General features: G+C 46.8%; 2 protein-coding genes and 1 long non-coding RNA gene across 4 annotated transcripts; 1 reads left to right on the top strand and 2 right to left on the bottom strand.

Moving 5' to 3' along the window:
• Positions 1 to 45,234: 45,234 nt before the first annotated feature.
• Nsun2 (NOP2/Sun RNA methyltransferase 2) lies at positions 45,235 to 69,784 on the bottom strand. Its single transcript, XM_028873680.2, has 20 exons — positions 69,643 to 69,784; positions 69,371 to 69,527; positions 68,714 to 68,818; positions 65,606 to 65,711; positions 63,611 to 63,682; positions 62,878 to 62,962; positions 61,424 to 61,616; positions 59,278 to 59,352; positions 57,887 to 58,012; positions 55,250 to 55,254; positions 54,295 to 54,368; positions 53,553 to 53,683; positions 53,051 to 53,147; positions 50,521 to 50,702; positions 50,194 to 50,286; positions 48,900 to 49,035; positions 48,408 to 48,488; positions 47,997 to 48,135; positions 46,328 to 46,367; positions 45,235 to 46,027 (listed from the first exon to the last, which is right to left on the bottom strand). Exons 1-20 carry the CDS (start codon positions 69,734 to 69,736, stop codon positions 45,757 to 45,759), a joined length of 2,262 nt encoding a protein of 753 aa, XP_028729513.1. The 5' UTR covers positions 69,737 to 69,784; the 3' UTR covers positions 45,235 to 45,756.
• A 527-nt stretch (positions 69,785 to 70,311) lies between these two features.
• On the top strand, positions 70,312 to 116,960 carry Srd5a1 (steroid 5 alpha-reductase 1). 2 transcript variants are annotated; one of them, XM_028873682.2, is made up of 5 exons: positions 70,312 to 70,842; positions 87,673 to 87,773; positions 97,887 to 97,988; positions 109,474 to 109,624; positions 116,889 to 116,960. In XM_028873682.2, the coding sequence occupies exons 1-5, from the start codon at positions 70,562 to 70,564 to the stop codon at positions 116,953 to 116,955; spliced, it is 702 nt and encodes a 233-aa protein (XP_028729515.1). In that variant the 5' UTR covers positions 70,312 to 70,561; the 3' UTR covers positions 116,956 to 116,960. The 2 variants fall into 2 exon arrangements, with proteins under 2 accessions (XP_028729515.1, XP_028729514.1); XM_028873681.2 differs by having other exon boundaries at positions 70,315 to 70,842; positions 87,673 to 87,839.
• On the bottom strand, positions 97,597 to 98,957 carry LOC119086300. Its single transcript, XR_005089560.1, has 2 exons — positions 98,843 to 98,957; positions 97,597 to 97,650 (listed from the first exon to the last, which is right to left on the bottom strand). It is a non-coding gene; the product is annotated as an uncharacterized LOC119086300 (long non-coding RNA).
• Positions 116,961 to 144,179: the final 27,219 nt, after the last annotated feature.

The raw sequence follows: 144,179 nt of genomic DNA on the forward strand, positions 1-144,179 counted from the left end.
CAATGGAGTGGATATATAGGAAGATACATATTATAAATAGCTATATTAATATACAGATACACAGATATGGATTCATAGTTACATACATAGATACTAGACACACAGACACACACATAGATATCCAGATAGCTGGTTGAGAGAGGATTGACTAATTGAATTGGTTTGTGTTATACGGAGGCTAAAGAGTTAGGAGAGGCCATCTGCAAGGTGGATTCCTTGGGGTGCTGGGAGTGTGGTTTGGTTCAAGACCCAAAGCAGTAGAACCAGGAAGAAGAAGAAGAACCAACAAGCCTGGGAAGAAGTCTCAGAAGCCATCGATCCTGGCATCCTGGTGTCTCGGGGCATGAGAGGGGTGTCCAGGCTCTAAGAGAGAGACAGGACCTCCACATTTTTTCTCTTTTTGTTCTGTCCAGAACACTGGGAGATTAGAGCGTGCTGCCCACATCGAGGGTGGGCCGTCTGCTGATGGAAAGGCTCTGTCTGCTGGACCACTTGGCAGCCCCCAGAGTGAGGTAAGGAGCAAAAGAACCTAGGGGACTCGGGGGCCAGAGCCCTCAGCCTCATTCCTGGCACTGAGTGCCGCCACCAGCAAGCCTTGGGCCTGTTCTTTCCCCTCCTTCCACTCCCTGCAGGAGATGGCAGCTGCACCAGGCCCTGGCTCCTCCCTCCCCCCTGCCAGGCCAAGGGGCACACCACCCTTCCAGCCTCTCATGGATTTGGGCCCCAAGGACACCAGTTTTCTCTGGCCCATTTTATTAGGACATCACTAGGTGTCTGATAGCTTCCCTCATTCTCCCGGGGAAGTCAAAGCTCAATTTCTTCTCTCTGACCTCCATGGCTGAGACCCAAGAAGAGATCCAGGGCTTCCTCCTGCTTCAGAAAACTTAGACCCATTTCTCAAGCATGCAAGCTGCTTTGGGCCGCAGGAATATATCATAAGAACTCAGCTGGTTATGGCAAAGTCACTATCTGGAGGGATCAGGGAATTCCTCCAGAGGAAGCCAAATCCCAAGGAGTTTTTGGTGTTGCTTGGCTTGTTATATATCAGCAGTATTCTGTTATGAAAATCATGTGTGCCTTCATAGTTTTCCCAATTGATTTTTCCCTAAGAAGGGCTAACAATGTGGACTGATCACTCTCTAGACAAACACATTCCAGGCATTGGGAGAACAGCCTCAGGAAAGGCTTTCTCTGGAATCAGATAACTCCCCTAGCCACTTTCAAGGACTAAAGGAGACACCACCCGGGTGGTCGCCCAATTTCCAAGGACTAACAATAACAGCCCACATGCAAGTCTCCTGACTTAAGGTAAATTCCACAAGGGGACACCGCCTAGGTCAGGTAGACATTAAGTAATAGCTTTACACAATTTAGCTCAGACCCTCCCTTTATATACCGGGACTTCCAGGGCACAGGGGGAGAGAAGAGAAAAGAGAATGGAAGAACTTGAGAGAAACGAACTGAGATGGGGAAGAACTGGGTTGTAGGGCTAGAAGAGAGTACCAGAGGAACAAGATGGAAGATGAGGAAGAGCCAGATGGGGAAGAACTAGCTGGGTAAGAACAAGATGAAAAGGAACTAGATGAGGCAGAGTTAAGACAAGAGAATTAAGATAGAACTTAGACAAGTATAGAGAGAAATCAGGCAAGAAAGGAGCTAGACAAGAGTATTGGTGAAATTATTATGGCCACTCCACGTAGTTAAAAGGAAGATTTATTTAGTGGGTAACTTACAAAAAAGGGAAAGGTAGGTTGTGGGGTCTGGGGAAGGTGTATCGAAGTCCAGCGGTGTTCTCTGGAGCTCTGCTCAGTCAACCTCCACTGTCTAGGGTCCCGGAACAGAGAGAGCGCTCGCCCATCCAGGTCTAGGGTCTCCAGGCGCCTCCCCTGGCCCCGCCTCGTAGGCGTGACAGTTGCCAGAGTCTCAATGGGGGTTGGAACTTCCAGATCAAAGCTGGAATGGCTACCCACTACACATGAGACAGAACTGAAGCTGTGTATGAAGGATGTTATGCCAGAGGAATTAAAGCAAGTGGACTATAGAGCTCGGTGTGCTAAGATTCTATTTCCCAAAAATAGTCCTCGCCATTCATAATTCTCTCTCCTGAGCCCCTGGGATGTATAATATTGAGGCTGGTTCCTCTAATATTATACAAGAGCAAGCCTGCCTGCACCCAACCTGGATGCTCCAGTCTTCGGAGAGTGATCCTTTCCATGCTGGCCGCTGCGCCAACCTGGCTGTGTCCTGACACCTTCTTCACTCTGCATCCTCGTTCCCAGGCTCCCTACCCCAGCCTGCCAACGCCAGCTCCATGAGGAGAAGCCTTGTTTTTCCCTTTGCCCAGATCCACCCTTTGTGTATCTGATGTTCTTGTTCCTGTCTTGGGTCTCCATCCCGGGTTATGCTGACCATTTACAGACATCCTAAGAAGACAGGAGAGACGTCCTGGGGAGGCCGAAGAGCCCAGCAGAGGCAGCAAGAGGGTGTGATACAGACGTAGAGTGGTCAGCAGCGTGTTCTCTTACACCGCTTCATATCTGTGGTGTGCTTCGCCAATAGGCTAATCCAGACTGTTGGTTAGCAATCCTAAATGGTCATAAACCTCCCTGCCTTGCCCAGTTTACAGAAGAGAATTCTTACATCTCACTGCTGTCTTTATTGACACTTATCACATTGGGAGATGGCCCACAGCAAGGCTGGGGCACACATCACCGGCCCAACCTCAAAGGAGTTGGCTTTGCCGTTTTCCCGGCTCTCTGGGCACCGTGCGATTGATCACTACCTCAACATAAAAGGGTGGGAGATAAGGCAGCTCAGATCTGAAACAGGCTCAGCTGTGCCAGAAGGAACATCTTCATAGGACTGACAGCCCCTCACTATCACAGGAGCACTTGTGAACTAGGAAACCCCGGGCGGGGGGGAGTCCCTGCCTGCTCCCTCAAGTGTCCTCTTTATGGGTTTGTTTTTCTGTTAACACTTTCTTCTGCTGTAAGTGTCTCAACAGGGAGGAGCCTCTGTGACCTTGGCCTGGCCATTTCATCAGCAATCAGCATTTTTGAAAGGCTTGACAGGTGTGCCAGATTTACAGTAAAATGTGTTGTTCCTGCTTCCTTAGCACAAACGTGTCTACGGGAAATCTACACTGCCGGTGACCTCTGATGTGCTGTGAGAACACCGAGCAAAGGATGGAGTGGCTGTCCCAAGGTGGGCACACTGGGCTGAGCTGTACCCTTTTGGCTCTTCAGTGTGCTGCTGCTTTCAAAGTATGAACCTGCCCAGATGCCCAGAGCTGGACCACTTCCCCCAGAACTCAGGAGAAGGCACTGGGTGAGAAGGAAATCTGCTCCAATCAATCCCCTTTCAAATGAAGCACAGATGCCCCTCCCATCTGCTTTCCTGGGCTGTGTCCTCAGGCCGGTCCTCCTGCTGAGCCCCTTCTGGAGCTGAACCATGAGCTCCTGCACCCATAACCCGCAGTAGCCACAATCCAGCAGCTTGCTCCTCCCTTTTCCGTCTCCCACACCCAGGCTTGTGCTTTTGAAATAGCCTTTGTCAAACAGCTCTGAGCGGTTAACGCTCAAGCACACACTCTGCCCTTCGGAAGTGTACGATTCTGTAGTTATTTTTTTTAAATATGTTCAGATAATATGCTGCCACAGACAGTTTTAGAAGATTTCACTGCTTCCAAAAGGAAACTCCATGCCTTCAGCCAACCCCCTCAAGTCCCTCAGTCCATAAACAACACCCCCCACCCCAAGTATTCTAGAATCGACTTTCATTTCTCTCTTTGGAGATTCATTCTCTGTAAATGAATCACAGCACCCACCCCTATTGTGAAATTATTAAGGCCACTCCACGTAGTTAAAAGGGAGGTTTATTTTGTGGGGTAACTCACAGTGAAGGGATAGTTTACAGGGTCTGGGAAAGGTATGGCGCAGTCCAGTGGTGTTCTCTAGAGAATTCTGCTCTGTCTAGCTCCAGCATCCAGGGTCCAGGAACCAAGAGAGCCCGCACATCCGAATCTCGGGTCTTCAGTGTCCTCTCTCAGCCCTGCCTTGTAGGCGTGACAGTTACCGAAACCTCAATGGGGGTTGGAACTTCCAGGTCAAAGCTGGAATGGCTACCCACTACACACCCTTTGTGAGTGGATTTTCTAGGGAGCGTCACTGTTCTGGTTCACCTTTGCTGGGGCATGTATGAATGCATCATTCCTTTCCATGTGTGTGCTCGGCCTGGGTGCACTTGAGTGTGCTCTGCCTGGCCTTGCAGAGGGACCATCCTCCTTACCATCAGGGCCATCTCTTCAGAGGGTCCCCTGAATCCCAGCTGGTTGCCACCCATGGGCCTGGCAGGCCCTCCTCCCCCAAGCTCTTATTTGGCCCTTTGTTTATTCTTTTAATCCCTCCACAATGTGACCCCTTCTCTCCACTTGCCAGACATCTGCCTCTCCCTTGTGAAAACAGTGAAGACATAAAAAAGTTTTTTTTTTTTTCAAATACTCATGACCCCATCCTGGCTTTGGGGTTGGTTCCTGGCAACATCATGCAGTCACACACTGAGAATTCTGGACTCTTCTCCAGCTCTGGAGCTGCAGTTTGGTCTGATGACAGCCAGCCTGACAGCCTCCTCCTTTACCTGACATGGTGACCTTGCTCTGGCACTCTGTCCCTGTTGTCCCAGGCCATCACAGCCTTGGACCTTACCCAGTGCCCTCTGTGCTGGCAGCTCCTGTTCAGAAACTCGATCAGCCCTGCCACACAGCCTGTCGCCAGCACCTGGGCTCTGGTGCCCTTCCAACTCCACACTTACATGCTTCTCTGCGTTCTCCACCCAGAAAAATAAACACAATCTGACCAGGCAAGGGGAATGACCAAGACACTAATTTATTGCACAAATATTCCTGAACCAGGTGCTTTTTGCAGAGCCCTGTGCTGGGCACTGGGTGAGAAGATGCAGCTTGAGCCAATCCAGAGCCCTCGTGCCGGGCACAATGCCTGGCCTTCCTTGTGAGCCCCTCTAACTTCCCTGCCAGCCCTGATGAGGGAAGCCAGGACTCGTCATCACTTACCCAGAAACCACATCTCTACCAGCAAGACTCTGAGCTGGGGACAGTCCTGATTCATGAACAGCATAGAGGGCGGGGGGACTTCAGGAAAGGAGGCAGAATGGGCATGGCAGCAGGAATGTCCCACAGTGACAAGACAGGCCCAGAGAGGGACAGATTCACGGCTCAGCAGTGGGGTGGTGGCTTGGAAGTGAATAAACAGCACAATGGAGAACACAGGGTACTGACCAGTTCTGTTATAAGATGAACCTCACTCTGCCTCCCAATGCTGGTACACACAGGCACCAAGGATTCCTTACTCAGTAAGAATGCTACAGTTGTTGTTTCCCATGATGATGATGGTGGTGGTAGTGATGATGATGATGATGATGATGATGATGCAATATGATAATAATGAAGATGATATGTTGATGAAGATATTAGGATGATGAAGGTACTGATGTTGCTCCTGATGATGATGATGATGATGATTACATAATGAAGATGATAGTGATGAAAATCCTGCAACTAATGATGCTGATGTCATATGATAATGATGATACAGCTGCTGCTGTTAACGATGATGATGAATGCTGCAAGCCACAAAAATATATGAAGTAGGATTTCAGCTCATTATGACTAGCTAATACCTGGAAGAAGCCAAGGGCCTTCCAGACATCAAGTTGAAGCTCAAGGTGTCTTGGTGATATTGGCTTTTGATTATTAGCCATTTCCTACTATAAATTTCTCATGTGCTATTATAGCTTTTCCCTCATTTATTAGGCACAATTTCCCCTCTACTAATGGAATATTTAAATAACATTCTGTGCTGAGGACTATGCACAGCCAGAACCCCAGTTCAAGCCTCCCTGTAATTATCATCATTGGCAGCATCTGGCAAGGTCCATCCCCAAATAGAGGAAAAGTACCTTTTCAGAGAGACCTCTGTACGCTCTAAGAACAGACTTAAGTGTCCAGACTACCTGTTTGAGAAGGCCTGGCAGATGTGCTAATTAAGCTTAACTTTCTCCTTTCCAAAGTCTTATCTCTAGTTTTAAATCCACCCTTAACAATTTACTCAGAACTAAAGGGTTCCAGCTTACAGATACATCCAGCTGTGATGGAAATTGCCTAGTCAAGTTGCCTAGCGACTGAGCACATTTGCCAGAAATGACAGGAGCAGGGATAGTTTGGAGAGATAAGGGTCGAAGAGATAAAAATGCAGTTTTATTTTCAGAAAACGATGAGATGGAGAAGAGAAAAGAGAATGGAAGAACTAGATGGGTAAGAACTGGAGAGGAAGGAACTGAGATGGGGAAGAACTAGATTGAAGGTCTAGAAGAGAGTTCTAGGGGAACAAGGTGGAAGATGAGGAAGAGCCAGATGGGGAAGAACAATATGAGACAGAAGGAGATGGGAGAGGAGCTAAGATGGGAAAGGACTAGATGGATGAAAACCTAGATGGGGCTGAACTAAGATGAGAGAATTAAGATAGAACTTAGAAGGAACAGTAGATAAATGTAGAGAGAAATCAGCCAAGAAAGGAGCTAGGCATGAGAACAGAATAGAAGCTGTGCAGATAGGATCTTATCCTAGAGGAATAAAGTAGACGGACAAAGAGCTTGGTGTACTTAGATTCATTTCCCAAAAATAATTGCCACCATTCGTAGTTTCTCTTCTAGGCCCCTAGGAAGCACATTATTAAGGGTGGTCCTTTTAATATTATACAAGAGATGAAGATGAATATAAGGTGCTATTGATGTGCTGATGATCATATAGTGAAGATGCTGATGATGGAGATGTGATAATGTGGGTTAGGATGATGATGATGATGATGATGATGATGATGATGATGATGATAGCTGACATCCATGGAGGATGTTAGTATTTAGTGGATTCTATTATAACTTGATTTTGCAGATGAGTTTGCTGGACATGAGGCTTAAGCCTCGGAACTCAAAGATTCTGGACTGTTGGTCTTTGGAGAGGGGCTGTATCTGGAAGTGTCTCAGAACTGGGTCTCCATGGCTTCTCTTCCTATCTTATGACAGGAAGTAAACCATGGTGAGATGGCCAGCAAGAGCCAGGGAATCAAAGATGTGGGTCCTGTTCACAGTGTCCAGCTTCTCTGAGGGACTTCAGGCAGTCAATCTTTCACTTATGTTTTTCTATCATTGCTTTAACCATTAACCTCACACTATGGACACTGCTTTGCTGGCTGCCAGGTATAGAAATATCATGGCTTTCTGCAAAGGCCCTCCCATATTGCATATGACTATGGGCCAATACTGCGACGGTGGTGTGACCTGGGAACTATAGGCCACCAGAAAGTAGACCTTATCCTTCCAGAGAAGCTGGGGCATTTGTAGAGGTGACATTTGGGGAGAAATGTAGAGAATGGAAACAACGGAGTTCTACCTGTGTGTACAACCATATGTGCACTCCGTGAAGGTGCAGACGTGCATGGTGTGTGTGTGACCGGAAGGGTAATGTGAGTGTGCACATTTGCACACACATGTAAGTGTGTTCCTCACACAGTTATATGTACATGCCCACATGCCACACTGAGAGAAAGGCAAGGTTTTCCATTTCTCTCAATGACCAGCCGTTGTAGAGGCACTGGGTCCTGAAGGAACAGTGCCTGCCCATCTGTCAACTGTAAGCAGTCCAGGACTGTGAGAGACAGGACAGAAAGGAGGTCAGGGTCACAGAGCCCTCTCAGCTCTGCTGCGGACTCCGCCCCTGACTGAACACGATCACCAAACAGCACCTTTCTCCACCCACAGTGAAAAAGACTCTGTTTCCCCCAGTTCAGTCATTGTAAAGACTCGGAACATTAAAGAGCATTAGCCCTGATTCTGGAGCCCCACTTTCCATGGACAGCCACCATTAGCACATTGAGTAGCCTTTGCTGGAGTGACACAACCCCAGACAGGCACCAGTGGGGATTCTCACGAATGGACTGCAGAGCCATAGGTACCATAGGTACCACATAGGAACATCCACAGAGAGGCATGGATGGAGAATCTTTTTATTTTCTTAAGATTTGTTTTATTTTATTTACATGAGTGATTTGTCTACAAAACACCATGCACATGCCTGAGTATTTGTGAGCCATTGTGTGAGTCCTGGAAACTAAACCTGGGTCTTTTGCAAGAACTGTTCTTAACCACTGAGCCTTCTCTCCAGCCCCATGGGTGGAAATTCTCATGAATGGGCTCACAGGTACCATTCACACATCCACAGACAAACAGAGGTAAATATTCCATGGGTGTGCTGGTATTCACAGTTATCAGCATTTAACCTTCATTTCTCCTTCTACCAATTACTGCCCACAACAATCTGATCTCACTCCCACGTGACCCTTTCTTTCTTCCATCATATAAACCTCATAGCTTACATACATGCATGCACACATGGGTACTACTATATGTATTTGTGTGTATTAGAATACATGAATCTATTGTATATATTCAGGTGTGTGTATATATATATATGTATGTATGTATGTATGTATATGTATAATAGTTGTCATTTACCTCTAAACCTGTCTGTATCCATCTTTTCTCTTTTATTGTTGTTTGTTTACATGATCTCACTATATACTCCAGGTTAGTCTTGAACTCTGTTTTTCTCCCTTTGCCTCCCAAGCGCTGGGATTACAAGCATGTACCACCACGTGTGGATTCCAGCTTTTTCACTTAGACCAAGGCCCCCAGCACGTAATCTTCTGCCTGTGTCTATCCCATGGTCTAGTCCCACACTGTTGACTCATAGGCATTCCCTTGTTAGCTACTTATCTCAATACTGAGACCAAAGTCTTGACAAAAGGAACTAAGGAAGGATCTACATGGCCCTTGCAGTGTGAAGGTCCGTCATGGGGCAGAAGGCGCAGAGGCAGGAGCTTGAGGCAGCCAACCTCATCAGTGTCTGCACTCAGGAATGGAAGAGATGAATGCTGGTACTCAGCTCACTTTCTCCTCATTTTTTTTAGCCCAGGATCACAGCCCATAGTAGGATAGAACTGTCCATATTTAAGATGAGTCTTCTCACTTCAGCAACCCAATCTATATAAATTCTGAAATGTTTTGAACGAGAAATGTCCGCCATAGTCTCTGGTGTGTGAATACTTTGTCCCCAGTTAATGGTGCTGTTTGGGTGAGGGGTGTTGGGAAGTGGCCTTGCTGGAGGAAATATGTCACTGGGGAACAGGCTTTGAGACTTCAAACACTACACACCATTTGTACTGGCTGTATTTTTGGGTGTCAACTTAACAGAAGCCAGAGTCATCAGAGGAAGGAGCCTCAGCTGAGGAAATGCCTCCTTGGGATCCATCTGTAAGGCATTTCCTCATTTAGTGATCAATGGGGAAGGGCCTAGCCCATGGTGGGTGGTGCCATTCCTGGGCTGCTGGTCCTGGGTTCTATTAAAAAAAAAAAAAAATGGGCTGAGCAAGCCATGGGAAACAAGCCAGTAAGCAGCTCCCCTCTGTGGTCTCTGCATCAGCTCCTGCTTCTGGGATCCTGTCCTGTTTGAGTTCTTGTCCTGACTTCCTTCAGTGATGAACAGCAATGCTGAAGTGTAACCCTAATAAACTTTTTCCTCCCCAACTTGCTCTTTGGTCATGGTGTTTAGTTTGTAGCAATAGAAACCCTAAAACAGGTAAGGTTTTTTTTTTTAATTTGTAGATTGTAGAAATTAACATTCTGTCATCTGCCTTACATATATTTTGCAAGAGAGCTGTCATCTGAATACTCTTGCTGGCTCCTTCTGTTGTATGTAGACATTCTAATTGCTATGACTAATGTATTAAATTTAAGCGACTGTGTTAGATTTCTTTATAGGAGTGTACTTGTTAGTATGTCTTTATTCCACCTAGAACTTGCTATTGTCTTATGAGTAAGGCACTCAGCCTTGTTTTCTGTCCATCCTAACCCCACCATCTCATGCATCCTGGCATCCATAGTCCAATCTTTGCCTCTGTCTCCCTCTTCACAGGCTTCTCTGCTGCAATGGGTAATTTTATTTGGTAACTTGACACTGTCTAGAATCAGCTTGGAGGAGAGTGTGGATGCAGGATTGTCTGTATCTGTTTGGCCTGTGGGAGATTGTCTTGATTGCATTAATTGAAGTGGGAGTGCCCACCCATCTGGGCGGCATCATTCCCTGAGTTTGCATTCTGGACTGTCTAAAAACAGAGAAGGTGAGCAGGGCGTGTGTGCATTCACTCTCTCTGCTCATGACTGACCTCCCCGCTGTGATGGACCACAACCTGGAATCATGAGCCACGATGAACCCTTCTTCTCTAAGGAGCTTTTTACCAGGGTAATTTATCACAGTAATAGAGATTAAAATAAGACACTCTGTGTGTCTCAATTCTTTTCCCCCTTTCTCCTAAATACTCTTGACATTAGATCTAGGCCCATACTATGTCCACAATCATCTTGAGATTCTAAATGCCCTGCCATCTACAAAGATCCACTTTCCAACAAAGTCACATTACAGGGCCTGGAAGATCTAGAAGAAAATGTCTTCTGTGGAACCAACATTCTTTCTACTACAAATGGAGAGGGAGAGGGAGAGGAGAGGAGAGGGAGAGGAGAGGGAGAGGAGAGAGAGAGAGAGAGAGAGAGAGAGAGAGAGAGAGAGAGAGAGAGAGAGAGAACAAATTTATAGGCAAAAAGAACAAGATTTCTGTGATCGAGAGAGAAGTCCTCGTGCTGACCTTAGTCCTAAATGGCAACACTGCAGTGGTCTGTCTTTTTTGAAGAGCTGGAAGTTGGAGTTACAACTTCGAGCAAGGACCAGAAGTCCACAGTCCTATTTGGACCAATGTCCCACTGAGGTCGAAAGAGGCAGTAGCAGACAGGAGCTCTGAGGGACTGTCTGCTGGATGCCCTTCATGAAAATCACTGCAAAAGGAGACTCACATCACAGTGCCTGGGCTGAGCTCAGGGTGTTTATCTATGCAAAGACTGTGTGATAAAGTGTCATATGATTGCTTATGGAGAACTCATGAAAAATAACTACAGGGGAACTTCTTTAAATCCCACAACATCATGGCAAGAATTATGAATAGGAGAGGAGAAGGGAGGAAACACACATGTTCCAAATCTCATTGAGGGATAAGGAAAAATTAATTTAAAAATTATACTCAAGAGGACGGGGGCAGAATTGGGGAAATCCCACTGTGGAAAGAGCTGCTGCACCGTGGACCCAAAGTAGACTGTGCTGTGCCAAGACCACAGAAACTATGGCGACAGTTAGGGAGGGCAGAGAATGCTGCCAGTCACAGAACAACAGACAGCCAGGTCAAGACAGCAAGATCAGAACAACAGACAGCCAGGTCAAGACAGCAAGATCAGAACAACAGACAGCCAGGTCAAGACAGCAAGATGAGTGAAAAGGGAGAAGAAGATAATTAAACCTTAAGGAACCGAGGAAAGAAATCAATACAGCGATGAAACTAACGAGATTGAGGACAAGAATAATTCCCAAAGCTGAGTCAGACATGTGTGCCTGGAGAAGGGGCGGGCGGGTGTGAGGCAGGCGGGTGTGGGTGGAGGAGAAGCTGCTATGAGAACTGGGATGACTAGATAAACAAGAGGAAACTTGAATCTCCAAAGATGTGTGGACAAGATTGGACTGCTAGTGCAAAGGCCCAGGACCGCCTGGATTTAAATCTGAATTTGTAAAGTCTTTGAAGGCTACAAGGTTTCCTTATTTTGTCTGGGCTATATAGAAAAGATGCATATTTTCTCTTTTTATAATTTTGTTTTGTTTTTCAAGTCAGGCTTTCTCTGTATAGTCTTGGCCGTCCTGGACCAGGCTGTCCTCAAACTCAGAGTTGCACCTGCCTCTGCCTCCTGAGTGCTGAGATTAAAGACGTGTGTCACCACTGCCTGTCCTTATTTTATAACCTGAATACTCATATTCTAATGTAATGGTATCAGGACATCTATAATATTATTTATGTATCTATGTAGCTAACATCTATATATCATCTATTTATGTATCTATGTAGCTAACATCTATATATCATCTATTTAGTGTCTATCATTATATCTATCTCCTACTTATGTGTCACCTGGCCATCTTATCTATCATCTATCTACTTATGATCTTTATATCATCTATCTAATTTTAAGTAGGAGTGTTGAGAACCTAGGTGTCTGTCAAAATATGTAATTTTGTATTAATACATTATGGGGGAAGTTTTTGCTGTTGTTTTTTCAAGACAGGGTTTCTCTGTGTATCCCTGGCTGCCCTAGAACTCACTCTGTAGACCAGGCTGGCCTCGAACTCAGATATTCGGGCTCTGCCTCCTGAATGTTGGGATCAAAGGCATGCACCACCACTGCCTAGCATGGAGGAATTTTTTTTTAACAATAATCAAAAGACACTCAGCACATCTGGCATGCTGACTTGCCATTCCTAATGAGATCTTCCAGCCAAGTATAGATAGAAGGGAAAAAAAACATGCTTAATCACAAGATTCTTAGTGAAAATCACTATCATTTTTAAATAGCAAAATATCAGCATTATTTTAACTAAAGCTAGGAATTATATAAAACTGACTGCTTTTTGTAATTTTGTTTAACATAATCTGGGTGATTCTAAAAGCACAGTAAAAAGTAATCAGTGCAAACCCCGAGAAAAAGTGATATAATTTTCTTTGCTGAAGACATTAAGTATTAGAAAGCCAAAGAGGCTTTGAATTCATGTGAGCCCATGCACACAAAGTAAAATGCAATTATCCACAGCCTCTCTCTGCATCCACAGTGTGCTTCTAGAAATAAAAACAACAAGAACTATAAATAGTGACGGGAATTATAAAATCTTACTAAAAGACATAAAGGAAGAATAGAAAGGCTTTGGGTCTTGGGGGGAAGGCTTCAGACCACCGCCACAAAACTGGTATTTCAATCCAGCTGCAGCCAGTATCCCAACAGGAGTTTTTGTGGATTGGTCCTGAGAGGTAGGAACGAGGACGATCTGAAAGAGCTGAGGGGTCAAAGACCACTGCCGAAGCACTGTGGAGCCATATCGGATCCTGCAGTGGAGTATGTGAGCACTGTGTGCCGAGCCGGGGATCAGGTGGTACCTGGGACGGTCCAGACTTCTGCCTCCTTGTCTCCTTGAGAAGCCAATATTTAGCAACGGTGGTGAAGAATAGTCTCCCAGGACTTCTAGGTTGCCCCTGCTCTGGCTGAACACACGGGGAGCCACTCAGGACTCTGACTCCTCAACTCCGAGTTGGTCTCTAGGGCGGAGGGCTAGAAGACGGCAGTACACTGGGATGGAGCACCCTCAGAGGGAGTCAGGAAAGAGTCAGCACCTAGGCCAGCTCCATGAGCCAGCCGCCCAAAGCATGCAGCCTCCTTTCACTTAATGTGGGCTCTGGATCTTTGTGAGGTAGCTGTCTGGATACTGGAGCTCTGGCCAAGACAAGTGTTTTGGAAACTTTTTGTTTCATGTGAGACTGTGGCTTTCTCAGTGGACTGGGAAAGAACAGCCTTTTCTGAACCCTGGCAGAAAACCGAAATTTGGATTTCACATTCTAAGCACCCAGAACCTAGCCTGCTTTGGAACTGTACCTTAGCTCACACAGTCCTTGGTGGTCACAAATGGAGGAGACAAGACTGTTGTGGGATAATCTTTTTGTACACTGAGAAGATGTGTCTCTGCGGAAGTCCTGCCCATCCTCTCCGGTCTAACTGTTGGCTATTCAGCTTTTTATTAAACCAATCAGAAGGCATCTTAGGTAGAGACACATCTTTATAGTGTACAAAAAGATTACCCCACAACACAAGCCTTAATAGGTTTCTATCACCCTCTGTGATGGCGCCACATGGATGGGGGAATGCCATCCCAGGGACCGTGGGTTGCAGCATCGGGCCCTTTGGGCTGAAGCTCTTGGTCAGCTAGGACTCAACTGGCATGTAGTGGTACTTATCAGGAACCCAGCGCCGCCTCCTTCTCCCCAGGACATGGCTGGAACAGTCAGCATCTCTAGAACCTTGGCCTTTAGGGGAGCTGGAGACATCTGTCTCTCATAGGACATGGTGTTGTCTATTGGTTAGGACCAGAAAGTTAACACTGGACAGACAAGTAGCAAGGTCTTTCCAAATGCTGTGCAGGCCCACATGAGGTGAGGACTGGTAAGAACCACACAGTGGAGGGGCACAGCGGTCAGGATGCCGTGAGCTAAGGAGCAAATGAACAAATAAACCAGTAGGGCATTGTGGCTTCAGTTGGCCCAGGGAAGTCGAGGGAGAGTCAAGAGTCAACGTCGAAACTGAGGGGCAGCAGGTGTGCAGAAGGTGGGGGGAGAAGATGGTGAGCACGCCCCCAGGACCTGCTGTATAGGCTACACCCAAGGGAGAGGAAAGAGGATGGACCTCCTGAGGAGGAGCAACTGGGAATGCCAAGAAGTGTTTCCCATCAACTTCCGATTCTTGCCTGGGCTTGGGGTATGTGTGCGGTGCCTGCCCTGAATCTGGATCCCACTACAGTTCTGTCTCCAGCCATAGTTTGGGGGCATGCTTTAGTCCTGAGAGGTCTAGTTTTGACCCAAAGCCTTACATGTGATCTCTCAGGCCCAAGCATAAGCAGTATGCCGGGTGAGAGGTCCTCCCACTTGCACAGTGGACTCGGGGTCTGTCTGGCACACTGCAACCTCTGGAGGGAACTGCAGCAAAAGGGGCTAGCCAGATGTGCTCATCTATGTCTGATTCCCAGGCCTCATCCCAGCACGAGGTCATCTACACACTTGATTTTCCAGCTCTGGCACCTGCCGTCTTCACGGTGGACGTTGCTGAGGTCCTTCCTCCACACTGACTGGACTCACCCTCTCCTCCTCTCTGGGAGACAGCAGCCTGTGGTTCTCCTGAGCTGTGAGATGGTAATGGCCCATGTGCATCTTACCTGGTGCTGCTCAGTGAGAAGAAAGGGGCCAGTGCCTGCAAGAGCAAGTGAGTGGATGAAGGACAGACAGTATTTCCAGTCTGACACATGCCCGGAAATCACCTCCACCTTGATTGCTATGGTATCCTCATCTGCAACTACAGCCTGGAGGCCTGCTGACCTTCTTTGGGGGAGAGGGAGAGACCGATGGAAAGAATTCACTAGCTACCAGCTTCCAAGGAGGCCGGCATATTGCAGCAAATCTCCTCCAGGCAGAACCACAACCGAGCCTTCCAACCAAGCCCTCCAGGCCAGCCTGCCGAAGGCTCTGAAGACAGGTGCTGCTGCCTCAGCTGTGTGGCGGTTTTCCATGCCTGCTGGCGGCCAGCATGTCCTTCTTCTCACACAACATGCGAGCAGCTGAGAGTCACACGAATCGGCTTCATATTAAATCACGCACCCATGAGGACAGCACCTGGGTTTTCGTTGTGGTTTCTGTCGCTGGGATAAAATACCATGACCAAAGGCCACTTGGGGAAGAAAGAGTTCTTCCAGCTTATCTTCTACATCACAGTCCACCACTGAAGGAAGTCGGGGCAAGAACTCAAGCAGGGCAGGGACATGGGGCCAGGAGCTGAAGCAGAAGCCATGGGGAGTCTGCTCACTGATTTGCTTGCTCAGCCTGCTTTCTTATAGCTCCTCAGATCACCATCAGGGTGGCACTGTCACTGTGAGCTAGGTGCTCCAACATCCATCATCAATCAAGAAAATGCCCCCAACCAACTTTTCTACAAACCAGTTCCATGGAGGCATTTTCTCAATTAAGGTTCCTTCTTCCCAGATAACCCAAGCTTATGTTAAGTTGACATAAAAATTATCCAGTCCAACATGTATCCATGGCAAACTCACTAAATGGATAAAGGAATGAATGAGTGGATGGATGAAGCCTTCAGGTCTGCGAAGAGAGAAGGCATCACCAACTGCTGTACTGTTGGTCTTCCTCAGTCCAGGCAATATACCAGACCAGAAATTGCTCAGCTAGTAGAAGCAGAATTATCTCCATCTTCCTTCCCATGTCCAGACCCGGGAAATGTCTCCTTTCCTCGAGTGTGCCTGCTCCTTCCCCTCTGAGCTTACGTTGTATCCCTGGAGCAGGCCTTGAGGAGAAGGACGCTTTGGCTTCCATTCTCTTGAGGCTTGCTCTCACTCAGCTGTCATGTTTCAGAGACCCATAAACCACAGGGTAGGGTCCTGCTCAAATCCCAGACAAGCTTCTGGCCAACACTAGCATCACCAAGAAGGTGTGTGAGTGGGGACACCACCATCACCACTGGGCTGCAAAGGCTACAAGAGACCCAAGCCCAGCCATCCAGCTGAGCCCAACAAACACCTACAGGAGTAGAAGATGGAGAATGAGAAATAATGGGAGTGCTTTTTTAAAAAAAATCATTTTTGCCTTAAGTTGCTAAGTTTTGGGGAGAATAGATACTCAACAAAAGTAAAGGAACGGGCAAAGGAGTAATAAGTGTTGTTGAAACAGAGATAGCAGCTGGGTGACTGTCAGTCTTCCAAAAACCCTCCCTCTCCATTCTACTGACTAAAGTACAAGTGAGCCTCTGCTAAGGAGAGCCACATCACGGCCTTACATCAGTCTGAGTCCTTTGAGAGACAGATGTCACTAGGCATCATCAGCATCATATGCCAGAGGAAGAAGAGGTGGTATCATTTAGAGGCCCTTTAAAATGTCCACTTGCAAAACATGACCCTGTGGTGATTCATTTCAACTGTCATCTTGATGAGATCTAGAAGCCCCTGGAAGACAGACCTGCCTGTGGGGGATTATCTTCATTAGGCTAAGTTCAGAAGACCTGCCCACTGTGGGTAGCACCGCTCCCAGACTGGGATCCTGGATACAAAATATAGGAAAAAAATGAGTCAAGCACTAACATTCATCTCTCTTTGCCTCTTGACTGTGAATACAATGTGACCAATTTCCTTGAGCTCCTGCGGCTGTCATTTCCACTGTATGATGGAAAGCTGGGAGGAAATAAACCTTCCTTCCTGAGCTGATCATCAGAGAGTGTCATCACAGCAACAGAAAAAGAACTAAGACAGTCCCCAAGGCCACTCACACAGCAGCCTGAGCCCTGCAGCTTGTTCATTAATGTAGCATTTTCTCCCAGGCTCACTCTGTGTGGATGTAAAACTGTTTGCCCAAAGACCCAATATTTGAGCATGACCAAGGTTGTTTAATAATTGATCATTAAATAGCTTCAATGTAGACTATAAGCCAAAGTGAAACCCAAGATGATCATAGGAATAAATATGACTGGGTCAATAGCATCACCATGGTAAACCCTGATGTCAAACAGGCTAATGTTTGTGTGACAAGAATTTTAGACACCTCAAAATTTGCGGAAGAGAGTCAGAATGGGAGCAGAGCTTGGTGGCATGCATCAGAAACACCAGTTCTCAGACTATGGAAGCAGGTGTGTGAGTGAGGAGACAAGAAGATCTAGAGTCCAAGACCAGCCTCGGCTGCACCAGCTTCTGCATCCATAAACTGGTCAGAATGTTATAGCCAAGACCTGAGGGTAAGCAAGAAGTAGTTTGACTGTGTGGGAGGAAAGCTCTGTGCTGGACAACAATGTCTTCCTCCAACAGAGTTCTGGTAGAGTGTAGACTCTGGACCTTGGGAAGGCTAGCATCCTTCCTGCTCTCGGGAGGACAGTGAACAGCCACAGCCCTTTACATGGGAGTTTTCACAGCTACATTAAGGCTCAGCACAGACTGAATTTGGTAGTGACAGAGAGCAGAGGTACCCCACTGTGGAGAGGAGTAATCAAGACTGTCTGAAAGAGCGCACAATCCCAGAAACCCCACTTGTTCCTTCTCATATGCGGATCTAGCCAGTAATACATGTATATATGGATATATGCACACATGGGCATGGTAAGCCACTAAGACAGAGAACAAGAAGGGCTAGTTATAAGGGATGCTGAGAGACACGGTCATGGACACGGAAGATGATTCCCCAGCACCTGAGCGACTTCACAGCCATGCAGGACAGCATGCAATGCTGACACAGGACCTGGAAGCCTTAACCACTGGCCCATCTCACAGAATGCTTCATGCATCTGTGGACCAAAACACCGAATTAACATTTATTTTCTTTAAGTAGTTCTGACCATACAGCTATCAGTATAGGTGTTAATGAAGATGCATGTGTCTGTTAACTTGGACTAGTAATCATCCTGAAAGTCTTTTCTTTTTTTTTTTTTTTTTTTTTTTTTTTTTTTTTTTTTTTTTTTGTTTTTCAAGACAGGGTTTCTCTGTGTAGCTTTGTGCCTTTCCTGGGACTCATTGGTAGCCCAGGCTGGCCTCGAACTCACAGAGATCCACCTGGCTCTGCCTCCCGAGTGCTGGGATTAAAGGCGTGCGCCACCACCGCCTGGCCTGAAAGTCTTTTCAACAACAGTTTCTACATGAAAACTCAAATGTCAAAGAATACTATATAATGGTGGTACTTTGAAGGAAAATGACCCCCATAGGCTCATAGGGAGTGGCATTATCCAAAAAGATTAGGATTTGTAGACTTGTTGAAGTAGGTGTGGCCTTATTGGAGGAAGTGTGTCACTTTGAGGTTTCGGAAGCTCAAGCCAGGCCCAGTGGCTCACTCTCTCTTCCTGCTGCCTACAGATCCAGACGTAGAACTCTTGGCTCCTTCTCCAGCACCACATCTGCCTGCATGCCGCCTTGCTTCCCACCAAGCTTCCTTCAGTGATGGACTAAAGCTTTGAAACTGTAAGCTAGCCTCAGTTATATGTTCTTCTTTATAAGAGTTGGCATGGTCACGTTGTCTCTTCACAGCAATAAAACCCTAAGACAGGAATGCATACTGACACATTCTGTCCGAGGGCTCCAGATTTCATAGAGCCTCCTCCCATACTCAGGCAATAGTCTCCAATCAAAGTGGTTCCCGATACATTTTCTGATGAACTTAATTTTGAAGAAATTTGTATAAACACCACCAAAAGATGGGGGGAAAGGTGGTGAATGAGGCAAAGACGTTCTGGATGGAGCTACAAGATAATAGTAAAGAAGACGTCATGTCTGAAAAATAGCAGAGTGTGCTACAGTCACTGAAGCAGAAGAACAAAGATGGGTCTGCCACAGACAGAGAGCACATCCAAGCCATGGTTCTAGTGACCAAGGCAAGTGTAACAGTTCATCAGCAGCTAAGGGTCTGCAGGGAAGAGATGCACTCCCTCTGAAAAACAAAGGTGCAGACTTAAGGGGCTTGTCCCTTTCGATGATCCCACCTCAGCCATGTCTGCTCCAGTGCCTGTCTAACACAAATGCCACTTACCTTAAAGAGAGAACCCTCTGTAGCTACCAATCAGATGTCCCTTCCAAAGACGGCATCCCAAGACAAGCTGGCATTCCTCCGCTCTCCACGTAGAGGGAGCTGCAAACATGGAGAAAGTAGTTATACCACCTCGAGACAATGTAGCTGTTTCTTCACTGGCAACTTTTCTTTGATACTTACTTTCAGGTGACTCGGAATTACCCAAAGCAAAACTAAGTTGTTTCTGGTGTGGATGTTGGTGATGGAGTGGAATCAGGGCCAATGTCTTTCTGTAAAGAAATTGATAGTAGGAGACGTTCACAGTGTAAGTACAGAAAGATCATAGGGCCCCAAGCATATTATCTAAACTTGCCCAGCATGCTTTCTGATTCATATAACCGTTCTTAGGGCTCCATAGACAATAAAGAAAAAAGTGCATGTCTTCAACGGAAAGCAAGGAACTCCAGAGCATTGCCCTTGTCAATAAATGGAGTATACGCTTGATATGAAAGACTGCAGAGACTGGTTCTTACTGGCACCTGTGAATGCAACCTGCTGTGCAAGTATAACCAACAGAAGCTTCAACCAGTTGTCCAACATGCTCCTTGGGTGAGGCTGCAGGTGCTTGACAGTGAGAAGGTCCGGGGAGAAGCTGCTGGAATAACATTGATGGGGGACAAGGTGTGCACTTACTCAGGAAGATTACTAAGCAGAACTATGACCACCCCCCCACCCAGAAACATAATAATATTGGTGAGAATGGAAAAGAACAAAACATGATGAAAAACCATTTTCAAAACTGAGGAAAATAGAACTTGGATGTTCTGGTTGTGAGAAACATCCTCGAAGTCCCAAAACAGAGAAATGTCCGCCTAAGTTTAACAATAATCTAAAGGAGCCAATCATGGAAGTGAACTATTGAAATAGTTCAAGAACTCAGCATCACTCGGTTATTAGAAGTTCTACTTCCAAGACAACTGTTTTCCCATTACAAGGAGAAGAACATGGGATTTATTTCCTCAGAGTCTGTCATGCAAGGAGACAAAGAGGGATTTGAACCATCTCAAGGACACCTAAACTCTAAATCCAGGAGAGATCACGCAGACCCAAGTTCAAACCAAGGCGGAGATTCTGAAAACAAACAGCTGGTTGAATAAGATATGATAGATACAACTAAAAGTAGTGAAGATACTTCAGCAGAGATGTCACCAAGTGGTCACACCGGACCAGGAGAATACCAAAAAGGTGCTTGACATTCCCACTGAAATGTCCCAAGAGGCAACACTTCCAGCAGGAGCTTGTTGATGAAGAGTTGCCAGGCGACACCAGATTCTCCAACAATGCTCAGCAAAGGAAACATGTTTCTGTTGGATGCTTCAAAAGAAAGAAATGTGGGACATTTCCTTAATCATAGTTGTTGCCTCAATCTCCTGGTACAGAACATTTTTTTTTTTTTGTAGAAATACAGGAATTTTCCATCCATGGCCATCTTCACCAACAAGTGTGTGCAAGCAAGAACAGAACTAAGGTGAGATTGTGGTTATGACTCTGGGACACACCTGACAGGGAAATCCTCAGCAAATGTGGTTAAAAAGTGAAGGAAAAAAATAATGTAAGTGGGTGTCCAGTGCCTGCCTGTTTATGAAATAAGCTGATCTAGCTGACGTCACAGCCTTCAGTAGCCAGCGAGACTATGGCTAGTCCCTTGGCTTTCCTTACCCATGGAATTCATATTTTATTTCTGGTGTTATGTAACTTAGGCCAGTAACAAACTAAGGATATTTCCATGTGCATCACATATTGCTTGCTTTTACTATTATTGATTGAACTTTACACAAATAGAAAGGAAATATGTATTTTACATAAATACTTCTGCGCAATTTATATCGTATTTGTATCTTATATAGTAAAGACAAAATTACAATACATTCGTATGTTCTTTTAAAAATCTTATGACATGTAAGTCTAAGTGAAGTGGCTGTGTGTTTTAAACAATTTATATCCTAGCCAGAACACTTAGCAAGACAGAGAAACAAGGGCATCCAAGTCATAAAGAAAAAACATAATTTTTTTTTTTACAGATGGTATGGTTTTTTATGTTTAAATTTTTTTTAATGCACACATACACAAACTGTTAGGACCATCAAAACAATTCCATTAACTTTCATGGTGCAAATCACTTAGAAGTTCTTCTGTCTGGAGCTGCATTAACTCTAGAAATATATTTGGAGAGAATATCTGTCTTTGTGATGCTGTACCCACCAATCCATCTGTTTGTGCTTTCTTTAAAATCTCTTTATGGGCCAGGTGGTGGTGGCACACAACTTTAATCCCAGCACACAGGAGGCAGAGCCAGGTGGATCTCTGTGAGTTCAAGGCCAGCTTTGTTATGCAAATCATGGATAGGCATCAAACTACCCACAGGAACTCCTGTCTCAAAAATAAAAAAATTAAATTCAAATAAAATAAAAATCCCTTTATGTGTATAGGTTTTGTATGTATGGGTTTCAAAAGTATCTTTTATATTTATTCTAATGTAATTTACATGGGATTTTATTATGTTATCATTTTGTCATTGAATTTTATATTTAAATTTATATATAGCCATCTTACTAAACATGTTTCTTTCCAATAATTTATACAATTTAATGTTATTGTCTTAGTCACACACACATACACACACACCCCACATCCTACTGAATTCATTTAGGGTTGTTCCTTTGTGTGTGTCTCTAGGGCTGACCATTTGAAATCAAATAACTTCTCAGGGAGCTCATTGCTGAAGCAGACTGGTTCTCCTGCTCAGCAGTCATTACCTACCTGTAGGTCTCCATCTAGGGCTAGGGTCTTATGAGATTGCCCCCATCCACACGGACATGCCAACTTACATTGTCTTGTTTAGGCAGCTGTATCGGTGAGATTTTATGGGTGCAGCTGCCCTGTCGTGTACAGGAGAAAGGATCTCACAGGTGGCCCACACCCTGGACCTCCGGCTCTTACCGCCTTTCTGCCCCCTCTTCTCCGATGGGTTGCCCTGCAGATTTATCAATTGGAGATGCGCACCCACAGCCAGTTGTTCGCTGCATTCCGACCAGTTGTGGTTTCCTGTGATGGTCTCTGTTTCTTTAATGAAAAGTGAGAGCTGTGCTTGTCTGTGGATACACGGATAAACATTTGGAACACAGTCAGAGATTATAGTGGTTCGGGAAAGTGGCAATAATAAAATGGGTCATCTTATCTTGTTGCTAATTTTAGGCAGATGCTTCAAACATTTCGTGACTAGAAATGTCTTCTTAGTATGCTGGCAGACACTTAGCCAGCTTTTATATCACTCTAACAAAACACCCAAGATAACTACATTTTTTGCCCCAGTCTATGGAGGCTTTGTGTGTATGTGTTTTTTATCTTTAGAGAGAGCCCCAGGATTTCCCCTCCTGTGTGCTGTGTGTTGCTTCTTCCTGGTCCATGATGCCATCTGAGGTTGTCAGTATAAAGAAGCCAAACTGGCGGATGGTAGCAGGCTCTTCCACCATCTTAGATCTTCGAGCTACACATCAATCTAGGGCTGATCCCTCCACACTTGTTCAGCCTTCCTGTGAGGTTCACAACAATCTTCCCAGCCCTGTGGTCATCAATGATTCCAAATCTGCCGATGTGATCATGCTTCATCTTCACAGTTAGGAGCCGAATGATGACTGTGGGGCATGGCCTGATGAGGACCTGGCATTTGCCTCTCTTCTCAGAATCGTTGATGTTCTCAAGAGCATCTTTCAAGACATTCATGTGCACATGGTGGTGTGTAAAGATGTGTGCCATGGTGGCGGTGTGCAATGATGTGCACAATGGTAGTGTGTAAAGATGTGTGCCATGGTGGCGGTGTGCAAAGATGTGCACCATGGCAGCAGTGTGCAATGATGTGCATCATGGTGGTGGTGTGTAAAGATGTGTACCATGGTGGTGTGTAAAGATGTGTACATGGGCGGTGTGCAAAGATGTGCACTATGGCAGCAGTGTGCAATGATGTGCACCATGGTGGTGTGTAAATATGTGTACCATGGTGGTGTGTAAAGATGTGTACCATGTTGGCGGTGTGCAAAGATGTGCATTATGGCAGCAGTGTACAAAGATGTGCACCGTGGTGGTGGTGTGGGAAGATGTGCACCGTGGTGGTGGTGTGTAAAGATGTGCACCGTGGTGGTGGTGTGCGAAGATGGCAAAAGGAAGGTAGCCAGCTTTTCAAACTTTTCCACACACTTCCACCTGTGCTCTCGTCACACCTCTGCTTTTGAGTTCATGAGGAAGCAGTGCTTCACGGCAGGCAACAGGGAAAAGAGAAAAGTGATCTCAATTCCTTCCACTGGGCTCCATCTCCTCAACGTGCTGAACACAGGGACTGGATCCTCTCCATAAGGCTATTTGGCTCGAGGTTAAGTCTTCTTAGAAAAAGTTCACTGCATCTTAAATCTTTATTGTAAACATCTCTTAACGCTGTTCCTCTAAAAACTGTCTGTCGGGGTCATTCGGGCTGCTTGAGTGACAGCTTCCTGCTTGGTTGGCCACAGCAGCAGTTTTCCAGGGATGAAACTTAGTGACCACAGCAGGACAGGCGGAGGCAAAGGCTGAGGGGAGTGGCTGTTATTGTCTTCGTGGTTCCCGAGTCCACCAAGACTGTGAACAACATGCTGCCGCTCCCCAGAGACAGCGCAGGAGGCAATCTCAGCTTCCAGAGCACCCTCTCTTAGAGGCCTCGGGAGCTGTCAATCACGCAGCCACTCCTTCAGCTGTTCCCGAGAGCTGTCATCAAGACAGTCATGGCTGAGAACTGTTTCAAAAACCCTCTAGGTTGCCCAAGGAAAACTTAAAACCAGCTTCTCCCTGAAGAGACTTTTTTCACCTCCGTAACTATGCTCTGCCTCGGGCGGCTCTGCTTTGGCCATAACCAGTTCAGAGGACCCTGAGATGATTCTGCCTAGTTCCACTGCTGGTAACCTCACTTGCACACACTGCAGCCTGCAGTGCAGTGGTCTCGAACCTGGCTGAGGAGGAGGATTTCTCCCGCACACAACAGCTGATGTACCTGTGTGACTATCAGTAAGAGCAGGCAGGAGTGTGCTCTCACCTCCCAAGCTGTAGTTCCTCACGACGCCGCTCAGGCTCCATCAACACTTGCTCCGAGTGGGTTTCCGTACTGACTTGGGAGCTTTTGCCATGGGTGCTGTGCTGATTACCAAGTGAACAATCAACTTCCCGGTGTGGCCAGCCCAGGAAGAGGTAGAAGATGAGTTCCGAAGAGCATCCTGGTGCAGAAACGGTAGAGAGATGAGCCATGAAGGACAGTCTAAATACTGAGAAGATGAGAGACCGTGGAGAACAGAATGTAGAACATGACACCGTGGAGAACAGAATGTAGAACGTGAGGGGTCACGGAGAGTCAAGAATGCAAGTAAACATCAGAGACTATGAAGAGCTGAGGCCATGGAAGAGCGCCTAGCCCTGGCTGCTAGAAGAGTGCTGGAAAGCCATGAAGAGTTGCTGGCTTCAGCTTGTGGGGGAGCTGTATCACCCATAGCTAAGTTTTCATTGTCTCCAGCCCTGGCTGGAGTACTAGCAGCTAGACGCTGGGCCACTGGCACTTGAAACTCAGAGCTAAGAAAACCCTGAGTGATGGGTTCCCAACACCCCCAATTCAGAGCAGCTAGTGCTAAGGGGATGCACTTCTCCTAATTTTATTTCAATCCGAGGAAAACAAAAGAAACTCAGCTTGTTGGTGGCAGTTCCACCATCCCCCGGTAGTTCTTTAGGCATGGGGTCAAGCTTTCAACACCAGGGCCCTTGGGAGACAGTCAACATCCATCATAAGACATTAGAAACATATCCTCTGGCACTTCTCGGTTAGAAGGTCCCTGCTGTCCTTGTGAGCAGTCAATTTTATTAAACCCTTCTGAGATATCTTTTTTCTAAAAATTGTCAATTTTTAGGCTTTCTTATACAAAAACCTTGGGTTCCTACATATCAGTTATTATCATTTTCCCATACACTCTACTCGTATCTTGTTAAGATCATCACAGCCATTTTCGTAAGGAAGATATGTGTAAAATTGGCTTTACTGTGCTGACTTTAAGGTTCCTGATCATACCAGCTCATAATATGAGCAGGGTAACATCATGCATAGAATATTACCTCAGCCTGTTGGTTTCTTCAAATTAGCTTGCTTTTCCCACTGAGCCAGATGGGAATAAATCCAAAGTAGGGCCAAGATGTGTTTTTATACATTATAAATATATAAATAAGCATCTGTTTACATGACCTTAGTTCTAATTTCTTGGGGTGCACTCTTTAAAAATGCTTATAGGGCTGGGGATATAGCTCAGAAAAATCTTACCTAGAGTTAAGGAGACCCCTGGATTTGATCCTCAGAATCATGGGGAAAAAAAACAAAGAACAAAAAAATAACATGCCGACAAAAGAATAACCCAGGCCAGTTGAGTTTGAATGTCAGGGAGGCCTAACCGCTATTATTAAAAGTGTCCTGAGTGAGTATATTCTGCAGCCTGGATTAACATCACTGCCTCATAAGAAGCCAATTTTTCTTTCCAATAATCCAATTATATCCACACAGAAATCTTATATACTGTCATCTTACAATAAACCAGTCCAGTTTATTAGACAGTATTTGCTCACTGCTTGCCTTGTTATGGGAACACAACAGGCCTGATGGAATTGGTGGGGTCTGGTTCTCGGCTCGCCACCCCTCAGTTCCAGTTAGAGAACAATCGGTTGAGACCTATGTGGTAACCATGATGCTGAGTCCTGCACATGCAGGCGGCAACATACTAGGATGAATTAGGGCTTGTTCTGCTAATGAAATCTACCTCACACCCTCATAGGAAAGGAAAGTAACACCAAGATGTTAATGACCTAATGTCCTTGCAGATTCCAGAACCTTGGGTGCTGATAATGGCATTTTGTAACATTTTTACACAGGAGGAAAAGCTGAAGGGACAGGCAACAGATTACTATGCTAATTGCTTTGTGCTGAAAAGACTTGTTAGAGGGTAGCAAAGGTCAGACGGGAGGAGTAGATGGCGGTGATTTGTTGTGAGACGTGACAGCAATGGTTAATGGCAAGCCGCTGTGTGTTTCAAAACCACCGCAGGTTTTAAAGGAAGGAACAGTAAACACTGGGGTTACAGATGGGTTAATTATCATCATTACAGCATTCCACGGTGTATAGAGGTGTCCTAATACACATGGCACTCTACGAATCTATGCAATTTAATGTGTCAATTAAAAGTAAAATAAGATCTATTTTGACTTGCTTGTAAGGTTTTATCTTAGCCTCTTTGCAATGTGCTGGCCTTTCTCATACGATAAGGAAAAAATAAACACATAATAATATAATGACAGTCTTATTTTATTTAAAAGACTTTTTTTTTTGCCAGAAAAAATTTTGTGCATTTTAACTACAGAATAGGAAGCAAGGATTTTGTATAGAACTTAAGAACCAAACCTAAGCCTAGTGGTGTGGACTGCAATCCTAGCTGCTCTGGAGATGAGAAATGAGGATTCAAGTTCAAGGCTTACCTGGGCTGCAAGTAGGACATTTCCTTATAATGAATTTCCTTGGCTTGTTGCCAAGTGATGGAAAAATCTTCTTAGAGGCTGAGGAGTTGTTGAGGTAAGGAAGGGGTGACTGTGGTTGGCTCTGTTGGCTCCCTGATCTTTCATCATTTACCCCAGTATCTGGATCCGGGTTTTTATTATTAAGGCCAATTAGAACCCAAGGTACACCTGGGCTCCTGATGGGAAAGGCTAAGTGGGATGCAGGATGCAGAGAGACCGAATCCCCCAAGGGCCTGGGAGATAACAAGAGGCTTGCTTAGCCCTGCCTTGTGTCGTTGGCACGCCGCCTGGAACAGGCCTGAGATGCAGGCAGAGACTAGCCAGGCTTTATCCAGGGGCCGGAGGCCTCCCGTGGCACTGGTTAACCGGTCCTTGGTTAACGGGTTCCCACGGAGGCCATTTCCTATAATATGCTCATTACTTTTTTTCCAGTAGAGCATCATGCAAAGCCTCCGTTCCGTGGCTCTAAGCCACCCTCCCTGTGTGGCTAGCTCCTCCTGGGCTAGAGGAAGCCGGCTGAGCACCAGCCTCCACCCTTCCCTGCTTCTGAGGACAAGCGACCAGTCCCCTCACATTCCTGCCGCCCTGACTTCCCCACCAGAAAACTACAAACCAAAGTCAACCCTCCCTCCCGTCAGCGGCTTTTGTCAGGGTACTTCACCACAGCCACGGAAAAGTGACCTTGTCCCCACATGTCTCCTTTGTCTCCTTTCACATCCCTGCTTCCCATCCAGGCCACTCTGACGCACTCACTAAATACATGGGCTTTCTGAAGGCCATTATTCCCGGGTGTCTAGTGTGAGCCAGGCCAGGTCCCCATCGCCCCATCAATGGAACTTCAGAATGACTTCCTATGGGTAAAAAACAACACTCATTGGCCTCTGCTGGAGCCGGGCAGCAACTCCATAAACAAAACTCTCACAGTAGAAATGTTTCCATATCCCGGATCTCACTGCAGACTGGTAACGCACACAGGTTCCCACCCCACCCCCCATTCATCCCACCGCTCTCGGATCCCCTTCTTGAGCATGACCAGCGTTGCAGAGAGGATCTCCAGAGTGAGCTCTTCTTTAATTTAAAACATGCTGTTTACTTCTGGGATGCTTCCAAGTGCTCAAAAGAAATGATTCCAGAACAATTAAGCTCATCACTCTAGGAAATCATGGTGTCTGGTTTTTTGTTCGTGTTTCTGAGAGGGACTCTCCACTCAGAGAGACCACCAGCCACCCCACAGGCCGCCAGTACTCCCTCCGAGGGAACACCTGAAGAGCCCCTTCTTTTATAGCAGGTTCTGATCAGGACATGAGAAAACCCTGAGCCAGGCTATCCCCAGCCCAGGACCCCAGGCAAGAGGGCATGGCGGAAGAAGACATCTGGAGGAAGAGGAGTTGTGCGGAGGAGCCATTCAGTACCGGGTCTCGTTTTGAAGTCCATTTCATCCCTTGCTCACCCACAGCTACCGTCGATGTGAAGCCAGACGTGAATGAGCCAGCAGTATTAGCTGGGATCTGCAAACACAGTTAATGACCGGTTCCTTTGAGAGCCCAGTTTCCTCCTGGATTGTTTGTCTGCGGCTACATGACAAATTAGAAAAACAGTACCAGCAAATAGGTGCATAGTCATCAGTGTGCACAGCGTTATTCACATCAGTGAAGGGATGGATGAATGGCAGCCGGTAAGGATTCCAACACAAGTCAACCTGAGTGAAGCCTGAGAACATAACACTCAGAAAAGAAACGCAGCCTCGTGATTCCACATACGTGAGACAAAGTCACAGGGACACAGAGCTGGCTACCAGCTAGAGGGTAGGAGGGAGTGTCCAGGAAAAAGGCGTTGATGAAGGCAGGTGAAGAACAGGAACGAGGAGAGCTTGGGAAGCAGCAGTGAGGAGGACCTTGGCCAGAGCAATGGGGAGGGCCTGGGAAGGGGCAATGTGGTTGAAAACAAGGAGAATGTGGAGAGCCAGGGGAGGGAAGAATAGGACATTGCTGCTTCATCGGCATATAGTTTCAGGCCAGGGTGCTGGAAATTGAGGCCAGTTTCATATTAATGTGATCAATAACATTCATAGCATGCACACTTTACTGCAAAAAAAAACCCAAACCCCGCAATCCGTCATCTCACAGGTTCACGGGTTCTGGGACACGTTCTCAGCAGGCTGATGTTACGATGTCAGAAATCTGTCTCCTTCAGGACGTTTCACACGAGCAAGATCCAATTCTTATCCTCCAGATTGTTCCGGTGGAATTCTCTAGGACGGAAACCCTAGCTGTCTTGTTAGCTTTCGTCGAGGACTACTCTAAGCTTCCAGAAGCCTGGCAGGTCTATAGCCCCCCCCCCCCAGGAGGACTTGGGTGACCTTGAAGGCACTCACCTATGAGGTTTGACCTGGATTAGCTCAAGGTCAGCAGTTTGTAAAGTATCCCTGATTCTGCCCGATATCCCAGGAAGGGTAGGTGTAGGGTGTGCCTGGTAGGGAATCAAGGGAACCACGTCAGAGTTTTACCTATCTGTCCAGCCTTTGTCTCTGCAGGAGTGGCCTCAGTGAATCTGGTTAACCCTGAAATCAGCAGACGATGATGGGCAAGCTGACGCCCTTTGGTTGGCTGATAGGAGCCTGTGAGAAAGAAGATTCTACAGTGAGATGTAGAAGGAATAAAACCGTGTCTGTTCTGGAGGCCCAGCCTGCTTTAAAGACCTAGGGAGCCTCCTTGATAAGACACAGGCGATGGAAAGGCCAGCGTGAATCCTTCCATGTCTCTGGTAAAGGAACCCCTTGTGGCTCTCAATTAGGCAACGCTTCCCCGCTTAATAGTCAGGCTCCAGCTGTTGCCTAGACTTGAAAGCCATGAAGCTGGGTCAAGCGAATGATTTCAGGCCTCCAGAGCAGTAACTCCTGCTAATCAGTTTATCTTCTAGAATCCGCCAGTGCTTTGAGGACAGGCCAAGTAACGGTTCCCCACCACGGCTCCCTGGGAGGAACCTGAGACCCATGTGCCCAGCTCTGTCACAGCAGACTCTCCAGAGTGGGCCAGGTCTTCCCAAAGCCACTCAGGTGATCCTAAGGAACAGTCAAGGTGGAGAACCAGAAAATCATTTGGGGAACAACTTCTCTCAGATGAAAATCTTAGAAGTTGATTTCACTGAAGGAGCATCAGCTTATTAGAGCAAGAAGTACAGCTGTCCAGGGAGGACCAGTGAGTCGTGGAAAGAAGCTAGCTGGGCACAGCTGGGCACAGCTGGGGGGGGCAGCTCATTTCAGGACATCCGGGCTCATCTGACGAGCACTCACAGGGTGTACTCTCAAGTACCAGATGCTAGAGGCACAGCCAGTTACACACAAGATGGACAGGGACCCTGCTTCCAGAAGGCTGCAGTCTCCTGGAAATGTACTACATGGGCTGATGGATCCTTAAAGTGCTCAGGGCCTGGAATTTTTACATGGAGCGTAACTCCACCATTTTGTACTCTTTTAGGTAAGAAAATCACATCATGGTTGTGTTAAGACAGAGTGTATGTTGGCTTCTTTTGCTCCTAGAAAATTATGGAATGATAGAATGCTGTGTGTGTATGTGTGTGTGTGATGTGTGGTGTGGTGTGTGTGTATACACCTATAGTGTGTGTGTCTCTGTGTGTGTGTGTCTGTGTCTGATGTGTGGTATGGTATGTGTGTATAGTGTGTCTATATGTGTGTGGCATGGTGTGTGTGTATGTGTGTGTGTGGTGTGTGTGTATACACCTATAGTGTGTGTGTGTGTATGTGTGTGTGTGGTGTGTGTGTATACACCTATAGTGTGTGTGTGTGTGTGTGTGTGTGTGTAGTGTGTGTATGGGTGCCTATAGTGTGTATGTGAGATGTGTGGTATGGTATGTGTGTGTGTGTGTGTGTGTGTATGTGTGTGTGTGTGTGTGTGTGTGGTGTGTATATACACCTATAGTGTGTGTGTGTGTGTGTTTGTGTGTGTGTGTGTGAGTGTGTATGGGTGCCTATAGTGTGTATGTGAGATGTGTGGTATGGTATGTGTGTGTAGTATGTGTGTGTGTAGTGTGTGTGTGTGTGTGTGTGTGTGTGGTGTGTGTGTGTGGTGTGTGTGTGTGTGTGTGGTGTGTGTGTGTGTGTGTGTAAGCTCCCTGGAGCTGGGCAGCAGCTGCAGGAGAAGCATCATGGGACCATTCCCCCTTCTGTATGCTTGGAATTTTCCATAATGAAAAAGAACTAACAAACTTCAATTTAAGATGATAAATCAGGAGACAAAGGGATCGCTTGGTGATTGTAATGTTAAACTTTTATCGTGCTCTTATTTATTGCATGGTGCACGTGTGTCATGGTACAAATTTGGAGGTCAGGGGAAAGCTCGTGGGAATCAGTCTTTCCTTCTACTATGTGGGTCCCAGAGATAGAACTCAGGCCTTTGGACTTAGTAACAGCTACCCACTGAGACATCTGTCCAGGCCTCATTTAAGTCCTTAAAGCCAAATTAAAAAGAAAAGGCCAAGGGTTCTGAGTGGAATGGAAGGCAGCTGCCAGACGCTGAGGCCTTCATGTCGCATCATTAGCATCAGCCAGTCGATGCATCTGTGAATGTGTTCAGACAAGAGCACAGACTGTTGTGAGGCCCAGGTCCCGCTGAAGCCCTGCCTCCCTGCAGATGGAGTGCTCGTGGAAAGCAGAGCCACCAGGGCTAAGCCAAGACCAAGTGCCGTCCTCGGGAGAACCTGTCACAGAGTGGGTGGGAATCAGTGCACGTTGACAGGACACAAAGGGACCAGCAGGAGTGCTCTTCTCTCCCACTAAGTCCAGACTCTTGCGGAAGCATTTCTAGATGTAGAGAGGATAAGAGCATATTGAAGATGTGAAGAGATCACCCTTAGCCACCTTCGGAAGGGGCAGGCGGCAGGGAGCTCAGGCAGTGGTGGTTGCAGATGCAGTGGTCGGTTTCTTCTCTGCAGATACTCAAAGAACGAGACATGGGTTTCTACCGTGGCAGCAAGGGTGTGCCGTACCAGACTCCGGGAGGTCCAGAGCGGCGGGTCTCCACGTGTGGGGAGGAGCTTGCTTTCCAGTCTTCCTGAGCAGACACCGTGATGCTGGGCACACCGGAGTATGTGTCAGAGGGAGAGGGGGAGGAAAGAAGGGAGGGGGAAAGTCAGTAGAGGAGGCGTGAAAAGGTCCCTGGAACCTCACTCTACACTTCCCAGTACCTACGTCAGGAGGCTCACAACTGCCCATCTGCACAACCAGGGGATCTGACATTCCTGCCCTTGCAGGCACCGCCACCCCGTGCACACACCCACACTCAGACACACGTGAACACTCATAAAGTTAAAAAAAAAATAGTAAAACTTCACGAGACATACCATGTTGGAACATGAAGTTAATCTGAATCTATGTTCCTGGGCCATGGTCACTCACGTATGGCTCCAGAACAAGCTATCTCTTTCTCTCCTTCCAAGTGCTGCTGAGATGGCAGAAAGGTGCAGTGTATTCTCTCCGGACCTTCAGAAGAGGACTGGAAACGCTTGGGATTTGGAGTGAGGAACTGCAGTGCTGAAGACAGGAGGCTCAGAGCAGTCTTGGAGAACTCAGCCCCAGGTAGAAGCGACAGGGGAGGCAGGCATATTGACGCTAAAGTCCCAAGTGGCATTTCCAGGCTTTATGGATGGGTTGTGCAGTCAAGCTTCCTGACTTACCAAGGCGAGTCTCAGGCCTCTCCACAAGGGGGCACCAGAGCCCACATCTATCACTGGGACAGTCTGAGCATGGCCGTGGGATGGGACTGGGATGGTGGTACAGTGCTGCTTAGCCTGGAGAAACTGAACTACATTTCCCAGGGGCCCCTTTCCCATGTGGTCTGGCAATGCGGGTGGTGAGGAGCATCCTTTTTTAAGCAATAGAGGAGACACAGAGCGGAGCATAAGCCTCACCTGTTGGCATGGAGCAGTAGCTGGATCTGCCCACGGCTGTCATTCACCCCAGCCTCTTTGGACTTAGCCAAGTGTGTGTGTTTAACTCTGGTATGAAAAGCCCCAGCTTCAGCACATAGTCATCAGCTGAAAAGCTGGTATAATGCTTTGGAGTCCTGAGTAAGAGCCCTAAGTACTCTTACCCCTCCCCATCACCTGCTCCCTAGGTCCACAAGGGCTCCATCTTGCTCTGCAGTTACAGGTTGCTTTAGTGAGATCACCACAGTCCTGTCTTACTGCATATAACTTCTGCTCCCAAAGGTTTCCTCCAACCTGACTCTTCGCCCTGCACACGGCTTGCCCCAGGGAGGCCTTCCTCCTCCTTTTGCAAGTAGCTCACGGGCAGATGCAGCCTGCTGCACTCAGTCTCCGCTCAGCCTTACCCACCTGTACCCCTCACCTCTGCATCCACAAGGGTTTCCCGATGGGCCAGCCCTTGTAATGCCTGTGTTCTGGTCTAACAGATCGCTCCTTTTAGTCTCCCACTGCTCATACCGGGTCCCTCCTGGAAGATGACCTCAGCACCCCAGGACTTACCCTCCATGCTCGTCACAAATGTGGGTGTGCCCCTGCTGGCCTCAAGATCCGGAATAGTGAGGGCTGCCTGCTTCTGTTCACTCACTTTAGTGACCCGCACCCTGGCACATAGAGATTCTCTCATGAACACATTGAATTAGTGGCTGACTAGGTGTTGACTATGTTCTTCACTCCTCTATGGACTTGCGTGGTCGTCTGAATGTAATTGGCCCCCACAATCTCATAGGGGGTGGCACTATTAGGAGGTGCGGCTTTGTTGGCGTGGCCATGGCCTTATCGGAAGAGGTGTGTCACCATCGAGGCGGGCTTTGAGCTTTCCTGTGTTCAGGATACTGCCCAGTGTGTGAGGCGACCTCCTGTTGCCTGCAAGATGTAGCACTCTCAGCTCAGCACCGCATCTCCCTGCATGCCCTCATGCTCCGTCATGATGATAATGGACCGAAACTCTGAAACTGTAAGCGACCCCCCACACCAATTAAATGTTTTTGTTTTGTTTTGTTGGTAAGAGTTGCCGTGGTCATGGTGTCTCTCCACAGCAAAGGAAAATCTAAGACAATCTGTTAGGACTCCTCCCTCGTAACAGCAGGTATCAGCCAACAGGACGCTCGTCCATCACCTCGTGAATTAGAGAACATGAGTGACTGAGTTTATTGTAGACCAGGAAAGGAGATGGAGCCAGACCACACTGATCTTCTCTCCTCAGTGTGGGCCTCAGGAGGGGTCAAGCAGGGGGACCATCTCCTTCTCACTCCCCATGGACTCCCCTGAGAGCTCCGAGGCTCTGGGATGCTGGTGGAGCATGGTGCACTTGAGATGGAGCAGAGGAGAGATGGGAGCTGGTCTTGGTACCTGACCAAGAAAGGCGGAGCAGGGCCTTTTTCACGAGATTCCTGGGAGAAAGCCAGCAACTTAAACAGTCCGATAGTCAGGTTAGGGACGCGGGATTCTCTTCAGTAAAAACAACTTCCTCTGCCAGGCCTGTTACAATGCCTGTGTGGAGGTCAGAGGGCAGTCCTCTTTCCACTGGGGGCCCCGGCGTTGAACTCAGGTCCTAATACTTTACCTGTTGAGTCATCTCATCACCTTATACTTCCCACGAGTTTGCATAGTTTTAACTGGACACCGACACAGGACAGAAGGAGAACGTGTATGGTGTTCTCTTCTCCGACCCCTGCACCCACACATGCAGTCTTCTCCCTGGAGCCAGTGTGCGTCTTCATGGACATCAGGCAAGTGGTGATGCTGGTGGACTCTGTGCGCATGCGGATTCGTACTAGACTTCGCGAACGCAGGCCACCCGACTCTTGCACCTCCGCGGCTTTGTTCCACTGTGGACATCCCATAATCGACCCGACTGTCCCAACTGACCATTGCTTTTGGAGCCTTCACTTTCAATGCTGCAGTGACTCATCAGACAAGTCTGTCCTCTCCCACTCACCAAAGCACACAGTCGAACTTCCTGCAAGTACATTTCCTAAATCAAAGGGTCTGAGCACTTTTTACTTGGCGGCATTGATAAAACTGCCATACATGCAGGTTTAATTAACAAGCACTTGGCCCACAATATGACAGGAACAAAAACTGATTGCTTGGATTTGCATTTCCTAATGAGGTCGGGCATATTTTCATGTTTATTGGCCGTTAGTATTTATCTATTTTGCCAATTTCTCTCTTTGGTGGCCTTTTCCTGTTTGATTTGAAGGCATTCTGTTTATTAAAACATCAGCCCTTTGATTCAGCATGCTTTTCAATTTGCTGTTATCTTACGCTGTTTTGCATGTGGGATTTTTTTTCTTTAATGTAATTGAACTTGTGTATATCTTTCCTTTCATGTTTCTGGGGCTGGGGTCATATTTTAAAAGATCGTCCTCACTCCAATACCGTAAAAACCAGTGGACCAATTCACACCCCTGCTGAGACACGTTGTATGACACACAACTGCTGCAGCTGGCCTGCTGTGCACCCGACAGCTAATCTCAGTGCTCAGTTTCATGAGATCCAGGACCACCTGGGACATGCTCCTCTGCCGTGTCTGTGGGGGATTAGCTTAGTTAGGTTAACTGAGATGGGAGGATGCACCCACTGTGGGTGGCACCATTCCCTGGGTGATATCCTGGATTGTATATTAATGGACAAGTGAACTGAGCACAGTATTCATTTCCCTCTGCTTCCTGTTGGTGCCTGTGAAGAGACACCATGACCATGGCAGCTCATTTAGCAGGGGTGGGGGTGGGGGTGGGTTGCTCACAGTTCAGAGGTTCAGGCCACCATGGCGGGGAGCATGGTGGCATGCAGGCAGGCATGGTGCTGGAGAAATAGCTGAGTGTCCTACATCTTGCAGGCAACAGGAAGTGGTGTCAGACACTGGGCGTGGCTTGAGCATATATGAGACCTCAAAGCCTGCCCCCACAGTGACACACTTCTGCCAACAAGGCCATACCCACTCCAACAAAGCCACACCTCCTAATAGTGCCACTCTTGATGAGATTATGGGATTATGGGGACCAATTACATTCAAACTGCCATATGGCTGATGCCTTACGCTGCTACCATGACCTCTCTGCCATGTTGGACTGTGTACCCTGGAACTGTGAGCCAAAACAACCCTTTGTCCCTTAAGTTGCCTTTGTCAGGGTGTTTCACCAGGGCAACAGAAGTAACTAAGACAGCACCTAGCTACAGAATCTGCGACCTCCTAAGCCTGAAGAATGTGAAGAGCAGTAGGTCTCATTCCTGACTGAGCCCCTGGACATCCTGAGAACAAACTCCTGGACCAGTTGTTTGGCTCACAGGTTCTCCTTTGTGTCTCATGCCTGTGCACAACCTCATTGTAAACCTCAGACTCTGTTTACAGATGAATTCGCAGAGTGGTTTTAAACTGACGCAGAAACTGGACAACTAAAATTCCAGAGGAAGGGGTAAAAATCCGGCCACCGTGGGTGTGTGTGTGTGTGTGTGTGTGTGTGTGTGTGTGTGTGTGTGTGTGTGTGTAGTGTGGTCTTAGAACATCACTTTTAAACCATGAAAGTTTCCACTCTTGTCCCAAAGTCTCATGTGTCTCTTACAATGTAAATACAAACTTACTAAGTCTCCATAGACTTAAATTCCAACTCTTGAAAAGTCTATCACTTTTAACTAGGAGTGCCTTTAAAATAAAAATCAAGTTACAAACTCCCAACATGTGAAGGCACAGAGCAAACTTAATTTTCCACAAGGGAAGAGCAAGGACATAGGATCAGTGAGATCAAAACAAAACAAAAATCCAGAAGGGAAAAGAACGAACTGTGCAGCCCCTGTCTGCAACCTGTGACCGGCCGGGCTCCAGAGGGTGTAGACTGCTGCTGCGGGATATTTGATCACTCTGTGAACCTGGAGATTGTGTTATTTACTGTTTCTAGTTGTGGTGTGGCTTAGCACACTCCTTTAATCCAAGAGTTTTCTGCTTGAATATTGTAAACAAGATTAAATAAAGTCAACCATAGGTCAAGAGGCGGAGCGAGCAACCAGTTGATAGGAATCCTATGTTCAACAGGATTATGAAGCCAAAACCATAGAGAGTAAGAGGGAGTCAGGAGGATGGATAGAGAGACACACAGGAAGGAAAACGGAGGGACATTCAGTTTGAGGAGGTTTGTTTGAGAGTCAGAGGGGAAGAGAGGTTTCTGGAATGTCAGCTGAGGAGCAAGGACAGCTGGGTGCTTTCTCTGCCTCTCTAAGCTAGCAGGCTTTGATCCCAGCATCTGGCTCCCAAGTCTTTATTGGTAAAATCCCAAGGTTGAGATTTTTGTTCAAACAGATGGCCCCACGCCCACCCCAGCTCTGTCAAATGCAGCACACACAGCTTCTCTTTAGCCATAGGTGAGCTCTATTCCACTCCTGCAATTTTCCTTGGACACCTCATGGCCTGGCATCTCCGATGTCCTGGGCTCTAGTTCTCCATTGCACTGTAGCTTCATCTTTACAGTTTCCTGCAGCAGCATCTCAGGAACTCTTCGCAGGGACTCCAACCCCACCACACAATGTCTAGCCTCAGCTGCTCTCCATGACCCCTTCAGTCTTGCATCTTTGCCTTCAAAACAGCACCACGTGGATGGTGATTCTAACACTGCAAAGTTCTGCTTCCAGCTCCAGATGTAGCCCCCCTTGGCCCACAGCTGGCATGAGCTTCTGTGTGTTGACCCTAGGGAAACATTTTCCCCAGGCAGTGGCTTTAAAGACCTGGGAACCTTTCAACTTAGGCTTTCTTCCTCTAAATGAATTCGGAACCCGAGGAGACAGGGCTTCTGATAGGTGGGTCTTGCCGTCGGGACAGCCTTCCTGTTGCCCAGCACAGGTCTCACCACACTAGTACCGATTTAGCTAGCCGCTTCTTAGGCACCAGCCCAGACACCGCCCTGCCTCGAAGTCTACACAAATCACTTCATTATGTTCGTACTTAAACTACTCAGGCTCTCAAGACACAGGCAAAATGCAGCTAGATGGCCAAAATGGCCCCTGGTCCAGTTACTGATAGAGTCCTTGTTGCCCTCTGAATCCTCCTGAGCCGGGGCTCCGTTGCTCACACTTTTCTCAGCATGGCTGACTTCCAAGGTCCTACTATAATAACCTGTTAGGTTCCGCTTCCAGCATTCAATAGCTTTTCTAGCCAATGAGCCAAATGCTTCCACATTTCTTCCACAAAGCGGTTTCAAAGGCTTAACAGCCACAGGATCTGGTTAAAACAGCAACAACCCCACTCTCAGGTCCAACTTCTGTCCTGGTTTAGTCTGTTGCTATGATAAAATGCCCTGATGGAGGCAAACTTGGGATTTTATTTCAGCTCACAATTCCAGGTTACAGTCCATCGTTATGGAGAGGTTGAGGCAGGAGCTCGAGACAGCTGATCGCATCCACAGAAAAAAGAGAGAACAAGCACATGCATGCACTCACTGGTTTTCTCTTTTCATACAGCCCAGGTCCAGAACACACGGGAAGACTGGGTCTTCCTACACCGACTGGCAGTCAGCACAATCCCCCAGACACCTCTCCCAGTTGAGCCAGACACCTCTCTCAGTTGAGTCCAGACTGTGCCAAACTGACAATTAAAACTAACCATCCCAGACCCGAGACTGGGGAGCTCTTCATCTTCCCCTGTGCTGCCCCAATGTGCCCATCTTCCGTCTGTTTCCGGGCTGGGAAGTGTTGGGGACTTCTCACTGGGCTTCTTCCGGAATTCCTCTGTGCAGTCACACTGCACCCGAGAAGTGATTCACCCAGTGTGGCCTCCCCGCAAGTGTGATCCCTCTGAGGAGGGCAGCCTCAACCCTTGCCAAGCTCCTGTGCTGATGTGCCAGGTCATGGTGGTGCTGTGCATGTACTAAAACCTAGCCTTGGATTAGTCTGCTGAGGGACGGGGCCGCGGGAGGCGGTTAGGTCAGAAGGATGTAAGTCTCGTGAAGGGGATTAGACAAACACCTGTGAACTCAGATGATGCTCACAGCCTTGATCACACAATGCTATTCTCCAGAGCAGTGAAAAAGCAGTGTCTGCTAGCTATACCCCATTAAAGTTCTTTGTCCTAAATCAGAATGGACCGAGAGTGAGTCCCCACCTCAGTGGCACATATTCCCATGCCAAAATGAGATACTAAGCCTTTAATAGATGGGCAGAGGAATCTCAGTGAAGGGATCCCAAAGAACACTGCCGCATCTGGCCGTGGTTACTCCCCTGGGTTGTCTTCCGGGATCAATGCTGGTGAGTCACTCTTAGCTGCTTTTTTCTCCCCCTCTACACTGGTGTGAACATAAGCCGCATGGGTATGCTCTTGCAGGCTTATATCTTACAGTATAGTGCCCAAAGTCTTTATCTACTTTATCAGCCTTTTTATTTGAATTATTGATCACCCCTACCCAGCATGTGTTCTAGTTAATGACTGTTTACTAAGCTCGTTGATATGCAGATCTTTACACGTTCCTGCCTTGTCCTTCCCTAGCTGCTAAGTTCTCTTTCCACTGCCTTATATGAATTGCATGTTTTGCCTTCTTCAACATTTTGTTGCAAGGTTGAAGGCTACACTTTCTTGAGTTTTATTCCTCTTATGGTCATGAAACATCAGCTTTCCTTTGTTGCCATTAACTACGCCTTGCCATTGGTTCTAGGCTGATGACGGGCATGCCTCACACCAACTTCTATTTAAAATGTATGTACTTCCTGACAACCAAAACCACTTCCAGAAGCATGCTGCCATCTGTGCCATGGGCATGGGCGGCTACATTTCCCTCCTTTCCTTAGGAGGTGAGCACTATTACTACTCTTCTTTCCTTTCCTTTTTTTTTTTTTTTTTTTAAAGCAGTTTGGCATTGGTGCTTCCCATCTGGTTCTCCAACCACTGCCCCACAGTAAACACTGGACGAAGGGTGGGAAGACGGCAGCTGTGTTGTATGGGGCCTCGTGTTCTTGCCTAGCTGTAGTTCCGCTGAGTTAGTTAAATGGCCCGATACAGGGCTGTCTGCATCTTATGACTGAAGCTGGGCCGTGGTGCTTACGGCCCATATCCCAGCTCCACTAGGCCTTCTGTCTGCAGAGGTGGTGAGTCTGTCTGCAGAGGTCGCCCCAGGCCCCACAGTCTCTGTTGTGCCGTGACAGCCCATCTGAGCTCCCTGCACTGCACCTGCTTCTCATCCAGCCTCCCTCCCTGCCTGCAAATCTCAGCACGGATCCTTGGAGGCCCTGGCTTCACCAAATTCATCAAATGATTTACCAAATGACATTTGTACGGGCAACAAAGGTATCACAGAACTTGCCAACAGGACTGAGGACCTGACGGACTGACAACCTGACTTTGATCCTTGGAACCCACAACGTAGAGAGAACTGACTCCTGGGACTTCTACACACAAGGCATAGCATATGTGCGCCCACACAAAGATATAAACAGGTATAAAAAAAAATTAAGAGCCCCCCCCCACAGACAAGTGTAAAAAGATAGAAAGGGTAGGCCACACATACAGACAGAGCTGAAGAGCGCTCACGGTGTGTCAGGCAGGTGCATCAGCTCACTCTGAACCTTTCACATGGTTGCTGTAGTTGAGAACTGGGAAATAGCTGTATTACCAAAATCCACTTGGATAAACACTGACCCATTCTTTGTAGTGTAAAAAGCAATCATTCTGACACAAGGTTTATAAATCACCCAATGAGAACACAAATCTGTGCCAATTCTTGGGTACCCGACCACTTCTACTACAGGGCCAATGGTTGCCCAAACTTTAGTTCTGAGAGGAGAGAGATGAAGGGGCAGAAACGAAGTGTGTGGCATTAACAAATGGCTATCACAGAATTTCTGTGAGCTCGGACGAGTCCTCAGATATTCCTTCTCTGACCCATCAAGAAATGACAGCAGGAACAAGGAGAACCACACGCTGAGACTACGGCGTACTTGGCCCAGTACTCGGCTGTGTTAGTGGCTAAGTTGTAGAGGCTCCACATAACAGTCATTACATTAGCAAAGATGATTTAAGTCATGCATGCTTTTACCCACCTCCTCTTTGGTTCGCCTTCATCAGGTTTGGTTCCTTAGGTCAGCATCCAGCTCACAACAGCCACATGCTGTTGTGCTGTCCGCTAGCATGGTGACATCATGACCATTTAGTGATGCCGGAACAGTCCCAGAGACCTGCGGGGGGGGGGGGGGGGGGGGGGGCCGGGGACGACGACGACGACACGACTAGTCAGCTAGCTGTGGCTCTTACTACATGACCACAGAATTCAGTGGTCTGAAATATCACTTCTACCTCAGTGGATCCAGAAAGCCCCCATGGACCTTCTGCTCACAGGTTTGCTGGAAGGATTTGGCTCCCAGTGTGGTGGGCCCAAGTCTCCCTCCTTAGGGAAGAAAGGCCAGGCACAGGCTGGCCCTTCGCTGGCTTCTGGCCACTTAGATTTCATAGTGCTCTTCTCCTTCCCTATGGGAGCCTAGAGTTTGAGATGTGCCAGACAGAAGGCACCCATGTGACCCCAAGAAAAACCTGGGTTTGATGTTTGCTGAGTCTCCCTGGAAGACCATGCTGCTTAACTGGATGAGACCAGCCCTGTGCTGACTCCTCTGGGAGATGCTTGAAGCAGGTTTCTTCTAGATGTTTCTATGGATGGGCCCTGTTCTGGCTAGTTTTATGTCAACTTGACATGTTAGTTATCTGAAAGAAGGGATCCTCAATTAAGAAAATGCCTCTATAAGATGGGGCTGTAGGCAAACCTGTAGGGCATTTTCTTAGTGATTGATAGGGAAGGGCCCAGTCCATTGTGGGTGGTGCCATCCCTGGGCTGCTGGTCCTGGGTTCTCTAAGCAGGCTGAGCAAGCCATGAGGGGAAAGCCAGTAGGCATCATCCTCCATGACCTCAACTCCTGCCTCCAGGTTCCTGTCCTGACTTCCCTCACTGATGGACTGTAAACTGAAATCAACCCTTTCCTTCCCAATTGCTTTGGTCATGGTGTCTGATCACAGCAACAGTAACTCTAACTAGGTCTCACTGCTGCATTTCTAAGTTTTTCCACTGGAACAAAGAAAATCTGGGAGAATGACCGTGCTGAATCCCGGGAGTCCTTGGGGGCCTGGCAGAGTGAGAGTCAAGTCAGTAAGACGGCAACCAGTCTTCACCAACTTAATTGCCCTCATTCCACACACTGCAGACAAGTCACTCTGTGTGGTGTCTCCCCAAAGACACAAGAATGCACGGGGTATGGATTCTCAAGTTGGAAGTCACTGTCAAGGCATGGTGATGGCCAGAGGCAGCACAAGCTACTGACCCCGTGCAGCTAAGCCTTCCACTAAGAGGGCTGACAGACAGGCAATGCTCCGTTTACTCCAAGTGCTGGGGGGTGCTGCTGCACCAACGTGCAGTCAATGCAGATATCCCGAAGGTTATGGATGGCATAAGAATTCTGCCCTGGACTCTCGCATGTATGGCCGTCTCCGGTCTTCACTTATCTTCGATTCAGAGTAGCCTTGAGTCTCGTGGTTCAGTCGGTGTCAATCCCTCCTCAGAGCCAAACCTGCACTGCCAGCTTCTGTATTCTTCCGTTCTGTGAACTCCAGACACATGCAGGTGCACAACATATGGTCACTTCTGGACGAACAGCAGCTTTCCACTTTCCTGCCCCGGTCACGTGCTGACACAGGACCTTCTGTTGTTACATACAGTGTGTGGAATGACTTTGCAAGCACATGTTTAACACCCCTGCTGGTCTGGACGTGGTCAGAGGTAAGCATCATTTATACTCATCATTTCCATATATTCCAACATTCAAAGGAAACAAAAGCTTTGGGTTTTTTCCTAGATTTTGTTTCTATTTATGTGCATGTGTATGTACGTGCAAGGACATGCAGAAACCAGAGGAGGGCGGTTGTAATCCCTGGAGCTGGAGTTAGGACAGCTGTGAGCCACCCCACATGGGTGCTGGGACCTGACTCGGATCCTCTGCAAGAGCAGCGAGTGCTCTCAGCTCCTGAGCCCTCCCCCTGCCCCAGAAGTAAGTGTTGAGTTCAGTCTGTCTTCTTTCAGTCTACCCAGAGGCAGCTGCTACTCTGCACATGCTTCCTGAGGCTGCTTCAGTGACCGCTTAGGAAATACAAGCACCCACAACTGCTCTGTGCAAGGCCAAGAAACCCTACAATGCCTTTGCTCCCATAATGCACTTGCTGGGAATCAGACAACCTTGACCTTACTGAAATTAAAAGGAAAACATCCTTCACTGTAAGCATTCACTGGAACCACTTTAAACATTCTGGAAACCAAGGGAAATGCATGAGCCTGAGTGGCTCTACGCCTGTGTGGCACCCAGGATTGCCACCTGGCCTGCACTCCCAGTAGAGGGGTGTGAGCAGTTCCGTCTGCTCACATCCGTCTGGATGATGGCTTTCATTGGTGTGCATAAGCCCGGCACTTGGGGAGCTGAAGCAGGAGGCTCTCAGTCAGGTGCCTGAACTACTTACTAACAAAGCCATGTTGTGGAACAGTTGTTCACTGTGAACATGCATTGCTGCGACTGTTGTAATAAAACGCTGAACAGCCAATAGCTAGGCAGAAGGTAAAGGCGGGACTCCCAGGCAGAGAGAAAGGAAGTAGGAGATGAATCTAGGTGCATGGGAGACACCAGTCAGTGGGATTCTAAAGAAATCGGACATACGGTATAGATCAGCAGTAACAGAGCCACGTGACAGAACATAGATTAAAATAAACAGGTTAATTTAAGTTATAAGAGCTAGTGGGACAAGCCTCAGCTAAGACTGAGCATTCATAATTCGTAAGAAGTCCACATGTCATTATTTGGGAGCTGGCTGGCGGGATAGGAAAAGACTCAAAAAGAAGAGTCTTGAAAGACCTCCCTGTAAAACACCAACACCGAGTGGGGCACCATGGCAGGCAGGGGACCGCGGTGAGCAAACTGCTACACGTGAGGCGCTGCCTGTGTGCTCTGGGGGGACACGGAAGCCCGAGAACCTTCTACAGAACCACTGCCCCACACCCTGTCAGGGTCCGGGCAGCACCGGGTGAGAATGTCACCGTGCCATTTGGCAGTGAGGTACTTCCAGTGGTTACGGCTTAGTGGTCTTCTCATTCAAGGCTATACTTACAAATAAGACCTGTATTTTAGGAGAGACCCACTGTTGCTAAAATCCCTCCCACAGGGCGAGGAATACAAGCAGCCTGACCCTCCTAAGAGTCCAACCACAAGCTTCACCAAAAACTGCACAGTTCTACCAAGGTCCATCTGGGACCAGTGAGTTTCCTGGGCTTACTCATAGAGCAGGCGGGGGCTACTGAGAGAGGCACGGCTGCCCTCTCCTCACATGGCAGCTCCACGTCTTTAACCAGTAGGCGGCTTCCCCACAGCCACTGAGGTGGAGCCCCACCCCGTCTTCTCCAGCCTGTATTCTCCAGCCGCCCCCCAAGGCAGTTACAACATATGCTATGGTAGGTAGCTGGACATTCAGGTGAGAGTCCTGTGACCTTCCCCGAGGCAGTTACAACATATGCTATGGTAGCTGGACATTCAGGTGAGAGTCCTGTGACCCTCCCCGAGGCAGTTACAACATATGCTATGGTAGCTGGACATTCAGGTGAGAGTCCCGTGACCCTCCCCGGGGGCTGTCAAGAGCCAACCAGCCCAGCTGGGATGACCTTTCGTGAGCAGGTGCAGCTGAACTGCAGGGCTGTTGTTTGGCTCAGAGATCGTACTGTTCCAGACACACACAGAAGGCCCAACAAAACACACCTGTACCTGATGCTCAACGGTCACACCAAGGACACCCCACACAGGGGAAAGAGACCTACTACAAGGGTTCAAGAGGCCAAGGAGACGGAGCCATGAGCAGGCGCCATGTCTGCCCTGCATTTATGTGCACTGCTAAGGAAGTCAACAGTCACTTCTGAGCACGAGGCCGTTCAATACCAAGGCCGACAGGGAAAGCTGCGCTAGAGCCCTCCACTCTGGAAACGTCACTGCTGGGGAGGATAAACATGACTAGGCTAGCCCTCCTGGAAGCCAGGCAGGGGACAGTACAGTTCCACCCTGTTCTACCTCTCCATTCTTCAATGCCGAAACCCTTAGTGACTCAACCGGCACGAGGCTGGTTCTGTGCTAAAACCAGGTCAAGGATGCCGCACACCCCAGTCCAGGCTGGAGCAGCTCCCGGAAGCAGGAAGGTGCTCAAGACACACTGGCCGACAACGCCGCACACTAGCCCTGCTTCAGTGTCTGTACAGAGACAAGAGGGCTCGGTTTTCTCTCCCATTAGCCAACGAAGGGCAAATCAGTCACATGCTCAGACACATTATCATAATAGCGCTTTATTTCATGACCCAAATAACTGCAACCCCACTTAAAGCACCTGCTGGATAAGCACAAAACTGTCCCCCAAACTGCTGTCATGATTCATCAGTCTTTATTCTGGGATCGCTTACTTCACTCTATCACAAAGGCACGGAAGTCACCTGAGGCCTCAGGTGTCAGCATCACCGCATGGTGCACCAATGTCAGTCCAAACATTATTAAAGCATAGAGCCGTTTCCCAAAGAGTTGTAGTTTTTACTATAAATAATTTTTAAAAGACTAGGCCAGTACTGGCCCAACAAGGGACCTGAACTTCTGCAAAGGCTGTTTTGCATCAGCCTTTAGAAGCAGAAACACAGATCCAATCTGCCAAAGCGACTCCTAAATGCTGGAAAATACAACTCCCCAGACTGCTGCCACCCACCCATGTAGAGGCCCTACCAATACACTTCGCAGCTAAGGACATTCTGGATCTTATCTCAACCACCAAGGGATGATACCAGTTCAGTGTGCGGAGATCTCTTCACCGGGATGGCTCAGTTGCAGCTGGGTCACAGCTGGTGATGGTGGCCTCTTGTGCTGTCTGCTCGGCGTCCTCATCATTTTCAGGCTGCTCTGGACTGGCTACACTCTCATTGGTAAGAATGACTCCATCTTTCTTCTTTTCTCCTAACACCTCAAGGCCCATCATCCGGAGATAATGAAGCCTCTCATTCTTGGGTACAAAAGTTCGAATAGAAGCCTTTCCCCGCCACCCACACAGCACAATGGGGCACTGGAGGGCATCGGGATTCCTGCCAACAAAGAAGTTGGTAAGCATTAAACATCCTGTTAGCTACCGCTAATGACACTCACATGTAACCTCTCCAAAAAGTGCCCTACCCACCGCCCCAATTCCGGCCACGTGTGCCGCCAGTTTTCTGTGCTCCTGACACTCGGTAGCTGCCACCTTACCACCTGGAACTCCCCAAACGGTAAGCCCTGAAAATCCTGTAGCCTGGGACCCTCTGGCTTTGGCCTTCACGTGCTGGGGTTCCACCATGAGCCACCATGCCCAGCTACTTATCCAACAATTAGGAGGGATATGCACTTACGCAGAATCCGGTTCATACTTCAGCACAACACTTCCCTTTGCTGGAAGAAAAGAGAAACAGACACATGAACCAAGGTTTTCACTTAGTGGCCACAACTAAGATGGGTATGTGGTTTTCAAGAGGACAGCTCTCAAAGGAAGGAGCAGGAGGCTGTGAGTTAACTCCTGGTCAATTCTCAACACTCAAGTTAAGTAAATAAAAGCTCCAGCGCCCAGACCCAGCCCAGAATAACATGAGAATTACCATGTCCTATATCCATCACCTCAAAGAAGGACGAGGGCCAGCCAGACGGCTCAGCTGGAAAAGTGCTTGCTGTCCAAACCTGAAGACTGGAGTCTGGAGTTCCATCCTAGAACCCAGTGTGAAGAAGGAACCAATTCCTACATGTTGTCTTCCGACCTCTACATGCACACTATGGCCCACACATACCCAATCATCAATGAAAGACATAACAGCCGGGCAGTGATGGCGCATGCCTTTAATCCCAGCATTTGGGAGGCAGAGGCAGTGGATCTCTGTGAGTTCAAGGCCAACCTGGGTTACAGAGTGAGTTCCAGGAAAAGGCACAAAGCTACACAGAGAAACCCTGTCTCGAAAAACCAAAAAAAAAAAAAAAAAAAAAAAAAAAAAAAAAAAAAGACATAAACCTTCATGTAAGATAAAAAAAAAAAAAAAGAAAAGAAATATAAAGTTTCTCTTTTTAAATAATCTCTCCTTTGAACTGTGGTTCTGTGGGGGAGATGATGGAGTGGGGGACAAGAGAGTTCCAGCAGGGTGAGACAAGTCATACAAGCCCAGGACCATGCCGAGTGAGCTGTCTGTGGCACCAACAGACACTTGTTAGGAGGAATGCAAACAAAGAGGGCTTGTGAAGAGGTCACCACCGTGATCTAGTGACCTAACGCACAAGTTCAGGAGCTCTAAGAGGACAGTGCAACCAAGACTGTGGTCTCATGGACCTAACATAGGGAACTGAACTCCAGAGTCCTACAGAGACAGGGAGAAGAGTCAAGAGGAGGGCCACATGACCAGGACCCAAATCATGTCCAGCTCAGCAAGGTGCAGCCAAACAGGGGCTTAAAGAGTCAGGCCCAAGGGCTTTATAAACTCAGGGGGTACTGCCTAGCAGCAGAAGGGATTCCACAGAGACAAGGGAAAGAACCCTCAAAAAGGGATCCAGTCTTCCATATGAAATGACAAGAATTTGCAGAGCCCACTTAGAGCTTCTGTAATGTTACCTGTAGGTGACTTAAAATCCCTCCAGAGTGAACGTCCTACCCACAGCTGCTACTCAGATTACTTGCTGTGCAGCCAAGGATGATGACTATCTGGTCTTCCTGACTCGTGTCCTAAGTGCTGGGGTTACAGACAGGCTCAGTATCCTGTAGTTTCCGTAGTTTACGGGGATCAAAGCCAGGGCTCCAAGCATGCGAAGGGAAGACCTGTGTCAACTGAGCACATCCCTAGCCAGGCATGACTTTTTTCTCTCAAATATTTTCAATCCATGACTGGCTGAATCTGAGAATGTGGAACCCGTACAGAGGGCCTGCCTCAATTGCTACATGTGACTGAGAAACGTGTCCTAAAAGTAGAAACACCTGTTACAGGTGTTACCTGTTGCAGGCCTCATGAAGGTAAAACAAGCCAGCCTCTGGATCCCTTTACTCACCCAAGTCCTTGACTTGACTGTAGGCCTCACTGCTGAGTTTTCTAAAGAATGGGTTCTCTTGGGTTAACAGTGTCTTCACATCTTCCATTGACACAGTGATAATTCTTGAATTAATAAATGGATACAATGTATATATCCCCTGTAAGAGTCCAGAAAGCACCATGATCCCATGGGTACTTCAATTAAGAAACTGACACAATGAATATATGCCCTGTAAGAGTGCACAGTGATCCCTTGGATACTTTTACTGAAGAGCTTTCCTGTGGGGTTCATGACTTGACTGAAGTCCCTCCCCTGGGTCAAGGCCCTGGAGGAACTCAAGTCTTGAAGTACTGAAATCTAGTGGCATGATAAGGACCTCTCTTGGCTGTCTCACACCACCATGGCTAAGACTTTCCATTTCCAAATTACCTCCTGTGCCAAACGGAAGGCGCAGTCAAACTCTTCGCCACTGTTATTTCGACACCAGACTTTTATCCCGGTGTTGATGACCTGTAAGTTAAAAATGAGAGGAAACAGGAATTAAGGACAATTGTTCACTGCAGCCCCTTTCGATGCAGGGTAACACGGCTGCCTGTACGCAGCTTTGGAAAGGATGGGAAGAGAAATCACCCTTTCTGGAACAGTTTTCCAAGAGTCAACTCACAGTCCCCCACTTCTACGCCCACAGCTCATGAACAACTGAACCCAAGAGTAAGTCGCACACATCTCAGTGTGCGTCCAGACAGAGGCACTTCCTGTCACTGCCGTGCCTGAGAGCCCACAGACCCTGGAGGACGGAACAAGGCGGCTCGCGATGGCACCGTTAGGAAGCCAGCCAGTCGGCTGGCACACCTAAGGGAAACTGTCTGGGGAGAAAGCAAACCCGGGCCGTGGGTCCTGCTCACGGTTCACAGCGCCCACCTTCATCTTCTCGCTGTTGTTCAGCAGTACATTCCTAAGCTCCTTGGAGACCATGTAAAGCTGACGCTTCTTCCCTTCTGTAGTTCGAGTTAACAAGTTCATCCTCGGGAACGAAGGATCCAAGGCATAGAACTTCCTGTCAACAAAGTGGCGCTGCTTACACAGACAACCCAGGGCAGACCATCTACGACCTCACAGCCCCCAACAGGACCTAACTTCCAGACACAGGCCACCCTGCCTCAGCGCACAAGCAGGATGTGCCTGAAGGACAGCCAGGTCAAGGGCTGTTCCAAGAGCAGCTCTCCTACCAACCACTACTCCGGTGATGAGGAACCCAGCCTCCCACACTAGGCCCAACACTGAAGTTTTTACAATGCATGCTTTCCTGTGTTCCCGTGCAGGGTAACTCCACTACTACCCAGACGCACTGTCTCCTCAATTTTCTACGTAAGAGCAGACGGGGACCTCGGCCACTGCCCGCTGTACTCAACTGAGTGAGAGGAACCTACACTGGGTTCGAGTTGGCAGCTCTTCGGTTATCTTCACCTTCAGTGGCGAGGCTAGCGCCCCTCTCCAGGACCAGCCAGCTCTAAGACACCATCAGGAGGAAGGCTCTAACTACAAAACACCAGCTGTGTGTGCCTGGTAACTGTGTGTGCNAACTGGTAACTGTGTGTGACTGGTAACTGTGTGTGCCTGGTAACTGTATGTGACTGGTAACTGTGTGTGACTGGTAACTGTGTGTGACTGGTAACTGTATGTGACTGGTAACTGTGTGTGCCTGGTAACTGTGTGTGCCTGGTAACTGTGTGTGCCTGGTAACTGTATGTGACTGTTAACTGTGTGTGACTGGTAACTGTGTGTGACTGGTAACTGTGTGTGACTGGTAACTGTGTGTGCCTGGTAACTGTGTGTGACTGGTAACTGTGTGTGCCTGGTAACTGTATGTGACTGGTAACTGTGTGTGACTGGTAACTGTGTGTGACTGGTAACTGTGTGTGACTGGTAACTGTGTGTGACTGGTAACTGACTGGTAACTGTGACTGACTGGTAACTGTGTGTGACTGGTAACTGTGTGTGCCTGGTAACTGTGTGTGACTGGTCTGTGTGTGACTGGTAACTGTGTGTGACTGGTAACTGTGTGTGCCTGGTAACTGTGTGTGACTGGTCTGTGTGTGACTGGTAACTGTGTGTGCCTGGTAACTGTGTGTGACTGGTAACTGTGTGTGAGTGTACGGACTGGCTGTGCTACAGTGAATTTTCTACAGCGGGATTCACATGGCAGGATCCTTACTCAATAGGCGGGAACAAAGGATCGTCTTCAGGAATGAACACAAACGGATCTTCTTTAAATCCAAACAACTTCATTTTCTTTGATGGAGGAGGGCTGAGGAGGGAATGTGGAGGTGGTAAGGCAGTCAGCAAGTATGCGGGAGCATTCACTTCCACAGCACCCCGTGGTCCCACACAACACCCAGTCCTGGAAGCAGCTGTGGGTGCTCTCTGCCCTACAGAGCACAGTAACACACAACGCGCTGCCCCCACTTCCCGGGAATCCCCAAGGCTAAGGCTCTGGGATCCCACCCACTTGGTTGACATGCCCAGACGCAGTGTTCCTCACCCACAAACGCCATCTTTCTTTTCTTTACTCTCTGGGTTCTCAGTGGGGTGTGTTACTTCTGAGTCACCGGCTCCAGTGATCATCTGACCGTCCAGCTCAGGGAGGTCACCAGGATTCTTCTCTGTGGTACCCACAGGGCTGGATGCTATGTTCTCCCTGGGCTCTGAAGATTTACTCTGTACCTGTCGAGGGGAACATGTTCATTTTCACAATAAAGCAACACACTTCACCACAGCAAGAAAAATAAAACTACCATGTTCATATCAACCAGTTGTATTTTTCTATGGCATTGCATGACAAAATTTTCTTCTTAAAACCTATCACTTTTAGAATTTGCTCTTTAACTGGAATTTGCAGGCACTGTTCATTCAGAGCCAACTCTCCAGTGGCCCCACAAAGAACACCACAGGCTGGCCTTCGTAGAGGCCTACAGAGCCAGCCTGTTCTTACTCAGTAACCCTGTGTCTGCGCTGGTTAAGGCACATGAAGCTCAGAATGTGAGAATGTGCTAACCAGGGGTCCTGCCATGTTAGGCACAGGCACGTAACTGAGGAAATTTAACCAAAAGAGGGAGGGCTGTTGGAACAGCTCCAAGGCGTGAGTAATTAGGAGAACACACTCCCAGGGTTTCAGGAACTGGGGTAAAGAACTGGCTCGGAGTAGAAGTCAAGGTAGCGGTCACACGTTGAAGCTCCTCTAAGCCTGGGGACGTAGCTCGGGATGCTAGCACACTCGCCCAACACGCACACAGCCAGGCCTCAACTACTAGCAACACTAGACAATCCACCAAGCTGTGTGTCCTGTGCACACGTCAGAAGATGAGTAAGAGCAGGTCTTTCAGTTCCATTGTCAGATTACAATTCAGGGAGCTTCGGTGCAGGCAAGTCCCGAATTTTCCTTAGGTCAGCAAGCTATAAGAGCCAAATCCAAGTCACAGCAACAGTCTCAAGGGACATCTCAAACAGCCCGCTGTCCACAGCTCCTCTGAAAAGACACAGCACAGGGTCCAAGTCTCTGGCTTTGATTCTGAGTGTTCTCTGCTCCCCATGACTGACTTGTTAACACACTACCTCATGAGGAGTGTGCCCCTGCTCACTCACACACAGGGCAGGTCAGACACCCCACCTAAGTAAGAGACAGAAAAGCAGGAGAGAGAGAGAGAGAGAAGAGAGAGAGAGAGAGAGAGAGAGAGAGAGAGAGAGAGAGAGAGAGAAAGAGAAACATAGAACCCTGCAAATGACACAACATACTCTAAAAAGCAAGACAACTCATCAGAGGAAAACACCCTTTTACACTGCAGAAGTAGCATGAAGCCGGAAGCACTTCAGTGTGGGTCAACCTACAGCACACTCACAAAGCCTCTGGACTGTTCCCAACAGCTGTGGATACAGAGCACAGAAACACCACCAGTACAAACTAGATGCATCATTTCCAGGGCAGGCACTACTGGAGCTAGAGGTAGAACTGACTGGTAGAGCATGTGCTTAGCATAGGAAAGGACTCGAGTTTCAACACCAGCTCCAAATAACTAACTAAAAAAGCCACTGTTAAAACACATTGTAAGAAAACACAAGGAAACCTCAACTGACTGCTTGGAAACAGCCTTTTAAATACACTGGCATTAGTAAATTACTAGTAAAATGCATTAGTCTAGTTAATTTTACTTCTTTTTTTTTAAAGCACACTACTGGAAAAAGACGCCTATGGCTGGCATCCTACCTCTATCAGGAAAGAGTACAGCTCTAAGCTTTACTCCAAAGGGGTTAGGCCCACAGTCTCAAAGTGAGGACCTTCCTAGCCTACCAAGTTCATGGTGAACACCCAAGCACAGGGTCTCTGCCTTTATCAGCTAGAAGCCGAACAGTTACCCTTGGCCACCTGTAACTGTGGCCAGAGTAGGTTGCAATCCTTTGAGAAAACAGTTCCTCTTTGTTTTTCCAAAGCTGAACAGTCTTAGTCCTAATCCAAGATGATCTTAAGAAACAGAGGTTTGCACAACAATTCCAGGCACAGTCCATAACCACAGAAGTCTGACTTATGAGCCATAACAACGGCTAGGCTAACAAAGAAGAGGGGAAAGACATGGAGATTGGGAAGGCCACGAGACACCCCTTCCCATGACTGCTCACAGATGAGAAGAGAGAGCCTCACTCATGGCCAGTACACACAGGGGCAGAATGACCCCTACGGCGGAGGACAATGAATGTCAGAGCCCCTAGTTCTGCCCACCGTCAATCTCACATCATTTCAACTGCTGTTAAGTAGCTGAACTTCAACACAGAGACAGAATGTGCTACCCACACATGGCCTTTCTCACCATCTCTTTGTGAGAAGTTGCCTGCTTTTTTGAAAATCTGAAATTCAGATGAATCCCCCTTCCTTCAGGCTCAGCCTCTCTAAACATCCTCACCCCTCAAAACCTCCACTTTGCTCTGCATTTCAAGTGAACTAACTCTTACAGGGTTTGTCTTGTATGAACAGCAGTAAGGTCACATGTTCTGTTAGACGGTTTTGATTTAAAAGCCCTTACCTTTGGCTGACGTTTATTCCATGGCATTGGTGCTTTTTTGACCAACACTGCCACAAAGAACCCTCCAGTATTCTGATGATGTGGTAGTATTCGAAGGCTAAAACAGTATATATACACATATAAAACGTCATACAAGTGATCTGATCTTCCCTTCTTGCAAACTCAGCCCCCCTTACAAAGAGCTCCCACTCATATCGTCTGAAAAGGTCATGGAGGGAATGGGGGAAGACAAGAGCAATCACACACAGATGGAGGAATACTGCCATGATCAAGGTACAATGCAGCATTTATGGAGCTATCGTAATGAAGCCACTGTTCTGAACAATTCCTGTACACTAACGAGTAAAGGGTGAAAAAGCTCATGCAGTTTCCAAAGCATTAACTCTGAGATTCTAGCCAGTTTCAGTATCTGTCGACACTGTAGCAGCAAGCACTGGGTACCAGGTTCACCAACTCAACAGACCCCCTCCCACTCCAAAGCCCACAGTACCCACAGACTCACCATCGCTCTAGATGCATCGCTTGCAGTTTTTCCAGGTCTTCTGGTGGGAACATAGTAGGTCGAACCTGTGTATGCCTGCCCTGGGGAACCTCATCCCAACCTGCAAACCACTGCCCGTCTCTAGTCATGACCTGCAGAGAGACCAGCAGCACTGCTTCCATGAAGAGCATACCCATACACAGGAACACAGCACAAAGGGTAAATTTGTCTCTTCAGAGAAATCAGACTATTTGCAAAGATAAAGCTAAAATATGCATGGCAATAACTTATATAGCATCTTTTAAAAATCCTGAAATACCTTCATCCCAAAGTCCAGAATAAATATCATCAAGCTCTCTGACCAGGTTATTTACTTATTTAAAAAAACAAACAAACAACCAAACAACCACATCTCAGACTGTTTGGGCAGGAAGATCAAAGGGGAATTGTTTGTTTATAAAAGCAAGGTTGAATTGCAACTCCCCTCTACCCCTACACACACACACACAAACTCAAAAAGGTAGCAAGGTTTTAATTTTTGGATGAGAGCAAAGCTAGGTTCTATATGAGGAACAAAAACAGAGAAAAAAATACATGCAATATAGCATTTGTCTTTAAATAGAATCTGCATGGATTCTATATTGTACAACCAGGTGATGACTGATTGACAATACCCAAACACAAATGTTTTCCAACGTCTGTGGGTCTTAAATCCTTCAGGTGTCCCTGGTCCTTTGAACTAAAGCCCTCACTGCAGGATTACCTTCCACTGGGAGACTCCAGGCATCCACTTCAGTCCTGGCAGCTCAGCAGATACATCAGCAAGCTCAAGTGCACCTAGGAACACACACAAGGAAAACCCCAAAGGCTACCGTATTGGCCATTCAAGAAACACAGCCAAGTCCGTACAGCACGGTTCCATTCTGACAATGTCCAGGGGTGAACGCTAATGGCCACAAAGAACCCTCTTTGGGTACAAAAATGGCCTCAAATTGGACTGTGGTGACAGACTCAGCTCTGAAACTTTTACTAAAAGTCATTTAACTGTATTCTTAAAGTGCAAATGAAAACTCAATACACACACTGGTCAGGTGATCTGCATCTTCCTGCCTTGTCTAATACTCCAGAATTGAGTTCAATCGAAGTTTTACATCCCAGGAGGCTTTCTAAAGTTGCCCACTAGGCAGGACAGTGGGGATACACTCCGGTCCTGCGGTCTCTAACAGTGACACTGTAGGAGGCTGTACAGTGGGGACACACTCCAGTCCTGCGGTCTCTAACAGGGACACTGTAGGAGGCTGTACAGTGTGATCACACTCCAGTCCTGCGGTCTCTAACAGGGACACTGTAGGAGGCTGTACAGTGTGATCACACTCCAGTCCTGCGGTCTCTAACAGGACACTGTAGGAGACTGTACAGCGGGGCATCAGTCACCATTTAAGTAGCTACCAATACACACTTGTGGAAAAGAATAACAAAGCTCCTTGGAGAAGCAAAGAAAACCCCGAATAACTGCATAAACAAACCAAAGGACCCCATGGAGACCCTTGCTGGGACACTTGCTTCACAGAAGCAGCCTGCTCTAAGAACCTCCTCGCTCAAAGCAAACACAACACCCGACACTGGTTCTCCACCCAGCAGGGCCAACAGCTGCACTCAGGAGCAGAGCTGGCCCTGGGTGAGCTCCACCCCGCTGCAGTCTCCATGCTGTGAGCCACCTTCCCTCCAGCTACAGCGCCGACCACACTCCTCCAGTGCTTAACCAAGCACGTGTCAACTCTCAGTGTTTTGCATTCCCTGATTTCCCAGAACCTAAGCACTTTCTGTTGCTCCATTTTCTGTTGAAAGCTTAGGACTAGGCCCACATGCCAGGCCTGACGACAGAAGGAAGGGCCCTGTCACCATCAAGCCTGTGCTTGAGGTGAGAATAGCTGCATTTAGTATGTACACTAGTCAAGAAAACTAATCACCAATCATCAAGAAACCAAAGTCTTTTTTATATCAATAAAAAGGCACCCCAAAGAGTGTGAACCTCTCAAATCCTACATCTACCCTCAGAGGTTTCTGCACTGCTGGGGATCAAACCCAGGGGCTGGTCATGCCAGCCAAGGACGGTCACCAAGCTACATTCCCAACCCTGGGCTTTTTGAAAAAGGAACTCCTGTGCAGCTGAGACTGGCCTTGAATTCAGTTCCTCTGCCTTCCTCTTCCTGCTGTTGAGAGCACAGACCCTATTCCTGGCTTAGCCCTGAGACTGAGCAGTGACAGAAACTAGCTACAAATGATCAGCATATTGACTGCTCTCAGAGTTCAGGGGCTAGGCTGTAGCCCCGTGAAGACATGAAGTCTATCATTCTAGTTACCAGAATCCCATTTTTCCTAAAAGTACAGCTAACACAGACATAAATCTGAGCAAGTTCAATTGGGGGGTGGGGGGGGGGGGGGAGGAGACAGCTAGAGACAGTTTTTCTGTGTGTGTAACAGCTCTGACTGTCCTGGAACTTGCTTTACAGATTAGGCTGACCTCCAACTCACAGAGATCCGCCTGCCTCTGCCTTCCCCAGTGCTGGGATTTCAGGCATGCACCACCACCGCCCTTCACAAGTTCAGTTATTATCACTCGACCCAGAATGCCTGATGATATGACATCATTTCCTTCTCCACATGCACTTTGAGAAGTTAAATACTACCAAAACAATTGTTCCAAAATCCTATCTTTACTGAGGCCGATGTGTAAGAATACAAATACATGTATTAAATTTCACTCTAAAGGACTCGGCTGAGGGCTGACTACACAACCCAGACCTGCCAGTGCTGGAACACACCTAAGGCCAAGGACGGCAGGGGGTGGGTGCCGGGCCTCGGGATGTGTGAGTGCACTTCTCTAATCATGCTTAACTTCCTCCATGTTTGTGAGGATGGACACTGCTGGATTCTGATACTGAAACAGGGAGAAAGCCTACTGTTCGCTTTTAGAAAACCCCAATAGGTGAAGTTAATAGAGAAAAGCTAACACTTCAACAAAATTCTAAAACTGAAGCACTTTAAAAAGCGTCATGAAAACTGCTGTTTTGGAATCCCGTTTGAAAATGCTGCCTGTCTGATGTCTTGGTGTAATTCTGTGTGCTAAGACCTTACAATCAGTGGGATGGAGACTAACAAAAACAACCACAGGTCTGAAAAGGACATGACGCAACTGGAACCTTGTGTACAGGCTGTACAATGATGCTGTCAGTAAACAGAGCAGCCCTCTAAGTCCTCAGCACAAGAACAGTTACCAGAGGATTCAGCGATGCCCCTCTAGAGGCACATCCCAAAGCAGGGAGAGCAGGCTGTCTAGGAGACTCTTAACACACCATGTCCACAGCCTCAGGTCCACAGAAGTTCCGAGCAGAAATCCAAGTGTCACGGGTGGAGTCACGGACAACGGGGTACTGTTCAGTTCACACATGGAATGAACCCCTGACAGAAACCTGGTACTGAGGCAAACGAGGCCGTGACGAGAAGACAGCTACAACATGACCCACCTTCGTAAGGGCCCTAAACCCCAAGTCCAGAGGAAAACCCCAGTGCTGGCAGCAGGGGTGGCTGCAAGGGTGCAGTGACTTAACTCAGCTTTGCAGGCTGAGGAAGTGAGACAGACGGACGATGGTGAGCGCTGCACAGTAATGTCAGTCCCTCACACTGTGCTGCCAGTTCATGGGATCAGTCTACCCTGTTAAACACGTGTACATAAACCAGCGTAGTCAGGACCTAACAGAATGAATCATTTTGTCATCCGAGGAAAACGAGCAAAGCTGTGTCCTCAAGCCTTCAGAGTCCAACAATTACCAAAATATGACAACTGCATCACAGAAACCTACTTTTAACTGACACTTCACTTAAGAGGTACAGGCAATGGATCAGGCCCTCTGAATAGGTGAGACAGTTGATTGGCTTGATCAGTTTGGGAGGCAACTAGGCAGTGTGACCAAGTCCTGTGCTCATTGCATGAGTTGGCTGTTTGAAACCTGGAGCTTATGCAGGGACACTTGGCTCAGTCTGGGAGGAGGGGACTGGGCCTGCCTGGACTGTGTCTACCAGGTTGATCGCAGTCCTCGGGGGAGGATTTGCCCTGGAGAAGGTGGGAATGGGGGGTGGGCTGGGGTAAGGGAGGAGGTGGGAGGGGGAGAATAGGGGAACCCGTGGCTGATATGTAGAACTGAATGGTATTGTAAAATAAAATAAATAAAATTAAAAAAAAAAAAAGAGGTACAGGCAATAGGTTAACCGTACATGCAAACAACCAAGACCCGACCCCGGGAGTCACAGCACGCTCACTGTCCCTCCAGGACCAGCACACACGCCACCTTCACTCTTTCTCCAGCAGAGCCGCTATCACCGCTTCATCCTCCACGGGGTTCAAGGAACACGTCGAGTACACCATCCTGCCCCCTTCTGCCAGCTGCTCAGCACCTCGAGTCGCAATCCGGAGCTGTAGGCTAAGGAGGATGGCAGGTCACCACAACAGAGCCGAGGCTACAGAGCACCTACTACTTCGTCACACACAGACTGTATAAGAAGCAAACGAAACACTTCAAGGTTGCAAATGAAGTTAATGTACTCTTACATAAGTCACTGTGTCCATTCTTAAAAAGAAATCTACTTGACATTTTTTCTGTTCTGTCACATTTCTTAACAGTTTGACAAGAAAAGTAGAACATATCTGGAGAATTTCTCTATCAAAAATCTCCAAATTTATTCATACATGTGGTTTTCTATGAAAAATATAAACCCTTTCCTCCATTTTACAAAACCAGTACCACTTAAATAATCAAAATTAAATGATTAATTTGCAGTCAGTTTTTACTAGACCATCCCATTCCACACTGAAGGACATGTGCTTTTCATGTTAAAAGACAAAGGACACCAAACTCTATAGAGAGCCAGTGAAAAGGCTGTGTGGGCTAAAGAGATGGCTCACAGTTAAGAGCACCTGTTGAGGACCGGGTTTGGTTTCCAGCATCCACAAGGTGGCTCGTGACCATCCATAAGTCCAGTCCCAGGATCTAATGCCTTCTTCTGAACTCCACAGGCACCAGGCACGCATGATGTGCACATATATACATTCAGGTGAAAAATTCATACACATAAAATTAAAAAGTATGAAAAATGTCACACAAACAAGGCAATACTAAGCACAAAGAGATGCTACCCTGATAAATCCAAGGTTAGTTACAGGAGAGGAAATGCATGCTTCAAATGTTATGTGAGATGGTCATAAAAGGCAATTTAAATAAACATGCATCTTGACAGAATAAAAATAGCAGTTACCACTTTTTTTTTTTTTCGAGACAGGGTTTCTCTGTGCAGCTTTGTGCCTTTCCTGGAACTCACTCTGTAGCCCAGGCTTGAGCAGTTACTACTCTTACATGCTTTAAAGCAGAGGTTCTCAAACTTCCTAACGCTGCAACCCTTTAATAGTTTCTCATGTCCTGACCCCAACCATAAGATTACTTCATTGCTACTTCATAACTGCAATTGTTCTGTTATAAATCATAATGTAAATATTGGATACGCAGGATATCTGACAACTGACCCCCAAAGGGTTGAGAACCACTGCTTTAAAGCAACTTGCAGTGTACAAATAAACTCATGAGGCAGCTATTAACTGTGGCTCCATGTATGTGTCCACCTGTAGATGGTCAGTCAGGAAACAACGCATATTGGCAGTCTGCCTGTCTCCAAATCTAACCAGTGCACTTACCCATGGAGCTGCAAGCTGTTCAAGGTGGTCCATTTCTTCCAAACATCAATGTTTTTCCTCATCGTGCCATCACCACTGAAAAGAAGATATTTAACAAGCTGAACCCCAGCCTGGGTAGATGTGACAGGCATGTTATACCCAAGCAGAACTGCAAAGCAGGTTTTATAAATACTGACTAAAGCACCTCTCTCCTCATAGAAGACAGTGTCTTTCTACTTCAGCTTTCAGAGCACGACACTTCAACATTCAATTCCAAAAGGAAGTACAGGACTAGAAAAACCTCAATTAACTCTGAAGAGACTCTTTCCATGGGACAAGTCTTCCATATTTACAACGCTTCAGGGAAAACAAGTTCTGGGTGTCTCTGAATCAATTCTAAACACAAATCCATTTGTTCTGTATATACCTTAAACGTACAGCATGAAGATAATTACATGCCATTTTGAGTATGTGTGTTTTGATTGGGACTTGTCACTTGAGTTCAGGTGTAGTTCACTTGGAGATATGACAAGGACTCAAATGCTTTGGCTTTTGAAGCACTTTAAGTTTTCAAATTAGGATGTTCAGCTTGTACCAGCAACACCAATCTGTATACCTAGAACACAGGCCCTTGCATAAACGCTATTTAGAAACCTGATTAATAAAAAATGACATTTTAAAACCAGAATCACACTTGCAAAGGTCTGCCACAGCAAATCAATCCAGCCGATTTTATACTACTTCCTCCACTGATGTGACAGAAATGAATGCAGGTGCACCTACAGGACAGGTGCACCCTACAGGAAAGGTCACCCCAACAGGCCCTACAGACACCCTACAGGACAGGTGCACCTACAGGACAGGTGCACCCTACAGGACAGGTGCACCTACAGGACAGGTGCACCCTACAGGACAGGTGTACCCTACAGGACAGGTGCTCCTACAGGACAGGTGCACCCTACAGGACAGGTGCACCTACAGGACAGATGTACCCTACAGGACAGGTGCACCTACAGGACAGGTGCACCTTACAGGACAGGTGCACCTACAGGACAGGTGCACCTACAGGACAGGTGCACCTACAGGACAGGTTCCTATTGTCCTGCTTCATCGGCCAGGGTTTGTTTCTGCCCTAGCTGTTGACTCTTCACAGCCTCACTTCTTTGTGCTTCAGGAGCAGGTCCAGGAGACTGCAAGACCTGATACATAATCCCGACCCTGGCTGGATGTGAGTGCTCCTATGGCAGAAACCTACCATAATTTCAGGAATTTCTTTAGCCTATAACCAAGTGTTTGCAAGACTAACTTATTTTCAGAATATAAATTTTTTTCTTTTGATTATAAGACCATATGGGTAGAAAACAGGACCCTTAAGGTTAAAGAATATTGTAACCAAGGAAACAAGAGAATTCATGACTCATGTATTTAATTTATGACGCTTCACACAGAACATTAAAAGTTTTACTTACCATGCTGCAAGTTATTTAAGGGAGTCCATGCTCTTAAATTTCATAAATTCTAAAGTTTCAGTTTCCATGCTTTTTAACTCAGCCACACTTAGCATTACCAGCTACAATTTTCAAACTAAGTTCTACTACAAGCAGTAAATGTTTAACAAAATGTCATCCTTCCCAAGAGGTTTCCTAAGCACTTTGAGAGGTTCTCTCAGGCAGTCTGAGCTCTGGTCCCCACAAATCCATGCTGTTAACTACTTGGGTTCTTACCTACTTCTGAATCTGAACTGATGTCTGTAACAGGGCAGGGTCTTTCCTTGTAAGACAATGTTTCTACACATAAAGTCTAATTCTAACATTTATGCCATTAAATTTGAAGTATCAAGATACAGATAAAATGAGCATTACCAAAGTTTCAATTCTTAAATTCCTTTCACTGAACTAAGCAACAAACTTGAATAGAAAACCCTGACAGTGATTTCCGAAATGCATCCTGGGGTGTGCGTGCATGTGTGCATGGGTGCGTGGTAAGCTCCCTCTTCTGGAGCCGTTTATCACTCTGTTCTATCCCAGCAACCTAACACCCTTCTCCATACTCCTCGCCATAGTAACCATACGCACCACGTGTTCATGTGCCCCTTCATTTAATCTAATCTACATGCGATTGGATGTCCTGATAGATTTTGGGCTTTCTGGCCTCTTAATATAAATACCTGCAAGGAACATCACATAAAATTCGATCATAGAAGAGAATCTCTTTCCTTCCGTCCACATCTACTGTGAGTCTAGGGATGCTGGACGCATCATGGTTTACCACCATGATGCAGGGACTGCTCAACCTTTTGGCCTGATGAACGAGCAGATAGCAGCGCTTGTTGTCCACGTCATTTGCGATAACAAATCCCTCTAGGAACATAAAATTGTAGTCAGGTGAGATGCAGCAGAAGTAGAATCATTCCCTGAAACACATAACCATAACCTCTGGTCGGCAGGTGAGAAGGAAATCTCTGTGAAATGTTAAGACCTGACATCAAGATTTCCTAGGAAAGCTAAAAGGAGCTGTCAACATGTGGGTTTTATAGGCACCCAAAAATATCAAAACCTCAAGTTTCATTGGTGAGCAGCTGTTCACCTTGCACCTGATGAGCTGTAACTGCTGTGCTAACGACTTCTCTAGGATTATTGATTATAAGGGAGACAGAAAGGCACACAAAACCTTGTCCATGTGCCAGAGCTCTGCTCTCGAGTGAAAACCAGCTTGGGGCAGGGTCTGTCACCCGAGCCCATCAACGGGCCCTGGGACATGGTGCTTGGTGTAACAAGCTCAGAACTATCCCCAGGAAGTATCCCAAGCGGTGACCCTGCTCATTCCTGGTTCCTCCCACTCCAACAAACAAGACAAAAGAAGCTTAACAACATTTACAGCCAGGATCATTCTTCCCAACACCAAGGAACATAGGACATCAGGAACACACAAAGAAAACTGCTCCTGCCAGCTAAGAAGGCCCTTTACTGACAACATGGAAATATTAAAAACAGGTAATACAGATGCTTTGGGGGGAATTATTATCTACCAATAAAACGAGGGCTTTAAAAAAAATGACAACAAAACAAGGAGGGAGAGAGCCGTCCACACTGCTAGTAAGTCAGGCAACTAGAACAGAAATGGGGCCGGGCAGCCGGCTGCTCTGAGACAGCCAGCATGAGAGACACTGGCGACTGCAGAAACGGCGGCCACCTCACGAGCACTCTGCTGCCTCCCCACACCACTGCACATCACATCCCACTTCCAATACGGCACCTACGGCTGCCACAACCCACAGCGGAAAGGTGCGGGGATGTGAATGGAGGCGGCTAACAGCAACAACTAAGAACAGCGTGCCACTGCGTCTCACCTAAGGCAGGAACTGACCCAAGCAGAGGTGCACTAGCCAAGTTCGAAAGTAGGTCTGCACACGAGGCCAGGCCTGACACACACCTGCCCACTTCCTATTACAGAGAGCACATACAGAAGGGTCTCAGTCTGAGCGTGCTGGTTTGAGAACTCATCAACAGTGAGCTACCCTCGGGAGTCACAGGTGACTTCACTGCCCAGGAAGCAGCAAAGGGGAGGACTTTTCCTTGCCCACAACCCACCAAAGTAGCTTCCCTGCCCCTCAGTGATTACCTGGAAAGGGGACACTCATGTCTGCATGCAACATTTCAATTAACTGTGTGGTCTTTGATCCAGGGGCCGCACACATGTCTAAGATCTACGAAACCAAACAAACAAGAAGGCATCACTCTTTAAAAGCTGTAATACTCTACATTTGATCTTAAACCATCTTGTGAGTCACTCTAGTATGCTGACTTGCATTCCAAGACCTAAACTCCACTTCTACACGATGGAGAGAATGTTCTCTGCTCGTAAAACCAAGAAATCACGCGGTGACGGGCCCGGCCTGCACAGGGGCGGGACAGAACGAGGCTGGGAGCTGTGGAACTGAACGAAGAACGGAGTCACCCTCATGACCCGGAACGGCAGCCCCACAGCAGGGACCCCTCCCTTCACGTCCTCCTTTCTCTCACTGCTCCCGACGGTTGTGGGACAAAGTCAAGCCATCAGTTCACTTAGAAATGATGCAGCGGCACTCAGCCAAACGAGCTCCAGGAGCCAATGTGACTCAGCGGAAAGACCACAGACGGCTCTACCTGTACAGTTAGTTTGCTAAGTTAACAACCAAACCCTCTGAGATAAAAATGTATGCAGAGCTGTGTGTGCTTAAGGAAGAAGACAAAAATCTTGCAGCACACCTCACCATTATCAAAGGAAAGGGGGAGGCAGAGGCGGCCACTGAGAGGTTCAGCAGAGCGGGCCATCACGGCCACACCTACCTCCCATCTTCTCTCCGGTACACTACCTTATGATGTGGCTCCACGTTGAGCAGCAGTGGGGGGATCATGCTGACAGCCTCCTGCCGGCTGATGTTTCCCTTGGGGAGAAAACCAGGGACAGTGAGAAAAACAGCACTTCAAATGAGGCACGTGTCGAGTGCAATAGGAAAAGGCCCCGTAATCTCCCGAGAACAGAAAACTCCACTATCACAAAATGCTCAGTGAGGAGACTTCTGAATGAATGGACAGTGGCTTGCTACCTAAAGATCATTAAGAACAACCCACTAGCACCAAGGCTAGACTGTCGGGTATGACACTGGAGGCTAGTACCACAGTCTAGGTCCTCTCAAGCACAGGAGGCTAGCACCACAGTCTAGGTCCTCTCAAGCACAGGAGGCTAGTACCAGGCTAGTACACAGTCTAGGTCCTCTCAAGCACAGGGGTTGGATAAGTGTCCTCAAGGGCAGTCTCCTATCTACAGAGCAGCAGGTAGCCAGGAGGAAAGAAAGCGGCAATGTCCACTTTCTAGATCTAAGCAACTCCTGCAGAGACAGGACCATCAGCTACTGATCCTACCTGTAGCTTTCAACAACTATCGCCACCTCGGGGAGTTGTTTTCCCGAGCACGTGAGCTGGCGGACAGAGCAACAGACCAGCACTGCCTCAGTCAAACTCCACCTACAGCCTGCAAGCGTCGCGGGCATGCACAAGTCACCAGCTTTTCAGCACCCAAGACACTGGCCAAGCACTGGCACAGGACAAGTCAGGCTGATGACATCAGAACGGACATCTAGACTTCACAGTTACTGCTCTTCAGGTCTCGGTCAGCAGTGATTCCCTGGCACTTTGATTCACTCACCTAGGCACACTGACTCGAAGCTGCCAGTCTACCCATGTGACTCCTGTTTCAAAACTCTGCAGAAGTTACAAAGCCAACCCCGCTCAGCTGCACAGCTCTCACGACCTAGCTCCTGATTAACCCAGAACCTTCCTTCCAAACAGCCACCTCCTATACCACAAACTGCTGCCTACCACACTGGTCCCCACAGCCTCTGCTCTACCCAACGCACAAACCTGATGCTCCCCAATGAATCTTTTACTGAGCTACCACAAATAAGGAGCTGGGCAGAGCACAGTACAGACAGGGATGTGGCAGATCTCAATTCTCACTATCCAGGGAGGGAAAGCCAAGGCAAATTTATGCCCTTTACCTATTTTGACTGACATAAAGCCATGGTGGCAGGAAACAGCTAGAAATTGGAACTGAGCAAGGTGAATGACATTCAGATTGGTAATGGCGCCAGGAAAGAAGAAGTACGGGAACCACAGTCCTTCTGAAGCTCGATGAACAAGAAGCCCACTGCTTCTAGTGGCACAGAAGGGTCACCTGACCAGAAAGAGGTGGACAAGAGGAGGAGGGGGAACCCCTGAGTTCCAAAAGAAGGAAGAGGAAAGCGCCAGGGCGCACTTGCCCACTACGTGAAAAGACGGTGTCTGTTCTGAGGACACCTCTGGCTACAGACCTGTGCCTGAAGCTGCCCAAAGCAACCAACCCTGAAGGACAACACCATGAGAACCACAGCTACACTTAGCTACAAGCATAGGTCAAGGTCAAGTATAGGAAAAATACATGGCAAGATTCAACAGGATCAAGTGCGGAAATAACATTAAAAGTAAACTAGACAACCTCCAGTCCACTAAGCGGCCTTAAAATGTTACTTCTTTTTGGACGTATGACAGAAAATAGAATGCACATCCAAGAAAAAGGAGTACACACTAAACAGAACTCCATGACTGCCTAGTCCTGCACTCATCCAGATTCTACAGCCACGTCAATCCAGAGGAGACAGTAAGACAAACTGGCCACTGTGACAGGTGAACTCACTATCCTCATGATTCCACGACTGAATCAACATCCAGACACTAAACTCGTGGTCCTGCCTACGCTCCTCTACAGTGGAAGTTCCATGACACAGCACTTGTGTTTTCAGGCCCCCAGCACACCCACAGAACCAACTTACACACTCAGTCTCGCTAACCAGGAACTGATGAAACTTTGCCAACAGTGGAGACTTTCTCAAGATTTTTCGACTTAAATTTGTATGCCAGGCAAGTTCTTCAGGGTACCTAAATGAGACGAGATGGAAGTTAAGAAATTCACCATTTTCAAACAATAAGGCATGCGTAGCAGATATTTAAATGTTAGACAAATATCTGATTATGATTTTCTTAAAACTATGTTCTGTTTCTATACGAAGCAGTTCCACAAGGCAACAAGAGGAAACCGCCATCACGCTCATTTTTGACTCCTGGCCAGGGTTAGCCATACAGACTGAAGAAGCTGGCCTCTTTGCCAACTATGTCAACCCATGGACATTCTATCTTTATGAGGTCAGTGGTTGGGAAATGTGTCCCATCTGGCCTGTACCTAGTCACCAGTCCACAATGGCGGAGATGAGGGCTCTGATACGACCCACAGCACAATGCTCACCACGCCTAGTGAACCCAGTGTCGAACAGGCGCAGACAGTGATCAATCTGCGTGCCACTGCTCACTGTTATGCCTGAGGCGCGATAACGAACTCCATTGGCAACGCAGGTCACAAAGGTTCTATGTATCAATCTATACCCATGGTGGCAGCCGGGACAATGAAACCAGGCTGACTGGAAAACAAAGTGACGAACTGGAACTTGGGACTGACGCAGAGAACAAACAAACAAGCTTTTAGCATCTTAAGACCCTACTCAATAGCCATGCATTAAGATACATGTGATAAGTTCTGTCTAGGAAACTATGAAAATGGAACTGACTGAATTTTACACACAGCGCCCTCCACTCACACAGACCATGAAGCTATGTTCCATTACCAGGCAGTTAAAAACGGAAGTATTTATTTGTTCTGGTTCACTAGAGGCAGTAATATAGAGACCCCCAGTCTGGGCTCCTAGTGTTGTATTTGAGAAATCTGCTGGGCCACTGTGTCACCTGAAACACAGAGGAGTAAAATGCCAGCTTTGACAGAATTCTGGCAATCGCAAACCTGCCTGTGACCAATGACAGTATAACTGCAAATCACCAAGTCACCAGAGCATCAGAGTGAACACCGTATACCACCTCAGACTTATTAGAAATAACTGAATTTGCATTTCAGGTCAAGGGAGCAACCTACACAGTCGGAGTAAAGAGCTTCTATGGTCCTCATGGGTCAGGTTCTAGTATCAATAGTTAAGGTGTAAGTTTACTATGATAAGCTTCAAGTTCTCCTGTAGTGAGCATGACAGCTGTTGAGCTTATGATTAAAATGTTTTAAAACTTCAGAATAGCTAAATACAAAAGTGAAAATGAATAAAAAACAAACTGACCATACATCTTTAGAATAGCCAACAAATACATACATATTTTTAAGACAGGATCTCATGTGCAGCTTTGGCTGGTTAGAGCTCTCTACATAGACCAGGCTGGACTCAAATTTCTGCCTGCCGCTGCCTCCCAAGTACAGGGATCAAAGGCTTATGCCACCTCACCAGGCAATGGCAAATATTTCCAAACATGTACTTTTAAGATCGAATAATCATGAACATGTATATTTGTTGTGGAATAATCTTTGGTACACTGTGAAGATGTGTCTTTGCCAAAGCACCTTCTGATTGGTTTAATAAAAAGCTGAATGGCAAATGGCTAGGAAGGGAAAGAGGTTAGGTGGGACTTCTGGAGACAGAGCTCTGGGAATAAGAAAGGCAGAGTCACCAGCGGCGGCAGAGGAAGAGACATGCAGGAGGAGAGATAAAAGCCAGGACTCACGTGAATGAGTGAGTCCTGGCTTTCATAGATGAACAGAAATGGATTAAGTTATAAGAGCTACGGGGCAAGCCTAAGCTATAGGCTGAAGTTTCACCGACTCACTACAACAGACTCGCAACTGAACGACAGCAGCAAACACGTGAGTCATTCCAAACTACTGAAATCTAACTCAAACGCAAAACCTGGCAGCATAAAGCTCCAGGTGTCTGTACACTCTGCAGCACCAGAGTGTGGATCACTGCTGCACACTGATTTCAGCGTCTGACATCCAGTACTCACTGAAATGAACACGTTGTGCCTAACTATGCTGCGGACACCACAAATCCAAATGGCCAGTGAGAAAGGTAAGTTACATTTCCTGATGACCAAAACCCTAATCTTGGGTTGTTACCACAAAAGATTACCTAAAATAAAAGAGGACAACACCAATTTGTAAATAGTCAAAGCTCCAGACATGGTGGCACAGGCCTTTGATTCCAACAGAAAGGAGTCGGGGTGTTCAATCTCTGTGAATTTGAGGCCAGCCTGGTTTACATAGCAACTTCCAGACCAGCCAGAGCTACATAATGAGATCCTGTCTCAAAAAAAAAAAGCATAAACAGTCAAAACCTACAATTACCAGTAAAGACATGCTCAATTCATCCTTATATAGCAATGACTTAAAAAAAATACTTTTCTTTTTGTGAAAATTCTATCCCCAAACCTGAAATCTGAAACCATAATTAAAAACTTCTGTAAGTTTGTCGATTCGGGTATCTACGGAGCATCTGGGCTGTTATGGGGCACTTCAGGTATTGCATGAGGTATCCTATGCCTCGTGCTCTAGGGATCACAGGTAACACGATCATGGGAGATATCATGGGAGCAGGAGTGCTTGACTGCTGGACACAGTGCAAGACTGAGCCTGCCTGGAGGCTGTGCCAGCCCGTGGTGAGGCTGTACCAATCGGAGTCTGCGCTCCCTTCCCGAAGGGAGAGCATCCACCCTGAAACTCTGATGTGGGAAAGAAAGGGGAGGCTGTCGACAGAAGTGAGAGAAGCCACTCAGGAACATCAAAGAAGAGGCTGGAACCAAAACCAACTGACTGAACTTGGTGTGGGAACCATGACCAGCAAGTCATTTATGAACATGGGCACACCAGTCTGACGTTCACAAAAGCTTCAGGGAAAATAACCTAAGATGCTGGACAAGTTCACCCTGGCTCTTTATGCTGACAGCAATTACAGAGCTGAGAGATGCATCCAAGGGGCAAAAACATAAACAAACAAGTAAATAAAAACGATAAAAATCCAAGGAACACCCAACACGAGGGAGGATTTTCTACCTACCAGCTTAGTGGCTGTGGAACTTCAACTTTCTGTCCATCTACCTCCAGGTCCTCCAACTCCTTAAAATACTTGTTCTTCAAGCAATGGAGAATCTCTTTTGCGTGGCTATGAAAAAAAAAAAAAAAAAGCAATTTTCACAGTGACCTAAAAAGCTGAGATGGTAAAAAATATTTAAGACTAAAAATTATTTTTAAAATTAAAGCCAATTCTGAAATGTTCCTTAATCATGCAGGGGCGTGCGGCCTTCTCACAGTCCGGCACTGTTCATTTTTAAGAATTCAACTTGCAAGGCATCAGAGCCCACTGACTAAAACCAAAAATCCTTCTAGTTTACTGTGCTGCGATGCACTTCTGCCCGGCTTGGTGTCTGTGTGCAACACACCTTGGGGCTGATGTACAACGATGGGCGGGGAGAGGAGAGGCAGAGGAGACGCCACAAACCTCCCGTGTTCCTCAGGTGGACCCATCCGTTCACCCACCTCCAGGAACCAAGTCTTGCTCGGGTTGCCGTTTCTGTTCATATACTGGTCCCTCCACCTGCCACGCCGAAGCAACCCAGGCTGCTTGCTCCCCTGCACCCAACCCCCCTTCTCCAGAGCCTCCGAGTGCACACAGCTGCCCAGGACAGACAGACGGACACAGCCAGCAGCACCTTACCTTTTGTAACCGGTGATCCTCAGCGTGGCCGGGAGCGGCTCCCGCAGTGAGCCCATGAACTGGTCCCACTCTCCCTCGGGCACGATCTTGAGCTCCTGATAGTAGTGCTCGAAGAGCTTGTTCTCCTTGATGATCTCGGGGTAGCCGCCTCCCAGTCCTGGACAGGAAAGCGCGGGGTGAGCGAACCCCCACCCCCCACGCCCGCGAACCCGGCCCACGAGCAAAGCCTCCACGCCCGAGTCCGCGGGGCGCCCCGCTCTTCCCCCCCGCGCCTACCGCCTGGCCGCGCTTCCTGCCGCCCTCGGCGCCGTCCTCCGCGCCCTCGGGCTGCGCCTGCAGCCGCCGGCCCCTCGCCCGCCGCCCCATGGCCCACGCGGCTGCACACGCGGAGCGCACACCGCGACCCGCGACAGCTAGCGCGCCCGCCGTGCTTCCGGCTGCTCCCCGAGGACCCCGCGGCCGGGTCCTCGCCGGGGCAGCCAAACAATATGCCTCGGAGGACGCGGCAATCTCATGCCGGAAACGCACGAGACGAAAGGGTGGTCGCCCGACATGGAACGTGTCCCCCCCCCACAGGAACCCTCCAACGCCGCTGAGCATGCCTCACCCCATCCCCGCCTTCCACCGGGGGCTCAGGCACCTGCACGGACGACCTGAGCACGGCGCGTGCGCAGAGGGGCGAGCCGCGCCGCCGCCGCCCGCTGTCAAGGAGGCGATACCGTGGAGGGGCGTGGCTCGGTGGCAGGGCGGGGCGGGCCATAGCTGGGTGGGCGGAGCCATTGCTGGGGTGGGCGGGGCTCTGTGGGACTCCGAGGGCGGAGCTCCGGCTGCAGGAAAGAAGGGGGCGGGTCCCTGAGTGCTCGGCTCCTGCTCTTCTTCCCCGCGGGGCCGAGGGCCAAAGCAGCTCTAGGCCAATGAGCAGCCCGATCGCGGGCGGGAAGGGGCGGGGCCTTCTGTGCAGGCGGGGCTCTGCGCAATCCGGCTCTCCCTCGGAACCAGTGCGGGAGGGTATGGTCTGATGGTGCTAGCTTGTGGTCCAGTCCCAGCCCGCACAGGTGGCTCGCCCCTCCCCTGGGCAGGTACGCACTGCTGGGGCGCTGGCTCGTGTGGGCTGCTCTGCGCCCTCCTCCCGGGCTTATATGTGGCCTCACTTGGACACCCGGGCATGGAGCACGCCGCTCGACCTCAACGATGGGCTGGGACGAGTTGTGCCTGCTGGACGCTCTCGCTTACCTAGAGGGTTTCATGGCCTTGGTGACCTTCGTGGCTCTCAGTTCGGTGGGCTCTCCCTACGGCCGCTACTCGTCGCAGTTTCCCGGCCTCCAAGTGCCGGCGCGACCCGCCTGGTTCCTGCAGGAGCTGCCCTCGATGGTTTGGCCGCTCTATGAGTGCGCCCGCCCTGCAGCCGCGCGCCTGGGCATCCTCCCCAACCGGGTCCTGCTGGCCATGTTTCTGATCCACTACGTGCAAAGGTAATGGTCTTCCCTCCTGAGCTCGCTCCTCCCCACGCGAGGTGTCTCCCGAGAACCTGAGGCTCAGAGATTTCATTCCGAAATACATAGGATTGTCTCGAAGGGGAGATGGAAAGGACCGCATGAAGTGGTGGAAGTGCGAGCCTGGTCTGGGTTAGTGGTACAGTGGTCCCGATTTCTTCGCTGGCTGACTGCGGACTATCAGCGATGTCACCCTAGCAGGGTGATGTTACTGTGTTTCTCTGTTTCCCCTTGGGGAATCTTTATCCCTGGTACAGCCTCTCTCATAGCCGGGTGACCCAGCTCCAGCTTGCGAACAGCTTAGTAGTCTCTTGGAACCACTCCGGACCCGAATGCGGACTTGGGCAATTGCAGAGATGTGTTGCCTTCTTTTTTTGAGAGGGGTCGGCTTTCCAGGCACAAACTCGGTTGGCTTATGAATCTTTCCCGGGAGAAGTTATATGAACAATGTTCCAGTGACTGCCTCAAGTCGTAAGGTTTTCCAATAAATTGGACTGAACTGTCTCCAATATTAGCCCCTAACTGACTAAACATTTGTAAGTCAACATTTAAATGTTTTCATCTAGATTCTGAAAACTGCACAATAAAGACATTGCCTCTGTATCTACAGGAGTTGAGTTCTGTGATGTTTGCAAGTCTCTCGTCCTTTGATTTTTGGGGACTCACCCTGAAGTACCCATTTCCTGGAGAGGCTGAGAATTCAGTGTTGTATTGATAGCCTGTTCTTATAGGAAAGAACAATAAGGAGGTAGAATGGCTTCCTCACTACCACAAGTCCCTGGTATCCAGCAAGGTATAGGAGTTGGTTTCTATACCAGCCCCTCTCACCATCTTGGACATAGTGTGCTTCTAGTCACCTTTAGTGCTGGCGTTTTATATGGGGGCACAATCAACATATAACAAAGACTGAATTCTGTGTGCCTCGAACTGTCGATAGAGTATCCCAGAAGCTGAGGAGATGACTCTGTGGGTAGCTGTGCATCCCACACAAGCTACTGCAATACCAGTGCCCCTGTGGGGAGATGGACAGAAGAGATAGGAGACAGGGGCTAGCTAGACGGGTATACACAGCAGTGAACCAGCAGAAAGCAAAGACAGGCAGCTGAGATTGTCTTCTGACCTTCACATGTACTCCGAGGCACACAGGCACCCACACCCACTCACACACATACATGCACATCACACACAGACACACACGCACACACACACACACACACACACATGCATGCACACTCACATGAGTGAGATACAAATAAAACCACAAAGAAGATATATTCTACCAAACAAAGTTGTTATCAAAATGCTTGATCTATTTTTATGGATGGGTGGGGAGTTCCTGCAGTTTAAATACCTACTGAACTCTTGTCCATGGAAGTACCTCCATAAAAACCCCAAAATTTGTGTCTGTGTGCATCACCGATGGATAAAAGTCAGTTCTGGGAGGCAAACTGTTAGAGGTATGTCCATCTAAATAACAAATACTGGAGATTCCCTTTGGACTGAGAATGTAGCTCAGTGGCAGGACCTTTGCTTAAGATGTGCAAAGAGGCTCTGAGTTAGGAGAAAGAGCACTAACCCTGAGAAGAGGGGAAAGAGGCTTACAGACCATTGGAATGAGTATGTGTGTGCCGTACTACATTGCACAGCCAAAAAGATTATCAGAAGCAGCCTCAGGATTACATACAAGGTTTTGAAACTAATACTTGGCTTAAAGAGTTATAACCGGGGAGGGGGGGTCAACAATCTAAGGTTAAACAGACATCCTTGCAGAAGTTATTTTTGGTGTGAGGTTGTGGTGACCATTGCCCAAGGTCATAGTGCTGGCAGAGTCTTTTGTGATAGATAAGTCTTATCAAGAACACATTGGTGCGAGCCCCTCCCCAATTACTGCTTGTCTTCTTATCTGTGGTCATTAGTACTTGACAGGGTGGATGCTATTTGCACAGCTGTCACCTTTTCCCCCTTGATGGAACACTGCCCCAGAAGGGCTGGGGTTTGATGTGATCTGGTCCTGTGAACAAATGATTGGTAACTAGAGATCAGTGTTGATAGTGCCCGCATGTGTCCGGCACAGGTTGTTTTAATAACATTCGTTCTTCCACAGACCGGCCACCTGCTCAGCCCCTTTGCAACCTGCTTCATCTTTAGTTTTACTCTATTTCTTTCTTCCCATCCTGGGCCAATCCAGCTATAAACAAACAAACTAACTAACTAACAGATAAATCATTCTACCACACAGATTCTCGCATACAAAAATGTCCCATTGTTCTGTTTAACTTTTCTTACCTGAAATATACCCTCATAATTATCGTCTTCTTCAGGACTGTCTTTTCTATTTGCTGGTTCCTTTCTACCTCGCTTATTTTTCCCTCTTTACCTTTATATCTTGTAAAAAGGCTAACTTTTAAACTTTCCACTGTAGACAAAATTAGTCTACTTCTCACTAAAAGAACATGTCTTATGCTATTCTTCCAGTTTGTCTAACCTCCCCCCAAATCACTTTGATTTTTCTTATGCCCTGTGTAAGTGATGAGACAGAGCTTGTGAAAACAAGTCGTCAACATTGAAGTTTTCTCGTAGATCAATGTTGGCGACAGGTAGATATATGATCACAGTGAATTGTTTAAAGTGGTCGTGCATATTGTGTGTAGTCCTTTGCATAGCATTGAACAAGCCCAGAGGACCTGAATTTACGTTTAGCTATTGGGGTTTCAGAACTTCACTTAACTTGGGAATTACTCAAATGCTCGGTGTCTCACCTTTTAGAATTGGGTTCGATCCCCAGAGAGGGAAACAAAGGGAAGGGATGAAGATGAGAATGGAATTGGGGGACAGAAGAAGTCAGGCTCCCTCGGACTTTCTCACAGTATTGTGTAATTTGACCTAACTTTAAATTTCAACTTACACAGGTTTGGTGTGCTGGCACACTCCTTTAACCCCAGCACTCTGAGTTCCAAGCTAAAGATGCTAAAAAACAATTTTTTTTCAACTTACATGAAAAGTTCATTTATAAACATCCCGTTTACAATTACCTAACTTCATTAAGTGTTATACTTAGATCACTTGTGAAAAAAAGAGGTATCAGACAAGCAGTCATCATTTGAAGTTACTTAACACCAGCACTGTAGGCAAATTTTTCTTTTGGCTGCCGCCTCACAAATGATGACACAGAGACCTCTTATTAATTATGAACTCTCGGCCTATAGCTTAGGCTTGTTTCTAACTAGCTCTTATACCTTAAATTAATTCATTTATATTAGTCTACATTCTATCATGTGGTGTTACTTCTCTTCCATCTTTTTTCTTTTCTTTCTTTTTAGTTTAAATAACATTTTTCTTCATTTATTTTACATACCGACCACAGCTGTCCCTGTCCTCCTCTCCTCTAAGACCCCTTCTCCTTCTACTCTCCCCCATCTCTTCTACTCCCCCCCATCTCCATTCAGAAAGGGGCAGGCCTCCCATAGGCTTGAGCAAAGCATGGCACATCAAGTCGGTCCTCTCTTCCATCTTGCACCTCCTATTTCCTCTCTGTGTCTCCTGCCATCTCCTCCCTTCTTCTTCCCAGAGTCCTCTCTGTCCCTGGAAGTCCAGCTAACCTCTTCCTAGCTATTGGCCGTTCAGCTTTTAATTACACCAATCACAGCAGTGTATCTTCACACAGTGTACAAACATCCCACAACACAGTTCTCAGGCCAAAGCAAGAGAATCTCAGGTTCAGTGTCAGCCTGGACTGCATAGCGGGACCCTGTCTCAAGAAAACCGAGAACATGAAATGCTGTACTGCATGGTCCTTTTAAAACAAAACATTATATGCAAAATGGAACGTATTAATGCAAAGTCCCTGGCCTGGGAGCAAGGGAGGCACCGAAGAGGACTGTCCTTTTAAGTAGGAAGTTTCTTTGAGACATTATCACTACTGAGAATACGCACACAAGCAGACAGTAAAGTGTTGGATGCTCTGAAGGAGTTTAGTCTCATGAGGCGGAGTAGGAGTCCCTTCTTGCAGGTCTCAGAGAAAGGGGAGACTCACAACACAAGCCTGCAGCCAGGCTGTCCCTGATTCCCAGGTGGCAAAGAGAGCAAAGAGCAAGAAAACTGGGACTCTGAGAATGTGGGTGAGGTGAGGAGGGATGCACATCTGCCCCTTCGGAGTGGGCGAGGTGAGGAGGGATGCACATCTGGCCGAAGTGCGTCTTAGCTCCCTGACTGATGCCTTAGAGTCGGGCAGCCTACAGTCTAAGAGCTTCTTGGAGAAGTGAAGGTGGCCCCTGTCATTTGCCTGGAATTCAGACACACTGGGAGGCCCTAGGTGACTTGTCTGCCTCTCTGTAGAAATCAAGGAGGACAGACAGAGGGCAGCATTTAGGCGTAACTAAGCAGTTTAGCCTGGGACTCTAATAGTTGTTTTTTTTTAAGCTTTTATGAATAAACGCTTCCAAAATGTTTCGGAGGGGCGGGGGAGAAGCGAAAAAGAGAGACCGGAGAGTACACTCTGCCCTGCACTCTCAACTGCACATTGGCTTTTTGGAGACACTCGTGCTTGTGATCTTAAACCCCTAACAGACACCTGTAGCTCTCCCTGGCCCACCAACCAGGGGAAAGCTGACAATCCTGAGGACATTTCTCTCATTTTTGCCAATGAATTTCAAAACAGTTCACTCCTCAGATTCGCTTAAAACATGGACCAAAAGACATGTGGGTTAGTTGCTTTTTTTTTTTTTTATGTTATGCATTTTGGAGTTTTGCCTGCATGTATGTCTGATATACCACATGGGTGTAGTGCCCAAGGAGGCAGAAGAAGGTGTCAGATCCCCTGAAATGAGGGAGAGATGAGTGAGAACTTCTTAACCTCTGAAGCCATCTATCTCTCCAGCCCCTTCATTACCGTTGTTAGCACTGTTGGTTTAGTTGAGCTGTATTTTATAGGGCAGCCTTGTCCAGATGCCTAAAGGACTTTGCCTTGCAGCACAGTTCACAACAGGTGTGCCCGAGGAACGCCCCCAAATCAGGGAGACATGGTCATTCAAACCGCCACAGCCTCGTTGTGAAAATGTCTTGTAGAAATCCGGTTTTTTTTTTTGTTCATTTGCTTGTCTGTTGGTTTGTAAAGCAGGGTGGCCATTGGGCAAGTCAGGCTTGTAGGAAAGCCTTTTCTGAGTACTTGTTTTCAGGCGTACGGACAACAGACCCCATCTCCCCTCATTACCTTCCTAATTTACCTATCTATGTCTTCACTGTTGTTTGTACTTGGCAGCGGGAGTATTTGTTTTTTAGAGACAGGGTCTGACTGCTTGGCTCTGGCTAGCCTGGAACTTGATATGTATAATAGGATCAACAGACTGGCCTGGAACTCAAAGAAATCCTTCCTGCCTCTGCCTCCAGAGTGCTGGAATTAAAGGCATATGCCTCCTCCACACTTGGCTTTATCTGCTTTTTTTTTTTTCAAAATGGAGTTTGACGAACTGAGCAGATTTTGAGTCTACCTGTTATCACAGGGCTATTCCAACACCATCATTTCTTGCGGTAAGTTCCTACACTGTGCAGGGTTTCGCACTGATAACATGAGCTGTTTCTTCCTGATGCCTAACCTTGTAGGATTGGCATTCGTGATAAATAGGCTGCTGTCTGAACAGCTCACCTGGTACTGACACATCCCAGGATTCCATCAATGATGACAGGCACTGCTTTACTTCGACATGCACATGGGCCTATCTGTGTATATTCTGCCAGGCTTGATGCCAGTGAAGAGCTTCTGAGAACGCCAGGTTAGAAGCAAAGGCAGTGCCTCCTAAAATTTTATTTCGCAGTTTGAGTCAAAGCCTTTGGATTTGAAACGCCATGATTAAGTGCAGGCAAGTGAGAGAATGGAGACAGCCATGCAAACGCAATGGCTAGTCCCTTCTAGAGTGGCAGAGGCTGAGCAGACCCTTCTCTAGGGAGGAGAGCCCTGAGCACAGCAACCAGTGTTGACCTTGGGCTGCTGACTGGGGGGACTGGTGGCATGAGACTTCTGATCATCAGTGCCTTCTTCATTCACTCATTTGCTTTTGTTAGTTTTTAAAATTGGCATTCAAAGCCATGGGCAGTCGCGTGAGTACTTTGTGATGGTCATCCTTCTCCACTTCCCTCCCCGTCCCTCTCCTCTCACCTGCTGACCCCTGTCCTCTCCCTAACTTCTCTCCTTCTACTTTCAGGTCTCATCTCTTCTGTTGCCGTCTCTTTATCTCTTATTTCCCCTCCTCGAGGTCGCCATTCTAGTTTTGTGACCTGTGGTACAGGTAGTACAAACGTACTGTGTGTGCGTGTGCGTGTGCGTGTGCGTGTGCGTGTGCGTGTGCGTGTGTGTGTGTGTGTGTGTGTGTGTGTGTAAAAGTTAAAATCTAGAGTCCAGCCAGGTGGTGGTGACACACATCTTTAATCCCAGCACTGGGGAGGCAGAGGCAGGCGAATCTCTGAGTTCGAGGCCAGCCTGGTCTAAAGAGCAAGTTCCAGGAAAACCAAGGCTACACAGAGAAGTCTTGTCTTGAACACCACCACCCCCAAATCTAGGATACACCCGTGAGAAAGAATAGACAGTGTTTGTCTCACTGAGTCTTGCTTATTTTTGCTTAACACAGGGATGTCCACTTCTGTTTGCTTTCCGGCAAGGGCTATGACTCATTTTCTTTGTGGCCGAGTAGAAAACTGTTCCAAAAGCACTTGTTTTGCCAGATGTGGTATTTAAAACTGCTGGGAGATACTTCTGTGGGAGTCGGGAGGCGGTGGAGGGAGAGGGAGAGACACATGTCAGTAGACACATAGCCCGTGTAATTCAGTGACATTTAAGTTTTCCCAGTAGAAAAGATAAGCAGTTTCCATTCTCCCCAAGCATCTTATTTATTAAGTGGTCATTTGAGCTGGAGCGGCCTGTCCTGGAAGAAAACCAGGGTGGAAACAGCATCTCGTACAGCCAATCTGGCAAGCTCTCCCTAGCCCTTGTTGGTATAGCGTGTTGTGGGTGGTACAAGCCAATTGAGAGAGCAGCAGAGAACAAAATGGCATGGGCCCAGAAGTGGTGCTAAGAGAGACTGGCCTGGCTCCTGTGTGACTGTACCAGAGAGAAGCCAGACCCTGGCCTTGGGAATATGAACCTTCTCTGGTGCTGAGGACAGAATAGGGGGCGCAGGAGGGCAAGGAGGGGCACAGTGGTGGCTGGGAGGTCGCCAAGGGTAATGACAACAGCCTATATTCTTTGGGGAGTCTCTTGGATTCCCTCAACTAACATCATGAAGGGAGGTTTCCCACGCTCGGCCCTGGGGGTGGTTTTGTTAGCTCTTAAGGCGAGCAGAAAACAACTGATAACAGCCCACCCTATGCCATTCTGTTTGGTTCATGCTTTGGTACATGCACATTCCGTAATATTGTAACTTTGCAGATTAATTTCTTCCCATTGAATATGAAATGACAACTCCCAAGTACCCAAAGAGATCTTTCAAACATGAAAATTCCAGCTCACAAAACATTGGAAATTATGTCTGTTGCAAATTTACGTGATAATGGAGGTCTCACATTGAATTTGGGCACCATGGGGGAAGAAAATCTATAAAGCACGCGAACATGGCTTTAGATTCCAACAGCCTTGAGGTTAAACTGTGGTATGGTTTGCACACTGATGCTGTTTGCCCCTGAAGTTTCAAATGAATCGAGAAGGTAGTTTCTGGAGTCTGCAGAGAAGCTCCTTCCAGAAGCCCTGCAGAGCTCACCAGGCGATTGAGGGTCCTCGTTCAGGATGAGGCTGTCTCGGCTCTGAGCTCAGAATAGTTCACAGGTACCTCTTTACACACCAGACTGCTGTGCGTAGCCGCAAGTGCAGCCCATTCCTTATGCTCAGAGCCAAAGGTGATGGTCAAGTCCATGGTGTGTTGGATCTGCTCGCGGGTGATCGAAATTTATCTAAATTGTTCTATAATAAAAACTCAGGAGTCAGATGTTGAGGTGAGAACCTGATAGATCAAGAAAGCAGAGAAGAAGTGTGCATGCCTTTAATCCCAGTTCTTGGGAGGCAGAGGCAGGCAGATGTCTGTGAGTTCAAGGCCGGCCTGATCTACAGAGCGAGTTCCAGGACAGGCTCTGAAAACTACACAAAGAAACCCTGTCTCAAATAAAAAAAATAAAAAAATAAAAAAAAAAACACCAAAAAACAAAGAAAGTGCTATTACACTATAGAAATGGCAAAGTGGAGGGGTAACCAGCTGACCCCCTCTTTCCACCTTCCCAGGTTGGAAAGACCCATGAATCTTTCTAAGCCCCTCCCTACTCCTTCCTGTGCTTTTCTGTCATATTGTATCCTGGGTCCTCCAAATTCTCTATGGCTAATTTCGGTCAGTTAGTCGTGGACTCTGCCCCCTGCTTCAAGATAACATTAACAGTCACCGAGTTACTCTATTATCTATCTTATCTTAATGAGTCCAGAGTTTTCTACCTAAACAACTTTCTATCATAACTTGTATTACCATCCTAAAAATACCTTCTTAGACCTTAAAATATTTTCTTAGAAAAACAACTTAAGCTTTTATGCCTTTCAACCTTATAAACTTTACATTTCTTTTGTAAGTTTCTTTTCTGAATTTGGTAACAAGGAAAATTGTAACTGTAACTATCTAGTCTTCAATCCCATCAAAGAACTTAAGAAGGATAAAATATTACCTGAGTAAACAGGAAGTGCAGAGCAAGTAACTTCCAAAACTATAGTGTTGTTGGATAATCTTTTTGTGCACTGTAAAGATGTGTCTCTGCCTAAGGCACCTTAGGATTGGTTTAACAAACAGCTGAATGACCAGTACTAGGCAAGAGAGAATAGGTGAGACTTCCAGGGAGAGAGAGGAACTTGGGTTTAGAATCTAGGCATGCAAGAGAGTCCAGAGAGACACTGAGGAAGTTGGATGGATGTACAGAATGGAGGAGAGGTAAAGAGCCATGTGGCAGAATGTAGATTAATAGAAACAGGTTAAGGTTTTTTGTTTTTTTGTTTTTGTTTTTTTGTTTATCAAGACATCGTTTCTCTGTGTAGCTTTGACGCCTTTCCTGGAAATCACTCCAGGCTGGTCTTGAACTCACAGAGATCTGCCTGCCTCTGCCTCCCAAGTGCTGGGATTAAAGGCGTGCACCACCACCTCCTGGCAGAAACAGGTTCAGTTTTAAGACCTTGTTGGGAACAAGCCTGAGCTAAAGGCCAAGCTTTCATAATTAATAAAAAGTTTCCATGTCGTTAATTGGGAGTTGGTGATCCCAAAAGAAAGTCCCACAAGAAAGTGCAATTATACCATAGACATGGCAAAGACAGCTGACTGCCTGGACAGTCACCAGAGGCTCCTCTGCCACATTGGAGCATCCATCTTTGGCCTACATGCCCAGAATATCTGAAGACTTTTCTGTGAAGCAGGAATTTTGAAGGACTGTCCTACATTGTCTTGGCAAAGTTTGGCAGTCACCTTCTTTTGTGTCCTGCTCGTCCAATTTGAACAGCAGACTGTCAGCAGTCCAGGGAAGGGCAATTTCCTGCCCTGTTCCTAACTCTGCCACAAATGTAAGCAAATGAAGGTTCTTCGATGCCCATCATCTTCTCTGAAGTAAATTGGTGCTGCCAGGAGCAGACGTGTCTCACTATCATGAAAAGTCTTACGTTATTAAAACATCTTAAATGCCATATTCGGTAGATCTCTGAAGTGTTTGAAGTCCACCTGTCTATCTAAAATATATCTCTGACCTCAAAAACATATCTAACATGGCTACAAGTTTGCTTATAGATGACTAACTACTAACCTGCATTTCTTAATTATTCTAAATAATTTGTAATAATAGCTTTCAAGGACTAGAACCTCACATTACATTTTTAAATGAGCTGCATAGGTACAATACCTTAAACAAGAGTAGAAACACACACACACACACACACACACACACACACACACACACAAATAACCTTAAATTTGTATCAGTATACAAAAATCCATACCAATGTAAAATATTTCAGTCGCTTTTTAGTTTAAAAGTAGACTTAACAATATCCAGTCATTTATCCTTTTATCCTGTCATTCCTATATTCCTCCTTTTTTATGGTTTCAGAAAGAGATCCCTGAATCCAACCTCTTCTGTTTAGTTTCCTCCCTGACCATGATCAATAACAACTTGCAGCCAACCCCCCTAAACAATGATAAACGTCCATAATCCACCGAAGGCCCCAAAACCACCCACCTCACCTCTTAAGAATGTGGACATCATGTTCTTAAAATTACTTCCTGTTGTCTGGGAGTGACGGCATCTTTAGGGACCCTGAGAAAATTGAGATAGAGATCAAATCCTGGGAGAGCTAGCTGTGGTCCAGTCTCGGTGTGATGGGAAAGTGCAGGGCTTATCTGAAGTCCTGGCTGAAGCAGTCTGTGAGGCTGGACCTTCTTAGCTGACTGCTTTGAAGTTGTCCTGAGCAGTTTGTAGTTCAAAGCTGATCTTAGTGTGGTATTTTTCAGCTCAGTGGAGTTACCACAATCCTGGCAGCATTGTCATGGTAGGGCCCTGTCATCTTCTTTGAGACCTCAAAGCTCACTTCCAGGAATGGTCACAGTTTACTACAGAAATGTCATATGCAGCAGATCTCCAAGAGGTTAAAGGATCATCATCTGTTAAATACATCAAGGGTACACAAACTTAGCCCCTAATTCCTGCTTCAGACTCAAACCTGAAATCACGTACAGGAAGGTAGATAAAGCTTAGTTCTAGAATTAGTACTCTATATGACCATTGGTATCATGACAGAAAGTTTAAATATATATATAAAACAATTTTATAAGTATTGAGATAATATTTATACCTTAAGAAAAGCTTTAAAGAGTAAAAAATAAACCAAAGGATCATGAGATTAGTGGCAATACAATAGTCCCTTAATTTTGTTTTTTCTTCTGTCCCATATCAGGTGGCTCTTCTGACATGAGACAGAGATTTTGGATTTTCTTTTAACAAGCATGCTTGGGTTGAGAGAAGAAGAGAATCATGCTCCAACTCCAAAGTAGCCTTAATTTTTAATTGAACTGGGACTACAAAAAGGCCATTTGCATTGTATGTCTGTAGAGAATAGCAGAAACAAACATTTAGGAAGATATATGAAATTTTATCCTTTTGCAGATGTGCTATACCATTCAGCCAATTTACTTTTTTTTTTTTTTTTTTTTTTTTGGACATTTTCTTCAGATGTCTCATTTGTCCAGTGGTCTCTTCAGATTCCGTAGTTGGATGTTTTTATTTTTCGGGAAAGACAAAATCAAAACCTTGCCCCAAGCCTAACTTCAGGCACTTCCCTTTTTTGGCAGGTTATGTCTGATCAAATGAAAGGCATTTGTTAGTCTTACTAGTTTAGACTGAATGGCCACACTATTTGATGAACCATCTCCTCTCCTAATCAAGAGGTCACTCTTGTTTGAATCTAATATTTATCAGTCTTGATGGTATCCATAGCTTTTCTTCTCCTGTGGAAACAAATGCAAAACCTCTTCCTCAATGTAACACATATCCTGGTTTCCATTCTGCGATCAACACATCTTTGAAGCATACAGGCTGATGTAATTCAGCAGTTTCTCCTACTCTCCCTTGTCTCTCCACGGCTGTTACTCCTTTCTCGTTAGCATTTAAAATTTTTAAAGTTAATAAAGTACTGTGTAATCTATCTTTACGGGTCTTTATTGCCCTTTTCTGGGTGGGTTTTGTTGTTGTTGTTGTTGTTTGGTTGGTTGTTTTTGTTTTTTGAGACAGGGTTTCTCTGTGAAACAGTCCTGGCTGTCCTGGAACTCACTCTGCAGACCAGGCTGGCCTCGAACTCACAGAGATCCTCCTGCCTCTGCCTCCCGAGTGCTGGGATTAAAGGCATGCGCCACTGCCACCACCCAGGCCTTTTCTGTTTATTAAGCATATTTTTTAAAGTACAAATAGATCTTTCTATAACTGCTTGTGCTGTAGGATTGTTTGGTTATATCTGTAATATGCTTTATGTTGCAATATGGAAAAAAACTTTCATTTTACTACAGACAGATGCTGGAGCACTGTCAGTCTTAATTTGTATGGATATTCTGATAATGGCCATACCTTCTAATAGATGTGCAATTACAGAATCAGCCTTTTCAGAACTCAAAGCGGTTGCCCATTGAAATCCTGAATATATATCTATAGTATGGTGCACATAATTTTCCAAATGAAACACATCTATTTCTTCCTGCAGATAATGGAGTTTATACTACAAAGAACAAGTAGGATATTTACTTATAATTTTCTCGGCTTGTTGCCAAGTGAAAGAAAAGTCTTTCTTCAAACCTTTGCTATTAACATCATGTTTCTTATGAAATTCTGAGGCTTCTAGCACATTTCCTACCAATAGCTTATCAATTTTATGATTACCTTATGCCAAAGGACCTAGTAGACCTGTATGGGATCTGATATGTGTTATATACAAGGGGTAATTTCTATTTCTGATTACTGCTTGTAGTTGAATAAATAACAAAGTTAATTCTGAATCATCTGGAATATGTTCAGCAGTTTCAATATGTAAAACAACTCTTGGTACATATTGAGAGTCAGTAACTATATTAAGAGGTTCTGGAAAATCTAATGCCATGAGAATTGCATGTAATTCTGACTTTTGAACAAAATTCTAATAAGGACTTTGATCTACTTTACTTATTTTTCCTGACTTCTAACCTGCCTTTCCTGATTTGTTTGCATCGATGTAGAATGTAGGGGCTCCAGAAATTGGTTTTCCTTATACCATGTGAGGAAGGGTCCAATTAGTTGTTTTTATAAATGGAAGTCTCTTGCTTTGGGTATATTTGTTGCTAATCTCTCCCCTCAAATTACTGTAAGCTCTTTGCCAATGTTCATTTTTTGCCCATAATGAGGCAATTTCAGCATTAGTGAAAAGGTACCACAATTTCTGCTGGGTCTCTTCCTGCTAATTGATGAAGACTCAATTTTTTCTTTCAGGATCAATTCAGAAACTTTTTCTATATAGGTCTTTAATTTTTTACTCTGTGTGGCAAAAATATCCATTCTAAGATCATATCTTCTCTCTGCATAAGAATTCCTGTGGGAGAATGTGTAGAAGGTTGCATGACCAGATATAATCAAGCTGTGGATCCAAGCAATCCACATGTACATCCTATAATTTCTTTTCTACCATAGCCAATTCTCTCTCAGCCTCAGCTGATAATTTTCTTGGACTATTTAAGGCCTTATCACCATATAATATTTTAAATAAATTACTTATTTCTTGGGTTGTAAATCCAATTGTGGGTCGTAACCAGTTACCAGCTCCAAGCAATTTTTGAAAGTCACCAAGAGTCCCTAATTTATCTCTCTTGATTTGTACCTTCTGTGGTTGAATTTCCTGTAAACCTATATTATGGACTAGGTAATTAGTAGACTGTCCTCTTTGTATTTTTTCAGGAGCAATTTGTAATTCCCAACAAGGCAAAATTCTCTGTACTTCATCAAACATTTTTTTCTAAGGTATCTGCATCTGAATCAGGTAGTAAGATATCATCCATATAATGGTAAATTATAGATTGAGGAAATTATTTCTGAATTATTTCTAATGACTATTGTACAAAATATTGACACAGGTGGGGCTGTTTAATATTCCTTATGGAAGAATTTTCCACCGATACCTTTTAATAGACTGGGGAATATAAGTAGGCACTGTGAAGGCAAACTTTTCTCTCTCCTGTTCTTGTAAAGGTATAGTAAAAAAGCAGTCTTTTAAATAAGTAACTTTAATAGACCATCCTTTAGGTAATAAAGGAGACAAGGGAATTCCAGGCTGTGAGATCACCTTATTAATAGATCTCAGATCTGCTACCATTCTCCAGTTTCCAGATTTTCTTTTTAATGACAAATATAGGAGAATTCCAAGGACTTGTTGATTCTTTAATATGTTGAGCATTCAGCTGCTCCTGAACCAGCTGTTCCGGTGCCTGTAATTTTTCTGGTGTCAAAGGCCATCATTCCACCCGGACAGGTTTGTCAGTTCACCATTTTAAAGGTAGGGCAGTTGGTACCTTTGAAAGATCAATACCTGTTATGCCCTGCTTGTGTACAACCTGAATGGTCAGTGACTGATCTTGATAATACTTGAAAATTCTGTTAATATTTTTCTCAGAAGCACATGTTACTTTATGGTTTGTTTCTGAGACTGGAGGAACGTTAATCTGCATTTAACAAGGCACAGGAAAGAGTAGGGATGGGCTAAGAAAGATTCACAGGTTGTTTTTTGTTTGTTTGTTTTTTTTTTTTTCTGATCTGGGAAGGCAGAGAGAGAGGGTTAGGCGGTCATTCCTCTGCTGTTTTCTTGATTCAAGGTTAATTTTATTGCCATTCACAGGTGATGCCCTTCCTAGGCTGACAGACTAGGAATATCAGACTTCAGCAAACAAGAGGAACAGGTCCATAGGATGGCATTTCACACTCAGAAAGTCCCAGCTCTCAGCTGCCGCTGAATTTAACACTGAACTTAAAGTGATGAAAACTTGCTCTGTGACTCCAGCCTCCTGGGGAAGTCGCCGTCCACAGTGATACCCATCTCCAACATGTCATTCACCCTTGGGAATCTGTGGCATTAGCCCAGAAGTCTTGGTCAGACTGTTTATTTTCACACCTATTTTGTGTAGTTTAAAGATTCTTAATTTTCTTTCCTCATTTTGAACCTTTCTTTTGTATCTAGGCTGGAACACAAGATGGGTTTTGTTCAGACCAGTGGTGTCCACATCTCCTACAAGCTGAGGATAGTTGGTACTTTATTACTGTTGGTTCATTGTCCAGATCCAACCAACTTATGTACTGAAAGTATTTGTAGAAAAATTACATCCGTATTGAGTGAGTGTAGAGTTTTGTTTGTTTGTTTTTGTTCTTTTTTTGTTTTGTTTTGTTTTGTTTTGTTTTGGTTTGGTTTGATTTGGTTTGGTTTGGTTTGGTTTGGTTTTTCAAGACAGAGTTTCTCTGTAGCTTTGGAGCCTGTCCTGCACTAGCTCCGTAGACCAGGCTGGCCTCAAACTAACAGAGATCCACCTGCCTCTGCCTCCCGAGTGCTGGGATTATAGGCAGTGTGGAGTTTTTATTATTCCCCAAAGAAAACAGCATAATACCTGTTTACATTTGATTAGGTTGTGAATAAACTAGAAAGTGTACAGAAAATGAGTAAAGCTGGAGTTTCCTGTGTCCCACCCAGTCCACAGCTGCTCAGACCCAAGTAAACACACAGAGGCTTATATTAATTAAAACTGCTTTGCCATTAGCTCAGGGCTGCCACTGACTAGCTCTTATATTTAAACTCAGCCCATTTCTGTTCATCTATATGTCGCCACGTATTCTGTGGCTTTACCTGTGTTCCATTTCATGCTGCTCCCTGGACAGTGGGCTGTCATCTCCTGACTCAGCCTTTCTCTTCCCAGAATTTCCTTGTCTGCTTGTCCCGCCTATACTTCCTGCCTGGCTACTGGCCAATCAGCATTTTATTAAACCAGTGTACAAGGGCATTATCCCACTGCATTTCCTCCTTTCTGTTTAATTAAAAAGGAAGGTTTTAACTTTAACACAGTAAAATACATATAACAAACGAGAATTACAGTTACAATATCTAGTCTATTTGTATTTTGTAAATTTAAAGAAAATATTCTATGTATCCTATATTTGTGAGTCTAAAGTTTGATATCTACCTTATCTCTTATCATAACCAAAGGAAACCATAATTATAACTATTTAGTCTTCAACTACATCAAAGACCTCAGAAGATATAATAAATATATATAATATAATAAATGGGGCATGTATTTTATGCAAATGCTATGCAGTTGTGTGTGAGTTGAACATCCAATGACTTAGTTGTTTTCAGGGCTCCTGAAACCAGTTTCCAAAGGACAGAGGGACAAATATAAACATATAAACACTGTGTGTGTGTGTGTGTGTGTGTGTCTGTCTGTCTGTCTGTGATAAGTTCTGGCCTACAGCTTTAAATATTAACACACTGGCAGCTGGCTTATTTGATAAAGCGGTAAAGCACTTGTTATATAAACCTAAGACCCTGAGCTGATCCCTAGAACCCACTTAAGAGAAAACTGGCACTGGGGAAATGTAGACTGGAGCCCTCCTGGAGCACTGATTAGGTGAGGCTGACTGAGCAGCAAGATGCAGCCGTTGCCACCTCCTCAGTGCTGGGAATGTAAGTGCTCACTTTTTTTTGTTTAAAAGCTGAGTACTGGGAATTAAACTCAAAATACTTGCGTGTGTAAGACAAGCAATTCACCAACCAAAACAGCCCTCTAGCCACCAGTAAATTGTATTCTAACAGACATATTTCTTTTAAAATTTTTATTTTTTTTCATTTACTTTTATTATTTTAAATTGTGTGTGTGTGTGTGTGTATGTGTTGTGTGTGTGTGTGTGTGTGTGTGGGGTGTGTGCACATGAGTTCAGGGTCCCACAAGTGCCAGAAGTGTCAGATTGCTTTGGAGAGAGTTTTAGGAGAGGGGGAATTTGTCCATTTTTCTCTAAGTGAGCGTATCTGTTTCATGCTCTGTATAATTAGAATCCTGAATACTGTGACTGACAAACATGAGTGAAGCATAGTTGGGTCTTTATCTAAAAGCCCCTGATTTTAGAATAGAGTAAACCAACACAAATGTGCACCAAGAATGACGTCTATACCAGAAAACAAACCGGGAAGGTCATGTGAAGCCACGATGTAGAAACAGACTCCCCGGTTCTCAAGTCTGCTCCTTGCTTTTGTTTCCTAAGGACGCTGGTGTTCCCGGCCCTGATCCGAGGAGGAAAAGCCACACCGATGTTTTCCTTTGCTGCCGCAGTCCTCTTCTGCACCGTGAACGGATACATGCAGAGTAGGTACTTGAGCCAGTTTGCGGTGTATGCTGAAGACTGGGTGGCCCGACCCTGTTTCCTGACTGGTGAGTGCGCAGAGATCGCCCCTTCTGTGAGGAAGCTCCAACTGGAGAGGAAACCACAAGCCTGCAATGTGACCTCCCCAGGGAGTTCAGAGCAGGGAGAGGGAGGCTGTCTTTGCTTGCTTGGGTGGGCCAGGAGGGAAGGCCCAGCCCAGGTACTTTGATCCCACTGATACTGAAGCACGTGTTGAACTACAGAGAACTTGGAAACAACTGCAAGCTGCAGCCAGGTGAGGGCACTTGGTGATGCAGTGGTTGCTTTGACATCTGTGGGACCAAAAGCTGGCAATCAAGAGTGGGAGAGGAAATTGCTTGTCTCTGTCTCTCCCTCCCTTCCTCCCTCTCTCCTTCTCTCTCTCTCTCTCTCTCTCTCTCTCTCTCTCTCTCTCTCTCTCTCTCTCTCTCTCTCTCTGGCAGTGAACGGTGGCCCGTAGGATAAATTTTGATGCCCTAGGCCAGGTCTGTCATTTATAATCTGGTATAATGGGCTCAATTACGCCTTGGGTTTGTTTACCCAAGTTCTCTTAGATTTAAAACCCATCGATAGCATCCGAGCTGGTGTCAGTACACAGCAGAGGCTGATGACACGCCCATTAGGGCAACCCGTCTCTTCCTCAGAGTGCATTAAGTATGGAGGGTGACACATGAGGAGAATAGGCCATAATTTCTTCTATCTGACCGCCTTTGTATTTTTTTGAGCTGCTGGCAGTAATATTAGCTTGACCTAGGCCTATAAGAGATGAAAGAGTAATAGTTGTCTTAAGTAGTTGGCCAATCTTTTCCTGAAATATAAGAAATGTCCGTGCTTATGTCTAGCAAGCCAATTATTTTCTTTCCCTGTATTTTAAGTGTTTAGTTGGTCTGGAATATTTAATTTCTGAACCCAGAAAGCCACATCATTAGAATCCAAACCAGCAGATCCCTTAGGTGCTGCCCTGTATGAATCTGAATTGTTTTTGTAGGGGATTGTACAATAACTTTAATTTTTCTAGTAAAGTTGGAATCAACCTTTCCTAGGACAATTTTTATACCTTGTACAGCAGAGGTGCTACGGCCTATTATTAATTCCAGTGTCCCTTCTGGGGAGGTCCATAGACTCTTGTATTAAGGCATACATAAGTCATTCTTAAAGCATATATATATAATCTCAGACCTCAATAAAAATTTTATCCATAGATCTAACTTAAGCACACATCCTCAGTATCTCTAGGTTATTTACTGAGATTCATGTATCATTTATAACATATCTAGATATTCATATGTTATATTTATCTATCCTAATAACTGGCAGTTCATATATTATAAGTTATTTTTTAACTTTTCTAAATATTCTTTATATCTATATAAACTTCCATACCCTTATAAAAAATTTTACATCCAAAAGCATCTATGTATTTAATTTGTCAGGAGACATAGGTGATTGATATTTGAGAACAGCCAATGTAAAGTGAATTTCATTTAATAAAGGAACAGTAAAAGGTCATTTCAAAATCTATTTGGTGAGCAATATCTTTTATTTGAAATTGGATAGCAAGGCAAATTATCTTTAGACCTCGTAAATGGGCCTATAATCTAAATGATCTCAAAGTGTAGTTTGGACAAAACCCTGGCAATAAGAGGCATGGCATAGTTTAAAGTGGGAAGCTTAAACATTCTTAGAATGCCAGGGGTTAAGTAAGGATTTATTGTATTAATATTCAACAAATTTAGCATAAATGTAGTTTTGCATACATTAGAAAATTTGATCATTTATAAGATAATCAAGTTTTAACTTAGGATATAATAATTATCCTTAGTAGCTTATAATTCATATACAACTTATCCTTAAGAGTGTACAGTTTAGGTTGGCCAATCAATCAATAAATTGTATTTCTTATTATCTTTAATTAAAGTAAACTTATTCTTAACGATTTATAAGTTAGTTGTCCTTATAAATTTAGAACTTAAGCTTTATACCTATCAAGTTTAGCCTTAAAAATAATAAGTTTGTACTGAAGTTATTTTAATATAGAAACAGGAGCTCTTATTCAAAAATATAGTATATAAGGAGAGTAACAATTTAATAAATCCTTTATGGTGTATCATGAATTAAGATAAGCACAGTAAGAAAATAAAATAAAAAATAAATAAATAAAACGGAGGAGGATTTTGTTGTTGTTGTTGTTGTTGTTTGTTTTTGTAGCAGCCGCAGCCGGTTTTTCCTTTCTGTATCAAACCAGATGGCTGCTGGGAATGTCAAGGTGTGGGGGGACATAGGCTGAAGTGAACTGAGATGCAGACAGTTAGGTTCAGAGAGAAGAAGCTAGATGTTTAGGATTCCAGCTTCCAGATGGCTCCGGAAGTCTGAGAAGCCGTAGGAGTTCAAATTGTGGAAGGCGTCCCTTTTCACAATCTGATATTAGCAGTTCTTAGACTTGGACCAAGATTTTTTTTTTATAAGTAACTAAGAACTTTATAGGAATAGTGAACCCAGAAAGAGAAAGAGAGTGAGAAAGACACTTTTTAAATGCAGGATAGGAGAACTGGGAGTTGCCATTAGCTTTGATACCTGCTCTGGTGGGGCTGTGAGGTTTGCACTGTTATTTAAATGAAGGCTGCTGGATGAGCTCCTAGTTGGGTGCAGGGCAGTTTTGAAGTTTTATGGCTCAAGTTAGCCCTTAGATCCCAGTGAGTCATAGCAAAAAAAATAAAATAAATAAAAAAATCTGTTTGTAGTAGGAGGCTGCTGCTTCAGAGGACATAGGTCAGCGGCTCTCCTTAATCTTTCTATGCATTTTTTAGTGGGCTGTTTAGAATTAAGATCGTCTATTGCCTCCATCTCTAAGCCATAAACTAACTGGAGCTGGCTGAAATGTCTCTTATCTCAAGCCTGTGTCCTGTAATTTCTATCTGAAGCTGTTTCTCTTCCAAGTCATTTTAACTGTTCTTAAGGGGGTGGAGTATTCATGGCTACTCACTGCTGCAGACAGGGGTATCGGTGTCCCCGGGGTCTGCAGCATCCTTCGGTGAGGACTGGTTGTAGCTGATACTCCAGAGGTCTCCAAAAATTGTACCTCCCGAAGAGTTGAGCCTCTAACTGGGCAGCCCTCTGTGAAGCGACACCTCTCTCCCTGGATGCTCCAAACCTTACTTCCTATCAGTCCCCGAGTACCTAAACAGTTCAATCTGTTCATGGCACCAGGTAACGGGGACTATGGGGATCCTGCCCCTCCATAGTGCCCTCCCAGGGTCTAGGAAGAATCTACAAACAGCTGATAATCTAATCTTTGAGGATAGGAAATGAATCTATGTACACGAGACTCCTTAGTCCATGCACTTTATTATTCTGTGATAGTTCTCTCTCTACACAGCTTCTGTTCTGCTCTCATGCCTAGCTCCTTTCTTGCCTGATTTCTCTCTACATTTATCTGCTCTCCCCTCTAGGTTCTATCTTAATTCCTTCATCTAGTTCTGCCCCATCTGGATTCTCATCCATCTAGTTCCTTCCCATCTCAGCTCCTCTCCCATCTCATTTTTTCTCATCTGGTTCTTCCTCATCTTCCACCTCATTCCTCTGGCACTCTCTCCTAGCCCTTCAATCTAGTTCTCCCCATCTAGTCCATTCCTCTCCAGTTTTACCCATCTAGTTCTCCCATCCTCTTTTCTCTTCTCTGTCTTGTCCTCAAGTCCTCCCCTAATTCCTCTTCTATGTTTCCTTATTGTTGGTTTAAAAATGGTAAACAGCAACTGGTTACCGAGTGGAAAGGTCATGAGGCACAAGTCACGACAAAACCCAGTATCTGAGCTTTTTTTTTGGGGGGGGGGGGCAACAGAACTAGGCCTGGGGAAGAAGCACGTGCAGAGAACAGAGAGAGAGGGAGAGAGAGATAGTGAGGGCAGGAGAGAACAGAGAGAGAGAGAGAAGAGGAGTCTGTGTCTGGCTTTTTAAGGCGCAGGTGGGATTACGGAGCTATGCCACGCATGTGCAGATTGCGTGACCATGCCACCTCATGCACATAATCACCAGCACACACTGATGATGTAAGACACAAGGCCCCTTGCTTAGCTCCTGCACTGTGTATGTGTGGTCATGCAGCTGGATTGGGGGCAGAATCCTAACATTCCAGACTTTTTGCTTATTATAAAAAAGCAGGTGAGCAGGAATAGGGGCATAGTTTCTCCCAGAAAAACTGCTTCCAGCTGACTTGGTGGGCATCGGTTGACTCTTGGAGAGGGGGGTAGGGAAGGGGCTTCTGAGGTAGACAGGTGTCCTGGGATGGTGGGCTGTCGTCTGCTGCCTCGGAGCTGTTCATCTTTCTTGGCTTGGCATTCTGGGTGCTTTTGTGTCTGACAGGATGCTGGTGAGACAGAGAAAAGCTTAGAAGAAGAATTATAATTATTATTTTTAATTTTTCCTTTCAGGGTTCCCAGAGTGATAGAGGGGTTCCCAAGACCAGGCAAGTTTGGGTTTGGCACTTAATCTTGAAGTAGATCCGACCTGTAGGATGGGTTTAAGCTGGTTTCTGGAGCTTGGGAAAAATTGAACATATTAAGAAGCAGCCATGAGAGAAATTAAAGTCTTGGGCTATTGATCTTTGTAGTGTTTAGTACTCTGCTGGTTATGTTAATATGAGGGGGTGGGAGATTGGAACATGTTTTTAATTTTTACCTGAGATAAGCTTTATCAGAGACAGGTTTTTTTAAGGCACCTGTTTCCCTTATTAGTTTAGCATCCAGAAGACACAGGTGATCAATTGCTGAGAGCATTGAACAATAGTGGATAGCTATATTAAAGTCTGATTTTTGCAGAGCCCAGACACTTTTGGGTCTGGGGGTGTAAATACCTTTTAACTGTTACTGTTCCTTACCACCTGGGGATATCTGATGGTTCTTGGGCGGATCTATGGTGATCCTGTAACAATTAGCTGAGTAGTTAATTAAAAGAGGGAACCAGGAAGAGAAAAGCCTGTGGGGTGAGACCTCATTCTTCTGGAATTGAGGACAAGGCAGTGGGTCCTGATGTCCTCTGGAACTGAGAGAGAGCAGGGCCCTGTCTGTGTCACTGCTGACCGTTCTGGAGTGAGGCACATGGAGTGAGCAAATGAAATGGAAGCTCCTACCTTAGCTGGAAAATCTCTTCGCATTAGGTACCCCTGAAAGTACAATCAAGTCTGGTGGGGTATGTAAGGCTGTCCCCCTACCCCAATAATAGGGAAATGAGAAGGAGATGTGGTATCCCAAAACTCCCTCAGGACTGATTAAATGGCCTGTGGTCCAACAGGAAGGAAACAGCTCACCCCCATACTGCGTTCTGGGTTCCCTGTGAGCCCTTGGCCAAGCCTAGGAGGTCGGCTGGAGGTCTTAGTTTGATGTCCTCATGCACTTGGGTGCATGAAGGCAGTCAGCTGACCAGTTATCTCTCTAGGTGGCACTTTAAACAAGACTCAATTGATAGCCCGGCAGGGCACGTATTAGCCCACGTGGTCTTCTTTCCCGCACTTAAAACAGGGACCTGGCGGCTTTGGGGAAGCCGGTTGGATAGCATGTGCCACCATTGGGCAGTTTTGTTCATGGCTTTATCTCTCTCATGGCACACCTTAAATGCCACAGCTAAAACTTCCGCCTGTGGGGTCAGGAGCCTTACTCTCCAGATGCTTAAGTTTTAGCCCTAATCCCAGGGAGCTCTGGGAAACAAGAGACAGATTTTATTCCATGTCTCTAATTTTTTTGATAATTTGCTGGCTCGAGGACACTTTAGGAAGACCCACCAGGAGGCAGGCTGTAAACTAATCGTAAACTTATTTGTATGCATCCTAGCCTGCTTCAAGGATATCAAAAAGGGAATATATGTGCTCAATCTACATTCCTAGAAGTGCTTAGGTAAAAATGTTAGGAGTCTATAATGTCAGTAAGACTGTATAAGAAAGGAGGGTCTCAGCTTAAATTGCACAAGAAATAAAGCTATCTGCCTGACCTAGGAGACAGGCGTTGTTTCCAATAGGGTATTACCTTAGTTCAGGAGATCATTTAGCCTTGGATGCTTGATAGGCATTTTAGATAAATACACTGTTAGGAGTTCTTTGAACCACACATAGCATACAAAAAAATCATTGTAGGAGTCGGCTAATATATATACAAAAGCTGAAGTATCACCAAGATTTCTTAAGCCATGGCTTGACCTTCGTTCGGAAAGGTCATAGTAGCTGGATTCCATATTTTCCCGCGGCGTGCAGCACTAGACTGTCTCATTTTCACATGGAGATCATCCTTCGGTGTATTGCTTTGTGAGGAGATAGGAAGCTGTGTGGATAGGTATTTGTCCTGAAGCTAGTTACTGCCAGGAACAAAATTCTAACAAAAAATTTCCCCTAGCAGTAAAAGTGGTTCGTCTGAAAGATTTGCCACCCCAAGTAACAGTCCGAGGAAGGTTCTCTGAAAGACAGTGATGTGCGTTTGGGGGTGCAAGGGCATCACTATGGAAATGCACAGCCTGCTGCAGACTGCCAGTGCCTTGGAAGAGGCTGAGAGGCAAAGGGAGGCTTAAGAGTCAAATGCAGGGGGATGAGCGAGCTGTTTACAAAGGTAACACACGTGGTATCCAGTCAACGTTCACTGTTTCTGAGGCAGACCCCTTATGGACACCTTCTCCTGGAAGCTTCCGTGGCTGCTGGGTAAGGCTGTGGTTCTGGTAGAACCTGTGTGCTTGGTCCTCCCCACCCCCACCCCCCCCACCCCACCCCCACCTCCGCTCTGCTGTTCCCACACGCACACGTGCATCCCCTCCCCTGGCTCTATTTATCTATTTATCTTAGGGAGGGCTTGGCAAAAGTGGCTCCATTTTAGCTCTGATAATGTCTCAGTTTTTCTTCTCCTCGGTGTGACAAAATACAAGACAAAAGCAATGTAAGGGGGGAAAGGTTATCAGGGTTTGAGGGCGCAGTCAGTCCATCATGACAGAGAAGGTACCGTGGTGGTGGTGGCGGCGGCAGCAGCGGCGGTGGTGGCGGCAGCCGCGGCGTGAGGCGACTGGCCACGCTGCATCCACAGTCATGATGTGGAGAGAGATGAATGATGAAGCTCGGCTCGCGTTTTCTTTACTAAGCTCGTGCATGACCCTGGCCCGTGGAAGGTGCCAACCAGATTCAGGGTGCATCTTCCCACCTCAGCTAGAGTTGGAAGGGAAGGAGAGGACCAGAGCTGGACTCCCGGGATCTATCTATCCCCTAACCCTCCAGAGGTCTTGTGTACCCAGGAATCCTCTTACAGACATATCCAGAGGTTCACTTCCGCCTCCTTCTTTCAGCAAATAGCACGCTTTTCATCTTTGTTACGCCACTTTCTGAGCAGTAGCCAAGCCACAGCCTAGATGCTTTCCCCTCTTAAAATTTCTTCCACCGCACAAATTACCCTACCTCCTTTGACTCCAGCCTCCTTCTGGTTCTCAGGACATGGGTAGAATGCTGCCCGTCTTCACCGAGGTGTGACAAATTCCTTCTAGTCCAGTTCTTGACAGGCCAGTGTTCCCTTCTGAGACAGCATGAGACGAGTCTCCACTGTCCGTATTTCTTTTGGAATTATGATCTTCTGAACTCCCCTCAGGATGGGCCATGAAGCCCTGCTTACATCATTCTAGAATGTCTTTCACATGAAGTTCCAACTGCTCCACACTCCTGCTGTAAACCAGTTCCGCCTCAGAGGAACCTGGTGGTCACACTGACAGGTTTGTCCCAGTGACAGGAATACCCTGGTTCCCATTTCAGCTGCTTATTTTTCTCATGATTGAGAGGACAGTCCGTTGTGTGAGGGAAGACATTGTGGTGGTTGGGTCATGAGGTCATTGGTCATGTTGTGTCAGCAGTCAGGAGGCAGAGAGAGGTGAGTGTGTTTGTTTATTCTACTGGCTTTCTCTTTTTTTTTTTTTTAACAACTTTTTATTATTATTAAGAGATTTTCTATTCATTTTATATACCAACCATAGATTCCCCTGTTCTCCCTCCTCCCACCCCCAGCCTTCCCCCCACAACCTACCCCCCATTTCCACCTCCTCCAAGGCAATGTCTCCCATGGGGAGTCAGCAGAGCCTGGTACATTCAGTTGAGACAGGTCCACTAGCTCCAGGAGTCCAATGGATGAGAGAGAGGAGGGATTCTAAGAGCAAAGGACATCAAAACCGTGATGGGAAAAAGTACAGAGATGACTAGCCAAACTAGTGGAAATACATGAACTGTGGACCAATAGCTGAGGAGCCCCCATGGTACTGGACTAGGCCCTCTGGATAATTGAGACAATTGTTTAGCTTGAACTGTTTAGGGGACCCCCAGGCAGTGGGATCGGGACCTGTCCCTAGTGCATGAGCTGGCTTTTTGGAGCCTAGTACCTATGCTGAGACACTTTGCGAAGCCTTGGTGCAGGGAGGCTCTCTCCTTTTATGGAATCCAGGACCCCAGGACATGGGACAGTGCTGCCCACATTCAGAGTGGATCGTCTCACTCCAATTAACCCATGCAGACGTGACCAGAAGTCTGTCTCCTGGGTGCTTCTGGATCCAGTCAAGTTAATAATCCATTTTTAACCATCACAGATACATTTTTAAAGGCTATGCTTCTTAAGTCCCACAAATTAAATTCATTGTGTAGTTTGGATGCACACAAATGGTAGTTTTCTTCAAGTCTCAGCCTAGAGGAAAGCTAGTCTCTCAGAAGGGAAATGGGGTAAATAAGTATGGGATCCTGACGATATGATTTTGTTTGTAACTTTATTTAAAAGCTAAGATAAGTAAATCATGTAAACGTCTAAAGACCAAAAGTTAAAAGAACTACTGAGCTCATTATAGTCACCAGGATACAGTAAACCTTGTCATGGCATTTGCTATGTTTAGGGGGGAAATGATGTTCCTAGTGGCAGAGTCAGGATGAAGAAACCCAGGAGCCTGCTCCAAAGGGTCTGTGTACTACGAGGGCATCCCATGGCCTGGCAGCAGGTCAAAGGTCCGATGCTTTCCCGAGTGCACCTGCACTGATAACAGTTGCAACACTATTTGGCCTTCACATTTTTAGTATCTCAGAAATATCAGACTTTCCCTTTTTGTATCAGAGTCATTTTTTTTAAAGCAGAATTTTGGCATTTTGCCTTTTCTGATTGAAAATAACTGATGTGAGGCCAATGCTTTCCATGACAACCACATCTGAGAGCCTCTCTCCTAACCTCTGTGCTGAAGCAGATATGAACATATGTTTAATAAAATCTCACACTCTGCTTCATAAAAACAAGAAAACTCCTGAGGATTTGAAGAACTGTCCCCGGGAAAGGAACCTCCCAGGTGCTGGGGTGCCAGCAAGAGCCATGGGGTGTCTCGCCCCTGGGGATGGAAGGGGAGGGAAGGAGTGGCCAAGTGACGGGGGAGCCGCCTGGGGAGCTGGGAGCAGGTTGATGGGCTGAAAGTCAGGGACATGCGCTGCAGAGCTGGAAGGGGAGGGGAGAAAGGGACATAGCTAGGACCCGAGATCTATGCCTCGGGGGTAGGGGGTGTAGCCAGTAAATATCTGCCTCTCCTTATGTATTATATAATTTATTTTCTTTCTGTCCTTTTTTTTTTTTTTTGGTTTTCCGAGACAGGGTTTCTCTGTGTAGCTTTGCGCCTTTCCTGGATCTCCCTCTGTAGACCAGGCTGGCCTCGAACTCACAGAGACCCACCTGTCTCTGCCTCCCGAGTGCTGGGATTAAAGGTGTGCGCCACCACCACCCAGGCTTATATCATTTTCTTAAGGAAAGGGGAGGTAAACATACCTGCACACGAGTTCCCCGGTGTCCGGGTCACAGGTCCTGTTCTCTGTTCCTGTCATGATAAAAACACAAGTTGAGACCACAAGTGTTTGGGTAGAGTAGATGTCTATAAACGCGGTTAAGGAAACAGCCTGTTGCTGTGGCTAGCACTGGTGTTTGTGGTGGTGTCGCCAGCCATGCTCATACTCATGCTCACACCGACACAAGGATTGTGGTGTGCTGTTCAGTTGAGCAAGGCTTTCTTAACTCTGCCAGTCATTAACCATAATAATCTTGTTTATTCCTTAGGTTTTGCCTTGTGGTTAATTGGCATGGTGATAAATGTCCATTCAGACCACATCCTGAGGAATCTGAGAAAACCAGGGGAGACTGGATACAAAATACCCAGGGGTATGTACTGAGAGGGACTTTCCTGCAAAGTCGCTTTGCATGTGGCCAACCTACCCTCGGGTCTCCGCTCTGCGAACTCACAGCACATTATTTAGTGACTGAAAGTTTTCATTATGAGCCACAGTTAGGACTGTCCTCTTGCAGAGGACCACGTCTGGCTTCTGGGGAGAGATGGTTAAGCAGTGGAGGGTGTTTGTGCTTGGAGGCAGGATGAGGAGGACTCTCAGACCACAGCTCCAGTACTTAATGTTCAGCACTGTGATGGAATGGCTTCTTACATGGAATCTTCTTCTTGAAAACTATGTAAAATATTGTATGGAGTTTTTAAGAAAAACTTTTAAAAATACGTTAGTGTGCTGTGGTAGTTTAAATGTAATTGACCCCCATAATCTCATAGGGAGTGGCACTATTAGGAGGTGTGGCTTTGTTTGAGTGGGTGTGGCCTTGTCGGAGGAAGTGAGTCACTGTGGGGGCGGGCTTTGAGGTTTCCTATGCTCAGGATACCACTTAGTGTGACAGTCAGCTTCCTGTGGCCCACATGTCTGTAAGATGTAGGATTCTCAGTTACTCCTGAAGCACCACATCTGCCTGCTCCCCAACATGATGATAATTAAATGATTTTCTTATAAGAGCTGCTGTGGTCATGGTGTCTCTCACAGCCGTAGAAACCCTAAGACATGAACTTCCAGGAAAAGCCATCTTCAGGAGACAGTCTGGGTGTGTGCTGGAGTTCAAAGGGCACTGTGTGACTGGTACCTCTCAGGCTCACCCAAATTCATGGCCCTCGGTCAGTCTGAAAAACCTGAAGCTGTGGGTTATGTTCCATGTGGTCTTGTTATGGTGCAGCCACTGACCTGCCGCAAAGCCCCAGAGGCACCTGCCTTCAACCATAACCGTGAAGCCCTCGGTGCAGCGCCATGGCCAGAGGAAGAGATGTGCGAAAGCGGTGGGTCTCTGGAGGAACTGGAACACTGTGCTGCAGAGCGGGATGGAGGAGTGCGGAAAGCAGGGGGGAGGATGGAACGCTGTGGTGAGGATGGAGGCTGTGCGGAGGGGGGGGGGGCTGTGCGAGTGGGATGGAGCGGGGGGGGTCTGGAGGACTAGGACTGAGACTGTGCGAGAGGGTCTGAGGACTGGAATGGCGAGTGCGGAGACTGCATGGTCTCGAGGAACTGGAACACTGTGCTGCAGTCCCGAGGACTGGGGGGGGGGGGGGGAGGACTGGAGTGCTGCAGTCGAGGACTGAGGAGTGGAGAGGGGGTCTGAGGAACTGGCACGGCTGAGTGGGCGAGAGCGATGTCTCAGTCGCTGCGCACGCAGACAGTAGAAACCAGTGGCGCGTCTAAAAACAACAGCACCGTAGGTGAACCTAAAGCTTTAATGAAGAAAGCACATGAGGTGGATTAACAACAAAAATAAGGTGCATACATGCATGCACGCGTACACACACAGAGAGAGAGAGAGAGAGAGAAAGCAAAAAAGAAAACCACACCAAATTTCAAATTACTCCAACTCCCTAGAGCCAGGAAGCAAGAGAGCCACGCTCCCGAAGTTACAGTTGAGGGATAGGTCGTTGTGTGACTTTTCCTGAGGAGCTGTGAACAGCTGTCTGTTCCCCAAGACAGGGCAGGGCACTGATTACGGACCAAAGAAAGGTTTCTACCCCAGTCTGGTTAAGTGAGCCAGGGAGTTGATTGGCATGGCTTACAGGAGCATGGGTGACTCAGGCGGCTGTGTCACCGGAGGCCACCCCTGCCTGGGTGGTGACTCACACAGCTGTGTTGCTGGAGTTCCCCTGTCTGACTTGCTCACTGGCAGCTTGATGGGTCTTCCCCTGCAATAACTGCCTTTGTAGTTTGAGGGGTGCCTTGTGAGCCCTATTGCTTTCAGGAGATTCCTGAGCCCTGTAAGTGCTGACTTCCGTAGCCCAATTTCTAAGCGATCTTACTAAATAAAGAACATGGAGCCAAATATAGGGGTGAAAGCCTTAGAGATCAGGGAAATAGTGAGAGCCACCAACCACCTTACCTCACCAGCTCTGCAACTTCCACAATGCCGTGACTTCCTGTCTGCCCAGGCTTTTATTGCCTTGCTGTTCTGCCCTCTCATTGGCTCTTAGCCCAGCTACCTCACTTCCTTGTCACTGCCTGTCTGTACAGACCTCCGGGTCTCTATGGTTGGTACTGGGATTAAAGGCGTGTGTCACCACGCTTGGCTCTGTTCCCTAGTGTGACCTTGAACACACAGAGATCCTGTCTGCCAAGTGATCAGATTAAGGGCATGTGCTATCACTGCCTGACTTTTGTGTTAATGGCTTGCTATGTCCTCTGATCTCCAGGCGAACTTTAATTATTAACATACAGATAAAATATCACCACATTTCAGCACAAATAAAATATCACCACAGACTTCCTAGGCCTGGTACGTGTGGAGTAATTTCTCAGTTTCATGCGTGCAGATGTTTCGATTTGAAGGAAACAGCAACACAGCACAGATGTAGTGGAGGACGAGTTCTGAGGGATGGGGGAGATGCTGCTGAGGTCCAGTGCTGGTGAGCAGTTCACTGTGACTCTGAAGGAGCCATGTCCTGGAGAGTCCAGGGGTCCTTCCCCTGCCTCATGCCTCCTACCCACATCTGCATGATAAACACCTGATTCTAGATGTGGGGGACAAAGCGTCAGACAGACCCAGGGTACAGAAGGGAAGGATAACATGAAATGCCCAAGCCATGGAAGTGACAGGTTTGAGAGACACCACATCTAAGACACAGCACTCTGACCAGAAGGGGGTGGATTTGTTTTGTCTTGCAATTGAGAGGTTACTGGAAAGCACGGCAGAATTTCATGGCTAGAACGCCACTTGGGGGAGATCAGGAAGCTAGAGTAGAAATACTCCAAAGGCCCTCCCACCCCAACAGCCTACTTTCTCCACGGAGGCCACACTCCCTAAACGTTCTACAAACTCTCAAAACAGTGCCAGGAACTGGGGACCAAATGTCCAAATACATGAATCCATGGGGATAGTTCATAGTCCCTGACTCTCATAATATCCACAGAGGGCGGGATCCCAGAGGAGGGTCCCGCCCAGCCAGAGTGGTCACACAGAAGCCCAGAGGGGCATCGCATACAGCAGCTTGCCCAGCTCACGGCAGCAGAGATGCCAGCAAAACGTCTGCCCTTTCCCCCTTTTCTTCTTCTTCATTCCAGGTTCTCACTGTGCGTCCATGGCCGGCCTGGAACTCGCTATGCAGACCAGGCTGGCCTCGAACTCTGTTCTCTGCTGCCCAAGGGCCGGTATCAAAGTCCTGTGCTACCACAGCCAGCTTCTTTCATTTCTTGATGCCAGTTGCATATTTATGTCCTAACCCAACATGTGAAAACCTGAAGAACAAGAAAGAGAAAGGCAGGACACCCCTGCCAACACGCTGCAGGGGAAAACGGCTGCGGAACCTGTCTGAGCAGGAATGCCTCTCACTGGGTGAAGAGAATGGCGGCTGAGATCCCTGCAGTGTGGTTTGTCTGTGGGGAGAAATGGAACAGCTGGAGCATCAGTGCCCGTTGGCTGGATGCCAGCAGAGCTCCGATAGCTCCAAGCCTGGTTCCCTACCCGCTCCAGCCGGAGCAGCCCTCACCTGCTGTGAGGAGGGACCAGCTCCCTGTCTGAAGCAGCATGTCCCCACTGTACAAAGTCTTTCTCTGTCCGGCTGGCCAGCTCTCAAATAATGGCACAGAGACTTGTTAGTAATTATGAAAGCTCAGCCTATAGCTTAGGCTTCTTCCTAACTAGCTCAATTAAATCAACCCATTTATATTAATCTGTGTTCTGTCATGTGGTGTTACCTCTCTTCTGTCTTGTACCTCCTGTTTCCTCTCCATGTCTCTTGGCATCTCCTGTGTGCCTAGATTCTCCTCCTCTTCCTTTCTCTCCCTGGAAATCCCACCTATACCTCCTGCCTATTCAGCTTTTTATTACACCAATCACAGCAAATACATCTTTACACAGTGTACAAATATCCCACATTTCCCCCTTTTGTCTAAATAAAAAAGAAGTGTTTTAACTCTAACATAGTAAAACTATATACAATAAGAACAGTTATCAGGTAAGAATTACATTCATAATGTCCAGTCCATTTGTATTTGGCAAACTCAGAGAAAGTACTGTACTATCTACTCTATCTTAGTGAGTCCAACGTTTTAGACCCAATTCACTTTCTATCCTAACTTGTATTACCAACCCAAGACTCTCATTCTAGATCTCAAAACATTTTTTTTAGATAAACAATTTAAGCTTCTATGTCTCTCAGCCTTATATACTTTATACCTCTTATGAAATTTTCTTTTCTGAATTTGGTAACAAGGAAAGCTGTAACTATAACTATATTATCTTCAACTCCATCAGAGACCAGAGAAGGATAAAATATTACCTGAGTAAATAGGAAGTGCAGAGCGAGCAACTTCCAAAGCTATAGAAATGATGGAAACAGCTGGCTGCCTGGACAGTCACCCAAGGTTCCTCTGCAATGCTGAGGCATCCATCTTTGGCCTACAGGCCTAGAATATCTGACAGACTTTTCTGTGAAGCAGGAATTTTGAAGGACTGTCCTACCTTGTCTTGGGAAAGTTTGTCAGTCACCTTCTTTTTTGTCCTGTTGTCCAGTTTGGACAGCAGACTGTCAGCAGTTGAGGCAAGAGCAGTTTCTTTGCCCAGTGGCTAACTTTCCCATTTCCATATTGAGGTTCTTCGGTGCCCAGCATCCTCTTTTGAGGTAAATTGGTGCTGTCAGGAGCAGATGTGTCTCGCTGTCATGAAAAGCCTTATGTTATTAAAATATTTTAAATGACATATTCTGTAGGTCTCTGTTTAAAGACCACTTATCTATCTGTAGCCAACAAGATTTACCATGTCTCATCCAGTCTTAGAGCTGTTCCCATGTCAAGGGATCAGCATATACTTCACCTGTCCTGTGGTGTTTCCTGATTTTTTTCCCTCATGTCTCTAACCAATATCCTCAGAAGGTCTCCCCCCGACACCCATCAAATCTGACCTTGATTAACTTATAAGGAATCTATAGTTTTTTTGTTTCCTGTAGAAACAAAAGCACAACCTCTCCCCGAACACAACATATTGTCCAACTTCCATTTTGAAGCCAAGACATCCCTAAAGTATCTAGGCTGGTTTAATTCAGAAGTCTCTCCTACAATCCAGTGTCTCTCAGAAACTGTAGTTCTCTGTTCATCAGCTTTCAAAGATTCAAAATTAACAAAGCACCGTGTAAGGTCCAAACACCCTGTGTTATAATATTTTTCATCCTTATGTGGCTTTTTTTATATTACTTTACTCTTTTTTTAAAGACTTCATTATTTTTAAATCATTTTTATGAGTATCTATACCTATTTTCCTTTCTTTTTTTAGCATCTAAGCACATTTTTAAGCATACTCTACCTGTTGAGAGGTTTTCTCGGTCTGGACCTGACTTTTGCACATCTGCAGCATTCCCTGACCTCAACAGTTATGCCAGCCTCTGTGTATCTCTCTGGCTTAACACATGGTGCTGGCACATGGCCCTGGTGCATGACACTGGCGGCTGGCTCCAGCCTGCAGGTAGTGGCCGGGAGCCGAGACTCTGAATGCCACCAAGCACTGGTCCACCCGAGTACTGCAGAACTAGGGATCCACATTCAGAAAACTCTGCTTAGCAGTCTCAGGCCCTGTGTTTGGATAGTCGAGCTCCATGTTGGACACTATATGTAACAAGTCTTTTCTGTCCCACCAGCCAGCTCCCAAACAATGACACAGACTTCTTATTAGTTATGAAAGCTCAGCCTACAGCTTAGGCTTGCTCCTCACTAGCTCTTACAACTTAAATTAACCCATTTATATTAATCTGCGTTCTATCACGATCACGTGCCATTACCTCTCTTCCATCTCGTACCTCCTCTCTCCTCTCTGTGCCTCCTGGCATCTCCCATGAGCCTCGATTCTCCTCTTCTTCCTTTCTCTCTCCAGAAATCCCACCTGTGCTCTCTGCCTAGCAATATTGGCCATTCAGCTTTTTACTGTACTACACCAATCACAGCAAATACATCTCCACATAGTGTGCCGATATCCCACAACACTCCACGCTGGTCTTAGAACAAGCTAAGCAGAGAAGCAAAGACTGGTGTCTCCCAGACAACAGCAGATGCCAGCAGCCCAGAAAAGGCAAGGCGGAGGCCTTGAGTCCAGGCAGGACGTCTCTACAGTTCATCATTTCTAACCCTGGAAGTTAAGGTGCACACCAAGGACACAAAGCAGCCAGCAGCTCCCACAGGAGGACATGAAGGATGGAACTGAAAAGAGAGGACGAAATGGAGCCTAAGAGACTTGGTTTCCTGATAGCTGTATAAAGCAAAGTGGGGGCCAGGGGGTCTGGGGGGCCTGTCAGAGGACACAGAAGACACCCTGAAAACTGTGATAAAGCCTTATCGGAGAAGCCCAAGCCTCAAGCCTGCCTTTCAGAAGCGCTCACCACACACCCAGGGAAGCGGACAGAAAGCCATCAGCTGTACCTGGAGAATCCTGTGCTTGGTGGCTTTACCCTAGCGTTCCTTGCATAGACTCGCTCAGTGGTTTGGGGGCGCCCAGCGCACGGGGGATGTGGCCACCAAGGTGCCATGACAGCTCTGTGTCTTAAACCGACCAACTTCCTGCAGGCTCTGAGTTTCAAGAGGCTTTTCCAACGTGAGGCTTGACATGGCCACATTTGTCTCACGCCTGGTGGTGTCTGTGCTTAAAGATTGAGTCACACCGTGCAGAGTCGTTTACCAGAGCTGAGAGTTACTCTGGGGTCACCGGCCAAGGCCAAATGAGTTCACCTGGCGGGTCAGTACAGAGTCAGGCACAGGTGTGACCCCAGCTTGTCCGCACATGCAGATGCAGAGAAGGCGCCCAGGCCACACAACCCAGGTCGGGATAAAGGGCAAGTGCTGTGGGCTGTAGGCGACAGTGACCACCCACTGCTTGTTGTTGTTATTGTTGTTGAGTTAAAATATTTTAAAAACACATACACGCTTGATTGGCTGGTTAGCAGGTCCCAGGGGTCCTCCCGTCTCCATCTCTCCCAAACTGAGATTACAAGCATGTGCTCCCATGCCTGGCTTTGCATGTGGGAGGTGGGGATTGAAGCCAGGTCCTGTGTTTGCAGGGCAAGTGACTGCCATCTGACCTGCTGTGTTGGGCAATGCATTCATCTGTGACATTTTACACACACTCGACAAGCCCACGTCCTTATGCTGCCGGATTTAAAGGGACAGCACCTAGCAGAGCGGTGTCTGGGATTCTCAGCTAGCCTCGTGCTTCTACCAGATAATGAACTCTCTACACTGGACACTTAAGAGAAAGGCTCCTTAGTGTCCTGTTGTGGCCTCCACCCCGGGTTGGAGTAGTGTGGCATTTAAAGGGAGGCTGCAGAGGTGCCCACTTTGAGGATTCAGGGAATTTTTCTCATTTTTCATTATTATTAATTATTATTATTATTATTATTGTGTGGGAATGTGTATGTGTGTGAGGGGCACACACATGCTACACCACATGTGTGGAGCTCAGAGGACAACTCATGGGAGCCGGTTTTCCGCTGCCATCCTGTGGGTTCTGGGGCTTGAACTCAGATTGTCAAGCTTGGCAGCACGTGGCCCCACTCCCAAACTCCGGCCCTTCCTTGCACGCTGGTCCCAACCCCGAGGCTCCAGCCTCTCCCCTAGACACTACCCGTACCCTGAGTCCCTCATCATTTTTAAGACTCTTTCTTTTTCAAGACAGGATCTCGTGTATCCTGTGCTGAGAAAACAGTCATGTGCAGCCGTGTCTGCCTTTTTTTCCTAAGTGGGTGAATGAGACAGTGTCATCCCAAGGAAGGGTCTGAAGCGGCGAATTATCCTTCACAACCCCCGCACTCTGGCTGCACATGCTTGCAGACAGGAATTCTTAGAAGCACAGAACCTGAGAAACGTGCATGTGTATACACGCACGCACACATGCACGCACGCACGCACTCACGCACGCACCCTACACTAAAAACCCTAGAATTTGGAACTGACTTTTAAGCATATGTTAGATCACTTACCCTCTTCTCTTCCTCCCTCCCTCTCCCTCAGTGCTGTGTCCTTACGCAGCTCCAGGCGACTGGGCTCTCTCGTGGTGAAACTGCCCCCCTCTGCCTGTTACATACTGTTGTATACAGTTCAACTGAGAGCCAAGGTTATTGAGAGCATAGGGCTGATGAGGAGCTGGGGAGTATGATGTATGACTGGATCAAGGTGGGGGTTAGCTCGTCTTGATGGGAGGTGTCTCTAAGGGAGCAGTTTTTAGGCCCTAAATATCTGTGGGGAGAAAGCTATGGTAGCTGTTTTCTGTACACACTGTCAGTGACCATGCATGGACCAGAGGAAGGCTTTGCGCTCCCATAGGACTGAGACCCCACTCCTTGACTTGGCCACGCCCATGTCAACACACACATTCATCCAGGACTTCACACTCTCAGGGCTTCCTCAGCTCCCTACACCTTGGACAGAGAGTCAAGAAGCCCTGCTGTGCTGTGACCTTGTAGCTACAAGATAAGTGTATAGTTCTACCCAGCACCTTGCTTCTAGGTACATAGGCCAGGCTTGGCTACACCATATGATGTGAAACTGAAACCTCCTCTCCAGGCCTGCAAGCCTGTGGAAGTCAGAGGGCTTTCCTTCAGGCCTCTATTATGCTATGCATGGCAGCTGTTTCTCTAATGGTCTCCCACTTTAAAGACCAGTCATGGTTATGGTTCCCCTCCTCTGTCTCCCCACGGTCACTAGGCATTCTCTCCGAATACTCATCCTGAAGGGTAATCCCATGTGTGCTCCTCCTCTGAGCCTGAGGCATCTGACCTGAATTCTCTTACTACCGTTCCTTCTTTTCTGAGAAGTATGCCACCTCGGCTCCCCCAGGGGCCTCGTGCACTTTGGTTGCCTGACCAGACCTGTTTTCTGGCATTGGTGGCATGATCACCTTTTAAAACAAGTTCCACCCACCGCAGACTCTCATCCCACTTATCACAGTTACAGAGTCTCAGGCATACACACACACACACACACACACACACACACACACACACACACACACACCATGCTAAGCCAGCTCCTGATTAGCTATTACTCTGCACTCACACGGCGGCTTTTGTCTTCCCTATAACTGCATGCTTGTCAGCAGAGAAGCAGAGCGTGGTGGGTACAGGGGTCCTGCCCCTTCTGTGGTTGTGGCTGGAGGAGATTTGGAGCGAGGAGTCTGTCTCAACTGTTAACCAGACCCTCTTAATTTCATAAACCTCTCCATTTTGGTTGAGTTGCAACGGTTCCAGTAACTACGGTAATTTGGCTTCTAGAAGTAAATTAACTTGTGTCTTTAGATCTTGTGGCCTGCCCCCTGAACTCCCCAGTATGGAGTAATGGCCACCCAGGGGAGCTGGTTTTTCATCACCCTTCTTTGGCTCACTACTCCCCGGTTACACCTCGCAGTGGCCCCAAATGCAGGCCCCAAAGGGAAACTTCCCACTTTCTTCCCTGCCCGCCACTTGTGCCCTATATGACCGAACGAAGGAAAGAAGTGAACAGGAAGGAAAGGACGCAACTGCTCCTCGGTCTGGTGGAGGAGAAACTGTGTTACAGAGTTGTGGGAGAGCACAGTCGGAGGCAGGGACACCTGGGAGAGTCCAGAGTGGGCATGAGCAGGCTGAGCTGGGCCATGCGGGGAGGGGGGAGGGGAAGGGAGAGGGGGGAGTGCAGGGGTACCAGGTGCAGCAGCCTGGTGGTCAGGAGGTACCAGAAGGACAGGAAACCAAGATGGCTGGATTCTGTAGGGAAGCCCAGCCCAGCCCCTGGGCTTGGAGAATTCAGGGCAAGGGGTGGGGTATACAATCCAGAAGGACCTGTGACAGGCAGAGGCTGAGGGATGCTGGGAGAACCTGGGGGCCAAGTCCACTTTGATAAGTTAAATAGGCACCTCAGCCATTTGTACCCGGTTTGACACTTAAAAATTACAAACTCCCATTTGTAAGTAGACGGTGAGCTCTTGGATTCTTACAGACCCCTCTTGGGTCCCCCTCCCCACAACAAAGGCCTGTACTGTCTGAGTCTTTCATCCTTTGTCTGTCTGTCCTAGCTGACCTACCACCTGGGGTCCCCTGCTCCTTCTCCCATTCTTGTCTCCAGCCCCTCAGCTCCTCCCCTGAGTGCTCTGGATGGGTCCTCCTCCCCTGAGTGCTCTGGATTCATCTCCTCCCCTGAGAGCTCTGGATGGGTCCTCCTCCCCTGAGTGCTCTGGATGGGTCCTCTTCCCCTGAGCGCCTCATATCCACCCCAGCTAGCTGACTTCACTTTGGCTGAATTTGAATTTCTTTCCTTTCTCCAAAAACCTTCTTTTCACACCGTCCTGCAGGTGGGCTCCCCAGAAACCATGGTGCCCCATGGAGAGTTTCTCCAGACAGAACTGCTGGTCTCCCCGAGTGGGGCAGTGGAATGGCCTCTGAGCCGTTGGTTGGGGTACACATCTTCCTTTTCTCTTGGGAAGACTCTTTCTCACCACTCCTTATAGCCACTGCCCCACAGACCCCTAACTTCGAGATACTTTCTGGCATGTTTCCTCAAAATCTTTCTACTATAACACAGCCTGGCTGAGGTTTCTGATGACTACCACTGGCCAGAGGGTAATTTTGCATGTACAAAAGGACCTTACATTTGCTGGCCTTACATCAACACACCAGAATGTCATCTAAAGTCTGTCCTTCATTCAGGCCTCTCTCTCTCCCTGCCCCAGCCAGGATCTCCGCTCATCCTCCTCTGCCTCTCCGGTTCTCCTCCACAAAACCCTCCTGGCAGTCTCCCAGACCTGGCCCCCTCCAAAAACCGCCGTCTCTCCTAATGTATGCTGCTTTCCAAAGTCAGCTACTAAAACTTACTACAGAAAAGGGTTGTTTCCAAATCCCACTGGCAGAGGACAGCAGTGGCCTGGAGTGACCTTAGCAAAACCTGTCTCAACCAGACTCTGGGCTGGCTGTGATCAGCTCCTATCTCTTGTGACCTCTGCCTCCTGCTCTGACACCTTCCCTGCCAAACCTTCTTCTCCATTCTGCTGCCCACTCCTTCACCTGGTGCCCAGCCCAAACCGGGAGCCACCATTCCCTCCATGCGGTTGTCTGGCTCAGAGCCTGACTCCAGCGCTGTTGCGTGGAAAGCTCACCTCCGCCTGCCCCACCCTACCCACCCCCACTCCCCACCCTGCGTATATCCTGTGTGGGAAGTCAAAGTTTGCGCATTTCTGTCCTCTAAGTAAAGGCCTACGTTGTCTTTAGTCCCTTGTCCCTGGTCTGTCGTTCCGTCTCATTAACCTTCCTGTTAACATTCTGCAGAGGGCTTTTCCCAACTATGGAGTGTACGCTCTGCACACAGTCACCTTTCTGCCTTTCTCTCTTTCCATCTAGGAGGCCTGTTTGAGTACGTATCTGCAGCCAACTACTTGGGGGAGATCGTGGAGTGGTGTGGCTTTGCACTGGCCAGCTGGTCCCTCCAGGCCACAGTGTTCGCTCTGTTCACATTCAGCGCGTTGTTCACCAGGGCGAGGCAGCATCACCAGTAAGTTTTAAAAAACACGTCTTTGCCTTCTCAGTTTGCTCTCGGACGTCAGCATAAACCGTTTCCAGGCTAGACTTTCCTAATGCTGATCCCGCTGCTTCAAGGACAGGGCCGAAGGAGCAGGCCCTGCCGCTTTGGGGGTCCTCCCTTGGGCTGGCAGGTCGGTGTCTTCACGTGAAGAGGGAGTGACAGAAGTCGATCGATCGGAGCCAGGGACTGTGCCTTGTCACTGTTCTGTCGCGACACTTAGGAAAAGAAAGTGTTTCACTGGGAACTGGCTTAGTCCATGAGCATCCTGGTTGAGAGTACGAGGCATGCAGGCAGCCGCAGGAGAAGCAGCGGAGAGCCACATCCTGAGCAGTACTGGAGGGGTGGGGGCGGGGTGACTGGACTTGGCATGGGCTCTTGAAACCTCAAAGCCCACCCCCACTTCCTCTAACAAGGTCACACCTCCTAATCCTTTCAAACACTGCTATTCCCTGGTGTCTGAGCATCCAGGTATATGAGCCTATGGGACGAAATCATTCTTATTCAAAATAACCACCACAGCCTGAAAACCCTCAGAGCTGCTGAGAAAGACGGAGAGGTATAAAGGAACAAGGGCAGGTACCCGGGACAAAGGTTTATAGAAAAGGCTTACATTATCAAGTGGCAAAAAAAAAAAAAAAAAAACAGGCTATAGAGGGAACTGCTCGCTGGGCCCACGCCTTTAATCCCAGCACTCTGGAGGCAGAGACAGGCAGATCTCTGTAAGTTCGAGGCCAGCCTTTTCTACAGAGCGAGATCCAGGACAGGCACCAAAACTACACGGAGAAACCCTGTCTCAAAAAAAAACAAAAACAAAAAAAGAGGGAACTGCTCGTTGTCTATGGGATTGACCTAGCTGCAGAGAGGAAAACGAGCAGCTTTGTCCTGCTGGGATGGGAGAAACCTAGGTTGGAAGCCTGTTAAATGGATTCTGGCTGAGTATTTTATAGGGCTTTCCCTTTCTCCTAGTGATAGTTCAGATACCTGCCCCCCCACCCCACCCCCCCACCCCCGCACGAATTCCTCCGTCTCACCTCACAGTGTGTTCTGGGGACAAGTAGTCGTGTTCATTTTCCTAGTCTCCTTACGTCCCTCTGACTCTCCTGCATTGCCCCATCTCAGAGATCCACACCATCTTCTGCCAGGGCAGTGACTGCTGTAGCAGCTTCATGCTAAGAAGGGGCAGAGTCTACCCGTGGTGCAGGTCTAAAAGAAAGAACTCTTACGAAGGTGACTCCTGGGGCTGGTCCTTTGTGGCATTGATAAAATTCTGGCAGGCAGTGTGTCTTGGGCTCTTTCTGCAGAACCATCTCTAGAAGCCAAGGGCCAGATGGAGTGGAGAGAAGACTGTTGGAGACCACTTTAGTATCACCCAGAGTGGACCAGCAGTTACCCAAAATGTCCCCACATCCAAGGCTGGTCTTGAGAGTGATGAACCCCGGATCTACTTTCAAGCATGTTGGTAGCTATAGGAGTGGCTAGAACCACAGGGAGAGAGGCCTCGGCGAGAGAGGAGAAGTTTAACCACTATTCAGTTATTAGGTTAAAATAGTAGTGGACCTGTCTCTCAATGTTGAATTGAGCCCAGTTGTCCAGGGAGTATGATCCCCTAAAACTCCAAAGAAAGCATGCCAGTCACAGCCATACCCCAAGCTGTCCCTTCCTGCTGGGTGTTTAGGATCAAACCTGTGGCCAGAACCAGCCTCTTCTGCCTTTTAGTATCAAGGCCACTTAAGGGTCTGGTTCTCGAGGATGACTTGGCTTCAGAGGAGCCTCTACCCCCCTTTTCCTTTTATCGCTTATTCCATCTATACGAAGATGGGTCGAAATCAAAGGCCCTCCTTTGCTGTGGCTTCACTCGGAAGCATGGAGGGGATGTCTCCTCTGGGTTGATCCTCCTCTTTGTAGACCACACACTGGTTAGAGCTTCCTGGGTGGGGTCTCCAGGTAACTCCCCACAGTTTCAGGATGTTCTGAGAGATGCCTCATGGTCCCCGGGACCCACTTGACCTTGGAGGATGAGAGGAGAAATAGTCCCCTTTCAGTCTCATCGTGGTTGTTGAACTCCCGGAAGATCAATAACCAGTTTGATATTCCTAGCTACTGTGTAACATTAGATAAAACCTGGGCACTTTAGATAAAACCAAACACTTCAATAAATTTTGATTTCTTGAGCCGGTCCTTGTCATTGTTATGAAGTGTGGACTCCATTGATTTGAGCAGAGGTTTGACGTCAGTGTGGTGAACTCTGACCTTTTGCATGCATATCGTGCCATTCTAGTAGGTGACTAGTGCTGTGATAAAACACTGTGACCACAGCAGCTTGGCAAGGAACTCTTGGAACCAGTTTGCCTGCCTAAAGCGAGCTGGGGGCGAGGAGATGGAGAGATCTTGGGTCAGAGTCACCTCTTCACGGCTTGAGTTCCCTTGTCCACCTGAACGGCGGTGATGTCCTCCAGTCTGTGAGCAGGGAGCAGCTAGTCCCGTCTAGTCTGTCCCCAGGAGGAGTCATCCACAGGATTTCCACACCTCACCCATGGCTCAGTGCTCTGTCATCCCCCCCCCCCCAGTTTCCTCCTTTAGTAAACCGCGCCTGCTCTTGGGCTGAGCCAACAGCCACATTTGCTGCGTCTGTTCAGCAGCTGCCCCATTCCACCTCGCCGAGGTTCACAAAGCCAGACAGAGCCAGGTTCAGGAGGAGGCAGAGAGACGCCCACTCATTAGCCCGTTCACCCACCAGATGAGCTAGGGAACCAAGATTTAGCTGCCTCATTTTGGGACCCATCCACCTACCAACTCTGAAACAATTCTTGTCATCCTAACTCCAAGAGGGAAGAACCAGGGCGCAGTTACAACCAGATCACAGCAAAACAAAAGCCCAACAGTATAAATAAATAGCTCATTACCCAATATCGGGGATTCCCTCACAATCTCCTGGGCTCTGAAGGGCTCAGCGGGAGCGTGTCTGTCACAACTATGGTTCAGGCTTGCCAGGGAGGGTCTCATGCTACTGAGTTCTGCTGCTTTGTCAACACCTACGTGACACATCAGACTGACACATTTAAGTTGACTGAGCCTTCAGGAAGTAAAGGCAGTTGAGTTTGACCTTTGGAGACCTGAGAGTTCTCTGATAGATGACCTGGAATAAGAGTGCACGGGGACGGTATCCACTAAGTATGCGTGACCAGGTTTTATAGCACACTGGGAGCCAGGCTGCACTGCCGCGCAGGCTCTGGACCTGGCCGCCCGGAGTCCTGTTGCTCCTGGTGCCTCTCCTCCGTTTTCAGCCCCAGGCTCCCTGTGCAGAGGGACCGTGGCCTATTATGGCTGTCATGTCATCCAGGCATGTTGCCATCCTTTACATCTGCAATGTCCGATAGGAAAGCTGAATGGTGGCCTGTCTCTAATGAGACACATGAGCATTCATACTTCCGAACACACTGGATGGGGGGGGACTGAGCAAGACGAGGTCGAGTCCATTGTGGAGCATTTTTCTCTAACCAAACAGGGACCAAGAAAGTCCCTCTCAACATTGGAATACGAAGCACACAGAAATGGGAAATAAATAATTCTGTTTTCCGAATGAAAGCCTTGCTAGTGAAAATCCCAAGGCATTCTTTGTGTTGCCAGGGAAATCAGGGTCCCTTCCTTGGGTTCTCGGTCTCATCAGTAAGACATTTAAAAGTGGCATCGGGCAGAGGCTGGAAGACAGCTTCATTAGGACTTGAGAGAAAACAACAGGGTAGACAAGCTGGACGTCTTGGCGCTGCTTGGGGCGCGGGGAGGAGTGGGAGGAGAGGAAGAGAGACCAGCACCGGGAGTCAGCAGCCATGCGGGCAGCTTCCAGGGCAGCAGGCAGCTGCACTGGGAAAGGAGGGCAGCGCCAGAGAAAGAGCAAGAACGCGCAAGGTGCCCAAGACAACAGGCTCAGGCTTCAGCCAGCAACGAAAAGAAAGAAAAGAAGAAGAAGGAGAAGAAAAAGGAAGTTACACTTTTGCACTCTGAAGAGTGGGCACACTTAGAGCTGCGCAATGGTAGCGTAAGCAGCCGCACCAAGGACGGGGTTTCTCCGAGGGGAAAGTAGATTGTCCCATTAAGGGCTCATTATCCCTCCTGTCTCTTTAACTTCCTGAGGGTCCCTTGGCCAAGTGACTAACAGGCCCGGCTGGATGAACTTTTAATGAAGGAGTCAATAGTATGAACTGTTCTACTCATTGGAGTGGATCAGAATGTAAGGCTCCACCCAAGGCCAGCGGTAGATTCCACTCCTTTGACTGGAGCATATCCCTTTCTTAATGGGCCTCAACAGAGCCCTGATGACCTCAGGGGCACCTAAAGCCACCGTGACATTTTCCCCCTTAAAAAGGAGCTTAAAATCGCTTAGGAAATGGGCCAAAGTTGAGGGGTGCATACAAGCATGTCCACCAGGAGAGAATCTGCATCCCAGCTGGAGTTTCTGTCCCATGCAACTCATTTGGTTCCAGGCAGGGCACTCCTCTAAGAGGAGCGAAGAAACCAGAGCGCCCCCTTCTGGCCTGAGAACGGAAGACGTTGCTCTGCTTAACCAGTTCCTGTCTCAGGCCTTCATCATCTGAGCTGAAAGTACTTTTGCCATTGGTTGTTTAAGTGGATGTTGGTGGGGGGTGATTCTAGATCCTAAAGAGTAATTCCATTCTGTGAAGGCGTTTTCAGAAATCACTGCCCTTACAAGCTGAGGACTGCTATCCCTTTGCGAGATCTTGTTATGTTACCTTGGCTGGTCAGGAACTAAACATCTCATTGCATCCGCCTCTCAAGTAGCCAAGAGTACAAGCACGTACTAACAGGGCTAGCTTATTTATTTTTTTAAATAGCCCAGTAAGCCCAACAACTAAACTGTCAGATAAATCACTCAGAAGAAAGCACTTCCAAGATCAGTTCCCAGCTTTGTCTTCATGGCAGACAATATCAAAATAGTATTGCCTGTCAGTGAAATTGTAATAACAGCATGGGAATTTCAGTTTCTAAATGCTCGTATGGAAGGGCAAGCCCCAGGCCATTAGCTGCTGCAGCTTGCTAATAAGTGTATCCTTTTGAGAGTAAAAACGTAAAGAAATGTAAGGAGAGATTGCCTTCTCCAGGAGCCTGAGCAGCCATATGTACTTAGCAAAGCACTGAGCGCATGAAAGATCACAACTGTCCACGAAGCATCAGACTAGATACAGACATGTGCTTGTTCATGCAAAACACTTGAGCCTGAAGATCAGTCATAGAGGAAACTTACTGAAATTTGAGAGAGAGATTAAAATATTGTAATGTTTAACCTATTTATTAAGTTCTATGTCCCACCCCAGTGTGTCCTCAGGACATAGTGATGGAATTTTCACAGTAGTGATTTAGAAAAAGGAAGACAAGAAAGAATGTGTTTGTGGAATGCTGGCTATTGCCACTGCCTCTCCAGCCCCAAGGCTCAAAAACATGATCTGTGGAGTCTTGGCCAGTTGCTCAGCCCTTCAGGACATGAAGGCCCGCTGCAGAGAAGCTGAGGCCTTGGGTGTGTTTGGAAGTCATACAAACAATAGCTGGAAAGCAGATTGAAGACTGACTGGCATAAACTGTGCATGAGGGGGTGGGCAATTAACTTTCCTGCAGAAGTGTGTTGGGTCATGAACTCAGTCAGCAATGATAAGACCACTGGAAAGTAGGAGTCAGGCCTGATCTCGGTCATTCAGGTGACAGCATCAGATCTAGGGATGGAAAACAAGAAAAAAATAATGACTTTTTAAAACTATCTATACATATATGCAGACGAGGTGGATTTGTGGTTTCGGTATTGTAATCAGAAAGTCTTCTTGAATCATTTAACCAGCATATGTCCTGCCTGTGTAACAGTTTTTCAAACTATTAAACAAATATCACCTTTACGTCAGAGGCCTTCGACGTCCTAGTGGCCGGAGTTGTACAGTCTCCCCCCCCCCCCCCCCCCCCCACACCACGCGGCCCGGCAGTGTGCCAGATCACACAACCAGTGCACACTCTCACCTTTGCTGACCGGCACTTTCCTGGTTGCTCGGGCCTTGCCCTCCTGAGACCACTGTCCTCTTCAGTAGGCAGAAGAATCACTCTCTTCATCAGTGTGGGGCGCCCTGCACCGGTACCCCCAGGAAGGGCCTCTCAGGGAGGAGCTGTGCTGAGCGTCAGAGCCCCCAGCAGGCTTGCGTCCACGGTCACATTGTGAAGTGGGTTCCTTTTTCCCACCGGTGACTGCTCACAACCTGTGGGAAAGGCCCCCGTCACTGGGTCTCGCGCCGGAGAGGTGACAGGGGACGCAGAGGCCCTGGCAAGCTTCTCGTCATCTCTCCCATTGCGTAGACGGCGTGTGACCGTGACTGTGGCAGAGGGCCCCACGGGTTATCATTTCTGCGCTAGTAGACGACAGCGAGACTCACCCAACGACAGCAGTACATCGCCGCCTCCCTCTCTGCCCATTGTCCTATCTTTCTGCTACACTAGCAAATAATTGTTTTCCTTTGTCATCAGTAATCTGCTTTTTGTACCTTTTTTTTTTTTTTCTGACTATTTCTAAATCCTATAAAGGAAAAAAAAAAAGATTTTTTGGAGATGAGGTCTCAGGCACAGTCGCTCAAGCTGGCCACCCGCCAACCCAGCCTCTCAAGTGGCTGCAGCCAGAGGCATGCGGCACAATCGGCTCCTCCGTTTCCGTCCTCACTCTGCCTGTTCAGCCGTTGGCCTCCCCAGCTGGCTGCCTGGGTTGGTGCACTGGAAATTCCAGTGAAGAGCTGAATTGTGGACGTTACCAATTGTATTTTTAGGACATGTCGGCACCCTTTCCAAAAGGAAAGATGAATTACCCAGGTCACTTCTGAGACGTGAAATTATTCATAAATGACAAAGTCCTTAGTGCTAAAAAAAAAAAAAAATAATTAAAAAAAAAAGAACAAAAAACTTTAGGGCTGACAAGGCAAGGCTCAGGCATTTGCCACCAAACCTGAGGATCTGAGTTCAGTCCCTGGTACCTACATGGTAGAAAGAGAACCAGTCCCCAGAGAGTTGTCTTCTGATTACAGTGTGTGTGTGTGTGTGTGTGTGTGTGTACACAAAATTTTTAAATGTTTTTTTTAAAAAAAAAAAAACCTAGGTATTTCTTGCATAATCAATTTCGTTACCATCTTCGAAGATGCTTAAATGACAAAATGGATTGGTTTTTAAACCCCTTTTTTTTTTTTTCTCATTTTAGGTGGTACCATGAGAAGTTTGAAGATTACCCCAAATCAAGGAAAATACTAATTCCCTTTGTGCTTTAGTGCTGCCAGTGGCATTGACTTTGAAGAGCTCCTTCCTGGTGACATCTCTCAGGCACTTAGACATGAATCGTTTTCCCTGATTCTCCTGCACCTCCTTTGTTTTCAAGAAGGGCTGGAGGGGTTTTTATCCCCTGGTAAAGGAGTAAGCCAATCATGAACTCATCCACTGTGTGCTGTCAGGTGCTCAGCTGTCTCACAGGTCAGGAATGGGGAGCATTGGGTCACTGCAGCTCAGCTGTCTTTGGCTTCAAACATGCCTTTTTGGGGTTCTGGTCTTGTTTGTTTGTGTGTTTAGATTATTTTTGTTTTGGGTTTTGTTTTGTTTTGTTGCTTTTTTCCAGACAGGGTTTCACTGTGTAGCCCTGGCTGTTCTGGAACTCGCTCTGTAAACAAGGCTGGCCTCCAACTCACAGAGATGCACCTGAGTGCTGGGATTAAAGGCTTGCGCCACCACCACCCGCTGTGTGTACATTTTTGAGACAAGGTCTCACAGTGAGGACCAGGCTAGCCCTGAACTCAGAGAGTTATGTGAGGTCTCTGGCATAAAGGTGTGTTTGCCTCCAGCTCTCCATTACCACCAAACCCGGCAGTGCCTCGGGGTTCTGTGTGGCAAAAGTGTAAGAAGAAACTACTGATTCCCACCACCTCGGACAACCAACCCTGCAAGAAATGCACCCAGGCCAGCAGGAGTCTCCTGCCTCCTCCATGGATGTTCTGCCTGTTCAGCCTGGCTACAGAGGTCTGGCGGTGTAGGAGAGATCACAGTCTGCTGTCCTTCACTGCAGCTGCTGTCCGAGGAGGGAACTTGAGCCCTACGATACAGCGGCTGGGAGCAGGTGTCTTTCACTTGTTCCCACTCAGCTCTCCAGGTGAAATGCTCCTATAAACCCGTGGTATCCCCAGGAGAGGTGGGACTGTAGAGTGTCCACTCACTCGCTGGCCCTACCTTTGCCCTCCCTTTGGGCTAGGCAGAACTAGAATTCTTTAAGGCACTTTAAAAAAAAAAAAGTACCTTTTTTTATTATAAGACAAAAATCTCAAAAGAATTTCTTATTTTGAATGCACCTAAAGACCAATCATGGCACATGCCTGAAATCCCAGCACTAGGGAGGCTGAAGGGGAAAGATGGTAAGCTCGGGGCTAGCCTGGACTGTGTAGGGAGACCCTATTTGGGAAAACAAAATAAAACAAAACCTAAATAAAAACCCAGTACTGATTGGCTAACACTCCGAAGAAGTGGCTACAGGGATAAAAGACACCGCCCACCCAGGCACCATCGTGGAAGAGAGGTCTCCAGACAGGACACTAACTCCACTGTGGCTCTTTGCAGTCTGAGGGCCACTGGTGAAGAGCCATCCGAACGGGGACCAGCACTGCCCCGGGCAATGCACTCACGTCTGCCCATTGTCACCAGGGGAAGTGAGGGGACACTGGGCTCTCTGATCCCACCAAAGGTGCTGCATTAGGACCTCCTAGCACACTTGATGTCACCCACAGTGCCCGCCCCCGCCGCCGCCGCCCACCTTCCCTGTCCCCACCTCCTGCCTGCCTTCCCTGTGTCCGTCCAAGCTGGCCTTCCCAGCAGGCCTTCCTCAGCTCTTTTGTTCTCTTATACAAAGTATTCTCTGTGCATCTGGATTGCAGAGTGTCTAGAATTGACACAGAAAACCTAAAGCACCCAACATTGTTCCTCTCCTCTCAAAACCTCAGAAGCGAGGCCTGCCTGGGGTGTTCTGGAAGGTTTGCATGGAAGGAGGTACTCAGCTGAGATCCTGGGGATGTTGGCTGTGAACTTGACCTCCGTCGGAGGGCGTGATGCTAGAATGGAACCCAGGACTCTGGGCTGCTAGGCAGATGCCCTGTCACTGAGCCACATATTATCCCTGTGATGGACCTTTGTTTATGAAGGACCAAGCTGCCCACAGGCTTGATGCTTGTTCCACCTACATGCTGAGTGAGAGATTAGAAGAAACTCTGTCCTAACTTTACACTCTACTTCATCTCTTAAAAAGTTAACTTACTTGTGTGAACTGTGATTTGTAGCCGGAAGGTTTCTTGGGTTCCCACCAGGCCCTCGCGGTCCCTCGGCTGCTTATAAAATAATCATTCAGAGGCTTAATATTAATTACCAATTGTATGGCCTATGGAAGGCTTCTTGCCAGCTAGCTTGTTGTAACTTAACCTATCTCTCTTAATCTATAAGTTGCCACATGGCCATGGCATTACTGGTCTGCTGGCATCTTGCTGTTCCTTAGGCAGTGGCTGGTGTCTCTCTCTCTCCTTTCTTCTTTCTGTATACCTGCTTAGATTTCCACCTGCCTCTAAGCTGTCTTGCCATAGGCCAATGCAGCTTTATTTATCAACCACTCAGAGCAACACATACTCACAGCACACAGAAAGACATCCCACAGCAGCGATTTTTAAGGAAATAAATTAACAAAACTGTAGTTTTCAAGCCAGTTGTCTTGTTTGTCTTGGCAGCTGGTTGGGACCATCACCTGTTTTGCATTCAGCCCTGGAAGGTCACCTCTTTCCCAGTGTTGGGTGGTCCACTAATAGCCTCGTGAAGTTGCATAAGTCATAGGACCCTCTTATGGTTTTAATGAAGATTGTTTTAAATATTCAAATGAAGATCGGCCCCAGTCTGTTTTTAACTGGGATGAAATGAAGCTATGGATGTTTGTGGCTTCACCATGGCAAGCTCTGCTGTTAAATTATCTCATGAAGTCTCGCTTTTTCCGTTGCCACCCTCATGATTTCCAGTTTGGCAACATCCGAAGGCCTTGGTTTTTTGTCATTGGCTGCTCATGTCAGGGAGTCATTGAAGACATTGAAGATTCTCTGGATCCCCAAGTCATCTGGGCACAAATGGCTTTTGAGTATTCTTTTATTTCCTTCTGCGATTTTTGGTCTTTTCTGCTTAGCCCACAGGCTGTTTCCTTTTCCCATGTTAAACATCATTTACTTCGTGGGCCAGCAAGATGGTTCAATGAGCAAAGGCATTTGCTGCACAGACCTGGCCACCCGAGTTCAATACCATGTAGAGATGAAAGAAGAATCTGTTCCAACTCTGTCCTCTGGCACACCTCGCCACACACCGTGGCATGTGCATGCCAACCCCCGCGCCCCCCCCCAGTAATAAGTCAAAAAAATTTTGCTTATTTTGAGACTTTTCAGATATACTTCATACAGAAAAGAAATGAGAAAGATTTTTACAGCAGGTGTAGAGAATATGGATGATTAGAACACATTGCATTGATGCTCTAAATTATCTTGTTTAAAAAATGAGTGTGTGGTTGTTTTGCCTGCATGTGTATCTACAGCTCACGTATATGTAGTACCCATAGAGAATAGAGGGCATCGGACCCCTGGGACTGGAGTTAGAGATGTTATGAGCCACCACGCGGGCTGGGAATCAAACCCGGTGCTTGGAGGAGCAGCCAGTGCTCCAACCACTGAGCCATCACTCCTGCTCCAATGTTTATCTTTCTTATTCTGATCTAAGCTCATTTTGAGTTTGACTTTACCTTGCTTTTCTGACTTGGGGTGGGTATTTTGTTCCACGCACAGCTGCTTGGGAACAAGATCTGCACTGGTTTACTTCCTTAGCTAGCTCGTGTTAAGGGTTTGAAGCTGCGTGTAGCCTATAAACAAGACCCGCTTTCCTTCATTGTAGCAATGTTCCTGTGGGGCAGGAAAGTTGGGTCAGCAGAGGACCCCAGTTCAGTCCCCGGCACCCATATCAGACAGCTCATGACCACCTATAACTCCAGCTCCAGGGGAGCCAATACCATCTTCCAGCCCCATAGACACCTGTGCATGCATGTACATGCCCACACACACATATGTGCGCACACACTTAACATAAAAATCTTTACAAACAAATGTTTATATAATTATGCTAAATAATCTCTAATTTTACTTTTTAGATTATTTCTGATCCAGAGATTTTTTAGGATAATATGTTTAGAAGGATACTTGGGGCTGGAGAGATGGCTCAGTGGTTAAGAGCACTAACTGCTATTCCAGAGGACCTCAGTTCGATTCCCAGCACCCACATGGCATCTCACAGCTGTCTGTGACTCCAGTTTCATAGCAAAAAACCACCAATGCACATAAAATGGAAATAAATTAATTAATAAAAAGGATACTTTTTATCAATTTGGAGTGTGTTGTTTTATTTGTTTTGAGACAAAATTGTACTATGTATCCCAAGCTTCCCTCAAACTCCTGCCTCCAGCCTCCCAACTGTTGAAATTATAGGTCTGTGCCACCACGCCCCGTCATTTAGATTTTTACACAAAAGGATCTTTTATCCTTTATTGCATGTGTGGATAGAGATTATTTTCTGCAAATTTTCCTTGTAGATCTTGGGTTTTCTTGATAACCTGAAGAAAGTTCACTTTTTATAACAATAACAAGACCACATCTTAAAGTGTATCCTATTTGCTTCTGTTACTGTTGTTAATTCAAACATGACTGTTTCTTTGTAGCTGATTATCTCCCATGTTTAATTCTCCTTGTATTTCTGATGATCGTCTTTCTTCATGTGAGGCTGTGTCTTTGTAAACCCCCTTGAGTGTGTACCTCTTACCAACTTAAAAATCCTCCTCAGTGGACTGCTCCCTGACTTAAAGTCTGCTTTGGTAAGACCATGACCACACTGTTTTCCTGGTAGACACACACATCTTACATTCATTGGCCATTTTTTTACTTGCCTTTCAGTTTTTAACTGGTCCTCATTTTAGTCCTCTTTACCAAGTAGATTTTACAAATAATAATTTAGTTCACATTCTCTTACTAATCACCACACTGAAACATTTCTCTAATCACTTTTAAAGATTTTTTAGTATTTTATGTGTATGGGTGTTTTGTACAAATGTATGTCTGTGTACCGTGTGTGAGCAGAGCCCTGTGTGTCTGTGACTGTGTGTGAGCAGAGTCCTGTGTGTCTGTGACTGTGTGTGAGCAGAGCCCTGTGTGTCTGTGACTGTGTGTGAGCAGAGCCCTGCGTGTCTGTGACTGTGTGTGAGCAGAGTCCTGTGTGTCTGTGACTGTGTGTGAGCAGAGCCCAAGAAGGCCAGAAGTGGGGCTAGTCCCTGGAACTGGAGTTCCAGATGGTTGTGAGCTGCCATGTACATACTGTGGATCAGACCCGGGTCCTCTGGAAGAGGAGTTTGTGTTCTAACCGCTGAGCCATCCCTCTAGCCCTCTTTTTAAAAATATTTTTACAAATCCTTTCTCTTGCTATCTATAATGATTTGGAAAAGAGACTTCCTTTAAAAAAATAATATTAATACTAAGACCGGCCTCTTGATTTTAGAAGTGCCTTCCACCGTGTCCAGGTGCAGAGGTCAATCTCAGCATGTGCTCTTACCACATTTGCTGACGTTAAACTCCTGTACCAGGACTTGGGGCGGTTGCCCTCAGCACCTGTAGGCTGAGGCAGCAGATGAGGAGCCCTCCAGATGTGTGCTCTGCGGCATGGCAGGTCCTGACCTCCAGGGCACAGCCCGGTGAGGTCCCAGATGGTGACAGACAATACATGACCGTGTCACCCGCAATCCTGTCTCTTACAGAGAAACTTAAAGTCCAGGAGTCAGCTGTCTGTGAGTTCTCAAGGAGAAACAACTAGGCTGCCATCCTCAGGCTGGTGTGCTGGGAGGCCGAGGGAGATCTCTTTGAGTTCCAGCCAGCCTGAGCTACGTGGTTCCATACCAGCCCAGGCTACAGCATGAGACCCTGTCTGGAAAGAAAAGTTGATGTGTTGGTTTGGGGGGGGTCATGGTCCATATGGCTAGGTACCTTCTACCTCACTTTGCAGGACAGCCTGGGTGAGGGGTGATGGTCCCCCAAGACCACTTCTACTCTGCTTTGCTTTTTTTTTTAAAAAAATGAGCTGTGACACAAAGTCCCCATGTGCTTTAGAAAGAGGATGATTCTAGAGAAGAGGTGACTCAAGGTCAAGAGGACAAGTTACATTAAAGACTTGAGATGGAGCATCAGCCACGGGTCACCTGTGGGACATGGGCCCTAGGACACTCGCCACTGTAACAATAGACAGTGGACTTCCGTTTCAAACCAGCTGTCTAATAAAGATTTTGTGCAAAGAACCATCAAATCTCAATAACAATTTAAACTTGTAGTTTCCTTGTGTTTGTGTGTGGTGTGAGCATGGCTGTGCATGGGAATGTGGGTAAGCACGCGCCACAGCGCATGTGTGGGAGTCAGGGCAACCTCAGCACACGCCACAGCGCAGGTGTGGGAGTCAGGGCAACCTCAGCACACGCCACAGCGCACGTGTGGGAGTCAGGACAATCTCAGCACACGCCACAGCGCACGTGTGGGAGTCAGGACAACCTCAGCACACGCCACAGCACACGCCACAGCGCACCCCACAGCACACGCCACAGCGCACCCCACAGCACACGCCACAGCGCACGTGTGGGAGTCAGGGCAACCTCAGCACACGCCACAGCGCACGTGTGGGAGTCAGGGCAACCTCAGCACACGCCACAGCGCACGTGTGGGAGTCAGGGCAACCTCAGCACACGCCACAGCACACGTGTGGGAGTCAGGGCAACCTCAGCACACGCCACAGCACACGTGTGGGAGTCAGGGCAACCTCAGCACACGCCACAGTGCACGCCACAGCGCACCCCACAGCACACGCCACAGCGCACTATGGGAGTCAGGACAACCTTGGGAGTCAGTCCTCGCCTCCCACCTTGTTCGGACTGGACTGCTCTTTCCCATTGTGTAGAGTTTCTGGTGCCCCAAGTCGGTCCGTCCATCCATCCTCAATCAGCCAAGGAAACGTCAAATTAAAAGTGGAAAACAGAAAGGGATTCATTCAGTGTGGCCACACTGGGAAGAGGGACAAGGATCCGGAGAACCCCCCACCCCCGAAGTCCGTCTCAGGGGTCCCGAAGAGAAACCAAAGTTTAATTGAAGAGCTAAGGCTGTGCATGTCCAAGAAGTCCCGTCGTTGTCTGGGTTTCGTTCCTCTTGTGAGGTTGTCGGACAAGCTGTTAGAACCGCCTGCGTCAGGAGCTGGAGAGACGGCTCGGCTGTTAGCAGCACCGTGTTGCTTTTGGAGGAGGATCCAGGTTCAGTTCCGGCTCCCGAACTGCACCCAACAACAGTCTATAACTCCCGTTCCAGGAGGTCCAACGCCCTCTTCTGGCCGCTGCCGGCACTGCACGCAGACAGCTCGCACACATACATGCAGACAGCATGCACACATACACATACATGCAGGCAAAACACCCATGCATGATGAATAAATCTATTTTTTAATCCAGTGAAATTCTTTTTCAGGAGACAAGTGCTTCCTCTGGCTGACACCTTTTCCTTATCCCAGCATTAGATTCCTGGAGGGGGGGAGATTTCCCTTCCTTTGGGGGTCCTTCTTTGTTTCAATAGTTGGAGAGTCAGACTGAGAGACTCAGAACATCTCTTTACAATATCTTCATTTTTTTTTTTTTGTCATGCCTGTTACACCAGGGAGCAGTTGTAAACCTCTGTAGCTTGACCTGGTCACGGATGGCCAGCTTCCTGACAGAGACAGGTGCTTACTTCCTAGAGCCCACTATAACTACTTCCTATGCAGGCCAGTCCTCAGAGAACCTCAGCACAGACCTCAGCCCCCTTTCCTGAAAAATTCACAAGGAACTACACATCTCTCGATGCCATGCAGACCTGCCTCTGCCACCCTCTGCAGGGTGACCAGAGGCTTTAGGTATCCTGATCAGAGTCAAACACAAGACAAAGAATTCATAACCTACATCTGTGTCCTGCTTAAAGCACGTCTCTCCATGGCTAGTAGCACATGTCTCTGCTTGCCCCACAGTGAGCCCTCACCCTGCATGCATCTGCTCACCCCACAGTGAGCACTCACCCTGCATGCATCTCTGCTCACCCCACAGTGAGCACTCACCCTGCATGCATCTCTGCTCACCCCACAGTGAGTGAGCCCTCACCCTGCATGCATCTGCTCACCCCACAGCCAGCGAGCACTCACCACACAAACATCTGCTCATCCCATCAACATGCATGTTATCTGCTTACATCACAGTCAGGGACCAAATGCATGTGGCTCACAGACATTCCCTGCTCAGATGAGATGACAAGCAAGAGACAGAGAATCTAAAGTAATGTTAGCAAGTCTCCAAGCTCAGTACTTTTAATGTAGGGGCTTTTAGAGACGTTTCACATCAGCAGGTCACTCCGCCCCTCTGGTTCCATCTCTAGACCTCCTTCCTTGCTAGAGGACCCATTAAGCAGTGCTTAAAGTATTCCACTGCATTCCTAACCCAAGTTCCCAAAGTCCGTATTTCTCTAAACAAAAAACATGGTCCAGCCTATCACGGCAATACCCCAGTCCCTGGTACCAACTTCTTAGTCAGGGTTTCTATTGCTATGAAGAGACACCATGACCATGGCAACTCTTATAAAGGAAAACATTTAGTTGGGGTGGCTCACTTACAGTTCACTTACCATTATCATCATGGTAGACATGGTAGCGTGCAGGCAGACATGGTGCTGGAGAGGTAGCTAAGAGCTGTACACCTTGCAGGCAATAGGAAATGGTCTGAAAGCTACACTGAGGGAAGCTTGAGCAAAAGACACCTCAAAACTCACTCCCATAGTGACACATTTTCTCCAACAAGGCCATACTTCCTAATAGTGTCAGCCTCTATGAGCTTATGGGGGTCAATGATATTCAGACCACCACACCAGGTATTAACTCATACCTGTAATCCCACCATGTGAGAAGCTGAGGCAGATGGGTCTGAAGTTTAAGATAGCCTGGGCTACCCACTGATCTCCAAGACGTCCTGTAATACAGAGTGAAATTTTAAAGCAGCAGCATCCTCGGCAGAAAATACGGAATAGCCAGGGTCTGGGAAGGGCTGACCTCAGATACGATGCTAACGGGATATGATAGATGGTGAGTTCATAAGATAAACTCACATTTACTGTTCTCCTGGAGATGTGTGGAACTGCTCTGAAATGTCCAGGCGTTTCCTGGAGAACTTGTCACAGAAGAGAAGGCACCAGCTTCAGATGCCATTTAACAGAGCTTCAGTGGCCGTAAGCCGTCTGTTGACTGGCCTCTGCCTCTCACAGACAGCACAGACCTGTCCTTCTGCCAATGCAACAAACAGACAAACAGCCCTTCTCCTAAAGGGAATAAGAGACAGTTTTCTTCCTGGAGCCATTTTGAGGGACCGCGGCCCAGTACATAAATTTAGTTTACCCCAAATTCCATGTCCCAGTGTGGAAGCAGATTCATGAAAGTTTATGGTTTTGCAGGTCAGAGAAAATCATAAAAAGACAAGTTGAAAGCACATTGGTGGTTACATCAGAGAGGCGGTTACAGCAAGATGGGGGGGGCTTTGCTGTAGGCCTAGGATGTTATCCGATGACATTTTCAAGCCTTTGGGTTGGCGGAAGCTAGTGGTCCGCTAAGTTAACAGATTTCAAAAGGGTTTTATCTATTAGTCACAGGATGTTAGTTCTGATATTAGAGGTGTGCAAGGAATGGTTGTTCAGGAGGCTAAAACTGCCTGAAGATAATAAAATTAGCCTTTGGACCTGCAACATTCCAACCTTTCCACATTATTGTAGTTTTAATTGGTCAGTCACTCTTAATACGCAAATACAGTTTAATTCTGGCAACTCTCACTCAGAACTTTGTCCCCCTGTTGGCCAAGCATCACCTTTCAGCATGCAAAGGCCACATATTATTCATTAAATGTTACAAGATCCTTCCCATCTAGGAAGCTCATTCTAGGATCTAGCGTAGGTGAGGTTGAGTGCTTGGCAGGACAGCAATCTTTAGGAGAGAGGAAGAGCTGGTAAGGACCATGAAGAAAGAAACGGGAGGTGGAGACAGGTGGCTCTCTGAGAGTTTGAGGCCAGCCTGGTCTACACAGTGGCCTTCTGTATAGCCAACCCAGGCTACATTGGGGGAGCTTCTCTCAAAAAAAAAGAAAGGAAGGAAGGAAGGGAGGGGGGAGGAAGGGAGGAAGGGAGGAAGGGAGGGAGAGAGGAGGGAGGGAGGGAGGAGGGAGGGAGGGAGGGAAGGGAGGAAGGGAAGGAAGGAAGGAAGGAAGGAAGGAAGGAAGGAAGGAAGGAAGGAAGGAAGGAAGGAAGGAAGGAGCAAGGAAAGGAAAAACTGAATCATGCCAAAGCTATCAGCCATCATGACTGGTATCTTGACTCTTTTTATTTTGTGCTCTGTGTCTGACATAAATTAAGATTTATATATGACAGACAATAGAACTATTAGACCTAAAATCAAATAATTGAGAACACAGTTTGACCTAGCCGAGTGCGGGAAACAGATGAAGGAACTATGTATTTTAAATAACCAATTTTACATCTAAAAACCTAGATTGACTCTATGTATACTCTCGCTACATTTACAGTTATGTGTACTCCATGAACGATCTCCATATCCATGACATCATATATTCCATGATATCTAAATGGTTAAAATGGGACTCTAGAAGAAGTAAGTCATGGTTTCATTCTTTTTTTATTAGCAAAATAAAAATATTATTTAATGTTTTAACCTTATCTGAAAGCATTATAGGACATCATAGACATTAATTTAATTAAGAAACGTTAATACTTAAAATAGAAAACATCATGAATGCTGTTATTAGAGATTAAATTTTTCTTGTATAATTTGGATGAGAGTTAACTCAAATCTTGGATTATCTCTAACTAGAGTAAATGAAGTTAAAGTGTAATTTAAAGGCTAGGTTTTTTGTTTTATCTAAATTATGCTGAATAATGAAAAATTATATAAATATATATGGTTTATATATAGAGACAGTGAAAACACTTGATTTCTTTAAACATGAAAACTAGTTTTAAATAGTGCAGAGGTTTGGGGTAAGCAAACAGTTATTAAAAAACATAATAAAAAGAAAGGACATAATATCTTCAATTGTAAGTTCATTAAAACAAAGGTTAGTATTATTTTATCACAGAAATATACCAGGTAGAATATCAACTATTATAAGCAATTTTTATAAACCTTGTGGTGATAGTGTGTTCCTCAATATATTGTGCACCCTAATAAACTTATCTGGGGCCAGAGAACAGAACAGCCACTGGATATAGAGGACAGAAAATGGTGGCATGCACACATTTAATCCTAGCATTCCAGAGGCAGAGATTCATCTCGATCTCTGTGAGTTCAAAGCCACACTGGAAACAGCCAGGCATGGTGACACACACATTTAATCCCAGGAAGTGATGGTAGGAAGCAGAAAGGTATATAAAGCATGAGGACCAGGGACTTTTAAGCTTTTAGGCTTTTGAGCAGCAGTTCAGCTGAGATCCATTTGGATGAGGACTCAGAGGCTTCCAGTCTGAGGAAACAGGATCGGCTGAGAAGTTGGCGAGGTGAGGTAGCTGTGGTCTATTCTGTCTCTGATCTTTCAGCGTTCACCCCAATACCTGGCTCTGGGTTTGTTTTCATTAGTGAGACCTTTTAAGATTCACGCTACATCTAATCACTAAAGTATTTAAGAAACATAAAGTGTTGGATGTGGTGGCACACACTTTTAATCCCAGCATTTAGGATGCAGAGGCAGGTGCATCTCTGAGTTTGAGGTCACCCTAGTCTATAGAGCTAGTTCCAGGACAGCTGGGGCTATACAGAAAAAAACTGTCTCAAAAATAAACAAACAAAAAAGAATTAAAAAGTGAGAGGAATGTTTAACTACTCAGTGTACTCTATCATCGGTGGTATTGAAGGTATCGCCCAGCACTTTTGAAGTCTGCATGAACGGCCTGGACTCTCAGATAATGTGAGAAAGTTCACCCGGTTGAGCTTCCTAGTCTAGGAATGAGTTACAAGTACCTGGATACAGTCTCAATCTTTTCATCAGAATGGAGTCTTTGATTATGTTCTCTTTTTTTTTCCTTTTAGTTGATAAAATCTTCTAGTTTTCTTTATCCTTTGAAAAGGCTCTGTAACTAATTTAGAATTTTAATTACCATACTTAAAAGTCCTTTTCAATACATAAAGCCATCTGGTGTACCAGATGGCTGTTTATCTCCAAACACTTTCTCCTTTTTGGAAACCTTGTTGCCCATACCTATCCTGCTTTTCTTTCTGAACACTTGCCTGTCTGGCTAGGGAATTTGTGTGTTGGGTCAGTTTTATGTGCTGCCTTTGGGATCAGCTTTCTCAGCTCTTACCCTGAGACCATCTTCTCCCCCTGCTTATCCTGCACATTTATGCAAATGTGAGGGATTCATGACACTTGGTGACTAATCCTTCATATGTGTCTTCCCAGGTGAGCCAATGCAGTTCCTTCTGACGTAGGAATGGGATATATTTATTGGGTTTCTCTATGAGGCCACTCTGGATTGTAGGGTGTTCCCCCTGACAGCCACACCTTTGGGTGGGAGGAAATAAGTGCCTCCTGTCTTCAGTCTTTATTGCTAGGTGTTCATAAAACTTCTAAGCGGAGTCTCAGCAGGGTCACAGGAAAAACCGCAGAGAAAGGCAGGATTATGAATTCGAGGAGGAGTGTCAGGAGACAAGGGCCACATGATAGTAAGTTAGAGCATTTCAAAGACAAACAAAACAGAAACCAAAGTGCCTTCATAGTTCCAAAAGCAATTCGCAGAATCCAAAATGCCTTTAGATTTCTGAAAGCAAGCAAACAAACAAAACAAAACATCTAGACAGAAATGCTTCCAAAACAAACTAGATACCTTAAATTTAATACTTTGAAAGCAGACCAAAAAGGTATCTATCAAATTACCCCAAATTCCATGTTCTCATGTGGAAACAGTTTCCGAGGCTCAGGCACCTCCACATAGTTTCACACTGCTCCTCCCTGGCCTCAGTAGCCTCAGACTCCACCACCCTGCTGCCACCCAGTTACTGCCAGCACTCTCCTCAGAGGGACAGCACATGCAGAGTATTGCAGTGTTCAGAGTCACCTCAGCTAATGAAGGCATGGGCACTTGTGGAAGCTCTAAAAATGCCAAGGTGCCCACATGTTCAACAATAATATGCACACTGTTGGTAGGATGTTTGGATCCTTGTAGATTGCATCACAACAACATACTCCATTCTGTATACCCAGATACTTTGGATGTCACCCACTTACAACAAATATGCTTTGCTGCCAGGTGGTCCTGGCTCACTGATTCTCTGTGTTGAGCCCATAGACACCTTTGTTCCATTATTTCATGGCATAAGAGTGTTGTTCTTCTTGTGGAGTTAGAACGACATTCATCTGCATATATGTGAAAGATGTATTATCACAGCTCACTGATCCTACAGTGGCCCCCAAGACCCTACACTCTGGCATCACAATCTGTGTGATGCTCTCATGGTAGGTGATGGGGAACCTGATTATGGTAGTCACAACCACCGCCACCTTGCCGGGAGATGGTCCCTAAGTAAAAGGGCTGTCATTGTGTTTCGCTAAGGAAGGGTCTGGGAGGAGCTTAGGGTTCCTCAGTAGGCGCTGAGAAAAGAATGAGACCCTTACACCTGTGATCAGGGAGCTGAGAGCTTCAAACAATCAGCTGAGCCTGTGGCAAGACCACAGTCTGGAGTCTGAGACTGGAACACAGCAGGACCCTGTGCAGCAGACGTAACTGAACCCTGCCTAGAGCCTTGGCTCTCCCAACAATGAGTTTTCATAACTCTGGTAACAACTGCAATATAATAACAACTATAGCAGCTTGCTTTGTTTGCAAAGAATTGACCAAGGGCAGGAAACTTCAATACAAATATTCGAGTGCCAGGACAGGCTAGTGTCCTAGTTAGGGTTACTATTGCTGTGGTGAAATGCCATGAGCAAAAGCAACTTGGGGAGGAAAGTGTTCATTTGGCTTACATTTCCACATTACTGTTTATCAAACGAAGTCAAGGCAGCACAAGAACTCAAACAGGGCAGGAACCTGGAGGCAGGAGCTGATGCAGAGGCCATGGAGGGGCGCTGCTTACCAGCTTGCTTCCCATAGCTTGCTCAGTCTGCTTTCTTATAAAACTCAGGACCACCAACCCAGTGATGGTCCCACCCACAATGGGCTGGGCCCCTCTGCTCCCCATCATTAATTAAGAAAATACCCTACAGGCTTGCCTATAAACCCATTCTGACTGAGGCATTTTCTCAATTAAGGCTCCCTCCTCCAATGACTCTAGCCTGTGTCAAATTGAAGTGAAACTGGCCAGCACAGCCAGCTTCCCAAGGAACCTGAACACAGCATTCTAAGACCAAGTCCGGTCTGTTCTAGCCCCAGCACTGGTAGGAACGGACCAGGTTGTTGCCCAAGCTGCCTTCGATAACTTCAAAGCCTGACTTATAAGAAGGAAATGAATGGAACTTCTAAGTCAGCAAAAGAGGTTTTCTGAACTTCCAGAACCTTCTCTGCAGTGACATAATCTGATTAACGCCATCAATCAACTTCAGACCAGTTTAAAAACTGGAGGGCAGACCACTCATCCCAGTTTTATCTTCCTAATGTTGCTCTCTACTTTTCTCTCAAGAAAATGGATCTGAAGAGTCCTATTGGTACCACTGCTGAGTGGTGGAACCGCAGGATAATTTTTCAAAAATGCCCGTCTTTTACTCAGAAGAGCCTTATCTCTGTCGAATAAAATACAGATGAAATAACACTGCTCCCCCTTCAATGCCTGGTCCTCCCAACACAGTTTTTACATAAAATGACTACGTATCTATGGGAGAAATATAAATATCCCTCGGCATTTAGCAGCCTGTCTGTATGCCTGTTGGCAAATGGACAGGTGTCTGCCTGTAGAGCCAGGCACGAAGACAGCGGCACCCTCCTGAATTCTGGAAGGAGTTTCCACCGGCTGATCTGGATGGGCTGACAGGGGAGTGGAAGGAGACTGTGCCCAGAGAGCCGAGAACCCGGGAATTGACTCTTTCATGCAGCTAGACCCTCTGCAAGGTGTTGTTTCTGCTCCAAACAGAAATCAGAGCAGAGGCTGGGGCTATATTCTACTTCTCTCGGGTGCCAGGTTTGAGCTCTGTCTCTTGGAGGCTGGGGCTATGCAGCTCACTCGGGAGAAGACATCTGCCCACAGGTGCCCCCTTCCCATCCTCCTCCTCCTCTGTGTTCCTTCTGGATAGATGGTGGAAATCATCTCACTGTATAGATTCGGGGGAGGAATAGATTCTTCAGTATCTACAAACAAACTGCTTGAGAAAGAGTGGCAGAGGTTGTTACCCTTGTGCTGTGGAGGGAGAGCTGGAGAGCCTTCAGTACTGCTCGGGATGAAGGGAAAGCCAAAGGGGTAGATGAGAGGTCTTCGGGCAAAGAGCAACCTAGAAATGATGAATCACTTCACTTCCATGTCCTTCCTTCCTTCCTTCCTTCCTTCCTTCCTTCCTTTCTTCCTTCCTTCCTTCCTTCCTTCCTCCCCCTCTTTCTCTCTTTCTTTCTTTTTTTTAAACAGGGTTTCTCCATGTAGCCCTGGCTGTCCTGGAACTCAGAGATCCACCTGCTTCTGCTTCCCCAGTGCTGGAATTAAAGGCGCGCGCCACTCACTACTGCCCGGCTTTCTGTGTCGTTTCTTACATGATACACATCATAGCTTGGCCAGAATGAGCACAAAGAGAAACGCAGCCATCCTTGGGCTGAGCCTTGCAGGTTCCTAGTCAGGGTCTTGCACTGGCCCCCACTCCACCAGACTGTCCACACAGCTTTCCAAGACTGCTCTTTCTCTTTCAAGCAGAAGAGGCCAATCACTTATGTCCATCTAAGGACCGGGACAGCTTGAGCCATGTCAGTCTGGACACTGCAGCTCTTGGCTACCACATGCTCTTTGCATCTGTGGCCATCCCTACTGTGGACTCATTTCAACCCTGCCTTGCCATGGAGACGGTGAGCTTCTCGGAGGTGAGTCCTGAGCCTTGCTCTTCTCACAGAAGTGTGGACCTTAAGATGTGTGTGAATCCCTCCATCTTAGTAAATACAGTGTTTTCTATACTTCTTAGGTGGGTAGGATGAAAAACCAGCTGGTTATATCAGTGAGATAATGCTTTATTTCCTTTCTTAAAATCTAGCCAATGCAGTCTAAAATATGCATGTGGGAGGAAGGACTGAGGAAAAGATCTCAAGTTAATTAGTGTCTCTCGTAGTGCACAGTGTGGCTGGTTGCTTCCTCACTGCAAAACCACACTCTGTTCTCCACAGCTCCGTGTGTCTGGGAGCCGCCCTTTCCCATTCAGCTACTCTGGGAGAGTGTAACTACTCCTGCTGAATTTGAAAGCATCTAAAAAGGAAATATTTGGCATGAGTTTCTCTCCCTATGGGCTTTGAAAAGATAGAGGAACGTCTGGCCCACACAGTCCAGAAACATCTTTCTCCTGTAAGTGATGCTTATTGTTTTGGATAGGAAATGTCTCTAAAGGCCCATGGGAGAAAGAAACAAAATTAAGTACCACGCATACGAAAAGAAGTTCTCCACACTGCATCGTCAGGGGACTGCAAACCAGAACAACAGGGTACCATGGCACACCTTTCTGAGTGGCCCGAATCCACAATATTTAATAAACCAAATGCTATTAGAAAACAGGCCTGAAAGAACTTCCTAGGAAGTCAAAAGGCAGGATGGCTTTGAAAGACAATGTGGCAATTTCCAAAAAAAAAAATAAACATAGGTTAAAATTTGACTAAGGAGCTGGAAAATGGTTAAGAACACCTGCTGCTCTTACAGAGGCCCCAGAGGGTCAGCTCCCAGCATCCATACTGTGGTTCACAACCATCTGTAACTCTGTGTCCAGGGGTTCTGATGCCCTCTCCTGGCCTCCTCAGGCACTGCATGCATATGGTACACAGACACACATGCAGGCTGAACACCACACACACAAAAAGAAAACATTAAAAACATAGACTTGATTCAGACAAGCTCCTACTTACCCACGGGACTTCAGAACTTATATCCACAGAAAACCCAGTACATAAGTATCTAGACTCTAGAGTAACTTTACTCAAAATCAGCAGGTGAAGGTGCTCGCCATCAGTCTCAGGGGTCATTTAGATGGCTCAGCAGGTGAATGTGTTCACCTTCAAGCCTGACAAGCCGAGTTCCAGCCTCAGGATCCACAGGGCAGAAGGAGAGAACCAATGCCTACAAGTTTCCCTCTGACTTCCATATGTCTGAAGTGGCAAATGAGTGCCCACCCAATACACAATAAATAAGTAAATGTAGTAAAGGTGAGAGAGACAGAGAGACGGAGACAGTCAGAGACAGAGAGGGGGGAGAAAAATAAAGGAGAATAAAGAAAAGCTTGGCTTTTTTTTTGTTTTGTTTTATTGAGCCTGGGTCTCGGGTCTTGCTATACAATCTAGACTGATCTATAATTTATAATTATTCTACCTCAGCCCCCAAAGCAGCGAGAATAACAAGCATGTGCCACTATGCTCAGCCGAGAAAAGCACTTTACGTGTATCATTATATGCGTATGTGTGTGTGTGTGGTGTGTATGCCACACAACATCTCATGTGTCGAAGTCAGATGACCACTTTAAGAAGTATTTTCTCTCCTTCCACCATGGATCTGAGGGTTGAACTCAGGTTATCAGGTTTGCATGGCACATGCCTTTACCTTCTGAGGCCAGAAAAACACTTTTTAAATTTAAATTTTATTTCGAGACAGTGTCTCACTGTGTAGCTCTTGACTAGTCTTGAATTCTCTAGGTTGTTAAGGCTGGCTTCGAACTCACAGAGATCCACTTGTTTCTGTGCATTGCAGTGAATGTCAAGTGTGCTGGCCCTCAGCGTCAGAGGTCACACTGATGCTCTAAAAGCTTATTACTCTTTGATCCAGACTCATCATTGGAGCTGAGGAACAGTGTAGTTTAAAGGCAGAGATCAGCAAGGAAAAAAGTAATGATAAGTTTGGTCACAAAGGCTATGAGATGGCCAGGACACAATGCTGAATACCCGGCAGTTGGTTCTACCACAATGTCACACAATGTCACCCTCTGGGGAGCCCAAGAAAGAAAGCAAAACTTGGGTACTAGGCACTGTTTTTGGCCAAATAGATTTTTGGTCCCAACAAGGCTCAGTCCTGAATGCATTTCTTTCCTTCCGCCTACCCTTGTTTGTTCATTCAGAAAGTGCTCGTGTGCCCCTCTGTGCCAGGAACAGGGCTAGGATCTGAGAGTGTGAGAATGAGCTGGGCAGGCATGCCCTGTGTGTGCAGAGTCCAAGGGAGAACGCTGCCATTGAATAGTTACACAGATAAGGATCTTGCGATGCGGCCACACATACATTTTTTGAGGCTTTCTCCCACAGGGCCAGTGTGTATTTAGCAAGACAGATGTGCAAGGAGCAGGCGTAATGTTCAGCTTTCTGAGAACGAGACAATGGCTTTGAAGTGAGGCTAATCTCTGGAAATAATAGCGCTACTGTCTGACTGGTCAGAGAGAGGCTTGTGTTGTGGAAATGGAAAATGGGGATTGGCCTACATCCCACAATGGATCCTGCTGGCCGAGGACTCACTGTGGTATTCTTGCCCAGTGCCTCACAATAGTAATTGGAATACACACGGCCAGCAATTGGAAGACGACGCGGCTCGCTCTTGGTGCTGGTGCGTGTGCTGGTACAACAGAAGGGGCAAGTGGGTGTCTTTGAGTTTTTATTTCCATCCACGCCAAGAAAGCAAAAACAAGAATGCAGCAAGCAGCGCTGGGTGGTTTGCCGCGATCCACGAGGTCTTCAAAGACTTGAATGACGTAGGCGTGGTGATGCTGGCGGCATTTCTAACGACTCTGGCTCGTTCTCGTGCCGTGATCTGAATGAGACTTACATTCACATTTAACTTACCTTAGGTCTTCTCAGAAGTTATCTGGGGTGCGGATTTCCACAAACTCATTCATACTGCGCTTCCGGGAGCAGCCGTTCATCCTCGCTTGTCATCAACACCAAATAGCATCAGCCCGGCTCCTGGTATTTGCTGTGCAGTGAACTCCCAGGCAAAGGCACTTCATTTCTCTTCTAATTTGCAAATAACAGAGGTTTCTTCTTACCTGTCAGGCCCGACAGTGCCACTTCATAGCCTCGCTTCAGAATCATGCTCTCTTTTCTTCTTTCTGCCCTAATCTGCCCGTGAGAACTTGGCTGTTTTGACATCCCATGAAACACCACACCGATCTCTCTCAGTGCCAGCTTTGTGCAGGTTGGATTTGGTGATCAGGAAGTGATCAGTAACTTTGGTGCCCTGTTGCTCAGCTGCTGTAACAAAGTGCCACATCCCAGGCAGCATAAATAATGGCGGCTTATTTGCTCTGAGATCTAGAAGCTTCTAGTTAGGCACCAGGAGGGCTGGATTTGGGAAGATTGGCTCAGGCTGCTCTGTCCGCCTTGCAAAAAGGTTTCTTCTTGCTGTGCATTTACATGGCCTCTCTGTGCTCACAAACGGACCTCTGGGGTTTAGAGTTCTCTTGTTATGAGGGACAGATGAACTTGTCACATGACCTGTCAGCTAACATTATGGCCTCATTTAACCTGATTAGCCCTAAAACGTCCTACCTCCAATTATAGTCACATTGAGAATTAAGGCTTTCACCTCTGCATTTGAGACACCACAAGAGGTGTCTCAAGTGCATGACAGGTGCAAGGTAGAAAGGAATGCCAGGAACTCTCGCAGGCTCACCCTCTGAATAATGCCTTGGGTACCAAGCAGTCTGAAGTACACTGGGATGATGTTCCCTAGGAAACAGAAAAATGACTGAGTGACATTACATTTATAACTAGGATGATGCTCTGCATTGGGGGCACCCAGAATTTAAGAGGCAACATTTCACATCTGAGTGTGCTATTTAGGGTCCCATGCACCTCAAACTTGTGTCAGTGGACCTGGTGCTGTCCATCTCATTGAGTGAGCACTTAATTACCAGGTGGGTGCTGCAATAGTTCAGCTGCCTTCTGGGACGCCAGTGAGCTGCAGAAGTGCCTGACCAATAACTCGTGTCTGTTTTGTTTTTGTTTTTGTTTTCTGTCAGGATTTATCTTCCTAGCCTCCAGGGAAGAGGGCCCCCCCATGCCTGCTCTGCAGATGGTTCCTGACACATGGGAGCCAGCTTGAAGCAGGCTGCTGCATTAAGTTCAAGCAGGGAGGACCCGGGGAGATCATCAAGTTGCAACCCCAGTTGTCCACCTCTCCTCTCTTCCCTGTGCTTCTAATGCAGGGTTATTTTAAAAACAGTGAAGTGTTTTATTATGCAAAGCAACAGGGGGGGCTTCAGTTTGAGTGTGCAAGATGATAATGATGACAACTTGAAAAAAAGGAGCTGACCCCCCCACCTCCTGACACTAAAACATTTCTGCATGGAGTCAGGACTCCCCAAGCCTTCCCAGGATGCCCTGGGCCCAACTTGGGCTCTTGGGCATCCAAAAAGGTGAGTTAAGATTGGCCAACATTTGTGCCAGCACAGATTCATATTTCTTCTAGGACAGTAGCTGCTGGACCTCCTCCTCCTCATCATCATCCTCTTCCTCCTCCTCCTCTTATAGAATCCAAATTAAAAGCTATAAATCACTTCATACAGTTGGTTGCCCAGGATCATTCAGAAAAGCAGGGCTTTCTCCGGTCTGTGAGAAGGATTTAAACACCATGGACAGCGCCAGGCCTTTGTCAGTGCTAGGTCAAACAACAAATACAAAGAACTATAGGCAACTGAGCAAAGCTGCCCTGAAAACATACATACAAGTAACGTTATATGACCTATTTAGGAATGTGTGTGTGTGTGTGTGTGTGTGTGTGTGTGTGTGTGTGTGTGTGTGTGTGTGTGTACAAATATGCATACAATAACAACTAGAAAAAAGAGGCCATGAATTTGAAGGAGAGCAAGAGGGGTATATGGGAGGCTTTGGAGGGAGGAAAGGGAAGGGGGAAATGTTGTACTTATATTATAATCTTAAAAATAAAATAAAAATGTAAAATAATAAATACAACAGCATTCTCGATTCTGCCAATAATTTCAGCAAGCCAGGTTCAGAAGAATCCAAGTTCAAGAGAATTATTACTGTATGTGAATTTGTTTTAAAATAGATTATACAACCTAATGCCTGAAATTAAAGATGGGCTGAGCATGTGTCTGCTAAAATTTACATGCCTATCACCTCAGAGGGAAATTCACCTAAGCACTGTCCAGCTTTCTAGCCAGCCCTAGGAATGTCGTTTGTAACAGTGGCAAGGCTGAAGCCCAGAGCTGAGAAACAGCAGAAAACCAACATGGGACCAGGGCTGCAAAGAAGCAAGGGGCTGGCTCTGGGCTCAGACTGCCCAAAGTTGACATTGCGGAAAGAATCCTTAAGCCCTGATCCTCACTCTTGGTACCTGTGAATGGGGATGCTTCTGTCCAGAGTTATGAAGGATGAGGGGTATTGCCTGGAAGGGTCTCAGCAGAAAGCTGCTTATTTGTTAGGACCACTATCTAAGAATGTTTCCATCATCACTTTCAGATTCCAATTTTTAGAAACTCGGCTGTTTCTTAAAGATACTTGCTTCTCTGCATAAGCAACTCAAATGGCCACCACACACACACACACACACACACACTCAAACATTCCCCTATCTGCACACACCTTCCCACCCCACAGGTTCACATGCACACAGCTGCACACATGTTCACTCATACACATCACAGACTCGGTGAATTCAGTTACTCTTCATTCTCCTGAGTCTGAGAAGCCAATGAGAGCTGTCTGCGTTGATGCTGGGGGAACCCAGGGGACAGCTCTGTGCCTGCAGCAACAGCTATTCCCTATTCTTTCTGTGTTTCCCCAGCTGTGGTCAAGTGAATAATGCTCTTCTGCTAAAGCCTGGAAACCGTGAGTGTTCCCTACATGGCAAAAGGGACTTATGGGACATGAGTAAGGATCATAGCAGCATGTATTACCCTGATGTGTTCAGATGATCCAAAGGCATCACAAAGATCTTAAGAGGGAGGCAGTGGATGGTGGAGGATGCCCTCCGAGGAGAGAGCAGAGGCTGCAAGCCAAGGACACTCACTTGGAATGGCCCCCCACTAGAAGCTGAGAAATAAGGAATGGGTTTCTCTCCAGGGTCCCATAGACCTCTAGACATGAGCCAATGAAACCGATTTTGAACTTCCATCCTCTCTGTCAGGTGACTAATTTACATGATTTCAAATCACTAAATTTGTGGCAGCTTCTCGTGGCTTCCACAATAAATTAAAATGTCAATTGTTTTACAGCAGGTGTACATGCCTGTGTTTGTCTTTCTTTTTCTGGACAAATGAATTATGCGAAGTTGGTTGTTTTATGCTGTTTGGAAATTGTTGAAATCAATCCCTATCATAGCAACACTTAAAAATATTTTCATTTACTCTCTGAAAATTTCATACATGTGTATAATGTATTTTGATAATATCCACCCTGTAGTATTTTTTGTTACTCTTTGGGGGCCCACCACCCAGATCCCAAATAAATACATGGAGACTTATTCTTACTTATGAATGTCCGGCCTTAGCTTAGTTTGTTTCTAGCCAGCTTTTCTAACTTAAATTATCCTGTTTCTCTTTAACTACATTTTGCCTCTGGACTTTTTACCTTTCTTTATTTTATATATCTTTCTTTCCTTCTTATTCCATGGCTGGACCCTGGCATCCTCCTCTCCTCCTTTTCTCTCTCCTCACCCCTCTTGAGCCTAGATTTCTCCTCCTATTTATTCTTTCTTCCTGCCAGTCCTGCCTAGCCTTCTCCTGCCTAGCCTTCTCCTGCCTAGCTATTGGCCATTCAGCTCTTTATTAGACCAATAAGGTGTTTTAGGCAGACAAAGTAACACAGTTTCATGGAGTTAAACAAGTGCAACATAAAAGAATGCAACACATCTTTGTATCATTAAGCAAATATTCCACAGCATAAACAAATGCAACACATCTTAAACTAACATTCCACAACACCACCCCTCACTCCCCATTATAATGCCGCCCTCCCCCCCCCAGTCCTCCTAACAGTCTCCCCTCCCAACTCCGTGGTCTCTTTAATTGTTTTTTATAACCCACTGAGTTCAGTTGGTGCTGCCTATATGTAAATGGGTGTGAGGTGATCCACTGAGACATGGACAACCTAGCGGGGGCCATGTCCCTTAAAGACAGCTTCACAGCTACTGATGGAGCCTTAGGATCCTCTTTCCTGTCCATGCCGGAGTTTGGCCTGACTCGATTTTGACAGCACCGCCTTTTAAAAGGGAGTCCGAAGAATTCCTCTGCATGGGTGAATGTGCCATGTCTGGCGGTTTTCAACACCTTCACGTGTACTCATTTCACTAGCCGAAGTGGTGCCGTAGCTCTATAGCATCGGGCGGCCACACGTCTAGAGTGTCAGCACTGTGCGGGGTCCGCGGTGTGGACTGCAGGCTGGCAGCTGCCACCCACTCTCATTCCAGTGCAGGGAGCCCCTCCCCACGATTACCAAAAGCGCGCGCGCGCGCGTGTGTGTGTGTGTGTGTGTGTGTGTGTGTGTGTGTGTGTGTGTTTGTGTGGTGTGTGTGGTGTGTGTGTGATGTGTGTGTGTGTGTGTGTGTGTGTGTGTGTGTGTGTGTGTGATGAATCTTAGAAGGTCTTATTAATAAAATCAAACCTGAAGCCAGGTATTGGGGTGAACGCTGGAAGACCAGAGAAGCAGAACAAGCCACAGCTTCCTCACCTCGCCAGTTTCTCAGCTGATCCTGTTTCCTCAAACTAGAAGCCTCTGTGTCCTCATTCAGAATGAATCTCAGCTGAACTGCTGCTCAAAAGCCTAAAAGCTTAACCAGCTCTAGTTCCTGGTCCTCACGCCTTAAATACCTTTCTGCTTTCTGCCATCACTTCCAGGGATTAAAGGAGTATGTCACCATGCCTGGCTGTTTCTGGTGTGGCCTTGAACTCACAGAGATCCGGATGGATCTCTGCCTCCCAAGTGACAGGATTAAAGGTGTGTGTATGCCACCATTTTCTGGCCTCTATGTCTGTCTAGTGGCTGTTTTGTCTTCTGACCCCAGATAAGTTTATCAGGGTGCATGATATATTGGGGACACAATATATCACCACAAGGGGGCTTTGTCCTCTGTCATTTCCCCACCGAGAAAGGCTGTCCTTCTCATCCTTTCGCCTGTTGATTCAACATATATGTAGTTTTATTCCAAAAGACACCTGAGCACTTTTTATTTCACATTTTTTTTTTACTACTTGCTCTATCATGACACGTTTGTTCTATCACAGCAGCTTAAATTTATTCAACTTCCAGTGCGCAGAAATGGCCAAACCGGTCATCACCCACTTTGACCATGTGTAGTGAATACTCAGGCTTTTGTTTTTTGTTTTTGTTTTTTATTTAAAACACTGCCATGAATGGCATAGAGATGGGCTCTGAATAGCACAGACATACATCAAAAGCTGGTACTTGGGAGTGCTAAAGTCACAGAGAAGACTAGTGGGCAGAAGGCTGTTAAAACGCAAAGGACTGGGCTGGGAGAAAACTACTTACTGAGCAAGCGTGAGGAGCCAAGTTCAAATCCCCGGCACCGGTGTAAGAAGTCGGCCATGGCTGTGCACATGCTTGTGATGCCAGCATTGTGGGAGCAGACACAGGAGCATCGTGGGGACCCACTGGCCATCAACCTATTCCAGTGAGAGACTTTGTCTCAAGGGAATAATGTTGTGGAATGTTATTTTAACCAGGTAAAAATGTGTAACATTTGTTTATGCTGCTGCAGAATGTTACTTTACCTGTGTAAAGGCCTGCTACTTTTGTTTGGTCTGCATTTGTTTAACGATGTAAGGATGTGTGTTAATTATGTGAAGATGTGTGGCGTCGGTTTCACCTTGCCTGCCTAAGGCCCCTGATCGGTCTAATAAAGAGCTGAACGGCCGGTAGCTAGGCGGGAGAAAGGATAGGTGGGGCTCCTAGGCAGAGAGAATAAATAGGAGGAGAACTCTAAGCTCAAGAGGAAAAGAAAGGGGGAATGAGAGAAGGAGGAGGAGAGAAGAAGGAGGGGAGAACGGGGACACACCCAGGGCAAGAAGCCAGACAGCAGACAGACAGACAGACAGACACAGAGAGGCAGTGAATGTAAGATATCAGAAGTAAGAAAGGTAACAAGCCCCAAGGCAAAGGGTAGATAGAGAGAAACAGGTCAAGCTAGGCAGAAGAGAGGTAGGCAAAGGCCGAGCATTCAAAACTAATGATCAGTCTCTGTGACATGATTTGGGAGCTTGTTGGTAGCCTAAAAGAAAAAGCCGGGTACAGAATAAGGCATGGGGTGATAGAGAAGAACACCCAGTGGTCTCCTCTGGCCTCACCCACACATGCACTGGTATGCACCCACACCCACACATGCATACAAACCACAGATTCACATTCTCACAAAAACACAAAGAATTGATGTATTCTCAAAAAGATCTGTATTTTTTACAAAAATTATTGATTCTCAGCCTTGTGATTAATATTAAGTTGGCGTGTATGAGATGCCAGGTTTACCAGAAACACGGAGAAGTGAACTGAGAGAGAGACCAGGCTAAAATCAATGGGTGCACGTGCAGGTGTTTGTCAAGGGTGGGTGAGATATGGACCATTGGTGGTATCAAAAGACGCCAACAGACTTGGTAAGACTAGCTCTTAAGCTCATAATAAAATACTTACATAGGGGCTGAAGAGATGGCTCAGTCGTTAAGAGTGCATATTGGTCTTGCAGAGGACTGGAGTTCCATTCCCAGCACCCACAGCAGAGGATCTTCTGCCCTCTTCTGGTCTCATGAGGTACTGCATGCATGTATTCATAACCCATAAACGAGGTAATTATTTGTTAATTAAAATACCAACACAATCGTCTCTAGAATTAAAATCCAAGACACTAACTTCAAAAGGACAGAGGATATAAAATGCTCCTACCATGCCAGCAAGAAGAAAAATAGAAGGAAGAGTAAAGAACGGAAGAAATACAAAGAACAGGAAGTTAAGAAGTAAGCAGCAGTTTATCAACTGGGGTTTTTTAAATGGTGTGATACCCATGGTGCACAAAACCTATGTATGTTACCTACAAGGTAAATCCCCCCACCCAAAGTTGACTCTAAAAGGCTGATGATCCAACTTGGTTCTCATCACCTGAGATTCCCTTTGTAAGTCTGGTGTTTTTGCATTTCCATATACATTTTAGAATCAGCTTGTCAGTTTCTGAAACAATAATCATGCTGGAGTTTTACTTAGGGTCCAGGTGAACCCACACATCAGTTGGAGAGAATATAGCTTTTTCTAGTCCCTGGAGATGATATGCCCCTCCTGGTTTGCCCCTTTACATGTAAAGATCGCACACATGGCCACGGCTAGCTTTAACTGTCAACTCGATGCACTCTAGAGTCACCTGGGAAGGATGTGTCATGGAGGAGCCATCCAGAACTGGCCCCTGGGTGTGTCTACAGGGAGTGTCTCGATGACTGTGAAGAACGCCCCAGTGAGAGTGTCCGTTCCCCGGCCAGGGGATCCTGGCTTTTTTAAGAAGGGAGAACGCACACTTGGCACAGGCATGCGTTCATTTATAGCTTTCTGCTTCTTGGCTGTGGTTTCATGTGTCATCTTCTTCAAGTTCCTGTCCCGTGACTTCCCTCCTACAGTGGACATTTTGGGACTCTGAGCTGACGTAAGCACTTTCTCTCTTCAGTTGCTTTTGTGTGTTGTGCAACAGCAACAGAAAAGATATTCAGACACTCCTCAATTTTTTGAGATTAGTAGATCATTTCCCCTTTCCCTTTCCTCTCTCCAGAATCTGCCACGTGCTCCTCCCCACTCACTTTTAAGTTCATGGTCTCTCTTTTTTAATTCATTGTTGTTTCATAAATATCTGTATATGTGTATGTGTTCCTAAATACATAAGTACAACATGCTCAGCCTGTATAGTGTTACTTGTATGCATGTTTTCAAGACTGACCATTTGGTATTGGGTAACCAGTTGTGTAGTGATATTGTGTTTCCCAATATATTGTGCATCCTAATAAACTTATTAGGGGTCAGAGAACAGAACAGCCACTAGATATAGAGGCCAGAAAATTGTGGCACACACACATTTAATCTTAGCATTCCAAAGGCAGAGATCTGGCTGGATCTCTTTGAGTTCAAGGCCACACTGGAAACATCCAGGCATGGTGACTCACGCCTTTAATCCCAGGAAGTGGTGGCAGGAAGCAGAAAGGTATATAAGG

The sequence above is a fragment of the Peromyscus leucopus genome, chromosome 19 (assembly GCF_004664715.2).
Source record: "Peromyscus leucopus breed LL Stock chromosome 19, UCI_PerLeu_2.1, whole genome shotgun sequence".
Taxonomy (NCBI): domain Eukaryota; kingdom Metazoa; phylum Chordata; class Mammalia; order Rodentia; family Cricetidae; genus Peromyscus; species Peromyscus leucopus.

Excerpts from the sequence above, each read along its gene's own strand:
- Nsun2 (XM_028873680.2), bottom strand. The coding sequence starts at position 69,736 with ATGGGGCGGCGGGCGAGGGGCCGGCGGCTGCAGGCGCAGCCCGAGGGC. Across the intron at positions 61,617-62,877 it reads CATGAGTGTCCCCTTTCCAG|AGGGATTTGTTATCGCAAAT; the intron begins GTAATCACTGAG and ends TTATGTTCCTAG. Across the intron at positions 48,489-48,899 it reads ACAACAGCGAGAAGATGAAG|GTCATCAACACCGGGATAAA; the intron begins GTGGGCGCTGTG and ends TTTAACTTACAG.
- Srd5a1 (XM_028873681.2), top strand. The coding sequence starts at position 70,562 with ATGGGCTGGGACGAGTTGTGCCTGCTGGACGCTCTCGCTTACCTAGAG. Across the intron at positions 70,843-87,672 it reads CTGATCCACTACGTGCAAAG|GACGCTGGTGTTCCCGGCCC; the intron begins GTAATGGTCTTC and ends TTGTTTCCTAAG. Across the intron at positions 87,840-97,886 it reads CCGACCCTGTTTCCTGACTG|GTTTTGCCTTGTGGTTAATT; the intron begins GTGAGTGCGCAG and ends TTTATTCCTTAG.